Here is a 143,040-nt window from a genome sequence, read left to right as displayed (position 1 = left end):
TCCAAGAGGGTTCCAAAGGGTTCACATACCTTTTCTTGCCACTGTATGTTTTTCCCCCAACACCACTTTCCATCAATTTGTATAGCAGACCCTCATGCCAAATTAAGTGAAAGGCTTTTTTTTTTTAATCAACAATGAATGAAAAGATTTTGCCTTTGTTTTGGTTTATTTGTTTGTCAATTAGGGTGTACAGGGTGAACACGTGGTCTATCGTATGGTAATTTTTCTCTCTCTCTCTCTCTCTCTCCCTTCTCTCTCCCTCTCTCTCCCTCTCTCCCCCCTCTCTCTCTCCCTCTCTCTCCCTCTCTCTCTCTCTCTCTCTCCTCTCTCTCCCTCTCTCTCTCCCTTCTCTCTCCCTCTCTCTCTCCCTCTCTCCCCCCTCTCTCTCTCCCTCTCTCTCTTCTCTCTCTCTCTCTCTCTCTCTCTCTCTCTCTCTCCCTCTCTCTCTCACTCTCTCTCTCCCTTCTCTCTCCCTCTCTCTCTCCCTCTCTCCTCCCTCTCTCTCTCTCTCTCTCTCTCTCTCTCCCTCTCTCTCTCTCTCTCTCTCTCCCTCTCTCTCTCCCTTCTCTCTCCCTCTCTCTCTCTCTCTCTCTCTCCTCTCTCTCTCCCTCTCTCTCACCCTCTCTCTCTCCCTTCTCTCTCCCTCTCTCTCTCTCTCTCTCCCTCTCTCTCTCCCTCTCTCTCTCCCTCTCTCTCTCCCCCTTCTCTCTCCCTCTCTCTCTCTCCCTCTCTCCCCCCCTCTCTCTCTGTGAGGTAATTAAAAGAACAGGATCTCCAGATCTCTCCTTCGTTCCACACCCTTCTTTTACACTCCCTTTTAAAATCCCTCTGTTTCCCCTCAAGGTTATCTCCTTTTACACGTGTTTCTTCTCTTGCCAACTCAATTGCTCCTTGACAAATCAAACAGGGCTGTGTTGACAACTTATTCTCCTTTGCATAATAGAGGCTATAATCCAAATCCAAACAACCTCTGACACAATCATACAAAACAAATAAATAATTTCTCTACCAGTTCGGTGAGGTATGAGGTCCTGTAGCCTAGCTCTAAGGCCTGCAGGCAACACTAGGAGCAGGTTAGATTACATAGCGGGTTACATAGCTCCTACAGCGGCTTGCTAGTTTTGCATGGCACTACAGAGGTCCCTCCCTAACAGCTCAACAGACTATCCTAGGCACATATTTGACAAGGAACACAGGCCAATGCTGTCAAGACAGGGCAGGGACTGTATCTCCACAAACAACAGGGAGACTTGATGGTCAAGGAGTCAGGGCAGCCTATTTGAATGTGAACTACTAAACAATTGAATCATAGGGAAGGTAACACACACACACACACACACACACACACACACACACACACACACACACACACACACACACACACACACACACACACAGACCATGGGATTCAGGGTGTGTGAGTCAGTGACTGTATAGCTGTATAGTCTTAATAGTGTGACAACTGCAGTGATTATAGTGTTTATTGTGGTAAAGTGACATTTCCATAGACCTAGCACTGAAGGATTGTCCAACCTGGTATAACAGTAACCTGTAGGGCTGCCTTGCTGACTGACCTGTAGGGCTACCTTGTTGACTGACCTGTAGGGCTACCTTGTTGACTGACCTGTAGGGCTACCTTGTTGACTGACCTGTAGGGCTGCCTTGTTGACTGACCTGTAGGGCTGCCTTGTTGACTGACCTGTAGGGCTACCTTGTTGACTGACCTGTAGGGCTGCCTTGTTGACTGACCTGTAGGGCTGCCTTGTTGACTGACCTGTAGGGCTACCTTGTTGACTGACCTGTAGGGCTGCCTTGTTGACTGACCTGTAGGGCTACCTTGTTGACTGACCTGTAGGGCTGCCTTGTTGACTGACCTGTAGGGCTGCCTTGTTGACTGACCTGTAGGGCTACCTTGTTGACTGACCTGTAGGGCTGCCTTGTTGACTGACCTGTAGGGCTGCCTTGTTGACTGACCTGTAGGGCTACCTTGTTGACTGACCTGAAGGGCTAAATTGTTGACTGACCTGAAGGCCTACCTTGTTGAATGACAGGTTCTCTAGACCCCTCTGGGAAATGGTGACATTTGCAAACATAAATACAGACACAGCAGTAAACAATTGATTTCAGTTTATGTAAAAACAGACAGAGGCCTGCCGTAAAATATGACAGAGAATTGTTGCAACTCCACACAATTATAGAAAATTAGGCCACTTTATTTGTCTTTATTAAGTGTGAAATGGGTGCTCATTAGATAATGGCGATGGGATATAGATATATATCTTGAATTTAATAGAACATTCAACCATGGGACTCCATTTGGAATAACCCTTGCTGGCTTGGCTTACCAGTCTTAACTTGGCATTTTATGTTATAGACAATGCAAGCTGCAGCATGTTTGTGTCATGTAGACATAGTGTCACGCCCTGACCTGAGAGAGCCGTTTTTCTCTGTTTAGTTAGGTCAGGGTGTGATATGGGGTGGGCATTCTATGTATTTTATTTCTATGTTTTGGCCAGGTATGGTTTCCAATCAGAGGCAGCTGTCTATCGTTGTCTCTGATTAGGAATCATACTTAGGCAGCCTTTTTCCACCTGTGTTTTGTGGGTAGTTATTTTCTGTTTTGTGTTTCGTTACCTGACGGAACTGTTTGGCTTTTCGTTTTGTTTCTTTGTTCTAGTGTTTTATTGTTTAATAAATATAATGAACCCTTACCACGCTGTGCTTTGGTCCCCTCTCTACGACAGCCATAACACATAGTAGCTGTAAAGGTCTGTCTCTGTTCTGTTGATCTGACACCCTGACATGAAGACAGACTGGTGTGTTGAAACAAAGACACTGATCACAGGGGTGAGATACAGATCCATTCCAAATTAGATGCAGGTGTTTATCACACTGTCATACACACACACACACACACACACACACACAGCGTGCACAGACACACACACACACACACACACACACACACACACACACACACACACACACACACACACACACACACACACACACACACACACACACACACACACACACACACACACACACACACACACATACGAGCGTGCACAGGCACACACACACACACACACACACGGCATGCAAGTACGTACTCACACAGGGGTACACACATGGATAAAGAGATATTTACATGCAAAGTGTTGGGCCATTTGGACCCCTCTTCATTTGTGCCATTTACAGGCCTTCAGTAGCTGATCACTGACAGAACCTTTCCTTTACCTAGGAAGTCTCTGAGATACAGGTCATTCTACTGCTCCTGTCCACTGGTATTGACCTGCAGCAGTGTTCTTACATCCTGGTCCTGGACAGTTAAAGGTGTTGGGTTTTCTACCATTCTAACGCTGACACACCTGGTTCAAGGAATGTAGGTGTGTGTATATAGGTGTGTGAGTGTGTTTGGTGTGTGTGTATTTGTATGTACGTATGTGTGTGTGTGTATTAATGTGTGTGTGTGCGTGTGTCTGTGTGTGTGTGTGCGTGTGTATAAGATGTCGGTGGGCGGAGCAGGGAGGGCTGTCAGCGAAATGGGACACACCTGTGCTCAGGTGTGTCCTGGGGATAAATACACCTCTCACCTATACGTTGAAAAGACTCTCTCCACGCAGACACACTGTTGTTTTTGGTTGTGGCATTTTTGGGCCTCTTTGTTAATTTGTTTTTGCACCTCTCAACATCCCTCATTATCACCATCTATGCAGGCATCCATTCACTTCCACTACTGATCATAAATAGGCTGCAGCATGGTACTACTAGCTCTGGTATGTATTGTTCAGGCATGCGCTCCATCTCTTAACTCTATAATGAATGGAAACCAGTTTGACTAAACAGATTTACTACAGAATAAATATGATACATACCTGTATGTAAGTTGGCATTAGGTAGCACAGATAAGTTCCCAATCTCCCAACCTCGTAACTATCTACCAAAAAAACATTTCACGCTATCAAGTCAGAGTAGCTAGCTTGTCTAACTATCTTATCTGGCATGCCTGCTGGCAGAGTTAACAGACTTTAGAAAAGCAACCAATAACTACTGTACATGTACTAATTAAGACTCACATTCCTTTCAATATTTGACCCAGATTTTAGCAGAGATGCAGAGAAGCATACTTAGTTTCTTTAAAAAAAGAACCACCAGTCAGGAAGACACAGACAGCTCAAGAGGTATGTAAATAACCACCAGTCAGGAGTATACAGACAGCTCAAGAGGTATGTAAATAACCACCAGTCAGGAGGATACAGACAGCTCAAGAGGTATGTAAAGAACCACCAGTCAGGAGGATACAGACAGCTCAAGAGGTATGTAAATAACCACCAGTCAGGAAGACACAGACAGCTCAAGAGGTATGTAAATAACCACCAGTCAGGAAGACACAGACAGCTCAAGAGGTATGTAAATAACCACCAGTCAGGAGTATACAGACAGCTCAAGAGGTATGTAAATAACCACCAGTCAGGAGTATACAGACAGCTCAAGAGGTATGTAAATAACCACCAGTCAGGAGGATACAGACAGCTCAAGAGGTATGTAAATAACCACCAGTCAGGAGTATACAGACAGCTCAAGAGGTATGTAAATAACCACCAGTCAGGAAGATACAGACAGCTCAAGAGGTATGTAAATAACCACCTGTAAGGAGGATACAGACAGCTCAAGAGGTATGTAAATAACCACCAGTCAGGAGGATACAGACAGCTCAAGAGGTATGTAAATAACCACCAGTCACGAAGACACAGACAGCTCAAGAGGTATGTAAATAACCACCAGTCAGGAGGATACAGACAGCTCAAGAGGTATGTAAATAACCACCAGTCAGGAGTATACAGACAGCTCAAGAGGTATGTAAATAACCACCAGTCAGGGAGTATACAGACAGCTCAAGAGGTATGTAAATAACCACCAGTCAGGAGGATACAGACAGCTCAAGAGGTATGTAAAGAACCACCAGTCAGGGAGTATACAGACAGCTCAAGAGGTATGTAAATAACCACCAGTCAGGAGGATACAGACAGCTCAAGAGGTATGTAAAGAACCACCAGTCAGGAGGATACAGACAGCTCAAGAGGTATGTAAATAACCACCAGTCAGGAAGACACAGACAGCTCAAGAGGTATGTAAATAACCACCAGTCAGGAGTATACAGACAGCTCAAGAGGTATGTAAATAACCACCAGTCAGGAGTATACAGACAGCTCAAGAGGTATGTAAAGAACCACCAGTCAGGAGTATACAGACAGCGCAAGAGGTATGTAAAGAACCACCAGTCAGGAGTATACAGACAGCGCAAGAGGTATGTAAAGAACCACCAGTCAGGAGTATACAGACAGCTCAAGAGGTATGTAAATAACCACCAGTCAGGAGTATACAGACAGCTCAAGAGGTATGTAAAGAACCACCAGTCAGGAGTATACAGACAGCTCAAGAGGTATGTAAATAACCACCAGTCAGGAGGATACAGACAGCGCAAGAGGTATGTAAAGAACCACCAGTCAGGAGTATACAGACAGCTCAAGAGGTATGTAAATAACCACCAGTCAGGAGGATACAGACAGCTCAAGAGGTATGTAAATAACCACCAGTCAGGAAGATACAGACAGCTCAAGAGGTATGTAAATAACCACCAGTAAGGAGGATACAGACAGCTCAAGAGGTATGTAAATAACCACCAGTCAGGAGGATACAGACAGCTCAAGAGGTATGTAAAGAACCACCAGTCAGGAGTATACAGACAGCTCAAGAGGTATGTAAATATCCACCAGTCAGGAGTATACAGACAGCTCAAGAGGTATGTAAATAACCACCAGTCAGGAGGATACAGACAGCTCAAGAGGTATGTAAGAACCACCAGTCAGGAGTATACAGACAGCTCAAGAGGTATGTAAAGAACCACCAGTCAGGAGTATACAGACAGCTCAAGAGGTATGTAAATAACCACCAGTCAGGAGTATACAGACAGCTCAAGAGGTATGTAAAGAACCACCAGTCAAGAGTATACAGACAGCTCAAGAGGTATGTAAAGAACCACCAGTCAGGAGTATACAGACAGCTCAAGAGGTATGTAAAGAACCACCAGTCAGGAGTATACAGACAGCTCAAGAGGTATGTAAATAACCACCAGTCAGGAGTATACAGACAGCTCAAGAGGTATGTAAAGAACCACCAGTCAGGAGGATACAGAGGGCTCAAGAGGTATGTAAATAACCACCAGTCAGGAGTATACAGACAGCTCAAGAGGTATGTAAATAACCACCAGTCAGGAGTATACAGACAGCTCAAGAGGTATGTAAAGAACCACCAGTCAGGAGTATACAGACAGCTCAAGAGGTATGTAAATAACCAACAGTCAGGAGTATACAGACAGCTCAAGAGGTATGTAAATAACCAACAGTCAGGAGTATACAGACAGCTCAAGAGGTATGTAAATAACCACCAGTCAGGAGGATACAGACAGCTCAAGAGGTATATAAATAACCACCAGTCAGGAGGATACAGACAGCTCAAGAGGTATGTAAATAACCACCAGTCAGGAGTATACAGACAGCTTAAGAGGTATGTAAGAACCACCAGTCAGGAGTATACAGACAGCTCAAGAGGTATGCTTAGATATGCAGAAAAATAGACACTTTTTTTTACATAGAATTAAGCATAATTATTATGCCTCTAGATTGCAGGAAAATGCTGTTTGAAGTGTTTGAAAAATGATTAATTCTCCAATTGACTTTTTTAAAAGTAAGAAATGAGTGCTCATTAGATAATGGCCAAGGGTTGTATATATGGTGCCTTCAAAAAGTATTCATACACTGACTTCTTTCACATTTTTTGTGTTACAGCTTGAATATCAAATAGATTAAATCAATGTTTTCTTCCACCCATCTAGACACAATTCCCAATAATGGCAAGGTGAATAACATGTTTTATGAAATTTTAGTACATTTTTTCAAACTTAAATTCTGAAATATTCTATTTACATAAGTATTCACTCCCCTGAGTCAATACATGTTAGAATCACCTGTGTCAGCGATTACAGCTGTGAGTCTTTCTGGGTAGTCTTTCTGGGTAAGGCTCTAAGAGCTTTCCAGACCTGGATTGTGCAACATTTGCCCATTATTCTTTAAAAAATTCTTCAAACTCTGTCAAATTGGTTGTTGATCTTTGCTAGACAACCATTTTCAGGTTTTTCCATACTGTAGATTTTCTAGCAGATTTAAGACCAAACTGTAACTCGTCCACTCAGGAACATTCCCTGTCTTCTTGTTAAGTAACTCCAGTGTAGATTTGGCCTTGTGTTTTAGGTTATTGTCTTGCTGAAGGTGAATTAATCTCCCAGCAGACTGAACCAGTTTTTCCTCTAGGATTTTGCATTTGTTTCGCTCCATTCCGTTTAGCATACCCACAATATGATGCAGTCACCAATATGCTTGAAAATATGGAGAGTGGTACTAAATAATGTGCTGTATTGGATTTTCCACAAACGTAACACTTTGTATTCAGAACTAAAAGTGAATTGCTTTGCCACATTTTTTGCAGTATTATTTTAGTGCCTTGTTGCAAACAGGATGCATGTTTTGGAATATATTTTTTCCTGTACAGACTTCCTTCTTATCACTCTGTCAATTAGGTTAGTATTGTGGACTAACTACAATGTTGTTGATCCATCCTCAGTTTTCAACTATCACAGCCATTAAACTCTATAACTGTTTTAAAGTCACCATTGGCCTCATGGTGAAATCCCTGAGTGGTTTCCTTCCTCTCTGGCAACTGAGTTAGGAAGGACACTTGTATCTTTGTAGTGACTGGGTGTATTGATACACCATCCAAAGTGCAATTAATAACTTCACCATGCTCAAACGGATATTCAACACTCAAACGGATATTTAATTAATTTGTAAACATTTCAAACATAATTCCACTTTGACATTATGGGGTATTGTGTGTAGGCCAGTGACAAAACAATCTCTATTTAATCAATTTTGAATTCAGGCTGTAACCCAACAAAATGTGAAAAAAGTCAAGGGGTGTGAATACTTTCTAAAGGCACTGTGTCCATTTGGAATAACCCTTACTGGCTTGGTTTACCAGTCTTAACTTGGCATGTTATGGTATAGACAATGCAAGCTGCAGCATGTTTGTGTCATGTAGACCTAGTAGCTATAAAGGTCTGTCTCTGTTCTGTTGCTCTGACACCCTGACACGAAGACAGACTGGTGTGTTGAAACAAAGACACAGGGGTTGTGTCACTTTCACACTGTGGCTTAGAGCTGGGCTTGGATCACTTGGATTTCACACACACACACACACACACACCCACACCCTGCAAACAAGAACCACACCTAGTGATTCAAATCTAACAAACTTTATTGGCATGTTCATGTTGACAGTGCGGTCAAAGCCATTAGCAATGAATTGAAAGTGGTACAAATATATAGTGCTTTAATGACGGTCATTAACATGATGGTGTTGAGTGATGGTGAAGTAAAAGTAGTGGTTACTGTACTTCAACTCATAACTACACATTGATTTACATTACTATATGAAACAAACCATGGTTCACACCTTAGAGATACAGATCCATTCCCATTTAGATACAGATGTTTATCACACACACACACACACACACACACACACACACACACACACACACACACACACACACACACACACACACACGCACACACACACGCACACACACACAAGCATGCAAGTACGTACTCACACAGGGGTACACACATGGATAAAGAGATATTTACATGCAAAGTGTTGGGCTATTTGGACCCCTCTTCATTTGTGCCAATTACAGGCCTACAGTAGCTGATCATTGACAGGACCTTTCCTTTAACCTAGGAAGTCTCTGAGATACAAGTCATTCTACTGCTCCTGTCCACTGGTATTGACCTGCAGCAGTGTTCTTACATCCTGTGTAACGTCTGCAGTAGTGGGTGCGGAGTCAGGCGCAGGAAACAGGAGTAGTTGCTAACGGGCTTTTAATGAATTGCACCGTAACAGAGAAGTACACCCACGAAAACACAACTGGGTGTGATCCAACAAACACAATGATCCAATAACACATACCACTGCATAACCAACAGTCGACAACAGAAAGTAAGCCCGCACACAGAACAGGTGGGGAAACGGGCTTAAATACTCCACTAAACACTAATCAACACAGGTGCAAACAATTAAGACAAAACCAACAGAAAAGGGAAAAAGGGAGCAGTGGCAGCTAGTAGGCCGGTGACGACGACCGCCGAGCGCCACCCGAACAGGGAGAGGAGTCACCCTCGGCAGGAGTCGTGACATCCTGGTCCTGGAGAGCTAAAGGTGTTGGGTTTTCTACCATTCTCACACTCACACGCCTGGTTCAATGAATGTACCAATGACCAATGATTAGCAGAATCAGGAGTGTAAGTGCTTGGCAGGAAATAAATCCGACACACACTGTAGCTGCCAAGGACCAGTGGTGAAGAACACTGGTCTATAAGTAACATTACAGTTGGGAGTTAAGATATACTTGCTATAGCGCCTGGGTGCTGCACACTTCTGATACAATACCACCATCTGTCTATGAGTAGATCTATTACAGTGCATGATTTTACAGATTTGCGTTGAGTAGCCAAAAAGCGGGAGAATTAAAAAAAAGTAGTACTTGACATAACTACTAAGATAAGATAACACTGATAATTCATGAGGGAGGTGTTCTCTCATTTGATCCTAGAGGCTGAGGGAGGTGTTCTCTCATTTGATCCTAGAGGCTGAGGGAGGTGTTCTCTCACTTGATCCTAGAGGCTGAGGGAGGTGTTCTCTCACTTGATCCTAGAGGCTGAGGAAGGTGTTCTCTCACTTGATCCTAGAGGCTGAGGGAGGTGTTCTCTCATTTGATCCTAGAGGATGAGGGAGGTGTTCTCTCACTTGATCCTAGAGGCTGAGGGAGGTGTTCTCTCACTTGATCCTAGAGTCTGAGGGAGGTGTTCTCTCACTTGATCCTAGAGGCTGAGGGAGGTGTTCTCTCATTTGATCCTAGAGGCTGAGGAAGGTGTTCTCTCACTTGATCCTAGAGGCTGAGGGAGGTGTTCTCTCATTTGATCCTAGAGGATGAGGGAGGTGTTCTCTCACTTGATCCTAGAGGCTGAGGGAGATGTTCTCTCACTTGATCCTAGAGTCTGAGGGAGGTGTTCTCTCACTTGATCCTAGAGGCTGAGGGAGGTGTTCTCTCACTTGATCCTAGAGGCTGAGGGAGGTGTTCTCTCATTTGATCCTAGAGGCTGAGGGAGGTGTTCTCTCATTTGATCCTAGAGGCTGAGGAAGGTGTTCTCTCACTTGATCCTAGAGGCTGAGGGAGGTGTTCTCTCATTTGATCCTAGAGGACGAGTGAGGTGTTCTCTCATTAGATCCTAGAGGCTGAGGGAGGTGTTCTCTCACTTGATCCTAGAAGCTGAGGGAGGTGTTCTCTCACTTGATCCTAGAAGCTGAGGGAGGTGTTCTCTCACTTGATCCTAGAGGTTGAGGGAAGTGCTCTCTCACTTGATCCTAGAGGCTGAGGGAGGTGTTCTCTCACTTGATCCTAGAGGCTGAGGGAGGTGTTCTCTCATTTGATCCTAGAAGCTGAGGGCGGTGTTCTCTCATTTGATCCTAGAGGTTGAGGGAAGTGTTCTCTCACTTGATCCTAGAGGCTGAGGGAGGTGTTCTCTCACTTGATCATACAGGCTGAGTGAGGTGTTCTCCCATTTGATCCTAGAGGCTGAGGGAGGTGTTCTCCCATTTGATCCTAGAGGCTGAGGGAGGTGTTCTCCCATTTGATCCTAGAGGCTGAGGGAGGTGTTCTCCCATTTGATCCTAGAGGCTGAGAGAAATGTTCTCCCATTTCAGCTATGGTGCTTACCCAGAAAATGTATTGTTATATGAGCTGTATATCAGCTACGGTGCTTACCCAGAAAATGTATTGTTATGTGAGCTGTATATCAGCTATGGTGCTTACCCAGAAAATGTATTGTTATATGAGCTGTATATGAGCTACGGTGCTTACCCAGAAAATGTATTGTTATGTGAGCTGTATATCAGCTATGGTGCTTACCCAGAAAATGTATTGTAGACTGTAGATCAAGTAGTAGAACAAGGGTGCATACTTCTAAAAATCATTGAACTTGGATATTTAATTCAATAAATGTAAAAAAAGCACAAAAATGCAGTGGTGTAAAGTACTTAAGTAAAAATACTTTAAACCACTAGTTAAGTAGTTTTTTGGGTATATGTACTTTACTTTACTATTTATATTTTTGCCTGCTTTTACTTCACTACATTCCTAAAGAAAATAATATACTTTTTACTCCATACATTTTCCCTGTCACTCAAAAGGACTCGTTACATTTTGACAGGAAAATGTTCCAATTCACACACTTATCAAGAGAACATCCCTGGTCATCCCTACTGCCTCTGATCTGGCGGACTCACTAAACACAAATGCTTCATTTTTTTATTGTCTGAGTGTTGGAGTGTACCCCTGGTTATCCGCCAATAAATAGAAAATAGAAAATTGGGCCATCTGGTTTGTTTAATAATATGAGCAATTTGAAATGGTTTATACTTTTACTGTTACTTTTGATACTCAAGTACATTTTAGCAATTCCATTTACTTTTGATACTTAAGTATATTTAAAACAAAATACTTTTAGACTTTTACTCAAGTAGTATTTTACTGGGTGACTTTAACTTTTACTTGAGTCATTTTCTATTAAGGTTTCTTTACTTTTACTCAGGTATGACAACTGAGTACTTTTTCCACCACTGAAAAAAAAGCTTTAAAAAAACATTTTTTAACCCTTATTCTACTATTCGAACTACCTGAACATTGAAAGGGCTCCAAGTAGTCCAATAGGTACAGATCTAGGATCAGTCTACATTCCCTAATTCTAACCTTAAGAGGAGACAACACACTGATCGGTGTGGAGGGGCTTCATGACAGGGTGAAACCAGTCTATATTTGTTGTGCCAGCTGTAGGCTCTAGTCTATTGTGAGAAACATGGTATAAGGTGAATGGATTCAGACCATAAAGCATTAGGTCATAATCAGGCTTCTACCTTTAATCTCAACTTTATACCTGTCCTCTAATCTAACACTGTGACGCTAACACAGGGAGACACATGGAGTCCTCAGGACATGGGCTGGATGAGGGGGAGTAAAGAGGGGAAGAAAATATGTAAACCAAGCCTACACCTGAGGCGGATTCTCACCAAAGAATGAGTAGAACAGAGTAACAGACTGAAAGCGGGATGGGTGGACGGATGGATACTGCGAGATTCTGGCAATTAAGATTTTGGATGTTTTTCTACTTACCCAGAGTCTGATGAACTTGTGCATATCATTTTTATGTCTCTGTGTGCAGTATGAAGGAAGTTAAAGGTAGTGTCGTGTGCCAATTCTAACTAGTGCAGAGACCTCACGTAGAAACAAATCTGACTCTGGGTAAGTAGAAAAACAACATTGTCAGAGCTCTGCAGTATCCCTTTATTGGGTGTACCAGTTGTAATGTCTGAGAATTGGTGCTCATCACATCATCTCAAGGAATTCTGAATCTATAGTTCCAACTCATTCATAAAAATGAAACACACAACACCAACTAGTAAGCAAGTCAAATTTCATTTAAAAAAACAGGGGAAATGTTGAGAAGACATCTTAAAAGCACCATACAAGTTACAGTAAGAGTATAATTTTCTCTCTTTTATCATAGAAAAGCAGTGTGTGTGTGTGTGTGTGTGTGTGTGTGTGTGTGTGTGTGTGTGTGTGTGTGTGTGTGTGTGGATACTGGCCACACCTGTCAACAGGTTATTTTATGCCCCTCATTCAGGCTTGTCAGGCTTGCCCTTGTTGCCCTTGCCCTTGTTTCTGGCTCTGTAGTAGCCCCTGGCCAGAGTAGCCAAGAACATGGAGAACTCTCTGAAGTTGATCTCCCCATCATGGTTCTTATCCAGGTTGGTCATCGCTTCCTGGAGCACTGCTGGTTCCACCTTTCCCTGAGACACACGAACGCATGCATGCACACACACACACACACACACACACACACACACACACACACACACACACACACACACACACACACACACACACACACACACACACACACACACACACACACGAAGGTATGTAGGCTTTCTAGGTATCTTGTACTGTAGACATCATTATGTAGTGGTATGTGCATGTTAATAAAACGTTACTACTATGTTGTGGTATGGATATGTAAAACATGTGGATATGCTGTGTGTGTGTGTGTGTGTTTGTGTGATAATAGAATAATATGCCATTTAGCAGACACCTTTATCCAAAGTGACTAACAGTTATGCGTGCATCGATTTCTCGTATGGGTGGTCCCAGGAATCAAACCCACTATCCTGGTGTTACTAACGCCATGCTCTACCAACTGAGCCATACAGGACAACACTGAGTGTGTGTGTGTGTGTGTGTGTGTGTGTGTGTGTGTGTGTGTGTGTGTGTGTGTGTGTGTGTGTGTGTGTGTGTGTGTGTGTGTGTGTGTGTGTGTGTGTGTGTGTGTGTGTGTGTGTGTGTGTGTGTGTGTGTGTGTGTGTGTGTGTGTGTGTCTTACGTGGAACTCTGGGCTGGCCAGCTCTTTCTTCATCAGCTCTGCGAGCTCTGTACCGCTAAGCTGGCGATTCTTATCATCCTTTGTAGCATACTCCTCAAACACCTCCACCATGGATACAATGGCCTTCTCCAGACGAGACATACTGTACCTGGGGGAGAGAGAGGAGGCAGGTGGACGGAGACAGAGTAGGGAAGAGGGGATGAGAGAGAGCGGGAGGCAGGGGTGTGGGGTAGGAGGAGAAAAAAGAGAAAAGGGGGGAAGAGAGGAAGAGAGGGGGGAGGAAAGCAGGTGGAGGGGAAGTTTTGAGTGAGGAAATCACAGGGAGGAAGAGTATTGGATTAGAGAGAGTAAAGCAAGGGAAGGAGGAGAAGAGAGGATAGGATGAGAGTGACATGAGTATTCATCCTGTCTATGTCTGGTTATTACCACAGAACATATGATTCACAACAAGAGAGAGGAAGAGGAGAAGGCTCAGCTACACTAAAGATGAAAACATGTGTAATGTTATAAGACCCAGGGAATGGAATGTGTTCAGGTCTAGACCGCGTTGTTCTACAGTCTGTTTACAGCTGGTATTTCCTGACTAAATTAATGCAACATATAAAAGGATCACATTGAAACATTGATTTGGCAAACAGTTGCAAATGTATAGTTATTGGCGCTTTATAATGCAATGGCTGATTCATCTGTTCTTCATTCACCCCTCACACACACACACACACACACACACACACACACACACACACACACACACACACACACACACACACACACACACACACACACACACACACACACACAATACACACATCGCTCTGCTCCGTATTCAGTCCATTCATTCAACATGTCCCGCCCATCTATCCAATTCTCGTGTCTCTCATTCCCTGCTTCCAACTTCTCTCCCTTTTCATTCCCTCATTCCTAACCGTATATAATAGAACAGTTCTATCTCTATGTTCCTAACTCTCTCCTTTCTCCCGCTCCTTCCCTCCTCTATGTTCCTCTATCTGTGAGTTGCAGCAGCCCCACTCCCCCCTCCTCCCTCCCTCTCTACTCACCTCAGAGCAGAAGATAAGATCTATGATATGTGTAGCTGACAGGCTGGGTCCTGATGTGAGACTGATGTGAGACAGAGAGAAGAGAAGCTTCCTCTTAAAGTGAAAAACACCCCCTCAAGCAGAGCTGACACATGATCAGCCCACAAGCAGCCATTGATGCCCTGAAAATGAGGTCAGCTCCACCCAACCTGCTCCATCATGTGCCAACGCTATCATTTGCATGAATTCATGTTTTAAAGGTCAAGATTATGTTCTATCTTGTTTTGAGGGTGTGAAAGAGAGAAGCTTATTCCTCAATTGTATTTGGCAGGTATTTGCTTGTTTAATAGGCCAGGCCCCAGCTGTGGTAACCCTCTATGTTATAACACTCCAACATGTTGTAGCCCTCCATGTTGCCTTTCACAAACCTGGGATTGGTTTGTACTCTACAAACTGTGTGGAAAGTGGAGCTGTGGAGATTCCAGACTGCTCTAAAAATGGGTAATATGAGTCACAGCTCTGAGGAATGCCCTTATTTGTGTGTGTGTGTGTTTGTTAGAGCGTACCCCTGTTTATATCACCACAGAGAGCACGCCTCTTATTTATCCAGCCCAACTGTTGCGTAACCTAACCACCATTTTCCATCGCTCTGCTACAAAACCCTGGGCTGCATTTTCATTCCAAAAACTTGTCCCCTCCTCTCTGTCCTGTTTCACTCCCCTTTGTAGATCTGAGAAGGCAGGCTAGGTGTAAGCAGTGGCCCCACCTAGTGTCTGCCATATTGCTTTCATTCAAAGCATACCTATCAGATATTTGAAATGGAGTGAGCTAGGGCAGAAGGGAAGAAACATATTTTTGGATTGAAATGCAGTCCGGCCTCTTGTCAGCACTATTCAATCTGAGACATGTGTGTTACAATAGTGCTGTTAGAGAACTGTGGACGGCCTGTTTGGCTCTAGTAGTGCTACTATTAGTATGCCCGCTCTAGTAGTACTACTATTAGTATGCCTGCTCTAGTAGTACTACTATTAGTATGCCTGCTCTAGTAGTACTATTACTATGCCCGCTCTAGTAGAACTACTATTAGTATGCCTGCTCTAGTAGTACTACTATTAGTATGCCTGCTCTAGCAGTACTACTATTACTATGCCTGCTCTAGTAGTAGTACTATTACTATGCCCGCTCTAGCAGTACTACTATTAGTATGCCTGCTCTAGTAGTACTACTATTAGTATGCCTGCTCTAGTAGTACTACTATTAGTATGCCTGCTCTAGTAGTATTACTATTAGTATGCCCGCTCTAGTAGTACTACTATTACTATGCCTGCTCTAGTAGTACTATTACTATGCCCGCTCTAGTAGTACTACTATTATTATGCCTGCTCTAGTAGTACTACTATTAGTATGCCTGCTCTAGTAGTACTATTAGTATGCCTGCTCTAGTAGTACTACTATTAGTATGCCTGCTCTAGTAGTACTACTATTAGTATGCCTGCTCTAGTAGTACTACTATTAGTATGCCTGCTCTAGTAGTACTACTATTAGTATGCCTGCTCTAGTAGTACTACTATTAGTATGCCTGCTCTAGTAGTACTACTATTAGTATGCCTGCTCTAGTAGTACTATTAGTATGCCTGCTCTAGTAGTACTACTATTAGTATGCCTGCTCTAGTAGTACTACTATTAGTATGCCTGCTCTAGTAGTACTACTATTAGTATGCCTGCTCTAGTAGTACTACTATTAGTATGCATGCTCTAGTTGTACTACTACTAGTGCAGCTTAACTAGGTCTTTCCTTGCAGAGCATCTCTTTATTACAGCTAGACCTCTCCCCATCTTTACAATCATTGAATCTATGTTTTGACCATGACAGTTTACAATCTAAGGAAACACCAAGTAATTTAGTCTCCTTAACTTGTTCAGCAGCCACACCTTTCATTACCAGATTCAGCTGAGGTCTAGCACTTAAGGAATGATTTGCACCAAATACAATGCTCTTAGTTTTAGAGATGTTCAGGACCAGGTAATTACTGGCCACCCATTCCAAAACAGACTGCAACTCTTTGTTAAGGGTTTCAGTGACTTCATTAGCGGTGGTTGCTGATGCGTATATGGTTGAATCATTAGCATACATGGACACACATGCTTTGTTTAATGCCAGTGGCAGGTCATTTGTAAAAATAGAAAAGAGTAGACGGCCTAGAGAGCTGCCCTGCGGTACACCACACTTTACATGTTTGACATTAGAGATGCTTCCATTAAAGAAAACCCTTTGAGTTCTATTAGCTAGATAGCTCTGAATCCATGATGTGGCAGAGGTTGAAAATACATAGCATTTAAGTTTTTTCAACAACAGGTTATGGTCAATAATATCAAAGGCTGCACTGAAATCTTACAGTACAGCTCCCATAATAGTTTTATCGATTTATTTCAACCAATCATCAGTCATTTGTGTCAGTGCAGTACATGTTGAGTGCCCTTCTCTATAAGCATGCTGAAAGTCTGTGGTTCATTTGTTTACAGAGAAATAGCATTGTATTTGGTCAAACACCATTTTTTCCAACAGTTTGCTAAGAGCTGGCAGCAGGCTGATAGGTCTGCTGTTAGAACCAGTAAAGGCCGCTTTACCACTCTTGGGTAGCGGAATTACTTTGGCTTCCCTCCAGGCCTGAGGACAAAAACTTTCCTCTAGGCTCAGATTAAAAATATGACAGATAGGAGTGGCTATAGAGTCAGCCACCATTCTCCGTAGCTTTCCATCTGTTGTCAATGCCAGGAGGTTTGTCATTATTGAACGTTAACAATAATTTTTTCACCTCTCCCACACTAACTTTACAAAATTCAAACTTCCACTGCTTTTCTTTCATTATTAGTTTTTTTTATTGTGACGTTTGTCGTAACGAGTAGACCAAGGTGCAGCGTGTTGAGTGCTCATGATAAATATTTATTTTAACTCAGAACACTAAAGCAAAACAACAAACAACGGAAAACGAACGTCACGTTCTGCAGGCTTTACAGAGTTGTACAAAAACAAGATCCCACAACACCAGGTGGAGAAAAAAAACCTACTTAAGTATGATCTCCAATTAGAGACAACGAGGACCAGCTGCCTCTAATTGGAGATCATCCCAAACAAAACCAACATAGAAATACCAAAACTAGAACATGAACATAGAAATACAAAACATAGAAAAACACCCCCTGTCACGCCCTGACCTACTCTACCATAGAAAATAACAGCTTACCATGGTCAGGATGTGACATTTATGCATGAATATAATTGCTCACTGTTCGTTGTTGGCATTTCCTGCCTAAGTTTGCCCACTTTGCCAATGAAATAATCATTAAAATAATTGGCAACATCAAATGGTTTTGTGATGAATAAGCCATCTGATTTGATGAAAGATGGAGTTGAATTTGTCTGTCTTTCTGCCCATCATTTCATTTAAAGTACTCCAAAGTTTTTTTCCATCATTCTTTATATCATTGATCTTGGCTTCATGAAAATCCTAAAATACACAGAAACATTATTTTTAATACCAAATACCCAAATCTTTTAACCCAGGTCTGCTCTCTACAAACTGTGGTCTACAAGTTTTTACTTCAATTTAGAAAATATGTTATTTAATTTATTTGCATTGCTGGCTGCACAATTGACCCTTGTGGTATGAATAAAGTACAGTACTTAATGTACAGTTACAAAAGATGGATATGTTTGCGCCTAACAACGCAGAGGGCTCTATGTTAACAAACCTAACTCAATGGTAAATCTTAGCGCTGGCGGTAGCACTACAGATCTGGGGTGTCAGAAATATTTTTGACATTTTCACAGCAGGAATTATGAGAGCAATAGCTGGCTGTGGCATGAAAGGGCTGGGTTATTTGGTGAATAAATAAGTTGGAGGTGTGAAGGGGGCTTAGTCACTGACTGGCAAATCAACACATTTCATGGCTTAATGCAGCATGCGGTTTCCTTAAGTTCTGTAGGCTATTGAAGGTCGCTGCATTGCCATCAACTCCAATTGATACTACAGTTTGTTAAATAACTTAGGCTACAGGTATGAGTAATAACAACACTGTTGTAATTGGCTTCAACAAGTAGGCCTACATGTCTTTACGCATCACAATTCTCCTCAAATAAAAGAATACTACAGGGTCTCGTAAATTGTCAAATTTGTGTGGCACGTTCTCAATAATCAAGATATAGCCTATGGCTACCGTTGATCAGCCTACAAAAGACAAGAAAATTAGGTCCTCTTCAAATAGCATCTTTGATAACAAGTTGTTAGATTCAAGTTAACACAAATAGGTGTAAGCAGGGATCCACCCATATGATGGATACAGCTGTATACACATATAGCTTATACACCTGAACCAACCCCGTCAGATGTTATTACTCCATCTCAAGAAGCCTGGACACAAGAAGGATGGACACAATCTATTTTGTCAAGGGCCTTTTTCTCAATTGGTTTTCCTAATTCCTCCGTCCTCTCCTCGGATCCTTTTGAAATTGTCCTCATTACAGGCCGTTTTGGAAGATGCTTTATCAGAACAGGCCTGCTGTGATTACAATCCTGCAGGATGAATGAATAATGATAATACGGTCAAATACAGTTGTTATAGCCAGGGCTCTGGGGTTGTATATATAAAGCATCTCAGATGAATAGCGCTGATCTAGGATCAGGTCCCACTGTCCATGTCATTTAATTCATTGTGATCTAAAAAGGCAAAACTGATCCTTAAATCACCACTCCTAACCTAAGACGATTGAAACACAGGGCCCACTATGTGGGACTTTGAGCCAGTGATAACATACCTATGAAACAGACAAGGCTTTTTTGAACAGTTTAGATTTACAGCTGAACCTAGACATGACAGAGGCAATGCTAATAATATGATTTAATAGGATGTCAGTTCGGGTATATCAATCTGAACCTGGACAAGAAGCAAACAACATTTAAGTAGAGAAGGAAGTGCACCCCAAACCCAATGGGGCCAGACCTAAATTAAGTAATGTAGCTTATTGACATACATGGGGATGGTCCATATTAGAGAGAAATATTGTAGGAATATTTAACTATTGTCCAATCATTTGAAAGGGCTGCGAAATGAGATGTAATAATATACATCCTGGAATACTTCATGTTGGTTTTTTCTTGCTGGTAAATGAATCACATTGCAGTTGCAGCACAGTACAATAAAGAAAAGGTCTACTACATGACTGTCAGTGACAAGAACAAAAATAAGTTGAATCATTTCTGAGTGTGCTTATCGTATACAATGACCCGGGAACAACTTTTCAAACTTTCTCTTCTTGGTTAGTAATTAAGTAATAGCGTTATTCGTTAGTGTCACGTCCTGACCAGTAGAGGGTGTAGTTGGGTCAGGACGTGGCAGAAGGGAGTAAGTGTTTTATTGTTTCATTTAATTTTGGCCGTGTGACTTCCAATCAAGCACAGCTGTAGAGGGTTGTGGTTGATTGGGAGTCACACATAAGTTGCCTACGTTTCCGTTGTGGGGTGTGGGTAATTGTGCTTGTCACTGTTGTTGCACCTGACAGGACTGTGTTGGCTGTCAGTTTTGTTGTTTTGTTAATTGCATAGTGTTCGTAACATTAAAAATGACGAACCCTAACTCCGCCGCATTTTGGTCCACTTCTTCCGTAGACAGCCGTTATAGAATTACCCACCAAACCAGGACCAAGCGGCGGAAGAGGAAGGAGCAGCAGGACTACTGCGTTATGGACAAATGGACATGGGAACAGATCCTGGACGGAGAGGGACCATGGACTCAGGCTGGGGATTATCGCCTCCCGCAGTGGGAGATTGAAGCGGCGAGAGCGGAGAGGCGATACTACGAGGAGAGAGAGCGCAACGAGCGCGAGAGGCAGCCCCAATATTTTTTTTTGGGGGGGCACACGGGACAGTCGGTGGAGCTGAGGTCGGAACCAGAGCCAGTCGGGATGACATTGGAGGTGAGCGAGGGCTATGAGACAGAGACTGTGACGGGGTTAATGGGAAAATTAGGAGAGAGAGAGATGAGAGGGCTGCTAGTGTGGTGCATAAAGTACGGCATTCGCCCTAATGAGCGTGTCGTGGGTATGATGTCACCTGAGGCAGCTCTCCATACTCGTCCTGAGGTGCGTGCTGGTTGTCTGGTAAAGACTGTGCCTGCGCCCAGAAACAGGCCTCCTCCATGTCTTCCCAGCCCTGCACATCCTGTACCTACACCCAGAACCAAGCCTCCTGCATGTCTTCCTATCCTGGTCAAGCCCGTGCCTCCTCCACGGACCAGTACTCCAGTGGGTCTCCCTATCCTGGTCAAGCCCGTGCCTCCTCCACGGACCAGTACTCCAATGGATCTCCCTATCCTGGTCAAGCCCGTGTCTCCTCCACGGACCGGTCCTCCAGTGGGTCTCTCCACCCTGGTCTCTCCTGTGCCACCTCCTCAAGCCAGGCCTCCGTTATGTCTCCCCAGCCTGGTGAATCCTGAGTCGGAGCTGCCCGCCAGTCAACAGTCGTCGGAGCTGCCCGCCAGTCAACAGTCGTCGGAGCTGCCCGCCAGTCAACAGTCGACGGAGCTGCCCGCCAGTCAACAGTCGTCGGAGCTGCCCGCCAGTCAACAGTCGCCAGAGAGGTCAGACTGCCCTGAACTGCCGGAGTGGCCAGACTGCCCTGAACTGCCGGAGTGGCCGGACTGCCCTGAACTGCCGGAGTGGCCGGACTGCCCTGAACTGCCGGAGTGGCCGGACTGCCCTGTTCTGCCGGAGTGGCCGGACTGCCCTGTTCTGCCGGAGTGGCCGGACTGCCCTGTTCTGCCGGAGTGGCCGGACTGCCCTGTTCTGCCGGAGTGGCCGGACTGCCCTGTTCTGCCGGAGTGGCCGGACTGCCCTGTTCTGCCAGAGTGGCCAGACTGCCCGGTTCTGCCAGAGGTGCCCGCCTGCCCTGATCTGCCAGGGTGCCCGGCCTGTCAGGATCAGCCCGAGTGGTCCTCCTGCCCTCCGGTCCAGCCCGAGTGGTCCTCCTGCCCTCCGGTCCAGCCCGAGTGGTCCTCCTGCCCTCCGGTCCAGCCCGAGTGGTCCTCCTGCCCTCCGGCCCAGCCCGAGTGGTCCTCCTGCCCTCCGGCCCAGCCCGAGTGGTCCTCCTGCCCTCCGGCCCAGCCCGAGTGGTCCTCCTGCCCTCCGGTCCAGCCCGAGTGGCCCGCATGCCTTCCGGCCCAGCCCGAGTGGCCCGCATGCCTTCCGGCCCAGCCCGAGTGGCCCGCATGCCTTCCGGCCCAGCCCGAGTGGCCCGCATGCCTTCCGGCCCAGCCCGAGTGGCCCGCATGCCTTCCGGCCCAGCCCGAGTGGCCCGCATGCCTTCCGGCCCAGCCCGAGTGGCCCGCATGCCTTCCGGCCCAGCCCGAGTGGCCCGCATGCCTTCCGGCCCAGCCCGAGTGGCCCGCATGCCTTCCGGCCCAGCCCGAGTGGCCCGCATGCCTTCCGACCCAGCCCGAGTGGTCCGTCTGCCAGGGTCAGCCCGAGTGGCCAGTCTGCCCGGCGCAGCGATCGGCGCCAACAGAGTGGGTGACGCCGAAGGTGGAGCGAGGTCCACGTCCTGCACCTGAGCCACCTCCAGGATAGGTGGGTTGGGGAGGGAGGGTGTAGCACAGTGCCGTCGGTGACGGCAGCCACCCTCCCTTCCCTCCCTTATTGTTTAGGTGTTCCTTTTTGTTGGGGATTTTTTTTGTGTTTTCCTTTTTGTAGGTGCATCCCGGGGTCTGCACCTTGAGGGGGGGGTACTGTCACGTCCTGACCAGTAGAGGGTGTAGTTGGGTCAGGACGTGGCAGAAGGGAGTAAGTGTTTTATTGTTTCATTTAATTTTGGCCGTGTGACTTCCAATCAAGCACAGCTGTAGAGGGTTGTGGTTGATTGGGAGTCACACATAAGTTGCCTACGTTTCCGTTGTGGGGTGTGGGTAATTGTGCTTGTCACTGTTGTTGCACCTGACAGGACTGTGTTGGCTGTCAGTTTTGTTGTTTTGTTAATTGCATAGTGTTCGTAACATTAAAAATGACGAACCCTAACTCCGCCGCATTTTGGTCCACTTCTTCCGTAGACAGCCGTTATAGTTAGTCACCGATATGCCCCCCTTGGACGGAGCAGGGGGGTACACCATCAACCTACAGCACAATCATCCACTGATTACCATCCGGAACAAACACATTACAATTCTACTTATGACAGGGTTGTTTGTATTCATTAGGGCACACCGAAGCAAAATGCTTTGCAACAGAAAATGAAAACGAGCGTTTCTTATTGGACAATTTCAGATAATCCCTCTCTATTTCAGTCAATTTTTTTTCTGTTTGGTGCCTAATGAACATGACACAGGACTAGGAGATCGATAAACCTCGTACTTTATGATTGGTCCAGTGAAGATGGGTTGGAGCTCGGCCATATCATCGTCTCTGTCATAATCCAAGAACGTGACGGTCTGCTGCCGTGTGGCCATGCGCCTCTGCACCGTTGGAGCCCATGTGTTGTTAGTTTTAGTGTAGTTGTTACCTACATGAAAGGGATGCAACCAAAAGATCTTGGTGAAGGGATTGTTTAAAATAAGTTGTTAGTTGAAAATCTGATTTCGAAAAAAGGCAACAGGAGCGACATATTTTGTTAGCTAGTCTCAGACAGCACTCACCTTTTCTTTTGTTGCTTTGTTATAGCTGACCAATCTCCTGGCAGCTTCATCAAATGACAGTGTGGTGGGGAACTTGTTGACATTCTGTTGAACGTGAGGTAACAGACTTGGTTTATTTAGCAAAAATATATGACAGAAAGGATTCTCCAAACAGAGAGTCAATGCTGCTAAGTTTTGTAAACAACAAACATTCATCCATCTATGTACAGACTACTGATGTTAGCAACTGGCATGGGTTGTCCACAGTTTGCCTGACACCTGTATGTGGAGCGTCTGCAGGCCTCGTACCTCCCTCGTGGTGGGTCATTTTGAACTAGGTGCCGAGCCGCAGACATTCCTCTGGGCTGGTCTGGAAGAAGAGAACGGACAGCTTCCTCAAGCTGCACCACTCACAGCTAATCAGCTCTGCAGACTCACCTTCTCCAGAGTGTCCACCTCAGGACTTGGGTCACAAAGCACTAGAACGTCACATACTGTTAGGTTGGCTAAATTCCAGTAACTTTTGTAAACTTCCAAGGTTCTCCTGAAAACACAGTTGGAAGATTCCAGAAAACAGGAGGGAATAAGCAGGAGTACTTAAAATGACCAGCTTGGTCACCATTCTGCGGAGAGTCCCTATTCTCACACTATTACAGTCCAGGATGATGCGGTCCAACTTGTAGGGAAAGATCCTGTGTTTTTTCCTGAGTGTTGAGTCATCAGGTATTTGGTCTCCAAATTGTACTTGACTTGCCAACACCACCTGATTCCTCCTCAACTGGTCATTTAGATTCAGCTGCCTAATTCCTTTTCCAGCTAGATGTCAGGAACAGTATGTTTCTCAAAGGTAAACTTTACGATCCTGAACACAAAAAGTAAGAGGGGACTTAGTCACAACGACCGGCAAAAACAACTTAAGAACCCTATCTTGGTGAATACAAAATCACCCAGTAATGTCATTTTCTGCCAAGCAAAACGACCCACAAGGTTAACTTGAGAGAGCCGATCAAGTTGAGATCTCAAAGACATTGTGACAGACTCAATAAAGCCAGAGTCCATGTTCTTTATAAGTCCCTATCCTAAGGTGGTGTGTATCACGGCTCAGGATAAGACCCAGATACAGACAGTTTGAAATAACTTGTTTATTTACAAAACAGGGTGCAGGCAAACGACAGGTCCAGGGCAGGCAGAGGTCAGTAATCCAGAGCAGAGTCCAAGAGGTACAGAACGGCAGACAGGCTCAGAATGTTCAAAACTGGGAAAACTTCAAAACAGGGACTAGAGCGAAAACAGGAGTACAGGAAAACCGTTGGTAGGCATGACTAGATAAGACGAACTGGCAACAGACAAACAGAAAACACAGGTATAAATGCACCGGGGTTAACGGGGAAGATGGGCGACACCTGGAGGGGGGTGGAGACAAGCACAAAGACAGGTGAAACAGATCAGGGTGTGACAGTGTGGGTTTTTCCTTAAATTTGTATTTTCTAAGGCAAATCTAGCGGGCATTCTTTGTGGGTGTCTTTTAGGACCCTGTTTTAGTTGCTTTGCCAACTTTCATGTCTTTCAGTACCCGTTTGAAACCCATTCTCTTTTGGTTTGGGTGTTTACGTGCCTCCTTTCCGAATGTTGTTGTGTTACAGCGTTAAAATGGATTCAATTTAGATGTTGTGTCTCTGGTCTACACACAATACCCCATAATGACAAAGCAAAATGATTATTTATAGAAATGTTGACAAATTAATTAAAAATGAAAAGTTGACATGTCTTGAGTCAGTAATTATTCAACCCCTTTGTTATAGCAAGCCAGGAGTCCACATTTGCTTAACAAGTCACATAATAAGTTGCATGGAATCTGTGTGCAATAATAGTGTTTAACATGATTTCTGAATGACTACCTCATCTCTGTACTCCACACATACAATTATCTGTAAGGATGGGGGAATAATGGGGCATTGTCTGATTGTCATATTTTGCTGATGATTGTTAAATTGTAAAAAAAAAAATCTAATAATTATATTGTAATTTTTGGGGGGGTGTAACGCCCTGGCCATAGAGAGGGGTTTTTTGTTCTTTATTTTGGTTAGGCCAGGGTGTTACATTGGGTGGGCGTTCTATGTTCCTTTTTCTATGTTTTGGTATTTCTTTGTTTTGGGCCATGTGTGTGGCTCCCAATCAGGCACAGCTGAAGCTCGTTGCTGCTGATTGGGAGTCACACATAAGGAGCATGTTTTTCCTTTGGGTTTTGTGGGTAATTGTTTCTGTTTTGAATATTTTCCTAACAGGACTGTTTGCTGTCGTTTTTGTTCATTTTGTAGTGTTCTCTTGTTTATTTGAATTAAAATTCTAATGATGAACACATCCTCTGCTGCACCTTGGTTCCCTCTTCCAGACAGCCGTTACAGGGGGGAATTATCTATAAGGTCCCTCAGTCGAGCAATGAATTTCAAACACACATTCAACTACAAAGAGGTTTTCCAATGCCTTGCAAAGAATTTCACCGAGTGGTAGATGGGTAAAAATAAAAAGCAGACATTGAATAGCCCTTTGAGCATGGTGAAGTTATTAATTACACTTTGGATGCTGTATCAATACACCCAGTCACTATAAGCTACAGGTGTCCTTCATAACTCAGTTGCCGGAGAGGAAGAAACTGCTCAGGGATTTCACCATGAGGCCAATGGTGACTTTAAAACAGTTAAAGAGTTTAATGGCTGTGATAGGAGAAAACTGAGGATGGCTGGATCGTGACTGGCACTGTCTATTCTGTCTTACACGTATGGGACAAATTACAGGCCAAATACAACAAATGTGACAAACAGAGTTTGAGAAAGCCAGTGTTTATTCACAACAGTAAGACTTATTTATAGAAATGACATATATAAAAACAGCCATCTCTGCTTCTCTTTCTCCTTGTCCTGTCCTCCTTCACTTCTTGGCAGCAACCTTCTTGGTGTGGAGCTGGTAGATCTGTTCACAGGCGATGGAGAGGCCCACCACCAGAGAGACAAACTCCTCAAAGCTCACCTTCCCATCACCATTCTGGTCCAGATCCTTCATGATCTTGTCTATGGCAGCTGGGTCCTTCTGGGACTGAGAGGGAAGGAGAGATGGAGGAGATGAAGAGAGTGAGTGAGAGAGAGAGAAATCCTGAGTGGCGCAGCTGTCTAAGGCACTGCATCTCAGTGCTAGAGGCATCACTACAGACACCCTGGTTTGATTCCAGGCTGTAGGGCGGCGTAAAATTGGCCCAGCGTCATCCAGGTTTGGCCGGTGTAGGCTATCGTTGCAAATATGAATTTGTTCTTAACTAACTTGCCTAGTTAAATAAAGGTTAAATGTAAAAATAAATAGAGAGAGATGGAAGGAGGGAAGAGGAGGTTAGATTAACTGGATGCTGTTTATTCTAATAAAGTGACAGAGAAAAATCTGAAAGAGAGTGAAAGGGGGTAAGACAAGAAATACGGGGAAAGTGTAGAGGGACAGTGAGATAAAAACAGAGGGGTAGAAAAGAGAGAAGAGATGGATGTCAGTGTTACCTTCAGGAAGCTGGCCAGTTCTGTCTGCATGAGTTCTTTCAGCTCCTTCTTGCTCAGTGTGTTGCAGTCACCATCCTTGTCGGCATAGCAATGGAACACCGTGATCAGGGACTGCATGGAACTCTCCAACTGAGACGGCATGGCTGCAGAGAGAAGGATACACTGAGGAGGGGAGACAGGGAGCGGGGAGATGGGAAGGGAGAGAAGGAGGGGGAGATGAGAGGGGATGGGAGATAGAGGGAGGAGGTGTAAGTTACAATAGCAGATACATACTCAGTACAGTGAGTGTCTTGATATCACTAATATGTTGACTAATGGTGAACTAACCCTTTGCAGAAAACAAATTAACAATGCACATTTAGGGAGGATGGGAGTTGGCTTTCTTTGTCTCTGTAAGCACAGTCTTTGGCTGGTGTTATTTCCTGGCATTTAAACTGTCATCTTCCACTCCTTTACACATTCCTTCTACCTCAGACCCCTCCTCTTTCTTTTGGTGCCTCCCCCTTTCTTTGGTAACATCCAACATCTCTAGCTGTGTAGACTTTCCTTTAACCTCTGTCATAGCTTGACCATGTGACACATCATACTAAGTGTGAAAGTTTGGGTATTTGGGGATGGAGAGGGGTGTGACAGGAGAGGAAAGGGTTTTGCATCAGTTCAGTGTAAAGAAATCAGGCTGATGATAATTGGTGAGTAATAATGCCTATAAAATGACCGGCTGAGAAAAACGTTTGTAAGTCTAATAGAGTTCTAAAACAAAAACATTGCTTCAATGTTCAAAGTCTTCCTATAGATATACTACATTATGTCTTAATCAGTAAATAGTATGGCCCGTCATCCTGCATAACAAACCATAGAATAACTGATTTTTTAATCAAATCAAGCGAAGACTAATGAACATTATAGCCTACAAGTTTTCTGGACGAGACAGATCAGTAGCTAGTCACACTTGGAAACAGTTATTACAGTTGTGTGAGACCTGTTTATTACACTAGATAACCTACTCCATTAAACCAAAGACCCTAATAGTAATAGTAGAATAAGTGAAAAATGGTTACTTACCAAACAGAGGAGAGACGCTAACAGAACAGGGTGGGGAAGTAACGTACTGCGCAAGAGCTGTGAGAAAGTTTGTTCAGGAATTTATAAAGAACAGGCAACGCCCGTCTGATTATGAGTGTGTGTAGCCTATAGGGAGGGAGGGAGGGAGGGAGGGAGGGAGGGAGGGAGGGAGGGAGGGAGGGAGGGAGGGAGGGAGGGAGGGAGGGAGGGAGGGAGGGAGGGAGGGAATTAGAGTTTAGACTTGATGTCTTTGAGTACTCTCATCTTTGAATTCAACACGATAAAATAGACATTGATCACCTGGAATGTTTTTCTTATCGCATTAACACACCGATCTCATTCACACAAATCTATACCAATGATGCTGAACACAGACGGAGAGAGGGGTGACAAGAGTACACACTAGCATGTTTGGAAGAATAGTTATATGGATGAAGAGGGTGGGATGATGTTTCTGGAATTAAATGCCATTTTATTCAGTTACATCTTTATAGTCCCCAGAGAGAGAACACATTTAGATCAGCTGGAGATTCACTACTGCTGTTCCCTTTATGGCTCACCTCTCCCCCTCTGTCCACCACCTCTATCGTATTGTTACAGTATTATCTTAGCCTCTACCTCAGCCCACAGTAGTCTACCACTCCCTGTGTGTTTTCGAACAGAGTCAAGCAGATCAGTATCTATTCTATAACACAGTTGGCTTGGCAACACCATACAGAGAACAGTATAGGAGCCACTGTGGAAGAGGCTGGCATGACAATAACCATTAACCATGACAACCATCAATATCCACCTGGCTGGATTATATTCCAATCAGCATTGACTAAATGATCGATGATGACATTGGGTGGGTTCAAATCACCAGGAGATCAGTGACAGTGTGTATGTGTGTTTTGTGTGTGTGCGCGGGCGTGTGTGTGTGTGTGGGGTAGATAGGGTGTGTCCCTGTTGTCAAGGTAACAGAGTGCATTCATATGGGTTGTGTTAGTCTGTGCTTGCTGTATCTTGTGGTGGTCCTTGCTCTGCATTCCTTTAGCATGACTCTCTCTTGCAGGCTGAAACATGCAGAAAAATAGGAAAAGTCACATCAGCCACTCCTGACTCAACTCCTAATGTTGGCCTAGCATTGGCTTTGAGACGGTCATGAATGAGTGCATTTAACTGGCACAAACAGATACAGATAAAAAGCAACACAATCACCAAAAGATTGTTCAAACTCCAAAATGAAGATTGGTAAACTGCAATGCACTATGCACACCACAGGAGGCTGCTGATGGGAGGACGGCTCATAATAATGGCAGGAATGGTGCCAAAGGCATTAAACACATGGAAACCATGTGTTTGATATGATTTCACCGATTTCGCTCCAGCCATTATCACGAGCCCGTCCTCCCCAGTTAAGGTGCCACCAACCTCCTTTGATGCACACTTATCAGGAGTTGGCTGTATATTGGTCATGTTTGGCATCATCAGTTTAATACAGTACACAGTAGTCCTCCTGACCAGAAGAAGAAACCTGGGTGTAAGTAAAAGGCTAAGCATGTGTTCTTCTGACACACGTGATGGATATTCTGAGCTGCTGTCCTTTTTCTCCCCAGCATCAGAAAAGCACAGCCAGTCTCATATAGTCATGAGAATCAACTCTCCCTCTTCTGGGTCTTGTGCTGCATTCATATTAGCGCATGTTAGCAACAACCGTCTCGCTATAGGGACACTGATCCCGTAGAGGTTAAAAAAACAAGACACATGTACCATGTCAGATATAGAGTTCAAATGTACTCAATTTTGAGTTTGCATCCCAATATTACACTTTATATACATCACAGAAGACTGAAATATAACAACATCGTTTGCCATAGAAACACCAGCTTTTCTGCGTTTTAATTTGTATTTATTTATTATTAATTGTGAATTATGTGTTACATAATTTTGTATGTAACACAATTCATAATTAATAATAAATAAATCTAAATTAAAACGCAGAAAAGCTGGTGTTTCTATGGCAAACGGCCGGATGACCTCTCTCCCCATACACCTCTCACCGTGGCTGATAGGGTGTAGAAGCACATTCACCTCAGTCCATCTACAAACACATAGTCTATTAGCTATACAGTTGTAATGTTATACCTCTGAAAGGGGGAAATATGAGAAATGATTCACACTGACAAGTAGCGTTAGCTGCTGTTCAGTCAGCTGTAGTGATGAATTGCATAAAATCATAACATCTTTTCATAGGTATCTCCTTTCTCAAATGACATAGCGTTCACATTTGTATTCCTAGGCATTACTAATCAAGCTCCGCACAAACAGACATCAATGGAGCACAAGGATGATCGTGTTTTCACATTCACATGAATTATTACAATATTACTTATGATTCTTTATTAATATCAGTGATGTAGTGGTAAAAAAAAAGGTGGGTAATGTAGTTATGGCCATGTGCAGGCTTCAGGGTCTCGCCACACCCTTAGGCCAAGATGAACTTTTCTCCTTCACAATGTGGACAACTGAGGGGAGCCATCTTGGGCCAAGCTGAATATATTCTGTGTTGTCAAAGGAAGACAGACTTGTAAGTAAAAGTCAAAGCCAACATATATTTTTCTGTTGCTGAATTCAATTTATAAATCTGTCCATTTTAATTTTATGGACAAATGTTACTTTTAAAGTGACATTTTAAAAGCCTTACCTATGTCGCCCAGCTGTTCGCAGATCCTAGCCAAACACTGGGACAATTTTTCAACAGACATTGAAAACTAGATTGGGCATCTCAAGAGATTTCATCCTGCAAAATGTTAACTAAATAAAGAAATAGCACATGTGTAGCCTACTCTATAAGTGCAGTGTGTTATGAAGATCAGAGCATCTTTTGGGTAAAAATTTACATTTCAGCATTCTGCTTCCCAAAATATACATCATCAAAATTCTAGAACATTACAGACCCGTATCTACAAAGCATCAGAGCAGGAGTGCTGATCTAAGGTTAGGTCCTCCCTGTCCATAAAACTCATATTCATAATGATCCAAAAAGGATAACTGATCCTAGATCACTACTCCTATTCTGAGATGCTTTATGGATACAGTCCCAGGACTTTATTTATGACGTCATCGTGGCATCTTTCAAGGTAAATCTTTTTAGAAGTAGAGTAGAATGGTTGAATAAGCGTTCGTAATGTAACATTATTCTGACATGTAGGGTTCTTTAGTCTACATTCTACCTTGATTTGACACTTCTTGATCATCAGATCTTCAGCATACCTACAGTACCAGTCAAAAGTCTGGACACGTCTACTCATTGTATCATGTAGTAACCAAAAAAGTGTTAAACAAATCAAAATATATTTGAGATTCTTCAAAGTAGCCACCCTTTGCCTTGCTGACAGCTTTGCACACTCTTGTCATTGAGTTAAACTATCTTAGTACATGGTGGCTCTGTAACAAGTATATGCCAGAAGTGTGTGAACATGTCTCCCTCAAGCATCTCTAGAGGGAACTTTACCCATAGCAGCACTGAAGCGGCAGGGCTTACCTCGACTAGTCTCTCTTTCTGTTTTGAGTAGCTCAGTAAAAACAAAAAAAATAACATTTCTGACACTCAATATTTTCAATGGGTTTTAATTACAAATTCCAATTTAACAAAAATACAAACAGACCAAAACAAAAATGACCTCAATCAATAATCTGGGTCTGTAGGCAACCAATTCAAACAAGTGCTGAGTACGTGGGGATGATGTATGGCAGGGCTATTCAACTGGAGGCCCACGGACCAGATCCAGCCCGTTTAACAATTTAGAATGGCCCTTTGATAAATTCTGAACAATAATTTTAAAAATCTGCACAAAATTGCAGCTAAAATCTGATGTTTTGTGCTGAACTGAGCCCTCGTTCAATATACTCTAATAGGTTGATCTTTTTTCCAGTTTTCTCTATGGGGGCAGTAGTAGGCCTTGCATGCTCCGCGTGGGGCCTGGCTAACGCAGAGCTGTTGCAGCAGTCGCCTGTTGGGTTGAGGTTGATATCTTGCTCCGTGGAGGCTGGCAATGTCTTATTGACATCATTGACATTGGTGGGGCCCGTGCACGGCTGGGGGACCGGTTAGACTGCTGCAGGTGCTAGATGCAGCAGTCTCAGGGTCTTTATCCCTTTGGGCTGCTGTGGTTGCAGGTTTTTTTTTGCTTGTGGACCAGGATCGAAAAAATCCAATTTTATTTTCTGAGACGACATTTTGATTTTGATTGACCTTGACAAATGAAGGTTGCTACTGCTAGTGCTAGCCTATAGGAAATGAATCGTCAACGTTCAGTCCCATTCATTCAACCTCGCGAAAGTGCATTCATTGTCAATGATTGGTTGTAAAGTTTGAATATATATACACTGCTCAAAAAAATAAAGGGAACACTTAAACAACACAATGTAACTCCAAGTCAATCACACTTCTGTGAAATCAAACTGTCCACTTAGGAAGCAACACTGATTGACAATACATTTCACATGTTGTTGTGCAAATGGAATAGACAACAGGTGGAAATTATAGGCAATTAGCAAGACACCCCCAATAAAGGAGTGGTTCTGCAGGTGGTGACCACAGACCACTTCTCAGTTCCTATGCTTCCTGGCTGATGTTTTGGTCACTTTTGAATGCTGGTGGTGCTTTCACTCTAGTGGTAGCATGAGACGGAGTCTACAACCCACACAAGTGGCTCAGGTAGTGCAGCTCATCCAGGATGGCACATCAATGCGAGCTGTGGCAAGAAGGTTTGCTGTGTCTGTCAGCGTAGTGTCCAGAGCATGGAGGCGCTACCAGGAGACAGGCCAGTACATCAGGAGACGTGGAGGAGGCCGTAGGAGGGCATCAACCCAGCAGCAGGACCGCTACCTCCGCCTTTGTGCAAGGAGGAGCAGGAGGAGCACTGCCAGAGCCCTGCAAAATGACCTCCAGCAGGCCACAAATGTGCATGTGTCTGCTCAAACGTTCAGAAACAGACTCCATGAGGGTGGTATGAGGGCCCGACATCCACAGGTGGGGGTTGTGCTTACAGCCCAACACCGAGCAGGACGTTTGGCATTTGTCAGAGAACACCAAGATTGGCAAATTCGCCACTGGCGCCCTGTGCTCTTCACAGATGAAAGCAGGTTCACACTGAGCACATGTGACAGACGTGACAGAGTCTGGAGACACCGTGGAGAACGTTCTGCTGCCTGCAACATCCTCCAGCATGACCGGTTTGGCGGTGGGTCAGTCATGGTGTGGGGTGGCATTTCTTTGGGGGGCCGCACAGCCGTCCATGTGCTCGCCAGAGGTAGCATGACTACAATTAGGTACCGAGATGAGATCCTCAGACCCCTTGTGAGACCATATGCTGGTGCGGTTGGCCCTGGGTTCCTCCTAATGCAAGACAATGCTAGACCTCATGTGGCTGGAGTGTGTCAGCAGTTCCTGCAAGAGGAAGGCATTGATGCTATGGACTGGCCCGCCCGTTCCCCAGACCTGAATCCAATTGAGCACATCTGGGACATCATGTCTCGCTCCATCCACCAACGCCACGTTGCACCACAGACTGTCCAGGAGTTGGCGGATGCTTTAGTCCAGGTCTGGGAGGACATCCCTCAGGAGACCATCCACCACCTCATCAGGAGCATGCCCAGGCGTTGTAGGGAGGTCATACAGGCACGTGGAGGCCGCACACACTACTGAGCCTCATTTTGACTTGTTTTAAGGACATTACATCAAAGTTGGATCAGCCTGTAGTGTGGTTTTCCACTTGAATTTTGAGTGTGACTCCAAATCCAGACCTCTATGGGTTGATAAATTGGATTTCCATTGATTATTTTTGTGTGATTTTGTTGTCAGCACATTCAACTATGTAAAGAAAAAAGTATTTAATAACATTATTTCATTCATTCAGATCTAGGATGTGTTATTTTAGTGTTCCTTTTATTGTTTTGAGCAGTGTATAAACGGAGGTGAGAGCTCTCCATGTAGAATGGGGACCATATATAAACAGAGCTGAGAGCTCTCCATGTAGAATGGGGACCATATATGAACAGAGCTGAGAGCTCTACATGCAGAATGGGGACCATATATAAACAGAGCTGAGAGCTCTACATGCAGAATGGGGAACATATATAAACAGAGCTGAGAGCTCTACATGCAGAATGGGGACCATATATAAACAGAGCTGAGAGTTCTACATGCAGAATGGGAACCATATATAAACAGAGCTGAGAGCTCTACATGCAGAATGGGGACCATATATAGACAGAGTTGAGAGCTCTCCATGCAGAATGGGGACCATATATAGACAGAGTTGAGAGCTCTCCATGCAGAATGGGGACCATATATAGACAGAGCTGAGAGCTCTACATGCAGAATGGGGACCATATATAAATATCCCATGTTTTTTGCTCTGTTCTACCCCAATCCCATGATCATTTATATACATGTATATAATTTAGAATAGGCTTGTTTTTTAATCAAATGAAATGAAATGGCAACAAAACCATTAGTATTTGTTTTTTCTAAATCTCTTGTTCCAATGCGCGTATAGGCACTGTGCATCACGGCTGGATAGGCTTCCTCTGACAAAATCCATACCATAACCAACCATGTTAGTACTGCAAAGTTTTTAAGGACACACCTCAGATATTGCCAGCCCTCCCACCTCAGCGCAAGCGAGCTCATATGAGACAGGTCAATTACCAATCCAAGCGTTAGAAAACAGAAGAGAGCTTGCTTTAACAAGTCGAAATGGCCAAGCATGTGTTTAACAACTGCACTGGCTCAAAGTCAGCCCAAAATAGAGCCCATAGTGAAGTGTTTCCCAAACTAGGGTTCGCTACATGGGGTCACCTGATTTGAAAATGGGGTCATGAGAGAACCTTTTTGCTTGGATCATAGAACCAGGGTTACATCAGTAACATTCGGATGCCGCTAGATGCTGTTGTAATAAACAGCTGTTTCTCTTTTCGTCCTTCAAATGTGGCTCTGTCTTTTGAATGGTTCATGCTACAAAGTATTGGGATCCAATCAGTGAAAGATAAGACTCTCAGGAACTAGTAGGTACATTATTGCCTGATGATCTTTGGAACTTCCTAATACCTTTCTGATGCATGTCATACTGTCTTGAGATTTAAATACTGTCAAAAATACTGTCAGACTGATTCGTAATAGACTGTCATAGCCCAAATGAACAAACAAACACAACCTGTGGCATAGTGATATTATCATTGAGGGAGGAAAGATGGAGGACAAGTAGTACTTTAAGAGTTCTCATGACATCTAGTGGTGAGTTCTGGATTATTTTGATCTCCACAATCAACACATTGATGATGTCATCATAAACCACAGCGCTGCAGACAGACAGACAGACAGACAGACAGACAGACAGACAGACAGACAGACAGACATGCACAAAGTCACCCTCATAAAGGTATAATAAAGTATAAATTAAATGATTTTTAGTAAAGGTTTGTGTATCATGAGTTAATATTACAGGCATCAAAGGGATATATGTTATCTTGGTTAACCCAGGTAATTGTTCAGCCCCTTGATTACTAGAACGAGGAGGAGAACCACAGAGCACAGCCTTTCCTTTATGCTATTTGCCTCATGACTCCTGCAGGCTTTGTTGACTATGGACTTGCTTGTTTACCCGACCGTGGGACAGACTATGTTTGTTCCCACTCTCATGACTGACTCTCTATTAGTTACACAGAGTCTTGGCCTCCCATCCTATTCTAACCACCTCTCACCAGCTTTGTATTCATGTTACCTGATGAAATTGCTGTACAATATGATCAGATGCACATTCAAATGTCTTAAAAAATCAACACTGCAGAGCTCTGCCTGTCCCCTGCCGTGCCCTGATTTTATTACTGTTGATGATATCTGGAAATGTGCATGTACACCCTGGCCCATCTACTGTTGCTAGCCCCATTTCTGCCTTGTGCTCTGATATCTGCTTCACTGATTTCTGCTTTCGTAATAGCCTTGGTTTTCTGCAAGTTAACACTAGAAGCTTATTACCTAAAATTGATCAATTGAAAGTGTGGGTTCACAGCTCCAATCCAGGTGTGTTGGTCATTATTGAGACGTGGCTAAGGAAGAGTGGTTTGAACACTGATGTTAACCTTTCTGGTCATAACCGTTTTTGGCAAGACAGATCTTCCAAAGGTGGGGGAGTGGCAAACATTACCAAAGAACACCTTCAGTGCTCGGTTGTCTCCACCAAGACTGTCCCCAAACATTTTGATTTGCTGGTTTTAAGCATTCAACTTTCAAATAGGTCTTTGTTGACTGTTGCTGGGTGTTATCGTTCAAAATCAGCACCGGCCTGTACCCTACCTGACATTGATGATGTCATTGTAAACCACAGAGCTGCAGACAGACAGACAGACAGACAGACAGACAGACAGACAGACAGACAGACAGACAGACAGACAGACAGACAGACAGACAGACAGACAGACAGACAGACAGACAGACAGACAGACAGACAGACAGACAGACAGACAGACAGACAGACAGACAGACAGACAGACAGACAGACAGACAGACATACAGACACAAAGGCACCCTCACAAAGGTATAATAAAGTATAAATGGAATGATTTTTAGTAAAGGTTTGTGTATCATGAGTTAATATTACAGGCATCAAAGGGATATGTGTTATCTTGGTTAACCCAGGTAATTGTTCAGCTGCTCGCTTACTAGAACGAGGAGGAACACCCTCTCTTTTTGCAAGTTACGGGCAGAATACCCCCTCCCCTTCAAAATTCGAAAGATGCTGACACCTGTGAAATCGTGATTTGTCCAAATAGCCAGTGAGGAAAAAACCCCTGAAGCAGAACTACTGCTGCTCATTATCCTACACTTCCTGTTCAGCCTCATACAGATTCTACGGTACCAGTTATGTTTACCTAGATCTGTCCATGAGAGATTAGGCTATGTGTGACATTCAATATGTAATGTTAAGTATTCCCTGATGAGTTTGTTTAAGTTTGTACGTTTTTACAGCCACATCATTTCAACGTGGAGAATTGGGTAATATTTGGTTGATATGTTGATCGATAAGATTACAACCTATTTTCACCCACTAAAAAAGACAGCCAAAATCAAATGTTATTGGTCACATGTTCAGCAGATGTTGTTGAGGGTGTAGAGAAATGCTTGTGTTCCTACCTCCAACGATGCAGTAGTATCTATAATTCACAACAATACACACAAATCTCAAAGTAAAAGAATGGAATTATAAATATTAGGACGAGCAATGTTGGAGTGGCATTGACTAGATACAATAGAATACAGTATATACATATGAAATAAGTAAAGAAGTATGTAAACATGATTAAAGTGACTAGTGTTCCATTATTAAAGTGACCAGTGATTCCATGTCTACAGTATGTACATAGGGCAGCAGCCTCTAAGGTGCAGGGTTCAGTAACCGGGTGGTAGCCGGCTAGTGACAGTGACTAAGTTCAGGCAGGGTACTGGGTGGAGGCCGGCTAGTGACAGTGACTAAGTTCAGGCAGGGTACTGGGTGGAGGCCGACTAATGTTGGCTATTTAACAGTCTGATTGCCTTGAGATAGAAGCTGTCTTTCAGATTTTCTGTTCCAGCTTTGATGCACCTGTACTGACCTCGCCTTCTGGATGATAGCGGGGTGAACAGGCAGTGGTTCAGGTGGTTGATGTCCTTGATGATCTTTTTGGCCTTCTTGTGACATCAGGTGCTGTAGGTGTACTGGAGGGCAGGTAGTTTGCCCCCTGTGATGTGCTGGGAAGACCGTACCACCCTCTGGAGAGCCCTGCGGTTGCCAGCGGTGCAGTTGCCGTACCAGGCGGTGATACAGCCCGACAGGATGCTCTCAATGGTGCATCTGTAAAATCTTGTGAAGGTCTTAGGGACCAAGCCATATTTCTTCAGCCTCCTGAGGTAGAAGAGGCACTGTTGCGCCTTCTTCACCACACTGTCTGTGTGGGTGGACCATTTCAGATTGTCAGGGATGTGTATGCCAAGTTACTTGAAGCTTTTCACTTTCTCTGCTGCGGTCCCGTCGATGTGGGCGTGCTCCCTCTGCTGTCTCCTAAAGTCCACGATCATCTCGTTAGTTTTGTTGACATTGAGGGAGAGGTTATTTTCCTGGCACCACTCCGCCAGGGCACTCATCTCCTCCCTATATGCTGTCTCGTCATTGTTGGTAATCAGACCTACAACTGTAGTGTCATCTGAAAACATAATGATTGCGTTGAAGACGTGCCTGGCCATGCAGTCATTGGTGACCAGTGAGTACAGGAGGGGCCTGAGCACGCACCCTTGTGGGGCCCCTGTGTTCAGGACCAGCGTAGTGGGGGTGTTGTTCCTACCTTCACCACCTGGGGGCGGCCCGTTAGGAAGTCCAGGACTCAGTTGCACAGGGCGAGGTTCAGACCCAGTGCTCCGAGCTTAATGATAAGCTTGGAGGGTACTATGGTGTTGAAGGCTGAGCTGGAGTCTGTGAACAGCATTCTTGCATAGTTATTACTCTTGTACAGATGGGATAGGGCAGTGTGCAGTGCAATGGCAATTGCATCGATTGTGGATCTATTGGGGCGGTATGGAAATTGAAGTGGGTCTAGGGTGTCAGGTAAGGTGGGGTATTTGGTATTGGGTATTTTATGGAAATTGAAGTGGGTCTAGGGTGTCAGGTAAGGTGGGGGTATTTGGTATTGGGTATTTTATTAGGATCCCCATTAGCTGTTGCAAAAGCAGCAGCTACTCTTCCTGGGGTCCACACAAAACAAGAAACATAATACAGAATGACATAATACAGAACATCATTAGACAAGAACAGCTCAAGGACAGAACTACATACATTTTTTAAGGAACACATAGCCTACATATCAATGCATACACACAAACTATCTAGGTCAAATAGAGGAGAGGCGTTGTGCTGCGAGGTGTTGCTTTATCTGTTTTTTGAAACCCAGGTTTGCTGTTTATTTTAGCAATATGAGATGGAAGGAAGTTCCATGCAATAAGGGCTCTATATAATACTGTACATTTTCTTGAATTTGTTCTGGATTTGGGGACTATGAAAAGACCCTTGGTGGCATGTCTGGTGGGATAAGTGTGTGTGTGTCAGAGCTGTGTGTAAGTTAACTATGCAAATAATTTGGGATTTTCAACACATTAATGTTTCTTATAAAAAGAAGAAGTGATGCAGTCAGTCTCTCCTCAACTCTTAGCCAAGAGAGACTGGCACGCATAGTATTTATATAAGCCCTCTGATTACAATGAAGAGCAAAACGTGCCACTCTGTTCTGGGCCAGCTGCAGCTTAACTAGGTCTTTCCTTGCAGCACTGGATCATCCGACTGGACAATAATCAAGATTAGACAAAACTAGAGCCTGCAGAACTTGCTTTTTGGAGTGTGGTGTCAAAAAAGCAGAGCATCTCTTTATTACGGCCAGATCTCTCTCCATCTTTACAACCATTGAATCTACACTGCTCAAAAAAATGAAGGGAACACTAAAATAACACATCCTAGATCTGAATGAATGAAATAATCTTATTAAATACTTTTTTCTTTACATAGTTGAATGCGCTGACAACAAAATCACACAAAAATAATCAATGGAAATCCAATTTATCAACCCATGGAGGTCTGGATTTGGAGTCACACTCAAAATTTAAGTGGAAAACCACACTACAGGCTGATCCAACTTTGATGTAATGTCCTTAAAACAAGTCAAATTGAGGCTCAGTAGTGTGTGTGGCCTCCACGTGCCTGTATGTCCTCCCTACAACGCCTGGGCATGCTCCTGATGAGGTGGCGAATGGTCTCCTGAGGGATCTCCTCCCAGACCTGGACTAAAGCATCCGCCAACTCCTGGACAGTCTGTGGTGCAATGTGGCATTGGTGGATGGAGCGAGACATGATGTCCCAGATGTGCTCAATTGGATTCAGGTCTGGGGAACGGGCGGGCCAGTCCATAGCATCAATGCCTTCCTCTTGCAGGAACTGCTGACACACTCCAGCCACATGAGGTCTAGCATTGTCTTGCATTAGGAGGAACCCAGGGCCAACCGCACCAACATATGGTCTCACAAGGGGTCTGAGGATCTCATCTCGGTACCTAATGGCAGTCAGGCTACCTCTGGCGAGCACATGGAGGGCTGTGCGGCCCCCCAAAGAAATGCCACCCCACACCATGACTGACCCACCGCCAAACCGGTCATGCTGGAGGATGTTGCGGGCAGCAGAACGTTCTCCACGGCGTCTCCAGACTCTGTCACATGTGCTCAGTGTGAACCTGCTTTCATCTGTGAAGAGCACTGGGCGCCAGTGGCGAATTTGCCAATCTTGGTGTTCTCTGGCAAATGCCAAACGTCCTGCACAGTGTTGGGCTGTAAGCACAACCCCCACCTGTGGACGTCGGGCCCTCATACCACCCTCATTGAGTCTGTTTCTGACCGTTTGAGCAGAAACACACACATTTGTGGCCTGCTGGAGGTCATTTTGCAGGGCTCTGGCAGTGCTCCTCCTGCTCCTCCTTGCACAAAGGCGGAGGTAGCGGTCCTGCTGCTGGGTTGTTGCCCTCTTACGGCCTCCTCCACGTCTCCTGATGTACTGGCCTGTCTCCTGGTAGCGCCTCCATGCTCTGGACACTACGCTGACAGACACAGCAAACCGTCTTGCTACAGCTCGCATTGATGTGCCATCCTGGATGAGCTGCACTACCTGAACCACTTGTGTGGGTTGTAGACTCCGTCTCATGCTACCACTAGAGTGAAAGCACCGCCAGCATTCAAAAGTGACCAAAACATCAGCCAGGAAGCATAGGAACTGAGAAGTGGTCTGTAGTCACCACCTGCAGAACCACTCCTTTATTGGGGGTGTCTTGCAAACTGCCTATAATTTCCACCTGTTGTCTATTCCATTTGCACAACAGCATGTGAAATGTATTGTCAATCAGTGTTGCTTCCTAAGTGGACAGTTTGATTTCACAGAAGTGTGATTGACTTGGAGTTACATTGTGTTGTTTAAGTGTTCCCTTTATTTTTTTGAGCAGTGTATGTTTTGACCATGACAGATTACAATCTTAAGGTAACACCAAATAATTTAGTCTCCTCAACTTGTTCAGCAGCCACACCATTCATTACCAGATTCAGCTGAGGTCTAGCACTTAAGGAATGATTTGCACCAAATACAATGCTCTTAGTTTTAGAGATGTTCAGGACCAGTTAATTACTGGCCACCCATTCCAAAACAGACTGCAACTCTTTGTTAAGGGTTTCAGTGACTTTATTAGCAGTGATTGCTGATGCGTATATGGTTGAATCATCAGCATACATGGACACACATGCTTTGTTTAATGCCAGTGGCAGGTCATTTGTAAAAATAGAAAAGAGTAGACGGCCTAGAGAGCTGCCCTGCGGTACACCACACTTTACATGTTTGACATTAGAGATGCTTCCATTAAAGAAAACCCTTTGAGTTCTATTAGCTAGATAGCTCTGAATCCATGATGTAGCAGAGGTTGAAAATACATAGCATTTAAGTTTTTTCAACAACAGGTTATGGTCAATAATATCAAAGGCTGCACTGAAATCTAACAGTAAAGCTCCCATAATCTTATTATCAATTTATTTCAACCAATCATCAGTCATTTGTGTCAGTGCAGTACATGTTGAGTGCCCTTCTCTATAAGCATGCTGAAAGTCTGTTGTTCATTTGTTTACAGAGAAATAGCATTGTATTTGGTCAAACACAATTTTTTCCAACAGTTTGCTAAGAGCTGGCAGCAAGCTTATAGGTCTGCGGTTAGAACCAGTAAAGGCCGATTCACCACTCTTCGGTAGCGGAATTACTTTGGTTTCCCTCCAGGCCTGAGGACAAAAACTTTCCTCTAGGCTCAGATAAAAAATATGACAGATAGGAGTGGCTATAGAGTCAGCCACCATCCTCCATAGCTTTCCATCTAAATTGTCAATGCCAGGAGGTTTGTCATTATTGAGCGTTAACAATCATTTTTCCACCTCTCCCACACTAACTTTACAAAATTCAAACTTCCATTGCTTTTCTTTCATTATTTGTTTTTTTTATGCATGAATAAAATTGCTCACTGTTTGTCGTAGGCATTTACTGTCTAAGTTTGCCCACTTTGCCAATTAAATAATCATTAAAATAATTGGCAACATCAAATGGTTTTGTGATGAATAAGCCATCTGATTTGATGAAAGATGGAGTTGAATTTGTCTTTCTGCCCATAATTTAATTTAAAGTACTCCAAAGATTTTTTCCATCAGTCTTTATATCATTGATCTTGGCTTCAAAATAAAGTTTCTTCTTCTTTTTGTTGAGTTTAGTCACATAATTTCTCAATTTGCAGTAAGTAAGCCAGTCAGATCTACAGCCAGACTTATTAGCCACTCCTTTTGCCCCATCTCTTTCAACCATACAGTTTTTCAATTCCTCATCAATCCATAGAGCCTTAACAGTTCTAACAGGCAGTTTCTTAACAGGTGCATGTTTATCAATAATTGGAAGAAGCAATTTCATAAATTCATCAAGTCCAGCGTCTGGATGCTCCTCATTAATCACATCAGACCAACAAATATTTTTAACATCATCCACATAAGAGTCACAGCAAAATCTTTTGAATGATCTCTTATACACTATTTTAGGCCCAGCTGTTGGAACTGGGGCTTTCCTGAATATAGCTACTATATTGTGATCACTGCATCCAATGGGTACGGATACAGCTTTAGAACAAATTTCTACAGTATTAGTAAAAATGTGATTGATACATGTGGATAATCTTACTCCTGTAGTGTTTGTAAACACCCTGGTAGGTTGATTAATAACCTGAACCAGATTACAGGCACTGGTTACAGTAAGAAACTTCCTCTTGAGCGGACAGCTTGATGAAAACCAGTCAATATTTAGGTCCCCAAGAAAGTAGACCCATCTGTTTACATCACATACACTGTCAAGCATTTCACACATATTATTTAGATACTGACTGTTAGCACTTGGTGGCCTATAGCAACACCCCAAAAGAAAAGGCTTTAGATGTGCCAAGTGAACCTGCAACCACAACACTTCAATAACACTTGACATAAGATCTTCTCTAAGCATTACAGGGATATGGCTCTGAATATATTCAGCAACACCTCCCCCATAAGCATTTCTGTCTCTTCTATAAATGTTATATCCTTGTATTGCTACTGATGTATCATCAAATGAATTATCTAAGTGAGTCTCAGAAATGGCTAATATATGAATGTTATCTGATGTTAGCATGTTATTGATTTCATGAACCTTATTTCTAAGGTTATTTCTATATTAATATGGGCTGTTTTCAGCCCTTTCCTGTTTAGCTTATCAGAGATAGACATAATATTGAAAAGAGCAGACAAAGCAAGAGAAACAAAATATACATTCAGCAGTCCATTAATCAATTGGTGTGTGTGTGCTGCGGGGTTGAGGCTACGAACCCATAGGCTTGGCTCTCTCATCCCTTCCAGGCTTCTGGGAGTCTGTTGTAGCGGATGTACTCAATGTCCCTACGCGCTCTGGCAGCGTTCATGGCTGGGATCAGTTCTTGTCTCTTCTGGCGCTCAGCTTCAGGATATTCCTCGTTGAGGAAGATATACGTTCCTCTCAAGTTCTTGGCTCTTTCCAGAACAGCTATCTTGTCTTTGAACCTCAGGAACTTGACCACTATCGGCCTGGGCCTATCACCTGGGCCAGTGGTGGGTTTTCCAATCCTGAGGTGCGCTCCACCTCAATCTTCCTGTGGTCCAACTTCAATTTCTCAGAGATCATTTCCCTCACTTTGTCCTCAGACTCCATCCAGGTCTCATGTGGAGATTCTGCAATTCCATCCACATCCATGTTGTTTCACCTTGATTGTCCCTCGAGATAATCTAATTTATCTGTCATTGTTATCATGGATTCACACACAGAACTGATGTCCTCTCTCAATGACTTATAGATTGCTGTCATCTTGCCGTTCTCCCGTTTCAACTCGTTGAGCTGACCCTGGGAGAAGTGCAAACTGTTCTTCAGGTCCTGTACCTCTGGTCAGGTCATCAATTATTTTATTAGTAGAATCAGTAGTATTTGGACAAAACACTTGAAACTATTTTCTTGTTGTTGTAACAACTGCTTATAGGTCTCTTTTTGTTAGTTTAAAAGATCCTTCACATGTGATAGAGAGACACCACTGGCACTGTCCTCAACGGTACTCCCGCCGGCTTTGGTCTTTGTCATGGTAGCTAGCAATGTATGTTAGGCTGTTACTTCTCGCAGTGCCAGACAGGGCAGGTCATGGGGAAAATTGAAAACAACAAACAGCAGGGATCTAGACAGCCACAAATCCAGGACAATCCACGGTCCCAGCCACAATGGCTAACCGCATCGCGGGCTGCCATCAATAACACCTCGCTTCTTTGATGTCCAGCTAGCTAGCAGCTAAGCTTGCTGCGATGCCAAATAGCTCCTCAGACCCGTCCTTGGTCGACAGGATCATTGGAAAGATACAAGCAGTCCCAGCAACTGATGCCATCTGCGTCGCGGTATCAAACATAAGAAGCTAGGTAGCTACCAAGAACTTTCCAATATACTTTTAAACAACAAACTTTCCAAACAAACAAACCGAGCTCTTCCTCGTTCCGTGTACAACAGGTGATATGATCCTTTACTTGCCTCTCAAAGCACTTCATGATGACAGAAGTGAGTGCTACGAGGAGATAGTAATTTAATTCAGTTACCTTTGCTTTCTTGGGTACAGGAACAATTGTGGCACTGTGTTATCCTCAAAGCAGGTGAAGAAGGTGTTTAGCTTGTCCGGGAGCAAAGCGTCGGTGTCTGCAATGTGGCTGGTTATCCCTTTGTAATCCGTGATTGTCTGGAGTCCCTACCAAATACATCTTGTGTCTGAGCCGTTGAATTGCGACTCCATTTTGTCTCTGTACTGACATTTTGCCTGTTTGATTGCCTTACGGATGGCATAACTGCACTGTTTGCATACGAAGTTGAATTTTCACTATGCTTTTAACCATCTAAAATCACAACCAAATTCATTTGGAAATCTTTTTGGTTTAGTTGTCACCTAAATGTGTTATTATTGTGTTTTCAACCATTTAAAAGCACAGCAAAGTTCAAATGGGAATACAATGTCAGATATTTTGTTTATTTCTACAACAATTGAATGTGTTATCACTGTGTCTAATCTAATAGCACAACCAAATGACCTGGATTACAGTTGAGATTACATTAAAGTACATGGTGCAAGTTATCAATGCCATTCGAGATTCTGCTCAGATTATTATAGCAATTGTGAAGATCTCCACACTCTGGTGATCTTTGCGTGCTCTTGAACATGCATGCTTTCTATGATTACATAAGAAGACATTTATTGTTACTGTAAACTCAAAATGTGGACATGGATATGTGTTACTCAATACTGAAGTTGAATAAATACTGTTACATTGCAGTTATATACATTAGTTTGTAAGAAAGCCTTAACTTTAGGCTATTTACTGTATTACAAAAGTAATATTGAATTGTGTATGGTTGACAATGCAACCAAATAATAACATTTAAAGGACATGTACAGTGCATTTGGAAAGTATTCAGACCCCTTCCCTTTTCCACATTTTGTTACGTTACAGGCTTATTCTAAAATAAATTAAAACATTTCCTCATCAATTCCCCATAATTAAAAAGCGAAACTGTTTTTTATAAATTTTAGCTAATTTATTAAACATAAAAAACAGGTACCTTATATGCATAAGCTTTCAGACATTTTTCAATGAGACTGGAAATTGAGCTCAGGTGCATACTGTTTCCATTTATCATCCTTGAACTGTTTTTACAATTTGATTGGATAAATTCAATTGATTATACATGATTTGGAAAGGCACACACCTGTCTATATAAGGTCCCACAGTTGATAGTGTATGTCGGAGGAAAAACCAAGCCATAAGGTCGAAGGAATTGTCCGTAGAGCTCCGAGATAGGATTGTCGAGGCACAGATCTGGGTAAGGGTACCAAAAAATGTATTCAGCATTGAATGTTCCCAAGAACACGGAGGCCTCCATCACTCTTAAATGGAAGAAGTTAGGAACCACCAATACTCTTCCAAGAGCTGGCTGCCCTGCCAAACTGAGAAATCGGGGGAGAAGGGCCTTGTTCAGGGAGGTGACCAAGAACCTGATGGTCACTCTGACAGAGATCCAGAGTTCCACTGCGTAGATGGGAGAACCATCCAGAAGGACAACCATCTCTGCAGCACTCCACCAATCAGGCCCTTATGGTAGAGTGGCCAGACGGAAGCCACTCCTCAGTAAAAGGCACATGACAGCCCGTTTGGAGTTTGCCAAAAGGCAACTAAAAGACTCTGACCATAAGAAAGAAGATTCTCTAGTCTGATGATACCAAGATTGAACTATTTGGCCTGAATACAAAGCGTCACTTCTGGAGGAAACTTGGCACCATCCCTACGGTGAAGCATGGTGGTGGCAGCATCATGCTGTGGGGATGTCTTTCACCGGCAGGGACTGGGAGACTAGTCAGGATTGAGGGTAAGATGAGCAAAGTACAGAGAGATCCTTGATGAAAACCTGCTCCAGAAAGCTCAGGACCTCAGACTGAGGCTAAGGTTCATCTTCCAACAGGACAACGACCCTAAGCACACAGCCAAGACAACGCAGGAGTGGCTTCAGGACAAGTCTCTGAATGTTCTTGAGTGGCCCAGTCAGAGCCCGGACTTAAACCCGATCGAACATCCATCCTGACAGAGCTTGAGAGGATCTGCAGAGAATAATGGCAGAAACTTCCAAAATACAGGTGTGCCAACCTTGTAGTGTCATACCCAAGAAGACTCAAGGCTATAATCGCTGCCAAAGGTTCTTCAACAAACTACTGAGTAAAGGGTTTGAATACTTAAGTAAATGTGATATTTCAGTTTTGTATTTTAATACATTTGCAAATATTTCTAAAACCCTGTTTTTGCTTTGTCATTACAGGGTATTGTGTGTAGTAGATTGATGAAAAAACAACAACAATTTAATCAGTTTTAGAACAAGGCTGTAACATAACAAAATGTGGAAAAGTCAAGGGGTCTGAATACTTTCCGAATGAACTGTATCTACTGCTTGGATAGTTCCATCTGTGCCACTGAGTCGGGCTTCAATTCCAGTGTGTCTTCAAGTTAATAATTGATGTTTTGGATTCAGGTCTCCATTTCAACCAAATCATTTTAAGTTTTTTCAAACTTTAAATGCGTTTTAAATACAGTTTGATTTGATTTAGTCCTATTCTTTAACTTGGATTGTTCGTTAACATGGAGATGTGAATCCAACATATTTATTATTAACTTGTAGACTCCATTTGAAAACAACCAAAGCTTGAAACCCTAGGCCTATATGTATTATCTATTTTTAGTAGAATCCTGGGCTGAATTTAATCATTTAAAAGCTGTTCAATTTAATAGCTGTTGACTACTTCCCAATTCTATATAAGCAAATAATGTTATTGATATATGATTGATAAAGTATGGTTACATTTAATTTGCTCTCTTAAATCTACCCTTTGGAATGACTTACATACCATCAGAGAATCTATTTAGTGGAGATTTCCCAACAATCATGTTCAAGATAGCACATTGGTAATAGTCAGTGACAAACTCAGCAGGGCTTGGTTAGAACCCTGAATGGGTACCCAAAGTGATAGCTGTAGATAATTAAACTCTCCATCCAGGACGTGCTGCCCATCCTAGTGTATTTTCTTATAGTTGTCACGCCCTGATCTGTTTAACCTGTCCTTGTGCATGTCTCCACCCCCCTCCAGGTTTCTCCCATCTTCCCAATCATCCCCTGTGTATTTATACCTGTGTTCTCTGTCTGTTTGTTGCCAGTTCGTCTTGTTTGTTCAAGTTTACCAGCATTTTGTTCCATCAGCGCCTATCTTTTCCCAGCCCCTCTTTTCTCCTGGTTTTGACCCTTGCCTGTCCTGACTCAGAGCCCGCCTGCCTGACCTCCCTGCCTGTCCCTGAGCCTGCCTGCTGACCTTTACCTCTGCCCCACTCTGGATTATCGACCCCTGCCTGCCTTGACCTGCCTTTGCCTTCCCTGTTGCTACAATAAACATTGTTACTTTGACAGTCTGCATCTGGGTCTTACCTTGGTTCTGATAATAGTGGCTATTACATTGAAGATCTGATGTTGTTTCCAAGTAATACATTCGACATATTTATATATGATTTGTCTGTTGAAATTTGGTTAACATGATGTTGTAATCCTGTGGTTGAAATTTCACCCTCAAGACAGTGTACGTCAATGACTTTTTGCAAAGCCAATGTATTTTCCACTTAGATTCCACATCACAATACAGTGAAGGAAAAAGGTATCTGATCCCCTGCTGATTTTGTACGTTTGTCCACTGACAAAGAAATGATCAGTCTATAATTTTAATGGTAGGTTTTTTGAACCGTGAGAGACAGAATAACAACAAAAAAATCCAGAAAAATGCATGTCAAAAATGTTATAAATATATTTGCATTTTAATGAGGGAAATAAGTATTTGACCCCTCTGCAAAACATGACTTAGTACTTGGTGGCAAAACCCTTGTTGGCAATCACAGAGGTCAGACGTTTCTTGTAGTTGGCCAACAGGTTTGCACACATCTCAGGAGGGATTTTGTCCCACTCTTCTTTGCAGATCTTCTCCAAGTCATTAAGGTTTCGAGGCTGACGTTTGGCAACTCGAACCTTCAGCTCCCTCCACAGATTTTCTATGGGATTAAGGTCTGGAGACTGGCTAGGCCACTCCAGGACCTTAATGTGCTTCTTCTTGAGCCACTCCTTTGTTGCCTTGGCAGTGTGTTTTGGGTCATTGTCATGCTGGAATACCCATCCACGACCCATTTTCAATGCCCTGGCTGAGGGAAGGAGGTTCTCACCCAAGATTTGACGGTACATGGCCCCGTCCATCGTCCCTTTGATGCGGTGAAGTTGTCCTGTCCCCTTAGCAGAAAAACACCCCCAAAGCATAATGTTTCCACCTCCATGTTTGACGGTGGGGATGGTGTTCTTGGGGTCATAGGCAGCATTCCTCCTCCTCCAAACACGGCGAGTTGAGTTGATGCCAAAGAGCTCCATTTTGGTCTCATCTAACCACAACACTTTCACCCAGTTGTCCTCTGAATCATTCAGATGTTCATTGACAAACTTCAGACGGGCATGTATATGTGCTTTCTTGAGCAGGGGGACCTTGCGGGCGCTGCAGGATTTCAGTCCTTCACGGCATAGTGTGTTACCAATTGTTTTCTTGATGACTATGGTCCCAGCTGCCTTGAGATCATTGACAAGATCCTCCCGTGTAGTTCTGGGCTGATTCCTCACCGTTTTCATGATCATTGCAACTCCACGAGGTGAGATCTTGCATGGAGCCCCAGGCCGAGGGAGATTGACAGTTCTTTTGTGTTTCTTCCATTTGCGAATAATCGCACCAACTGTTGTCACTTTCTCACCAAGCTGCTTGGCGATGGTCTTGTAGCCCATTCCAGCTTTGTGTAGGTCTACAATCTTGTCCCTGACAACCTTGGAGAGCTCTTTGGTCTTGGCCATGGTGGAGAGTTTGGAATGTGATTGATTGATTGCTTTTGTGGACAGGTGTCTTTTATACAAGTAACAAACTGAGATTAGGAGCACTCCCTTTAAGAGTGTGCTCCTAATCTCAGCTCGTTACCTGTATAAAAGATACCTGGGAGCCAGAAATCTTTCTGGTTGAGTGGGGGTCAAATACTTATTTCCCTCATTAAAATGCAAAGCAATTTATAACATTTTTGACATGCGTTTTTCTGGATTCTTTTGTTGTTATTCTGTCTCTCACTGTTCAAATAAACCTACCATTAAAATTATAGACTGATAATTTTTTTGTCAATGGGCAGACGTACAAAGTCAGCAGGGGATCAAATACTTTTTTCCCTCACTGTAGGTTGACAAATTACGTTGAAACAACGTTGATTTAACCAGTTTGTGCTCAGTGGGAATTTATAGTAGTTTTAGCAAAGGATCTAGAAAGGCTTTGCGCTAAGGTTTACTATGTAGTTGTGTCAATACTGAACTAAGAAGTGACTGGCACAGTCTATTCTGTCTTACACTTACGGGACAAATTACAGGCCAAATACAACAGACAGACACACGTCAAACAAATGTGACAAACAGAGATACAGAGTGGGAAAGCCACTGTTTATTCACAACAGTAAGACTTATTTATAAAATTACTTATTTGACGTGTAGAAAAGCAAAATGACACATAGAAAAGCATCCATCTCTGCTTCTCCTTGTCCTGTCCTCCTTCACTTCTTAGCGGCAGCCTTCATGATGTGGAGCTGGTAGATCTGTTCACAGGCGATGGAGAGGTCCACCACCAGAGAGACAAACTCCTCGAAGCTCACCTTCCCATCACCATTCTGGTCCAGATTCTTCATGATCGTGTCTATGGCGGCTGGGTCCTTCTGGGACTGAGAGATGGAGGAGATGAAGAGAATGAGTAAGAGAGAGAGCAAGAGAGAAAGAGAGAGAGAGATGGGAGGGGACATAAGATTGACTTTGGATACTCTTTATTCTAATAAAGTGTGAGAGAGAAATCAGAATGAGAGGGAAAGAGCGTGAGATGAGAAAGACAGAGAAAGTGTTGAGGGACAGTGAGATAAAAACAGAGGGATAGAAAAGAGAGAGAGAGAGAGAGAAAGAGAGAGAGGGAGAGGGATATCTATGCTACCTTCAGGAAGCTTCCCAGTTCTGTCTGCATGAGTTCTTTCAGCTCCTTTTTGCTCAGTGTGTTATAGTCACCGTCCTTGTCGGCATAGCGATGGAACACCGTGATCAGGGACTGCATGGATCTCTCCAACTGAGACGGCATGGCTGCAGAGAGAAGGATACACTGAGGAGTGGAGAGAGGGAGGGGGAGATGGGAGGGGAGAGAGAGAGAAAGAAGGGGGAGATGGGAGGGGACAGAGGGAGGAGGGGGTGTAAATTACAGTGGTAGATTAAGATTAAGATTAATATTGAGTCGTACTAAACTGGTTCTGACACACGCCGGATGTGGCAGGGCTTGCAAACCATTACAGGCTACAAAGGGAAGCACGGTGACACGAGCCAACCAGACGAGCTAAACTACTTCTATGCTCGCTTCGAGGCAAATAACCCTGAAACATGCATGAGAGCACCAGATGTTCCGGACGACTGTGTGATCACGATCTCCGTATCCGATGAGTAAGACCTTTAAACAGGTCAACATTCACAAGGCCGCCGGGCCAGATGGATTACCAGCACGTGCACTGAGAGCATGTGCTGACCAACTAGCAAGTGTCTTCACTGACATTTTCAACCTCTCCCTGTCCGAGTCTGTAATAACAACATGTTTTAAACAGACCACCATAGTCCTTGTGCCCAAGAACATTAAGGTAACCTGTCTAAATGACTACCGACCCGTAGCACTCACGTCTGTAGCCATGAAAGTGCTTTGAAAGCCTGGTTATGGCTCACATCAACAACATCATCCCAGAAACCCTAGACCCACTCCAATTTGCATACCACCCTAACAGATCCACAGATGATGCAATCCCAATTGCACTCCACACTGCCCTTTCCCACCTAGACAAAAGGAACACCTATGTGAGAATACTATTCATTGACTACAGCTCAGCGTTCAACACCATAGCGAGCTCATAGCTCATCAATAAGCTAAGGACTCTGGGACTAAACACCTCCCTCTGCAATTGGATCCTGGACTTCCTGATGGGCCGCCCACAGGTGGTAACGGTAGGTAACAACACATCTGCCACGCTGATCCTCAACACAGGGGCCCCATCAGGGGTGTGTGCTCAGTCCCCTCCTGTACTCCCTGTTCACTCGTGACTGCATGGCCAGGTACGACTACAACACCATCATTACGTTTTCCGATGACACAACAGTAGTAGTCCTGATCACCGACAACAACGAGACAGCTTATAGGGAGGAGGTCAGAGACCTGGCCGTGTGGTGCCAGGACAACAACCTCTCCTTCAACGTGATCAAGACAAATGAGATGATTGTTGACTACAGGAAAAAGAGGACCGAGCATGCCCCCATTCCAATCGAAGGGGCTGCAGTGGAGCAGGTTGAGTGCTTCAAGTTCCTTGGTGTCCACATCACCAACAAACTAACATGGTCCAAGTACTCCAAGACAGTCGTGAAGAGGGCTTGACAAAACCTATTCCCCCTCAGGAGACTGAAAAGATTTGGCATGGGTCCTCAGATCCTCAAAAGTCACTTTAATAACTCTACCTACATGTACATATTATTTGACTAACCGGTGCCTCAGCACATTGACTCTGTACCGGTACCCCCCTGTATATAGTCTCACTATTGTTATTTTACTGCTGCTCTTTAATTACTTGTTACTTTTATTTCTTATTCTCATTTTTTTAAACTGCATTGTTGTTTAGGGGCTCGTGAGTAACCATTTCACTGTAAGATCTACCTACACCTGTTGTATTCGGCGCATGTGACAAAAATGTTATTTTATTTGATACATGCTCAGTACAGTGAGTGTCTTGATGGTGTCACACCCTGATCTGTTTCACCTGTCTTTGTGATTGTCTCCACCCCCCTCCAGGTGTCGCCCATCTTCCCCGTTAACCCCTGTCTATTTATACCTGCGTTTTCTGTCTGTCTGTGCCAGTTTGTCTTGCTTGTTCAAGTCAACCAGCGTTATGTGTCTCAGCGCCTGGTTTTTCCAGTCTCCCTTTTTCTCGCCCTCCCGGTTTTGACCCTTGCCTGTCCTGACTCCGAGCCAGCCTGCCTGACCACTCTGCTTGTCCCTGAGCCTGCCTGTCGATCTGTACCTCTGCCCCCCTCAGGATTACCGATCTCTGCCTTACCCTGACCTTGAGCCTGCCTGCCGTCCGATACCTTTGCCCCACCTCTGGTTTTCTGACCCCTGCCTGCCTTGACCTGTTTTTTTGCCTGCCCCTGTTTGCAACATCAAACTATTGTTTATTCGACGTGGTCTGCACCTGGGTCTTCCCTTCATACCTGATAGATGGCACTAATATGCTGACTAATAGCAAACTATTCCTTTGAAGCAAACTAATTAACAATGCACATTTAGGGAGGATGGGAGTTGGCTTTCTTTGTCTCTGAAAGCACAGTCTGTTACTTAGTGACATTTAAGCTGTCATCTTCCACTCCTTTACACATTCCCTCTACCTCCGACTCCTCCTTTTTCTTTTGGTGCCTCCCCATTTCTTTGGGAACATCCAACATCTCTAGCTGGGTAGATTGTCCTTTAACCAGGTTTGGCCCGGGGTAGGCCGTCATTGTAAATAAGAATTTGTTCTTAACTGACTTGTCTAGTTAAATAAAGGTTAAATAACCTCTGTCATAGCTTGACCATGTGACACATCCTTATAACTGTCAAAGTGTGGGGATTTGGGGATGGAGAGAGGTGTGACAGGAGAGGAAAGGGTTTTGCATCAGTTCAGTGTAAAGAAATCAGGCTGATGATAATTGGTGAGTAATAATGCCTATAAAATGACCGGCTGAGAAAAACGTTTGTAAGTCTAATAGAGTTCAAAATCAAAAACATTGCTTCAATGTTCAAAGTCTTCCTATAGATAGACTACATTATGTCTTAATCAGTAAATAGTATGGCCCGTCATCCTGCATAACAAACCATAGAATAACTGATTTTTGAATCAAATCAAGCGAAGACTAATGAACATTATAGCCTACAAGTTTTCTGGACGAGACAGATCAGTAGCTAGTCACACTTGGAAACAGTTATTACAGTTGTGTGAGACCTGTTTATTACACTAGATAACCTACTCCATTAAACCAAAGACCCTAATAGTAATAGTAGAATAAGTGAAAAATGGTTACTTACCGAACAGAGGAGAGACACTAACAGAACAGGGTGGGGAAGTAGCGTACTGCTGAAAATATACCAATGATACTGAATCTACTGCACAAGAGCTGTGAGAAAGATTTTATAAAGACAGAGAATTTATAGAGAACATAACGCCTGCCTAATTGTGAGTGTGTGTAGCCTATAGTGGAGGAGTGTGTGTGTGTGGGAGGGAGGGATGGAGAGAGAAGAGAGAGGAGGTTAGAGTTTAGGCTTGATGTCTTTGACTCCTCTCATCTTTGAATTCAACATGATAAAATAGACATTGATCACCTGGAATGTTTTCATATCGCATTAACACACTGAGAACTCACTGATCTCATTCACACTAATCTATACCAATGATGCTGAATCTATACCAATGATGCTGAATCTATACCAATGAGGCTCAATATATACCAATGATGCTGAATATTTACCAATGATGCTGAATATTTACCAATGACGCTGAATATATACCAATGGTGCTAAATCTATACCAATGATGCTGAATCTAAACCAGCGATGCTGAATATATACAAATGATGCTGAACACAGACGGAGAGAGGGGTGACAAGAGTACACACTAGTAGGTTTGGAAGAATAGTTCTATGGATGAAGAGGATGAGATGAAGTTTCTTGAATTAAATGCCATTTTGTCACATATACTCCCTCTCTGGCGTTCGAGGTCGCCAGTCTGCTCATCACTACGCACACCTGTCACCATGGTTAGGTGCACCAACGCCTCATCAGACTCACCTGACTCCATCACCTCCCTGATTACCTGCCCTATATCTGTCCCTCCCATTGGCTCTTCCCCAGGCGTTATGGTTTCTGTTTCAGTGTTTCATGTCTGTACGCTACTTGTGTTTCTTGTTTTGTTCCTTGTGTTATTTATTATTAAAGTCACTCCCTGTACTTGCTTCCCGACGTTACACTCTGCCTCAACACACAGTGGCCTACCACTCCCTGTGTGTTATGGAACAGTCAAGCAGATCAGTATCGACTATATTCTATTACAGTCAGCTTGGCATCACCATACAGAGAACAGAGAGAGAGATGAGAGCATAACTCTCTCATGCAGGTTGAAACATGCAGAAAAACTGGAAAAGTCACATAGGCCACTCCGAACTCAACTCCTAATGTTGGCCTAGCATTGGCTTTGAGACGGTCATGAATGCGTGCATTTAACTGGCACAAACAGATACAGATAAAAAGCAACACAATCGCATAACCTCTCTGGGCCAACATCCGGTGAAATTGCAGAGCGCCAAATAGAAAATACAGAAATAGTCATAATTGTCACAGTATCCACAGAAAATGGTGCCCCTCCTCGGCCGGGCGGCGCTCGGCGGTCGTCGTCGCCGGTCTACTAGCTGCCACCGAACTATGTTCTGTGTTTGTTGTGTTTTGTCTAAGTCCGCACCTGTTTCCTTTTCTGTAATTAGTAGGGGGGGTATTTAGTTTGTTCCTTTTGGTTTGTGTTTTGTGCGGGATTGTTTATTCGTCAGCGGGCAGGTCTGTGAACGTTCTGTGTTTTTGCACATTTTTCCCCAGCGGATTCTCGCTAGAGGAATGTTATATTTGCCGGGCTGCGCCCCGTGCGTATCTTTGTTTTCTCTGGGTTTACTGTGTTCCCGTGTGGTCTCTGGGCACACCCTATGCCCTTTTGTTATGCCAGTGGTTTTTTCGGTGTAATAAATATACCGTTCTACGGTACTACTGGACTACGTCTCCTGCGTTTGACTCTGCCTTTTCCTCCTGCCTTACGGAATCGTGACAATAATAAACATTCATAAAAAATACAAGTGTTATACATCGGCTTAAAGATGAACTTCTTGTTAATCCAGCCGCTTTGTCAGATTTCAAAAAGGCTTTACGGTGAAAGCATACCATGCGATTATCTGAGGACAGCGCCCCGCTTACAAAAGCATACAAACATTTTACAACCAACTAAAGGAATTACAAAAGTCAGAAATAGCAATAAAATGTATCACTTACCTTTGAAGATCTTCATATGGTTGCAGTCACAAGAGTCCCAGCTACACAATAAATGTTTGTTTTGTTCGATAAAGTCCCTCTTTATATCCCAAAAACTCTGTTTTGTTTGCGCATTTTGTTCAGTAATCCACTGGTTCCAAGGCGGTCAAAACATGCAGACGAATACATCCTAATAGTATCGATAAAGTTTGTCGAAACATGTCAAACTATGTTTATAATTAATCCTCAGGTTGTCAATTGTCTAAATAATCGATAATATTTAAACCGGACAATAGCGTATTCAATAAAAAGGAAAAACAATGAAGGGCGCGCAATCGGTCATGCGCACAAACCAGCTCTGCTTCATTCTACAGTCCACTTACAAAATGGTCTCATTCTTCCTCATTTTTCAGAATACAAGCCTGAAACAATGTCTAAAGACTGTTGACATGTAGTGGAAGACATAGGAACTGCATTCTGGGCCCTAACCCATTACATAGTCAATAGGCATTCAATGGAAAACAACACACATCAAAAAAATCCCACTTCCGTGATGGATTTTCCTCTGGTTTTTGCCTGACATATCAGTTCTGTTATACTCACAGACATTATTTTAACAGTTTTAGAAACTTCAGAGTGTTTTCTATCCAATACTACCATGAACATGCATATCCTAGCTTCTGGGCCTTGTCATGACGTTGCCCTCTTTGAGTACAGGGAGGACAGTTGACCCCCTCCCCCTTGCACCATCCCCCAACCTACCTCTCCCCACCCAGGCCCTGTGTGAAGGGGTCGTAAAATTCTAAAGGAGAATGTCCTGCCGCATGGCCCAGTTGAGACACAGAGGGGTTTCATAGAGAGACAAAGGAAATTCTTCCAACTCACAGAATTGGGGAACCGAATGACATTTATGTTCTGGAGAAGGTATAAAAGATCGGTGAAGAATCCAGCTACGAACTGGTCCTCTTGGTACAATTTTGTGATACTCAGAAGAGACAATATAGCCATATTACCATAATACTGTTTATATAATAGCCTCAGCTATGGGACTTGCATCTAAATGGTTGTATAAAATGTATTAACCTCTTACATCTAGACGTTCCGCTCGCGGAACACCTGCTCCAATATCCAATGATAGGCGTGGCGCGAATTACAAATTCCTCAAAAATACAAAAACTTCAATTTTTCAAACATATGACTATTTTACAGCATTTTAAAGACAAGACTCTCCTTTATCTAACCACACTCTCCGATTTCAAAAAGGCTTTACAGCGAAAGCAAAACATTAGATTATGTCAGCAGAGTACCCAGCCAGAAATAATCAGACACCCATTTTTCAAGCTAGCATATAATGTCACAAAAAACAAAACCACAGCTAAATGCAGCACTAACCTTTGATGATCTTCATCAGATGACACACCTAGGACATTATGTTATACAATACATGCATGTTTTGTTCAATCAAGTTCATATTTATATCAAAAACCAGCTTTTTACATTAGCATGTGACGTTCAGAACTAGCATACCCCCCGCAAACCTCCGGTGAATTTACTAAATTACTCACGATAAACGTTCACAAAAAAACATAACAATTATTTGAAGAATTATAGATACAGAACTCATTTGCGCAATCGAGGTGTCCAATTTTAAAATTGCTTTTCGGTGAAAGCACATTTTGCAATATTCTGAGTAGATAGCCCAGCCATCACGGCTAGCTATTTAGACACCCACCAAGTTTAGCCCTGACCAAACTCCGATTTACTATTAGAAAAGTTTGATTACCTTTGGTGTTCTTCGTCAGAATGCACTCCCAGGACTGCTACTTCAATAACAAATGTTGGTTTGGTTCAAAATAATCCATTGTTATATCCAAATAGCGGCGTTTTGTTCGTGCGTTCAAGACACTATCCGAAGTGTAAATAAGGGTCACGAGCACGACGCATTTCGTGACAAAAAAATTCTAAATATTCCATTACCGTACTTCGAAGCATGTCAACCGCTGTTTAAAATCAATTTTTATGCCATTTTTCTCGTAAAAAAGTGATAATATTCCGACCGGGAAAGCGTGTATACGTACAAAGAGAGAGAAAATAAAAGCATGGGATCCCCTCGTGCACGAGCCTGAGTTTCATAGTACTGTGACCGGCCACTATCCAAACGCGCTACTTTTTTTCAGCCAGAGCCTGCAAAGCCACGATTCAGCTTTTTGCCGCCTTCTGAGAGCCCATGGGAGCCGTAGGAAGTGTCACGTAACAGCAGAGATCCCCTGTATTGGATAGAGATAATCAAGAAGGGCAAGAAATGGTCAGACAGGGTACTTCCTGTACAGAATCTTCTCAGGTTTTGGCCTGCCAAATGAGTTCTGTTATACTCACAGACACCATTCAAACAGTTTTAGAAACTTTGGAGTGTTTTCTATCCAAAGCTAATAATTATATGCATATTCTAGTTTCTGGGCAGGAGTAATAATCAGATTAAAACGGGTACATCTTTTATCCGGCCGTGAAAATACTGCCCCCTAGCCATAACAGGTTATTTAGGATAAAGCTATTTGGAATACGTTGAGATGCTATGTACTGATGTTAATGTGATAGAATGTATTTCTGTTCAAAGCTTAAATCAGTCATCGGCACGCCCCCCAGGGACACAGACAGGACCAGGCGTCATGTGACAAGCCTGTTCTATGTTCACATATAAAACCCCCACCCTGATTTTCTTTCATCAGACCAGGCCTCCACTCCATTACGAGTTGGCCAATAGGTTTGACCATCCAATTCCTCTACTGAAAGTTAACTACACCACGTGGTTAACTTTTAGACTATCGATAAAGACTGAATAAGAACAAGTCTTTGATATGAATTATTAGTCTGCAGCTAAGTACTCGATATCATCGAACGCGAAGACCGACAAAACATCCATTCTATAATGACATTAATGAATGTCGCTTTGAAAGATCCATTCTAACCGAGAGAGAGAGAACGAGGACAAAACTCTCCAACAAGGATCCCGACGACACACTGAGCATAAATATATATTGATTGCAATTGTTCCCGAATGAGTGAGCGTTCATGTGCAAAGAATAAGCATATCAATTGTTAATATTTGTCAACTCTGTGTGCCTTCTCCGCTGCCCCCACCCCCCTTATTTGTTTAACAGGCCGCCATGCCTGTTTAGCCCACTAGGGCACATTACTCCACCAATGCTTTGTAACTATAACCAACTGTTTGTATGCTTTCTGTGAATTACTTAGTTTAGTAAATAAATGATTTTAAGACAATTGATGTATGGATGACTTTTACTAAAGGCTGGGTTCGTGCAGATACAACAATTTACGACGTTTGGAATGAGACTGGACGCGAGGTCAAATACATCATTTAAACCAGAAGATAATCGGCCTATACTATAATATAATATAATATATAATGTTATAATATAGGAAAGTTATATTAGGAAAATTATAACTTTGTAATCTGAATATTTTCCTTGGTACCCCGATCTCCTAGTTAATTACAGTTAAATGATTAATCAGTTTAATCGCGTGATAATAATTACAGGGAGTTATTTTGATAAACATGTCTTCAGTTAATGGTGCCCAAAGACACGACAGCCTGAATAACAGGCAGTTTAATTTGGGCTCGTTTGTCATCCAAACTTCAAAATACTGCCCCCTACCCCAGAGAGGATAAAGATTGTTCAATCTCCAAAATGAAGATTGGTAAACTGCAATGCACTAAGCACACTTATCAGGAGTTGGCTGTATATTGGTGTTTGGCATCGTCAGTTCAATACAGTACACAGTAGTCCTCCTGACCAGAAGAAGAAACCTGGGTGTAAGTAAAAGGCAAAGCATGTGTTCTTCTGACACACGTGATGGATATTCCAAGCTGATGTTCTATTGCTCCCCAGCATTTAGTAGGCCGTCATGGTAAATAAGAATTTGTTCTTAACTGACTTGCCTAGTTAAATAAAGGTAAATAAAAAAATAATATATATATAACAGCCAGTCACTGATAGTCAATAGACTCTCCCTCTTCTGGCTCTGTGTTATGTACAGTAGTTTAAGTAGCCTTTCCTGCAGCCAAATGATCAAAAGCGCCCGCTAGTGGTCTCATGGCTGGAACGTTATTAATAATTTTCATCATTTCATAATTGATAATAAATAAATACATATTAAAACACAGAAAGTCTGGTGTTTCTATGTCAAACGGTGTTGTTATATTTCAGTCTTCTATGATGTATAAAAAGTGTAATATAGGGATGCAAACTCAAAATTGAATACGTTTTAACTCTATTTCTAAGCCCATAACCATGTGTGTTAGGTGTGTACTTTTGTTTCAAAGTAGATTTGTTTAAGACTACCTAGAAACACTCTTGACCCTGATGTATCCCACTGCAGTAATGGGCTGCCCCTTACCTCTTTCTATATCCAGATATTATTGACTTATTTTTTATTTATTTATTTATTTATTTCACCTTTATTTAACCAGGTAGGCTAGTTGAGAACAAGTTCTCATTTGCAACTGCGACCTGGCCAAGATAAAGCATAGCAATTCGACACAAACAACAACACAGAGTTACACATGGAATAAACAAAACATACAGTCAATAATACAGTAGAACAAAAGAAAACAAAAAGTCTATATACAGTGAGTGCAAATGAGGTAAGAGAAGGGAGTTAAGACAATAAATAGGCCATGGTGGTGAAGTAATTACAATATATCAATTAAACACTGGAATGGTAGATGTGCAGAAGATGAATGTGCAAGTAGAGATACTGGGGTGCAAAGGAGCAAGATAAATAAATAAATACAGTATGGGGATGAGGTAGGTAGATAGATGGGCTGTTTGCAGATGGGCAATGTACAGGTGCAGTGATCTGTGAGCTGCTCTGACAGCTGGTGCTTAAAGCTAGTGAGGGAGGTATGAGTCTCCAGCTTCAGAGATATTTGCAGTACTTTCCAGTCATTGGCAGCAGAGAACTGGAAGAAAAGACGACCATAGGAGGAATTGGCTTTGGGGGTGACCAGTGAAATATACCTGCTGGAGCCCGTGCTACGAGTGAGTGCTGCTATGGTGACCAGTGAGCTGAGATAAGGCGGGGCTTTACCTAGCAGAGACTGTAGATGACCTGGAGCCAGTGGGTTTGGCGACGAGTATGAAGCGAGGGCCAACCAACGAGAGCGTACAGGTCGCAGTGGTGGGTAATGTAAGGGGCTTTGGTGACAAAACGGATGGCACTGTGATAGACTGCATCCAATTTGTTGAGTAGAGTGTTGGAGGCTATTTTATACCTTTCTTCCATTCTACAAAATACACAATAACTAGCCTACTGTATGCGATTGTATTACAACACTCAAGTGTTAAAGAACAAGAAACATATGTATTTAAATTCTTACTAAAGTAACTCTAAATTATCAGTAAACTCATTAGTAAAGGTATCAAGCATGACAAATTGCATATCAATTTCAAAGTGATTTCAGTGCCTGGGGACATCCTGTGTAAGAGTGTTCATCCCTGCTCCTCTTGGAGTATGTGGAGGCCTGAGGTTCCTCCCCACCCTCCCTGCTTCTCTTACGGACTGGGGAAGCTGGGCTGGGAGGTCCTGACGGTTTTCTCTGGATCACTCCATGTGCCTGTGGTTGGAGGGGTGGGTCTGCTGGAGCATATCATGAGCGCAACAGTTACAAAACAGAGCTGAGAGCTCTACATGCAGAATGGGGACAATATATAAACAGAGCTGAGAGCTCTACATGCAGAATGGGACCATATATAAACAGAGCTGAGAGCTCTACATGCAGAATGGGGACCATATATAAACAGAGCTGAGAGCTCTACATGCAGAATGGGGACCATATATAAACAGAGCTGAGAGCTCTCCATGCAGAATGGGGACCATATATAAACAGAGCTGAGAGCTCTCCATGCGGAATGGGGACCATATATAGACAGAGCTGAGAGCTCTCCATGCAGAACGGGGACCATTATAAATATCCCATGTTTTTTTTCTCTCTCCTACCCCAATCCCATGATCATTTATATCAATAATGCAATGGCAAAACATTTTAGATATTTTTTTTACAACCCAAATTCTTCCAGTTTTCCTATTTCACTACTAGGGGTTTTATGCACATCCAAAATGACAACAGGAGCTGCCTAAAATAATGTAGAATACAAAAATAAAATAATGTACCATACAAAAATAAAATAATGTACAATACAAAAATAAAATAATGTACAATACATATATAAAATAATGTACAATACAAAAATAAAATAATGTACAATACATATATAAAATAATGTACAATACATATATAAATAGGTGTCACAATAGTTGAAGCCGTGTTGAATGGACCAAACTGCAGACGGAATGTGGATACTCATATTTTTTATATAGAAGAGCAAAGCATAGGAAAACAATAAACATGAACTCGCGACAGGCTAACAGGCTACGTACAAAAAAAAGACTAGCAGTGTTAGCACAACCACCCACAAACCCAAGTGACAAACATACTCCTAAATATATGACTCCCAATCAGGAACAACGATCCCCAGCTGTTCCTGATCAGGAGTCACAAGACTAACCCAAAAACAGACATACTAGACAACCCATACAAACTTCTTCTGCCACGTCCTGACCAAAATACTACACCACTACTCCCTCTGCTGGTCAGGACGTGACAGTACCCCCCCCCCCTAAAGGTGCAGACCCCGGGATGCACCTTAAAAGAAAACACAAAATTCCCCAATACCACAACAACAAAAAATATCCCCTAAACAAAAAAGGGAGGGAAGGGATGGAGGGTGGCTGCCGTCAACGACGGCACTGTGCTACACCCTCCCTCCCCAACCCACCTATCCTGGAGGTGGCTCTGGTTCCGGCTTCCTACCCTCCAGGTTGTAGGCAGACTCATTGGGGTCCGGGTCGTAGACAGACTCAAGTAGTTGTGGCTCGTGGGCAGGTTCCCTCATTTCCATGCTGTAGGCAGACTCATTTACAACACAGTTAGTCAATTTCAGTTCTGAGTCGTAGGTAGACTCCTTCGGTTCCGGGTCATAGGCAGACCCCCTCGATTCCGGGTCGCAGGCAGACCCCCTCGGTTCCGGGTCGCAGGCAGTCTCCCTCGGTTCCGGACTAGACACTGTTGCCGGATACTCTGGACTGCACACTGGTGCCGGATACTCTGGACTGCACACTGGTGCCGGATACTCTGGACTGCACACTGGTGCCGGATACTCTGGACTGCACTCTGGTGACGGGCTCTTGAGGCTGGGCCGACGCACTGGAAGCCCGGTGCGTGGGGCTGGTAGAGGTGGTACCAGGCTGAAGACACGCACCCCAGGGCTAGTGCGAGGAGCGGGAACAGGCTGAATAGGACTAGGCCGACTCATGGGAAGCTTGGTCCGGGTTGCTGGTACTGGTCGTGCCATACTGGAGGTACTCACTTCCGGGATTGCACGAGAGGCGGGAACCGGAAAGACTGGGCCATGGAGGCACACAGATGGCCTTGACCGCACCGCCTGCACAACCCGTCCTGGCTGGATGGAACTAGCAGCCCTGTACGAGCGGCGTGCTGGTACAGGGCGAACTGGGCTGTGCAGGGGCCTGATGGTTGCCGTGCGTAGAGCGGGAGTAGGGTAGCCTGGTCCTAGGAGGCATACCGGCGACCAGATGCGCTGCGCAGGCATCCTCCTACCAGGCTGGATGCCCACTCTAGCACGGCATCTGCGAGGGGCTGGAATGGCGTGCACCGAACTGTGCGTGCGTATGGGCGAGATGTTTCGCTGAGGTGCGCACTATGGCGCCCTCCACCTCATACGCTCGTCCATATAATCACGGGTAGCTGGCTTATGGCTCTTCCTTGGCCTAGCCAAACTACTGTGTGCCCCCCCCAAAATAAATCTTGGGGGTGCCTCTCCGGCATCCTCTCCAGTCGTGTACCCCGGTAGCGTTCCCGGTCCTCACCAGCCTTTCTCCACGGGCCCTCTCTGGCCAGAATCTGGTCCCAAGTCCATTTCTCACGAGTGTCCATGTCGAAGTCTATTTCCTCAGAATAGTCCATATATTCAGCGTCCTGCTCCTTTTTCCGCTGCTTGGTCTTGTTTAGGTGGGTGGTTCTGTCACAACAGTTGAAGCCGTGTTGAATGGACCAAACTGCAGACGGAATGTGGATACTCATCTTTTTTATATAGAAGAGCAAAGCATACACAGGAAAACAATAAACATGAACTCACGACATGCTAACAGGCTACGTATAAATAAAAGACTAGCAGTGTTAGCACAACCACCCACAAACCCAAGTGACAAACATACTCCTAAATATATGACTCCCAATCAGGAACAACGATCCCCAGCTGTTCCTGATCAAGAGTCACAAGACTAACCCAGAAACAGACATACTAGACAACCCATACAAACTTCTTTTGCCACGTCCAAAATACTACACCACTACTCCCTCTGCTGGTCAGGACGTGACAATAGGGATGTCCACTCATTGTTTTTCTGCTCCCAAACTTGATATTTTAATAAAGCTTTGGTGATTAAGATTTATTTCAAAGAGGTCTCATTAGCCAAGCTCTTTGTCGACAGTCTTGACTACTTTGGGAATGCATTACACACAAAATAAGCGCAAGTTTAAGTTTGTTCCACCTGAGCGAGTCTGACAACAAGTCAGAGACCACTACGACGACACACCAAATGTGTTTGATGTTGTCACGTCCTGACCCTGGTATGAGGTCATTTTTCCCTAGTAGATTGGTCAGGGCATGACAGGGGGGTGTTTTGTCTATGTGTTTTGGGTTTTCTGTTTTCTATGTGGGTTGTCTAGAGTGTCATTCTATGTTGTCATTTTCTATGTTGTGGCCAGGTATGGTTTCCAATCAGAGGCAGCTGTCTATCGTTGTCTCTGATTTGAAGCCATACTTAGGCAGCCTGTTTTTCATGGGGTTTTGTGGGTGGTTGTTCTTCGTTTAGTCTAGTGTACCTGACGGGACTGTTGTTGGTAATTTTGTTGTTAAAGTGACTTCATTAAATACAAAGAATGAGCACTATCCACGCTGTGCCTTGGTCTCCATTCAACGACCCTTGTGACAGATGTATTGCGGGAAAAGAGCAGGAATAGGCTTTTGTTGGCTACAGTCAAGCTGCTGTTGGAGGTAAGGACGACTGGTGCGATGTAGTTTACAGCGATATGGATATCACTTATTATTGATATCTACATAGCGCATTGATGTGAATAACATTGCTGCTCTCTCATTTAGCTATTTGCGCCTTAAGGATTGTGGTTGTTGTGGATGGCTGTTCACAAATCTATGTGTATTTGAACCCAACAATGGTTGAATTCAAGAAGTTTAAGCTGCCTATCAATCATTGTTTTTGAAACCAGTGGACAGCCAATGAAAATGCGCTCTATCAACAGTTGCATAGTGCGGTTCCAAGCCTATGGAATAAAAGTGGGGCTTTTATTGCTCAATCTAATTAATGCTGATAAAAAACGAATCCATAGGCCTAATGGACACATGCACAACCTTGTACACGTTTGATAGACTTAAAGGAACAATCTGTAGTTGCTATATAAATCATATATACAGTACCAGTCAAAAGCTTGGACACACCTACTCATTCAAGTGTTTTTCTTTATTTTTACTATTTACTGTAGAATAATAGTGAAGACATCAGAACTATGAAATAACACATAAGGAATCATGTAGTAACCAATAAAGTATTAAACAAATCCAAATATATTTTAGATTCTTCGAAGTATCCACCCTTTTCCTTGATGACAGCTTTGCACACTCTTGGCAAAGCATGCCATTCCATGAGCGCAGCATTTATTTTTCAACTTGAATCAATGAGCCCAATCAGTCCTCATTGACAACAAAATCATAAACAACGGAGTAGGGCTGGCTAATAAGTCCTTAGTTTGGGGGTCATGCCCAGGTAAAACAATTTGGCTAATCTATAGTTCCATATTTCCAAGTCCAACCCATAAAGTAAAACTTAAAATGCATATTTGGCCAGCTATGTAAACTTTAACATTGATTTATCCTGCATTAGATGTTCAATTGGTAACATAAATGTTGTCTTATTCTAATGCCTTTTAAGGGGAAAGTAATCTAAATGGAATGTAATCAGATTACGTCACTGAATTTGGGTAATCCAAAAGTTGTGTTACCGATTACAATTTTGGACAGGTAACTGTAACAGATTACATTTAGAAAGTAACCTACCCAACCCTGCAGGTAGGTACATACTACTTCCCTTTACTATGTCCACAAGTCGTTAGCACCAAGTTGGCAAGACCAGCAATAAATCAGACTGAGGGGAAAAGATAATCAATTATGTTATTTTCTACACAGAAAATCACACAACATTATTGCCTAATGATCTTTGGAACTTCCCAATACCTTTCTGATGCATTTCAGTCACTTCAAACTATTCTGTCTTGAGATTTAATTACTGTTCAAAATCCTGTCAGACTGATTCGTAATAGACTGTCATAGCCCAAATGAACAAACAAACTAACTTTGGCATAGCGATATCATCATTGAGGGAGGAAGGAAAGAGAGGGAGGAAGGAGAGGGATGAGAGATGGAGGACAAGTAGTACTTTAAGAATTCTCATGACATCTAGTGGTGAGTTTTGGATTGTTTTGATCTCCACAATCAACACATTGATGATGTCATCGTAAACCACAGACAGCTGCAGACAGGCAGACAGACAGACAGCTGCAGACAGGCAGACAGACAGTCAGTTGCAGACAGACAGACCTGCAGACAGACCTGCAGGCAGACAGGCAGACAGACAGACACTGACACACATTCATCCACAAAGTCACCCTCACAAAAGTATAATAAAGTATACATGGAATGATTTTTAGTAAAGGTTTGTGTATCATGAGTTAATATTACAGGCATCAAAGGGATATGTGTTATCTTGGTTAACCCAGGTAATTGTTCAGCTGCTCGCTTACTAGAACGAGGCGGAACACCGGAACGAGGAGCTCCACCCTCTCTTTTTGCAAGTTACGGGCAGAATACCCCCTCCCCGTTCAAAATTCAAAAGATGCTGACACCTGTGAAATCGTGATTTGTCCAAATAGCCAGTGAGGGGAAAAAAACTAAATCAGAACTACTGCTGCTCATTATCCTACACTTCCCGTTCAGCCTCATACAGATTCTACGGTACCAGTTATGTTTACGTAGATCTGTCCATGAGAGATTAGGCTATGTGTGACATTCAATATGTAATGTTAAGTATTCCCTGATGCGTTTGTTTAAGTTTGTAAGTGTTTACAGCCCCATCATTTCAACGTGGAGAATTGGGTAATATTTGGTTGATATGTTGATCAATAAGATTACAACCTATTTTACCCACTAAAAAAGACAGCCAAAAGTTTCAAATCAAATCAAAATAAAACTGTATAGGTCACATACACATATTTAGCAGATGTTATTGCGGGTGTAGCAAAATGCTTGTGTTCCAACTCCAACAATGCAGTTGTCACGTCCTGACCAGCAGAGGGTATTGTTGTGTAGTTTTGGTCAGGACGTGGCAGAGTATGTCTGTGTATGTGTGTTCTGGGTGTTGTATTTCTATGTGGGTCTGTGTGGCTCCTCGATCAGGGACAGCTGATTATCGTTGTTCCTGATTGGGAGTCATATAATTGGGAGTATGTTTGTCACTTGGGGTTGTGGGTGGTTGTGCTAACACTGTTAGTCTTTGAACCACCCACCACAACAAGACCAAGCAGCGAAAAAGGGAGCAGGACGCTGAATATATGGACTATTCTGAGGAAATAGACTTTGACCAGACACTCGTGAGAAATGGACTTGGGAACAGATTCTGGCCGGAGAGGGCCCGTGGAGAAAGGCTGGTGAGGACCGGGAACGCTACCGGGGTACACGACTGGCGAGGAAGCCGGAGAGGCACCCCCAATAAAAAAAAATTGGGGGGGGGGGGCACACGGGTAGTTTGGCTAGGCCTAGGAAGAGCCATAAGCCAGCTACCCTTGAGTACATGGAGGAGCGTATGGAGTGTAGGGCGCAGTGTTTCGCTGTTTCGCTGAGGTGCGCACTATCTCGCCCATACGCACGCACAGTCCGGTGCGCACCATTCCAGCCCCTCGCAGATGCCGTGCTAGAGTGGGCATCCAGCCTGGTAGGAGGATGCCTGCGCAGCGCGTCTGGTCGCCGATACGCCTCCTAGGACCAGGCTACCCTACTCCCGCTCTACGCACGACAACCATCAGGCCCCTGCACAGCCCAGTTCGCCCTGTACCAGCACCTCGCTCGTACAGGGCTGTTAGTTCCATCCAGCCAGGACGGGTTGTGCAGGCGGTGCGGTCACAGCCACCTGTGCGCCTCCATGGCCCAGTCTTTCCGGTTCCCGCCTCTCGTGCTATCCCGGAAGTGAGTTCCTCCAGTCTGGCACGACCAGTACCAGCAACCCGGACCAAGCTTCCCATGAGTCGGCCTAGTCCTATTCAGCATGTTCCCGCTCCTCGCACTAGCCCTAGGGTGCGTGTCTTCAGCCTGGTACCACCTCTACCAGCCCCACGCACCGGGCTTCCAGTGCGTCGGCCCAGCCTCAAGAGCCCGGCACCAGTGTGCAGTCCAGAGTATCCGGCACCAGTGTGCAGTCCAGAGTATCCGGCACCAGTGTGCAGTCCAGAGTATCCGGCACCAGTGTGCAGTCCAGAGTATCCGGCACCAGTGTGCAGTCTAGAGTATCTGGCAACAGTGTCTAGTCCGGAACCGAGGGAGACTGCCTGCGACCCGGAACCAAAGGGGTCTGCCTGTGACCCGGAACCGAGGGAGCCTGCCTGTAACCCGGAACCAAGGGGGTCTGCCTGCGACCCGGAACCAAAGGGGTCTGCCTGTGACCCGGAACCGAGGGAGCCTGCCTGTAACCCGGAACCAAGGAGGTCTGCCTGTGACCCGGAACCGAAGGGGGTCTGCATGTGACCCGGAACCGAAGGGGTCTGCCTGCGACCCGGAACCGAGGGGGTCTGCCTGCGACCCGGAACCGAGGGGGTCTGCTTGCGACCCGGAACCGAGGGAGTCTGCCTATGACCCAGAACCGGGTGAGTCTGTCTGCGACCCGGAACCGAAGGAGTCTACCTGCGACTCAGAACTGAATGTGACTAACTGTGTATTGAATGAGTCTGCCTACAGCGTGGAAATGAAGGAACCTGCCCACGATCCACAACGGATTGAGTCTGTCTACGACCCGGACCCCAATGAGTTTGCCTACAACCTGAAGGGCAGGAGGCCGGAACCAGAGCCACCTCCAGGATAGGTGGGTTGGGGAGGGAGGGTGTAGCACAGTGCCGTCGTTGACGGCAGCCACCCTCCCTCTCCTCCCTTATTGTTTAGGGGGTATTTGTTTTTGTTGTGATTTTGGGGGATTTTGTGGTTTCTTTTTTTAGGTGCATTCTGGGTGTGCACCTTTAGGGGGGGTACTGTCACGTCCTGACCAGCAGAGGGTGTTGTTGTGTAGTTTTGGTCAGGACGTGGCAGAGTATGTATGTGTGTTCTGGGTGTTGTATTTCTATGTGGGTCTGTGTGGCTCCCAATCAGGGACAGCTGGTTATCGTTGTTCCTGATTGGGAGTCATATAATTAGGAGTATGTTTGTCACTTGGGGTTGTGGGTGCTTGTGCTAACACTGCTAGTCTTTGGTATGTACGTAGCCTGTTAGTCGTTTTTGTTTATTGGTTTTTCCCGTGGATACTTTGCTCTTATATATTAAAAAGATGAGTATCTACATTTCACCTGCTGCAGTTTGGTCTCAACACGGCTGTAATTATGACAGCAGTAGTATTTTTCAATTCACAACAATACACACAAATCTCAAAGTAAAATAATGGAATTAGGAAATAAATATTACGATGAGCAATACATATGAAATGAGTAAAACAGTATGTAAATATTAAAGTGAACAGTGTTCCATTATTAATGTGACCAGTGATTCCATGTACATAGGGCAGCAGCCTCTAAGGTGCAGGGTTGAGTAACCGGGTGGTAGCCGGCTAGTGACAGTGACTAAGGGCAGGGTACTGGGTGGAGGCCGGCTAGTGACAGTGACTAAGTTCAGTGACTTCAGTGACTAAGTTTCAGTTTCTCGGTCCCAGCTTTGATGCACCTGTACTGACCTTGTCTTCTGGATGATAGCGTGATGAACAGGCCGTGGCTCAGGTGGTTGATGTCCTTGATGACATTTTTGGCCTTCCTTTGACATCGGGTGTTGTAGGTGTCCTGGAGGGCAGGCATTGTGCCCCCGGTGATGCATTGGGCAGACCGCACCACCCTCTAGAGAGCCCTGCGGTTGCAGGCGGTCCAGTTGCCATACCAGGCTGTGATACAGCCCGACAGGATTTTTTTAAATAATTTTTTTATTTCACCTTTATTTAACCAGGTAGGCCAGTTGAGAACAAGTTCTCATTTACAACTGCGACCTGGCCAAGATAAAGCAAAGCAGTGCGACACAAACACAGAGTTACACATTGAATAAACAAACATACAGTCAATAACACAATACAAAAAAAGTCTATATACAGTGTGTGCAAATGGCGTGAGGCGGTAAGGCAATAAATAGGTCATAGTAGCGAAGTAATTACAATTTAGCAAATTAACACTGGAGTGATAGATGTGCAAGTAGAAATACTGGTGTGCAAAAGAGCAAAAAAGTTAATAAAAACAATATGTGGATGAAGTAGGTAGATTGGGTGGGCTATTTACAGTGTGTACAGTGTGTACAGCTGCAGCAATCGATTAGCTGCTCAGATAGCTGATGTTTAAAGTTAGTGAGGGAGATAAGTCTCCAACTTCAGCGATTTTTGCAATTCGTTCCAGTCATTGGCAGCAGAGAACTGGAAGGAAAGGCAGCCAAAGGAGGGGATGACTGGCTTTGGGGATGACCAGTGAGATATATCTGCTGGAGCACGTGCTACGGATGGGTGTTGTTATCGTGACCAATGAGCTGAGATAAGGCGGAGCTTTACCTAGCAAAGACTTATAGATGACCTGGAGCCAGTGGGTCTGGTGACGAATATGTTGCGAGGGCCAGCCGACGAGAGCATACAGGTTGCAGTGGTGGGTGGTATATGGGGCTTTGGTGACAAAACGGATGGCACTGTGATAGACTGCATCCAGTTTGCTGAGTAGAGTGTTGGAGGCTATTTTGTAAATGACATCGCCGAAGTCAAGGATCGGTAGGATAGTCAGTTTTACGAGGGTATGTTTGGCGGTGTGAGTGAAGAAGGCTTTGTTGTGAAATAGGAAGCCGATTCTATATTTAATTTTGGATTGGAGATGTTTGATGTGAGTCTGGAAGGAGAGTTTACGGTCTAGCCTGACACCTAGGTATTTGTAGTTGTCCACATATTCTAAGTCAGAACCGTCCAGAGTAGTGATGCTAGTTGGGCGGGCAGGTGCTGGCAGCAATCGGTTGAAGAGTATGCATTTAGTTTTACTAGCATTTAAGAGCAGTTAGAGGCCACGGAAGGAGTGTTGTATGGCATTGAAGCTCGTTTGGAGGTTTGTTAACAGTGTCCAAAGAAGGGCCAGATGTATACAGAATGGTGTCGTCTGCATAGAGATGGATCAGGGAATCACCCGCAGCAAGAGTGACATCATTGATATATACAGAGAAAAGAGTCAGCCCGAGAATTGAACCCTGTGGTAACCCCATAGAGACTGCCAGAGGTCCGGACAACAGGCCCTCCGATTTGACACACTGAACTCTATCTGAGAAGTAGTTGGTGAACCAGGAGAGGCAGTCATTTGAGAAACCAAGGCTGTTGAGTCTGCCGATAAGAATACAGTGAATGACAGAGTCGAAAGCCTTGGCCAGGTCGATGAAGACGGCTGCACAGTACTGTCTTTTATCGATGGCGGTTATGATATCATTTAGTACCTTGAGCGTGGCTGAGGTGCACCCGTGACCAGCTCAGAAACCGGATTGCACAGCGGAGAAGGTACGGTGGGATTCGAAATGGTCAGTGATCTGTTTATTAACTTGGCTTTCAAGACTTTAGAAAGGCAAGGCAGGATGGATATAGGTCTGTAACAGTTTGGGTCTAGAGTGTCACCCCTTTTGAAGAGGGGGATGACCGTGGCAGCTTTCCAATCTTTAGGGATCTCGGACGATACAAAAGAGAGGTTGAACAGACTGGTAACAGGTGTTGCAACAATGGCGGCGGATAATTATAGAACGAGAGGGTCCAGATTGTCCAGCCCAGCTGATTTGTATGGGTCCAGGTTTTGCAGCTCTTTCAGAACATCTGCTATCTGGATTTGGGTGAAGGAGAAGCTGGGGAGGTTTTGGCAAGTAGCTACGGGGAGTGCGGAGCTGTTGGCCGGGGTTGGGGTAGCCAGAAGGAAAGCATGGCAAGCCGTAGATAAATGCTTATTGAAATTCTCGATTATCGTGGATTTATCGGTGGTGACAGTGTTTCCTAGCCTCGGTGCAGTGGGCAGCTGGGAGGAGTTGCTCTTATTCTCCATGGACTTTACAGTGTCCCGAACTTTTTGGAGTTAGAGCTATAGGATGCAAATGTATCTTTGAAAAAGCTAGCCTTTGCTTTCCTAACTGACTGCATGTATTGGCTCCTGACTTCCCTGAAAAGTTGCATATTGCGGGGACTATTTGATGCTACTGCAGTCCACCACAGGAAGTTTTTGTGTTGGTCGAGGGCAGTCAGGTCTGGAGTGAACCAAGGGCTATATCTGTTCATAGTTCTACATTTGAAAGGCTTATTTTAGATGAGGAAATTACTTTTAAAGAACAACCATCCTCTCCTGACGGGATGAGGTCAATATCCTTCCAGGATACCCAGGGCCAGGTCGATTAGAAAGGCCTGCTCGCAGAAGTGTTTTAGGGAGCGTTTGACAGTGATGAGGGGTGATCGTTTGACCACGGACCCATAACGGATGCAGGCAATGATTGTACGTTAGAAAGTAATACTGACGGTAACGGCAGCTTTCCCACTCGCCGTCTGCGGATCCTTACCAGGCACCCTGCTCTGTGTACTCTATACCTGCAGCTCTTTCTCTTGCCAATGACGGGGCTGATGTCGGGTGTTTGAAGTACATCCTGTGCGTCTTGCTTGTTGAAGAAAAAATCTTTGTGTAATCCGAGGTGAGTGATCGCTGTCCTGATATCCAGAAGCAATTTTTTTTGCATTAAGATACTGTGGCAGAAACATTATGTACAAAATAAGTTACAAATAACGATAAAAACTCATAATAGCACAGTTGGTTAGGAGCCCATAAAACTGCTGCCATTTCTTCTGGCGCCATTTTTCGTCATTCTTAGATAGGTATTCCTCTTGTCCAGATGGGATAGGGCAATGTGCAGTGAGTGCAATGGCGATTGCATCGTCTGTAGATCTATTGGGGCGGTGTGCAAATTGAAGTGGGTCTTGGGTGTCAGGTAATGTGGAGGTGATATGATCCTTCATTAGCCTCTCAAAGCAATTCATGATGATAGAAGTGAGTGCTGCAGGGCGATAGTCATTTAGTTCAGTTACCTTTGCTTTCTTGGGTACAGAAACAATGGTGACACTGTGTTATCATCAAAGAAGGTGAATAAGGTGTTTAGCTTGTCTGGGAGCAAGACGTCAGCGTCCGCGACGTGGCTGGTTTTTCCTTTGTAATCCGGGATTATCTGGAGTCCCTGCCACATACGTCTCGTGTCTGAGCCGTTGAATCGCGACTGCACTTTGTCTCTGTACTGTCGTTTTGCCTGATTTATTGCCTTACTGAGGGCATAACTGCACTGTATGTGTTTGAAGTTGAATTTCCAATGTGTTATCACTATGCTTTCAACCATTAATATCACAAACAAATTCACTTGGAAATCTATTTGATTTTTGGTTGTCAGCTAAATGTGTTATTATTGCGCTTTCAACCATTTAAAAGCACAACAAAGTTGAAATGGGAATACAATGTCAGATATTTTGTTTATTTATACAACAATTGAATGTGTTATCACTGTGTCTAATCTAATAGCACAACCAAATGACCTGGATTACAGTTGAGATTACATTAAAGTACATGGTGCAAATTATCAATGCCATTCGAGATTCTGCTCAGATTATTATAGCAATTGTGAAAGTCTCCACACTCTGGCGATCTTTGCGTGCTCTTGAACATGCATGCTTTCTATGATTACATAAGAAAACATTTGTTACTGTAAACTCAAAATGTGGAAATGGATGTGTATGTTAATACTCAAGTTGAATAAAAACTGTTACATTGCATTTATATACATTAGTTTGTAAGAAAGCCTTAACTTTAGTCTATTTACTGTATTAAAAAAGTAATAGTGAATTGTTTTGGTTAACAACGCAACCAAATATTAACATTTAAAGGACATGTAACTACTGCTTGGATAGTTTCATCTGAGACACAGCCTTAATCCTATTCTTTAACTTGTATTTATGGTTGAGATGGAGACGTGAATCCAACATATCATTTGTTATCTTGTTGACAAGTTAGTAGGCTATTTACTGTATTGCAAAAGTGATATTGAATTGTGCTTTTTTGTCAACGCAACCAAATATTAACGTTTGAGGGAGATGCATCTTCTGCTTGGATAGTTCCATCTGTGCCACTGAGTCTGGCTTCAATTCTAGTTTGTCTTCAAATTAATGTGTTGGATTCACGTCTCCATTTCAACCAAAAATCTAAGTTAAAGAATAGGACTAAATCAAATCAAACTTTAAATGTGTTTTAAATAGTTTGATTTAGTCCTATTCTTTAACTTAGATTTTTGGTTGAAATGGAGAGGTGAATCCAACATATTTATTATCTTGTAGATTCCATTTTAAAACCCTAGGCCTATATGTATTGTCTATTTTTAGTAGAATCCTGGGCTGAATTTAAACAACAGCTGTTGATGACTTCCCAATTCAATATAATCAAATAGCATCATTGATATATGATTGATAAAGTATGGTTACATTTCATTTGCTCTGTTAAATCTACCCTTTGGAATGACTTACATAGCATCCGTGAATCTATTTAGTGGAGATTTCCCAACAATCATGTTCAAGATAGCACATTGGTAATAGTCAGTGACAAACTCAGCAGGGCTTGGTTAGAACCCTGAATGGGTGCCCAAAGTGATAGCTGTATATAATTAAACTCTCCATCCAGGACGTGCTGCCCATCCTAGTGTATTTTCTTATAGTTGATATAATGTTGAAGAGCTGACATTATTGCAAAGTAATACATTCAACATATTTATATAATTGGTTAACATGATGACATAATCCTGTGGTTGGAATGTCACCCCCAAGGACTTTTTGCAAAGCCAATGTATTTTCCACATCACAATAGGTTAACAGATTACATTGAAACAACGTTGATTTAATCAGTTTGCAGTTTTAGCATAGGAACTAGACAGGCTTTGTTCTAAGGTTTATTAAGAAGTTGTGTCAATACTGAACTAGGAAGAAGTGACTGGTACTGTCTTACACTTACAGGACAAATTACAGGCCAAATACAACAGACAGACACACGTCAGACAAATGTGACAAACAGAGAGAGTGGGAAAGCCACAGTTAATTCACGACAGTAAGACATTTATAAAAATGACACATAGAAAAACAGCCATCTCTGCTTCTCCTTGTCCTGTCTTCCTTCACTTCTTGGCAGAAGCCTTCTGGGTGTAGAGCTGGTAGATCTGTTCACAGGCGATGGAGAGGCCCACCACCAGAGAGACAAACTCCTCAAAGTTCACCTTCCCATCACCATTCTGGTCCAGATCCTTCATGATCGTGTCTATGGCAGCTGGGTCCTTCTGGGACTGAGAGATGGAGGAGATGAAGAGAATGAGTAAGAGAGAGATGGGAGGAGGGGAGGGGGGTAGATTGACTTTGGATACTCTTTATTCTAATAAAGTGAGAGAGAAATCAGAATGAGAGGGAAAGAGCGTGAGATGAGCAACAGAGAGAAAGTGTTGAGGGACATAAGAGAGAGAAAGGGATGTCAGTGTTACCTTCAGGAAGCTGGCCAGTTCTGTCTGCATGAGTTCTTTCAGCTCCTTCTTGCTCAGTGTGTTGCCGTCACCATCCTTTTCAGCATAGCGATGGAACACCATGATCAGGGACTCCATGGAACGCTCCAACTCAGACGGCATGGCTGCAGATATTGACACACTGAGGAGGGGAGAGATTATGTAATTTAGGGTGGGTGTACTACTGTAGTCCCTGTATCTAAGTTCACTTACACACTGGAGATCCTGCAACAGCCAGGCTGCTGGTTCAAACCCAACTCAGGCCAGTTCCATTGAGTCACTACTTCTTATCTCTATTAGACAGATAATATAGCCTACCCCACAATTAGTCTTTAAGACAAACACACAATGCACTTTCAGAGAGGATAGGAGTTGGCCTTTGGCTCTGTAATCACATTCCTTGGCTGCTGTAGAGTTCCATTCCTTATCACACATTCCCTCTACTGTCGACCCCTCTTTCTTGTATTGCCTACACCTTTTCTTTGGGAACATCCAACATCTCTAGCTGTGTAGACTGTCCTTTAACCTCTGGTTTTGCAACAGTTCAGTGTAAAGAAGATCAGGCTGTTGAAAATTGGTTAGTAATAATGCCTATAAAATGACTTGAACCCGCTGAGAAAAACGTTTGTAGGCCAAAGAGTTCTAAAAACAAAAACATTGCTTCAATGAAACTTGAAAAGGTTAGCCTATAGATATACTACATTATGTCAATCAGTAAATAGTATGGCCCATCAAACTGCATAACAAACCATAGAATAACTGATTTCTGAATCAAAGCAAGCAAAGATTTAAGCCTACAAACATTTAAGCCTACAAGTTTGCCATTGACGAGACAGATCATTAGCTAGGCACACTTTATAAACCCAAAACAGTTATTAAAGTTATTTGAGACCTGTTTATTACAGTAGATAACCTACTCCGTTACGATGGACGCTAAGGTATAGAATAAGCGAAAAACTGTTACTTACCGAACTGAGAGCCGCTGGAAAACAGGGTGGGGAAGTATCGTACTGCGCAAGAGCTACGAGAATTTAAAGAGAGCAGGGAACGCCCATCTGATTGTGTGTTTTAGCCTGTTTCCAAGAGACGATGTCTGAGAGCCTGGTCTCAGAGCATTTCGTATTATTATTTATGTAAATCCGAGGCACTCCATTTAGTGTATGGTAACGTTATGTATTAAATTGTCGATGTCCATCCCCATTTCGTATGATATATTACGAATTATAATTCGTATTATATGTTTCGAATTTGAAAAATGTACAATATGTTACGAATTTGCAAAACGTACTATATGACAAGCATTTTGCTACACCCGCACTATCATCTGCATGCAACAATTTCAAAGATTTTACTGAGTTACAGTTCATATAAGGAATTCAGTCAATTGAAATAAATTCATTTGGCCCTAATCTATGGATTTCACATGACTGGGCAGAGGTGCAGCCATGGGTTGGCAGCCAGGCCCACTCACTGGGGAGCCAGGCCCAGCCAATCAGAATCAGTTTTTCCCCACAAAATGGCTTTATTGCAGACAGCAACCCCCCTCTCAGACGATCCCACAGGTGAAGAAGCCGAATGTGGAGATCCTGGGCTGGCATGGTTACATGCCGTTGTGAGACGGTTGGACATATTTCCAAATTCTCTAAAACGATGTTGGAGGCAGCTTATGGTAGAGAAATAAACATTAAATTATATGGCAACAGCTCTGGTGGACATTCCTGCATCCAGCATGCCAATTGCACACTCCCTCAATGCTTGAGACATCTGTGGCATTGTGTTGTGTGACAAAACTGCACATTTTAAAGTGGCCTTTTATTGTCCCCAGCACAAGGTGCACCTGTGTAATGATCATGTTGTTTAATCAGGTTCTTAATATGCCACACCTGTCAGGTGGATGGATTATCTTGGCAAAGGAGAAATGCTCAGAAACAGGGATGTAATCAAATTTGTGCACAAAATTTGAGAGAAATAACCTTTATTGTGCGAATGGAACATTTCTGGGAATTTACATGTTTATATTTTTGTTCAGTGTATGTGTATGCATCCAATAAAATTTGATTTGATTCATGTTTCAAATTTGCAAAACATATGATATTTTACAAATTCTAGCTAGGTGGCTAACATTAGCTAACTGGCTAACATTAGCCGGGCTAGTGGTTAGGGTTAAGTTCAAAGGGTTATTTAGGGGAAGGGTTAGCTAACATGCTAAGTAGTTGCAAAGTAGCTAAAAAGTAGTAAGTAAACTCAGCAAAAAAAGAAACGTCCTCTCACTGTCAGCTGCATTAATTTTCAGCAAACTTAAAACCTGTTGGGGCTAGGGGGCAGTATTTGCACGGCCGGATAAAAAAACGTACCCGATTTAAACTGGTTACTACTCTTGCCCAGAAATGAGGATATACATATAATTAGTAGATTTGGATAGAAAACACTCTAAAGTTTCTAAAACTGTTTGAATGGTGTCTGTGAGTATAACAGAACTCATATGGCAGGCCAAAACCTGAGAAGATTCCATACAGTAAGTGCCCTGTCTGACAATTTGTTCTCCTTCTGTTGCATCTCTATCGAAAATACAGCATCTCTGCTGTAACGTGACATTTTCTAAGGCTTCCATTGGCTCTCAGAAGACGCCAGAAAGTGGAATGACGTGTCTCCTGTCTCTGGGCGAAGAACAGCAGGAGATTTTGTGAGTGGTCAGGCTGGGAACAGTGACACTGGAGATGCGCGTTCATGAGAATTCTCAATTTTTTTCTTTCAGCCTTTGAATGAATACAACGTCGCCCGGTTGGAATAGCATAAAAATTGATTTTAAACAGCGTTTCACATGCTTCGAAGTACGGTAATGGAATATTTTGATTTTTTTTGTCACGAAATGCGCTCGGGCGTCACCCTTCGGATAGTGACTTGAACGCACGAATAAAGCGGAGCTATTTGGATATAACTATGGATTATTTGGAACCAAAACAACATTTGTTGTTGAAGTAGAAGTCCTGGGAGTGCATTCTGACGAAGAACAGCAAAGGTAATCCAATTTGTCTTATTGTAAATCTGAGTTTGGTGAGGGCCAAACTTGGTGGGTGTCAAATTAGCTAGCCGTGATGGCCGGGCTATGTACTCAGAATATTGCAAAATGTGCTTTTGCCAAAAAGCTATTTTAAAATCTGACACCGCGATTGCATAAAGGAGTTCTGTATCTATAATTCTTAAAATAATTGTTATGTATTTTGTGAACGTTAATCATGAGTAATTTAGTAAATTCACCGGAAGTTTTCGGTGGGTATGCTAGTTCTGAACATCACATGCTAATGTTAGAAGCTGGTTTTTCATATAAATATGAACTTGATTGAAAAAACATGCATGTATTGTATAACATAATGTCCTAGGAGTGTCATCTGATGAAGATCATCAAAGGTTAGTGCTGCATTTAGCTGTGGTTTTGGTTTTTGTGACATATATGCTTGCTTTGAAAATGGCTGTGTGATTATTTTTGGCAGGGTACTCTCCTGACATAATCTAATGTTTTGCTTTCGCTGTAAAGCCTTTTTGAAATCGGACAATGTGGTTAGATTAACGAGAGTCTTGTCTTTAAAATGGTGTAAAATAGTCATATGTTTGAGAAATTGAAGTTATAGCATTTTTGAGGTATTTGTATTTCGCGCCACGCGATTCCACTGGCTGTTGACTAGCGTCCCACCTAGCCCAGGGAAGTTTTAACGTGTAAATATTTGTATGAACATAACAAGATTCAACAACTGAGACATAAACTGAACAAGTTCCACAGACATGTGACTAACAGAAATGGAATAATGTGTCTCTTAACGAAGGGGGGTCAAAATCAAAAGTAACTGTCAGAATCTGGTGTGGCCACCAGCTGCATTAAGTACTGCAGTGCATCTCCTTCTCATGGACTGCACCAGATCTGCACCAGATTTGCGATGTTACGCCACTCTTCCACCAAGGCACCTGCAAGTTCCCGGACATTTCTGGGGGGAATGGCCCTAGCCCTCACCCTCCGATCCAACAGGTCCCAGACGTGCTCAATGGGATTGAGATCCGGGCTCTTCGCTGGCCATGGCAGAACACTGACATTCCTGTCTTGCAGGAAATCATGCACAGAACGAACAGTATGGCTGGTGGCATTGTCATGCTGGAGGGTCATATCAGGATGTGCCTCCAGGAAGGGTACCACATGAGGGAGGAGGATGTCTTCCCTGTAACTTACAGCATTGAGATTGCCTGCAATGAAAACAAGCTCAGTCCGATGATGCTGTGACACACCACCCCAGACCATGACAGACCCTCCACCTCCAAATCGATCCCGCTCCAGAGTACAGGCCTCGGTGTAACGCTCATTCCGTTGAAGATAAACGCGAGTTCGACCATCACCCCTTGTGAGACAAAACCGTGACTCGTCAGTGAAGAGCACTTTTTGCCAGTCCTGTCTGGTCCAGCGACGGTGAGTTTGTGCCCATAGGCGACGTTGTTTCCATTGATGTCTGGTGAGGACCTGCCTTACATCAGGCCTTCAAGTCTTCAGTCCAGCCTCCCTCAGCCTATTGAGGACAGTCTGAGCATTGATGGAGGGATTGTGCGTTCCGGGTGTAACTTGGGCAGTTGTTGTTGCCATCCTGTACCTGTCCCGCAGGTGTGATTTTCGAATGTACCAATCCTGTGCAGGTGTTACACGTGGTCTGTCACTGTGAGGACGATCAGCTGTCCGTCCTGTCTCCCTGTAGCGCTGTCGTAGGCGTCTCACAGTACGGACATTGCAATTTATTGCCCTGGCCCCATCTGCAATCCTCATGCCTCCTTGCAGCATTCTTAAGGCATATTCACGCAGATGAGCAGGGACCCTGGGCACCATTCTTTTGCTGTTTTTCAGAGTCAGTAGAAAGGCCTCTTTAGTGTCCTAAGTTTTCATAACTGTGACCTTAATTGCCTACTGTCTGTAAGCTGTTAGTGTCTTAATGACTGTTCCACAGGTGCATGTTCATTAATTGTTTATGGTTCGATTGAACAAGCATGGGAAACAGTGTTTAAACCCTTTACAGTGAAAATCTGTGAAGTTATTCAGATTTTTACGAATTATCTTTGAAAGAGAGGGTCCTGAAAAAAGGACGTTTCTTTTTTTGCTGAGTTTAGTTGAAAAGTTTCTAATTAGCTAAAATGCTAAAGTTGTCTATGACGAGATTCAAACTCACAACCTTTAAGTAATCTTCTGCCTTATGCAACCATACCAAACGTAACATATCATACTAAATTGAGTGTCTCGGAATCACATTTTCTATGTTACATCTAGTCTATGAGACCAGAGCTGCTGAGAGAGAGAGAGCAGGGAAGGGGAGAGGGAATTTGAGATAAGGCTTGATGTCATCTTTCAGTTATCTCAACTTAAACATGATGAAATAACACAGATGGAGAGAGGGGTGACAAGAGTGCACACTAGTATGTTTGTAAGAATAGTTCTATGGATGAAGAGGTTGGGATGAAGTTTGAATAAAATGTAATGTTATTGTCCCCAGAGAGAGAACACATTTACATCAGTTGGAGCGTCATTGGCTTTGAGACGGTCATGAATGAGTGCATTTAACTGGCACAAACAGATACAGATAAAAAGCAACACAATCACCAAAAGATTGTTCAAACTCCAAAATGAAGATTGGTAAACTGCAATGCACTATGCACACCACAGGAGGCTGCTGATGGGAGGACGGCTCATAATAATGGCCAGAATGGTGCCAAAGGCATTAAACACATGGTAACCATGTGTTTGATACGATTTCACCGATTCCGCTCCAGCCATTATCATGAGCCTGTCCTCCCCAGTTAAGGTGCCACCAACCTCCTTTGAGGCAAAGCATGTGTTCTTCTGACACATATGTGATGGATATTCCAAGCTGCTGTCCTATTGCTTCCCCAGCATCAGAACAGCACAGCCAGTCACTGATATTCATGACAATCAACTCTCCGTCTTTTGGGTCTTGTGTAACATAGTATAATTAACCTCTTTCTATATACATACAGTTGAAGTCGGAAGTTTACATACACTTAGGTTGGAGTCATTAAAACTCGTTTTTCAACCACTCCACAAATGTCTTGTTAACAAACTATAGTTTTGGCAAGTCGGTTAAGACATCTACTTTGTGCATGACACAAGTCATTTTTCCAACAATTGTTTACAGACAGATTATTTCACTTATAATTCACTGTATCACAATTCCAGTGGGTCAGAGGTTTACATACACTAAGTTGACTGTGCCTTTAAACAGCTTGGAAAATTCCAGAAAATGATGTCATGGCTTTAGAAGCTTCTGATAGGCTAATTGACATCATTTGAGTCAATTGGAGGTGTACCTGTGGATGTATTTCAAGGCCAAACTTCAAACTCAGTGCCTCTTTGCTTGACATCATGGGAAAATCAAAAGAAATCAGCCAAGACCTCAGAAAAACAATTGTAGACCTCCACAAGTCTGGTTCATCCTTGGGAGCAATTTCCAAACGACTGAAGGTACCACGTTCATCTGTACAAACAATAGTACGCAAGTATAAACGCCATGGGACCACGCAGCCGTCATACCGCTCAGGAAGGAGACGCGTTCTATCTCCTAGAGATGAATGTACTTTGGTGCAAAAAGTGAAAATCAATCCTAGAACAACAGCAAAGGACCTTGTGAAGATGCTGGAGGAAACAAGTACAAAAGTATCCACATCCACAGTAAAACGAGTTCTATATCGACCTAACCTGAAAGGCTGCTCAGCAAGGAAGAAGCCACTGCTCCAAAACCGCTATAAAAAAAAGCCAGACTACAGGTTGCAACTGCACATGGGGACAAAGATTGTACTTTTTGGAGAAATGTCCTCTGGTCTGATGAAACAAAAAAATAACTGTTTGGCCATAATGACCATTGTTATGTTTGGAGGAAAAAGGGGATGCTTGCAAGCCGAAGAACACCATCCCAACCGTGAAGCACAGGGGTGGCAGCATCATGTTGTGGGGATGCTTTGCTGCAGGAGGGACTGGTGCACTTCACAAAATAGATAGCATCATGAGGCAGGAAAATTATGTGGATATATTGAAGCAACAGCTCAAGATATCAGTCAGGAAGTTAAAACTTGGTCGCAAATGGGTCTTACAAATGGACAATGACCCCAAGCATACTTCCAAAGTTGTACAAAATGGCTTAAGGACAACAAAGTCAAGGTATTGGAGTGGCCATCACAAAGCCGTGACCTCAATCCCATCTATAATTTTTGGCAGAACTTGATAAGCGTGTGCGAGTAAGGAGGCCTACAAATCTGACTCAGTTACACCAGCTCTGTCAGGAGGAATGGGCCAAAATTCACCCAACTTATTGTGGGAAGCTTTTGAAAGGCTACCCGAAATGTTTGACCCAAGTTAAACAATTTAAAGGCAATGCTACCAGATACTAATTGAGTGTATGTAAACTTCTGACCCCCTGGGAATGTGATGAAAGAAATAAAAGCTGAAATAAATATAAAATCAAATGTATTTATATAGCCCTTCTTACATCAGCTGATATCTCAAAGTGCTGTACAGAAACCCAGCCTAAAACCCCAAACAGCAAGCAATGCAGGTGTAGAAGCACGGTGGCTAGGAAAAACTCCCTAGAAAGGCCAAAACCTAGGAAGAAACCTAGAGAGGAACCAGGCTATGAGGGGTGGCCAGTCCTCTTCTGGCTGTGCCGGGTGGAGTTTATAACAGCACATGGCCTAGATGTTCAAATGTTCATAAATGACCAGCATTGTCAAATAATAATAATCATAGTAGTTGTCGAGGGTGCAACAAGTCAGTAACACAAGAGTAAGAGTCAGTTGGCTTTTTCATAGCCGATCTTTGAGAGTATCTCTACCGCTCCTGCTGTCTCTAGAGAGTTGAAAACAGCAGGTCTGGGACAGGTAGCACGTCCGGTGAATAGGTCAGGGTTCCAGCAGGTCTGGGATAACAGGTCTGGGACAGGTAGCACGTCCGGTGAACAGGTCAGGGTTCCATAGCTGCAAATAATTCTCTCTACTATTATTCTGACATTTCACATTCTTAAAATAAAGTGGTGATCCTAACTGATCTATGAAATATAATTTTTACTTGGATTAAATGTCAGGAATTGTGAACAACTGTGTTTGAATGTATTTGGCTGAGGTGTATGTAAACTTCTGACTTCACTGTATATTATTTGACTGTTCTATTGTCTTTCATTCTGCACATAAACAATATGCTTTATTGTCACATTCACCAGTTAGGTGCAGTGAAATGTGTTGTTTTACAGGGCCACAATAGTAGCACGGCGCCCCTGGAGCAAATTAGGCTTAAGTGCCTTGTTCAAGGGCACATCGGCAGGTTGTCTGTGGATCTCTCCGTGTGCTTGTGGTAGGAGGTGTGGGTCTGCTGGATCTCTCCATGTGTCTGTGGTAGGAGGGGTGGGTCTGCTAGTTTTCTATGGATCTCTCCATGTGTCTGTGGTAGGAGGGGTGGGTCTGCTAGTTTTCTATGGATCTCTCCATGTATCTGTGGTAGGAGGGGTGGGTCTGCTAGTTTTCTATGGATCTCTCCATGTATCTGTGGTAGGAGGGGTGGGTCTGCTAGTTTTCTATGGATCTCTCCATGTGTCTGTGGTAGGAGGGGTGGGTCTGCTAGTTTTCTATGGATCTCTCCATGTGTCTGTGGTAGGAGGGGTGGGTCTGCTAGTTTTCTATGGATCTCTCCATGTGTCTGTGGTAGGAGGGGTGGGTCTGCTAGTTTTCTATGTATCTCTCCATGTGTCTGTGGTAGGAGGGGTGGGTCTGCTAGTTTTCTAGTATAAGTTCACATTTGAGAGTTGGCTTGGTTTTGTCTTCCGGGATGTACAGTACCAGTCTAAAGTTTGGACACCTACTCATTCAAGGGTTTTCCTTTATTTTTTGTTGTTGTAGAATATTCAAAACTATGAAATAACACATATGGAGTCATGTAGTAACCAAAAAGTGTGCAAAGCTGTCAAAGGCAAAGGGTGGCTAATTTGAATAATCTAAAATATATTCTGATTTGTTTAACACTTTTTTGGTTACTACATGATTCCATGTTATTTCATAGTTTTGATGTCATCACTATTATTCTACAATGTAGAAAATAGTAAAAAATAAAGAAAAACCCTTGAATTAGTAGGTGTGTCCAAACTTTTGACTGGTACTATATATATATATATATATATTTGGGTAAATATTGTTAGGAGTAGAATGGTTCGGTCAGAGTTCATAATATAAGTTATTTGGACTAATATGATTTTTTTGTCCTACATTCCACCTTGATCATCAGATCTTCAGCAGACCCATTTCCAAAAACTAAGTTGTTTGTACTTTCAAATAATATTCCTTTCATCAAAAATCCAGTGTACACTGGTGTGCTACAACTTTTAGTTAAAGCATCTTATTACATGGCTGCTCCTTAAAAGGGATGTCAGATGTGTGTGTACCTGGAGCATCTATAAGGGGAACTTTGCCCATAGCAGCACTGAAGCGGCAGTGCTTACCTTGACTTGTCTGTTTCAAGTAGCTTAAACCAAGAAAAATCTAGAGACAGACACTATTTTCAATGGGTTTTAATTACAAATTCATTAACAAAAGTTTTCATACCAAAACAAAAAGGACGGCAATCAAAAATATGGATCTGTGAACAAGCAGCTTGAAACAAGTGCACAGTACATGGGGATGATGTAGGGAATGTAGAGACATGATTCTGGCTAGATCCCAAACTGCTTCCTTTCCTCCACCCCAGGCCTCATGACTGCTGAGAACAGTGTATGGATGGGCTGGGTAGGTCTCGGGCTATCTATACTGCTGAGAGATGTCCAGTCCTTGGAGATCAGTGATCATAGAGTTAAGAAGTCAAGGAAAATGTGTAAGAATGCTGATTGGCACGACCTACAAAAAGGAAACTGGGGTACGCTGTCATTGGCTAAGCTACACCATTTCTCCCTTGCCTGGTTAGCCGTTGTACTGGATGCTGATTGGATGACGGTATGAAAGTTTGATCTAACTAGTGACTTAGTTCTTTTTCTTGCCCTTGCTGGCAGCCTTGGCTGGCATTACCGTGGGAACGGCTGCCTGGTACAGAGCAGCAGACACTTTGTTGATGTAGTAGAGGGCGAACAGAGAGAATATCAGACTGGAGAGAGAGAACAAAATGAAACAGTCAGCACAGCACAATATGGTTTGAGAAGGAAAAAAAACTTCACCCCAAGTTCATTGACTGTCATCATCATCATCATTACTATTCCTTTTTTTCCTATAAGATTTTATTTGATCAACAATACAAAACATACACAAACAAATGACAACATCATACAAACATCAACTACATCACTCCTGCCCAGACCCACCAGCCCTCATCCCCTTATCACTTTCTGTCACATGGCCTCAAACAGCACAAATTTGTTTCTCTCCGTCACCTGCGCACTTTCAATTTTTAGATCGTAAAGCATTTGACCTTTCCATTGCGTAAACAATGAATGATTGGTTGATTTCCAGTTGAAGTATATGTTTTTAAGATGATTGATGAAAGGTGTTGTCCTACCCATTGGGTATCTCACTGCACCCTCATATGCCATGTCTTTAAATATGCAGACAGACTAATTAAAAGCTCATTTACATTGTAATACTTCTGAGCCATCTTTCCAACTCCACCCATAACTTTTGGATTTTATAACATTTCCAGAAGGTCATGAATTATTGAGTCATTAGTAGTTTTACACTTGACATCTCTGCTGTTGTCCTGTAGAATTTGTGAATTGTCTCTTGTATAATAAATTCAATACATGAGTTTATACTGGATTAAGCATACATTTTTGTTAACTGTAATGTCGTTAGTTATGTTCCAACATTACTTCCATCTTGTGCCAATATCAGTTATTTTTTAAATCTTGGTTCCAATAGTTTCTATTTTTTTTCCATGAGATTGTCAGTTGGATAGGCTCTCTGTTATTCCATAAATCCTTCATTTCATCACTGAGTTCAGTTGTCAAGAGTTTCTGTGTTTGGTGCGCCTGGGTTTGTCAGTAGTCTGTGAGTTCATACTTACCATGTGGTGACACACACACGGTGCACCAGCCCAGAGGCAAACAGAGAGAGGCACAGGCACACCAGGACTGGTGGAGATGAGAGAAATGAACACACGTTAAAACAGGACCGAGTGCGTGCTGAGCCGCTATACTATTCAGATGCACCCATAAACATGACAAGAGGCTCAGTGAATGTGTGTGAAACACAGGAAATAGATTCTGTGCATTACTCTGTAGTTGTGAAGACAGACTTACTCTCTGGGAAGATCTTGACCTGGAATCCCTTGCCGAAGATGAGGTTTTCCAGGTTATTGAAGGCCTGGTTGTAGAAAGGGTTAAGGGAAACACACAGTGTTGTGGTGGCTTTATTAGACCTTTAGACATTCAGTGATACTTACTGTATTTATTTATCCCCTTACTGTATTTATTCAACCCCATACTCTATTTATCCCCATACTCTATTTATTTATCCATCTCCATAGTGTATTTATTTGTCTTGCTCCTTTGCACCCCAGTATCTCTACTTGCACATTCATCACTCCAGTGTTTAATTGCTAAATTGTAATTACTTCGCCACCATGGCCTATTTATTGCCTTACCTCCCTTATCCTACCTCATTTGCACACACTGTATATATACTTTTTTTCTACTGTATTATTGACTGTATGTTTGTTTATTCCATGAGTAACTCTGTGTTGTTGTATGTGTCGAACTGCTTTGCTTTATCTCGGCCAGGTTGCAGTTGTAAATGAGAACGTGTTCTCAACTAGCCTACCTGGTTAAATAAAGGTGAAATAAACATTTTAAAAATCCTGCCACCATGACTCACAGTGCTGCATGTGGACTATAGAACCAACCAACCAACTGACTGTCTGCTTCCATCACTTGGGAACACAGAACATAAACAAAGACTTTAGCTGTCTGGCTTTACAAACAGCTTACTCTGACAAGTTTACAACCTTAAGACTATCTGAGGTCTACCTAGACTGCATTGTATGCAGTGCTGCTATGTTGTGGTGTGTTTTGGTGTAAGGAGGATACAGTGAGGGAGCAGATGAAGAGGACAGAGCCCAGGAAGCCTCCCAGGATGGTGAGCAACTCTGTAGAGCCCAGCTGTCTGCTGAACATCTGCATCCCAGCAAACACCAACACAGAGAACAGACTGGACAGAACCAGGGACGTGCCTGTGTTCACCGCTGGAAGGAGGGGAGAGGCAGATTACACATAGTTTGTGACAGTAGTAGAACAATCATCTATGGGGCTGCAGCTGGACTGAAGATTCCAGATTCTAACAGAATAATAATATCAACAATTGGGTTTATATTTAATCTTTGAGTGAGAGAAACATAAGATAACTACCCTATACGAAACATTTCACTGCATCCTAACAGCAATCTTTACGCCACGTCAGTGTACACTCTTGAAAGATTCCGTGTGGAAACACCCTCTCTCGAATACTGAAAATACCTAGCTAGGAAGCTACAAGAAAACTTTAGCATACATTTTGACAACACAGCCTACCTACCGTTAAACTGAAGAAATATATATTGTTGGCAAGTGTATTCTGCACAAAATAACTACGTAACTAACAAAGTTAGCAATGAATGGCAAGCCTAGCGTTACACAGCTAGCTATCGTTAGCTACGTAAACCTTTACGTTTTCTATCCCTCAATACTTATTTTCAACGCACAAACATTGACCAAAATTAAACAGTAGCCTTGCATAACTTACCCATGTTTTGATATTTAATCAATAATTACGTTTTTGACACAAAAGATCATGCGTTTCGATATCCTTTCAAAACACAGGCAGCTCCAGGAACAAGCGCCGTTTCTGCTACCCGGAACTGGTGAGAGGTGGCACACGTAGGAGTCGCATGTGAAGTGCCAATTAGATTCTAGCAACGCAAAAAGTGCGTCAAGACTGACACACCCACTGCACAAATTTTTCAAGGGGGGGTTTATGAAATAAATACTAGATTACACAGGTAAAATACTTTAATCATAAAAAAAAGAATAACACTGACATATAGGGGTGTAGCTACCATCAGATATCACCACATTTTAGATTAATTTAAAAAGCATCTTAAAAGGAAGGAATTATTTACAAGTGACTCTACAATAAAATACAAAACAAACTGGGATAGCTACAGCTTGATAAAACATTTTTTTAGGTAAACGTTTTAAAAAGGTGGTACTAAAATCCTATGGTACACAGGACCATTTAGCATGGTGAAGAGAAAGATGGTTACTTGTGTCTATACATTCAGCGTAGCAATTAGGATCACTACGCTGGAGTTTTTAGAAATCGTCCTCTCTGCCTTGGTACATAAAGTAGCTCTGTTTCCATCTACAACGTCCACAGTCCACAAAACCGTTGAATCCTGAAACACAGACCACAGCTTAAAATAAATAAATAAAATAATCTGACTATTGATGGATAGATAGAGAAAGGTGTGTGTCAAAAGTCAGAAGGCCAGATTCGACCCTATGCTGTCACCGTATCGGATGCTGCAGCTTAGACCACCCACATCTTAACCAGCTCTTTTGTCTTTGTCACTACGATCACCATCCAACATCACTAACATCCGCTATGTCCCCTTGACACTGTTGAACAGTCACAATGTGTCACACACTTGGACAGGTGTGTACAAGTGCTGGGAAGGATGGACACTACATTCCAGACCGAACATCGATGTGAAACACTGCTCTCGGTTATAGTGGCTTCTTCTTCAGTCCGAACACTGCGATGAAGAGTAGGATCTCCACAAACGCAGGGAGAACACTACAGGAGATAGAGAGGATGGCAGCATTATATGCAAAGTATCAACCTGCACGATGCAAAAATGACCCAAATAACTCCAGGTCACACACACGATGTCTGTCTGTCTGTCTGTCTGTCACACACACAAACCTGCAGAAGGCAAAAATAACCCAGTATGTCCAACACTCCCATCTCTGGAAGACAAAGAAAGACAGGGAGACGGATGCACTGCAGTGGACTGCCAACGCTGGAGGAGACGTCAGTCAGGGAAACAAAACCTCTGAGAATCACACACACACACACACACACACACACACACACACACACACACACACACACACACACACACACACACACACACACACACACACACACACACACACACACACACACACAGACCTGCAGAAAGCAAGGATCCACCAGTATATTTCACATGCCCATTGTTCAAACAGAAAGAACAGCAGAGCCACAGAGGCACTGGCATGGGCTGCAGTCGCTAGTGTGTGGATGGAGAGATGGATGAATGGATGGTGTATGGGGAGGGAGTCCTGAGTCAGGGAATCTTAACCAAACCAATAAAAAGATTACTTCCTCAACCTTATATCCGTGTCGATATTTAACGTCCCCTTGCTGATCTGAAAGAAGGGTATAACTTCCTGCATATTGCTTACATCTATCAATTCCCTCCCATGTTCTTCACTATTCCTGGAGACACACTGTGTGCAGGCCTTCATTCTTGCCCAGCACCAACACTCAGCTACTCAACAAAACATCAAGACCTTGAGTAGCCTACTTGTTGATGTGACTGGCCACGCAAAATTAGTACTGGGCAAGAACGAAAGCACACTGTAGTTCTCCAGGACTAGGACTGGTGACCACTGCTGTACTATGCATTATGTGTACTTTGGTAATGTACAGAGTTTTGTGGAAGAGTTTTGAGAACATGTAAAGGATACAGAGGAGGCCCTGGGTGCAGTTGAACATAGACACACCAGAGAAGAAGCCAGCCAGCTCTATAGCAAACAGACCCATGGTGACTGACAACGCTACCACCAACCTAGAAGAGAGAGACAGAGAAAGATAGAGAGGAGAGAAAGATAGAGAGAGAGAGTGTGTAAGACAAGTGATTTATCAAAACCTATAGCAATTCTTTTTGGATAGACTGTGTGCGTGTGCGTGTGCAGGGTTAGGAGTCCTGTCCTGGGTGAAAGATGCTTACTTGGTGTCCTCCTTGTCGTATTGGTCCTGTGTGAAATCCAAAGGCAGGCAAGCTTCAACATTGTTCTCCTGTGGGACAATGAGTATGATTATTAGATAGATCTACACAGTATCACTAGATTCTGAGCACGGTTCAAACACAATATATTATAGAAGAGCATGTTGATGATGTCGTGAACAACAACTGGTGTCTTCTAGATGCCAGATACAGACATGAGACATGTCACACAGAGGATATGGTTTGTCCAGAACCTTGCCAGTACTCAGAACTCGTGAACATACCCGTGACCAGAAAATGGTGATGACGATGACGAGGTGAGCAGTGAGAGTCAGGAATCGAGCCGGGACCAGGCTGCTGACTGCAGACATTGCTCCAGCAAAGATGTGCCTGTATGGCTACTATGGTACCTAGAATAAAGAGGCGGAATAGGCAAACGTTGACAAGTAACGTTAATATTGCCAAAAGAAACAACAAAATCCGTGTGTTGACTTGAGCCTGCTACAATGCAATACAATATTGGCTGTAAATGTTAGCTAGACTACTAACGTTAACGTTAAGACTACTCAAATGAATGTTAACAGCACTTTATATACAATGTGTAGACTAAGTAATGTTACTATTAGCAAATGTATAAGCTAATTTATCCGCACACTCACCTTGATAGTGCTAACTTAGCTAGCTAATGTACCCAATACAGGACATACGACGTTGTTCAACTCGTTAGTCAATATTTGAAGCCAAAAACTAGCAACATTTGATGATTTATTGACCATTAATTGAAACAACTGTGTATAGGACTAGAAACAAGCTGCAGGCATGGTTTAGCTCGTTGCTACAACAACTTAAATCTGGGGTGCGTTCAAGAACGTAGAGTTTCGTTAACGATTTAGGACGGAAACAGACGAGTTGAGGATGAGGAACGCTTCTTCATGAACGCATCATTTTAGTAGCGTTTTGTAATCTCACGTCGCCATCTAGTGGCAAGAATAAAATCTCCCCACTGGAAGCCGGAGGTAGGGGGGGCGGGGGTAGGATGACCTCAGGTCTCCCCACTGTAAGACAGAGGTAGGGGGAGCGGGGTAGGATGACCTCAGGTCTCCCCACTGGAAGCCGGAGGTAGGGGGGGCGGGGGTAGGATGACCTCAGGTCTCCCCACTGTAAGACAGAGGTAGGGGGAGCGGGGGTAGGATGACCTCAGGTCTCCCCACTGGAAGCCGGAGGTAGGGGGGGCGGGGGTAGGATGACCTCAGGTCTCCCTACTGTAAGACAGAGGTAGGGGGAGCGGGGATAGGATGACCTCAGGTCTCCCCACTGTAAGACAGAGGTAGGGGGAGCGGGGGTAGGATGACCTCAGGTCTCCACACTGGAAGCCAGAGGTAGGGGGAGCAGGTATGGATGACCTCAGGTCTCCCCACTGGAAGCGGAGGTAGGGGGAGCGGGGGTAGGATGACCTCAGGTCTCCCCACTGGAAGCGGAGGTAGGGGGAGCGAGGGTAGGATGACCTCAGGTCTCCCCACTGGAAGCCAGAGGTAGGGGGAGTGGGGGTAGGATGACCTCAGGTCTCCCCACTGGAAGCGGAGGTAGGGGGAGCGGGGGTAGGATGACCTCAGGTCTCCCCACTGGAAGCCAGAGGTAGGGGGAGCGGGGGTAGGATGACCTCAGGTCTTCCCACTGGAAGCCGGAGGTAGGGGGAGCGGGGGTAGGATGACCTCAGGTCTCCCCACTGGAAGCCAGAGGTAGGGGGGTGGGGGTAGGATGACCTCAGGTCTCCCCACTGTAAGACAGAGGTAGGGGGAGCGGGGGTAGGATGACCTCAGGTCTCCTCACTGGAAGCCGGAGGTAGGGGGGGCGGGGGTAGGATGACATCAGGTCTCCCCACTGTAAGACAGAGGTAGGGGGAGCGGAGTTAGGTTGACCTCAGGTCTCCCCACTGGAAGACAGAGGTAGGGGGAGCGGGGGTAGGATGACCTCAGGTCTCCCCACTGGAAGCCGGAGGTAGGGGGAGCGGGGGTAGGATGACCTCAGGTCTCCCCACTGGAAGTCGGAGGTAGGGGGAGCGGGGGTAGGATGTAGGAGGTAGGGGCAGCGGGGGGATCTATGAAATAGCGCACCTCTAACTTTGTACAGTACTAATGCAATTAGTAAAATCAGTCACACTACGAAATGCTACCAAATAAACCACAATTCATTCATAATACTGTGAATATATAGTTTCACAGACATATTGTTGCATTTTTTCTGGTGTGTGCGAAATTGTTAAGAATAAAATAAAACCAGTCTGCACACCACCAAGGTGAATTGGTTTAGTCTTGACTCTTGGTTGACAGTGCTGGGGGGATGGGTAATTTATTGATGCTCCAGTGACAAATCAACCCAAATTTGTTTCTATTTGTCTTTGTATCTTATTTTTGTATATATTTTTATATTTGTATAGTTTTAAATGTTATGTTTATTTATTTGTGTTCCAAATGTCAGAATACAAATTACAGTTAGTGCAGAATGGTGCTTTTTTTTGGGGGGGGGGGGGGGTTCGCCCAGGGAGCCATACAAGCTAGAACCGCCACTGCACAGGCACACACACACACTAAGATAGAGCGAGAGAGAGAGCATTTGAACCTGTTTCACTCAGCAGAAATCACCACGCACGCTCTATCCCCACTATTGAACATCACCATATCAGCGCGAGCCCAGTGGAATGGGACAGAAGTCAACGCTGCGCACTCCAGACCATATACACCCGGTCAGACTAATATGCGATAGCCTATACCTATTGACCAAGCTTTTAACATTTTTCTTTATTCACCATAGCACAACATATTTGAATATATTACTAGGCCTGGGCTACGATTGTGAATTTGACAGACCGCGTTTTGATCCTAAAGGATGGCTGAAGCAGAACTACAGGCGTTTACGTCTATGATGGACGCACTCGTTCAAATCAGCGTAAGTGTGGTGATGATTAATTAGACCTATTTGTTTACCATAAATGTGATGTGGAGACTGGAGCCTATTTTGTTATTGTGTAGGCCACCAGACCTAGGCTATAGCAAACATAAATGTGGTAAGGTTACCTGTATTTCAACTGGCCGTTCAGAGAGAAATGCCTCAGCTAAGCTATATATATATATATATATATATATAATGTTATTAATATTGCATAATGTTTTTAGTTAAATTGTGTTTTCAGCACGCCACGTAGGCTAGCCTACACAATATATAGAGGCCTTCACATCCATTTTGGCATCAACATTTCATCATCCTTCATACATTATTCTTAGGCTATATTTTTCTTCAATGTGAAATGGTCTGCTTTTGTTATTAGATTGACTAAAATTCAACCAGACATTCATTAATAAGTCTGAGCTATAAATTAGAAATGGGTGGTATTTGGCTCCAACACTTTGGCTTGACGCCAGCGGCTGGTCACTATTGGCTGGTTATTGACACACCTAGCTAGGAGGTAAAGGTGAAAGGAGGATTAAATAGATCGCCAATATATATATATTTGAAGCCTATCGGTCGAATGCGTACCCCAGCATGCACAAAAACAAGTGGTCCGATGATATGATTTGCCATCTCGCAACACGGTGAGCAGGGAACGGATGATTTTTGTCGCCATAGAAACGGGATTCAGGGAGCACCAGCACGCGGCGGCGGTCTTGGCTCTCGCGCCACATAGGTGCAGAAACCCCCCAGAGCGCAGAAAGGAAAGGACCCGCTGACACCGGCTATTCTGGCCGAGCCAGGGAAAGAAAAAAACATTGATAGAGGAGAGAGAGAGAGAGGTGTAGTCATTCTTATTGAAGCCTAATCGATGTGAATGCAATTTTCCCGGTAGCCAGTAGCCTTGGCCTATCATGAATCCCGTTGATATTTCTACATCCGGCCTAGGGAAGGTGAAGTCGACTAGACCTTGCCCGGTAATATAGCTTATTTTGTGCGTTGAAATCCAATTTAATGTAATTCATTGTTCCCATAAAATGAATATCTTCTCACCATCATGGTGGCTTGTGTTAACTGAACTGAGGAAGGTTAGAATCACGCAAATAGTCCTACAACAAAGCTATAGATAGAGGGATCTATTACTCCTCTGTAGTGGGTTTACATCATGCTGTTGGCCAGACAGAGCTGGAATGAAGTGATTAGACTCATATTTAAGGAGACTGGCGTGGCACCTTAGTCAGCCCTGGCCCGGGTATTTATGCACACACACACACCTGCTTTCTCCTTTCATGTGTCCAACATAGATTCTAAACCAGGAATGGTTCAATAATGTAAGATGCTGTTTCTCTCTATCTCTCTCCCTCTCTCTCATCTCGTTCTCTTTCTCTCTCTCTCTCTCCTCTATTTAGAGCAGTTAAGTTATTCCTCTGCCTCATTCTCACTCCTGTTTTCACTTCCCCCTCTTTCCCCTCACACCCTCTCCCCTGCTCACTCACCCTTTATTTGCTTCCCCCCTCCCTGCTCCTCTAACTCCTCTCCCCGTCTCTCTTCTATCTCCAACCCCTTATCCCCACCATCCTTTCCTCTCTCCTCCTCCAGTCTAACATGAAGAGTATGGAGCGGGAGCTGCATTGCCCAGTGTGTACTGAGATGGTGAAGCAGCCCATCATCCTGCCGTGCCAGCACAGTGTGTGTCTGCTGTGTGCTGCTGAGGTGTTAATCCAGAGAGGATACCCTCCCCCAGACCTCCCCCCAGAGCCCAACTCCCCGGCCGCCTCCCCCAACACACGCTCCCCGCGCGGGGCACGCAGACCCCTGCCCAAGACCACCGACCGCCTGGACCGCGTCCTCAGACCAGGTGGGTTAATGTGTGTGTGAATGCTGATATCGATCTCACTTGTGTGCCAGTGCCTGCAGATGAGAGTGACATCATCATTAGATCAGCATCTGACTTGGTTTTACTGGCCAGTGAAGATGGTTCATACCAGAGCCATATATATATTATTTATTTCAGCTTTTATTTCTTTCATCACATTCCCAGTGGGTCAGAAGTTTACATACACTCAATAGGTATTTGGTAGCGTTGCCTTTAAATTGTTTAACTTGGGTCAAACGTTTCAGGTAGCCTTCCAAAAGCTTCCCACAATAAGTTGGCCCATTCCTCCTGACAGCTGGTGTAACTGAGTCAGGTTTGTAGGCCTCCTTGCTCGCACACGCTTTTTCAGTTCTGCCCACACATTTTCTATGGGATTGAGGTCAGGGCTTTGTGATGGCAACTCCAATACCTTGACTTTGTTGTCCTTAAGCCATTTTGCCACAACTTTGGAAGTATGCTTGAGGTCATTGCTGTTGTTCTGAGATTGATTTGCATTTTTCGCACCAAAATACGTCCATCTCTAGGAGACAGAACGCGTCTCCTTCCTGAGCAGTATGGCGGCTGCGTGGTCCCATGGTGTTTATACTTGCGTACTATTGTTTGTACAGCTGAACGTGGTACATTCAGGCATTTGGAAATTGCTCCCAAGGATGAACCAGACTTGTGGAGGTCTACAATTTGTTTTCTGAGATCTTTGCTGATTTCTTTTGATTTTCCCATGATGTCAAGCAAAGAGGCACTGAGTTTGAAGGAGGCCTTGAAATACATCCACAGGTACACCTCCAATTGACTCAAATTATGTCAATTAGCCTATCAGGAGCTTCTAAAGCCATGACATAATTTTCAGGAATTTTCCGAGCTGTTTAAAGGCACAGTCAACTTAGTGTATGTAAACTTATGACCCACTGGAATTGTGATACAGTGAATTATAAGTGAAATAATCTGTAAACAATTGTTGGAAAAATTACTTGTGTCATGCACAAAGTAGATGTCCTAACCAACTTGCCAAAACTATAGTTTGTTAACAAGACATTTGTGGAGTGGTTGAAAAACAAGTTTTAGTGACTCCAACCTAAGTGTATGTAAACTTCCGACTTCAACTCTATGTAGGAGAAAGAGTCGCTCTCGGAACATTCAACTGCAATGGCCCAACTCTCTATATACACAGAGTATACTAAACATTAGGAACCCCCTTTTGCCCTCAGAACAGCCTTCAATTCAAGGTGTTGAAAGCATTTCACTTGGATGCTGGTCCATGTTGACTCCAATGCTTTCCACAGTTGTGTCAAGTTTGCTGGATGTCCTTTGGGTGGTGGACCATTCTTGATACACACAGGAAACTGTTCAGCGTAAAAACCCAGAAACGTTGCAGTTCTTGACACAAACTGGTGTGCCTGACACCTACTACCACACCCTGTTCAAAGGCACATACATCTTTTGTGTTGCTCATGCACCCTCTGAATGACACACATACACAATCCATGTCTCAATTGTCTCAAGGATTACAATCCTTCTTTAACCTGTCTCCTCCCTTTCATCTACACTGATTGAAGTGGATTTAACAAGTGACATCAATAAGGGATCATATCTTTCACCTGGATTCACCTGGTCAGTCTATGTCAGGGAATGAGCAGGTGTTCCTAATGTTTTGTAGATGCAGTGTATATGACTGGTTCATACATCACAACACTTCAAAGACACATGAAATGTTCATATGACATATTTATTATTTATGTTGAGAGAGAGTTGGGGGGCAGTAGAGTGTGTGTGTGTGTGTGTGTGTGTGTGTGTGTTTGAACTAGCAGGTGTTCTAGGTGTGAAGCAGCCGTTTCTGTCTGTGTCAGCATGTAGTGTGCAGTGCAGTCAGGGGATAGAAAAGTATGGCTCTAGTTCTATCAAACTGTGTTGGAACTATCACACTCATACTGATTACTTTCTGTCTCCTCTCTCCCTCTCCAAACGTACCCCCTCCTCCCCCCCACCTCCCCTCCTCCCCCCACCTCTCAGGTTTTGGGACGTACCCTGGGCGTCGTCGTAAGGACATGTCTCCTGCCCCCATGCTGTTCCCCTGTCCGTCCTGTCACAAAGAGGTGGAGCTGGGGGAGAGAGGACTGACCGATTGCCTCAGGAATCTCACCTTGGAACGCATCGTAGAGAGGTACACACACACACACACACACACACACACACAGACAGACAGACAGACAGACAGACAGACAGACAGACAGACAGACAGACAGACAGACAGACACGTAGAGAGAGTTGCTCACTTACTTACAGAGGAATGTAGGTTCTGAACCAATCCTGCAGGAAAAAAAGATAAGCACAGAAAGAAGGAAAAGTCAATAGTGCTTTATAAATGGGACAGAAAATCATTGGTTTTGGTATGGGGAGAACCCCCCCCCCCCTCATCCTGAAGCAGGGCCTAACGAGCTGAGTGTGTGGGAACTGGGAAGCTGAGGTGACTTCATAATCCACACGAACATCAAATGGACTTTCTGAACAACAAGTTGAGGTTCTGAATGCTTCAAGAAACAAACACATAGACATTGTGATTCTCATAAATAGCCTCCTTTCCTTGTTTCCTTTCCTTCATTAGTAGTGATCTGAAAGAGAGGAAGAGAGGAGGCCTTTGTAGACTACTGAGATTCACATAGAGAAGGGAAGAGAGAGAGGATGGAAGAGAGATTTGGGAGAAGTATAGGGCGAGAGTAGGAAAGAATTGGGATGAAAGAGAGAGAGAGGGAGGGAGGGAGAATAGCCATTGTTGTTTGAGACGCAGCAGCAGCAGTTTGAGAGGAATTTGCAGCAGCTGCTCTCTCTCTCCCCCCTGGAAGATGGGTTGTCTCTGTCAGTAAAGCGTGACTGGGCATGTTGAGTCCATAGCTCACTGGAAGTAGAAACAGTGCGGTCTGCAGGAACACAGAACACAGCTGAAGGATCCAGGTCAGGAAGTTGGATAAGATTTAAAACAACATACATCTGAAAGCAGAGCAGAAGAGGACAGAACAGAACGTACAGTAGCACATTTAGCTCATGCCCCCTCTCTTTCTCACCTCTCATCCCCCCCCTTCCTAATTTACCTAACCCACGTCCAATCTCGCTCTCTCTCTCTCTCTCTCTCTCTCTCTCTCTCTCTCTCTCTCTCTTTTTCTCTCTCTCTCTCCACAGTGATCTTGGACAGTGACATCATTATGGTTTAATGTTGCTCTGTGTTCTCTGACTGTCCTCTTTTTGTATCAACCCCCACCCTCTCCACTGTTTCTCCCCCCTGTCTGCCTCCAGGTACAGACACACAGTGAGCCTGGGCAGCGTGGCTATAATGTGTGGCTTCTGTAAGGCTCCTCAGTCCTTGGAGGCCACTAAGGGCTGTGCTGACTGCAGGTCCAACTTCTGCAACGAGTGTTTCAAGCTCTACCACCCCTGGGGTACGCTCCGCTCCCAGCACGAACACATACTGCCCACCAACAACTTCAGACCCAAGGTATGTGTGTGTGTGTGTGTGTGTGTGTGTGTGTGTGTGTGTGTGTGTGTGTGTGTGTGTGTTTACGTAGTATTTGGGGGGTGTATGTAAGGGTTAACTATGTTCATGAAATTGCTGTTTTTGTCCTGTATTTCCCTCTTCTCTGTATCTATAACTATCTCTAGAACTTCTTTACCTGTTTCATCTACAGTACCTCTCTCTCTCTCTCTTCACCTGTTTCCTCTACAGCCACTATCTCTATAACTTCTTTACCTGTTTCCTCTACAGTCACTATCTCTATAACTTCTTTACCTGTTTCATCTATAGTACCTCTCTCTCACTTCACCTGTTTTATCTACAATACCTCTCTCTCTCTCTTTCTATCTGCACCTGTTTCCTTTACAGTACCTCTCACTCTCTCCTTCACCTGTTTCCTCTACAGTCACTATCTCTATAACTTCTTTACCTGTTTCATCTACAGTACCTCTCTCTCTCTCCTTCACCTGTTTCATCTACAGTCACTATCTCTATAACTTATTTATCTGTTTCCTCTACAGTCACTATCTCTATAACTTCTTTACCTGTTTCATCTACAGTCACTATCTCTATAACTTCTTTACCTGTTTCCTCTACAGTCACTATCTCTATAACTTATTTATCTGTTTCCTCTACAGTCACTATCTCTATAACTTCTTCACCTGTTTCCTCTACAGTCACTATCTCTATAACTTCTTTACCTGTTTCATCTACAGTCACTATCTCTATAACTTATTTTCCTGTTTCCTCTACAGTCACTATCTCTATAACTTCTTTACCTGTTTCCTCTACAGTCACTATCTCTATAACTTATTTATCTGTTTCCTCTACAGTCACTATCGCTATAACTTCTTCACCTGTTTCCTCTACAGTCACTATCTCTATAACTTCTTTACCTGTTTCATCTACAGTCACTATCTCTATAACTTATTTTCCTGTTTCCTCTACAGTCACTATCTCTAGAACTTCTTTACCTGTTTCATCTACAGTACCTATCTCTCACTCTTTCTCTCTTCACCTGTTTCCTGTACAGTCCCTCTCTCTCTCTCTCTCTCTCTTTCTCTCCTCACCTGTTTCATCTACAATACCTCTCTCTTTCTCTCCTCACCTGTTTCCTGTACAGTCCCTCTCTCTCTCTCTCCTTAACCTGTTTCATCTACAATACCTCTCTCTCTCTCTTTCTCTTCTCACCTGTTTCCTGTACAGTCCCTCTCTCTCCTTTACCTGTTTCTTCTACAGTACCTCTCGCTCCTTCACGTTTCCTCTACAGTACCTCTCTCTCCTTCACGTTTCCTCTACAGTACCTCTCTCTCTCCTTCACCTGTTTCCTCTACAGTACCTCTCTCTCTCTCCCTCACCTGTTTCCTCTACAGTACCTCTCTCTCTCTCCCTCACCTGTTTCCTCTACAGTACCTCTCTCTCTCCTTCACGTTTCCTCTACAGTACCTCTCACTCTCCTTCACGTTTCCTCTACAGTACCTCTCTCTCTCCTTCACCTGTTTCCTCTACAGTACCTCTCTCTCCTTCACCTGTTTCCTCCACAGTACCTTTCTCTCTCCTTCACCTGTTTCCTCTACAGTACCTCTCTCTCTCCTTCACGTTTCCTTTACAGTACCTCTCTTTCCTTCACATTTCCTCTACATTACCTCTCTCTCTCCTTCACCTGTTTCCTCTACAGTACCTCTCTCACTCCTTCACCTGTTTCCTCTACATTACCTCTCTCTCTCCTTCACCTGTTTCCTCTACAGTACCTCTCTCTCTCCTTCACCTGTTTCCTCTACAGTACCTCTCTCTCTCCTTCACCTGTTTCTTCTACAGTATCTCTCTCTTCTTCACGTTTCCTCTACAGTACCTCTCTCTCTCCTTCACGTTTCCTCCACAGTACCTCTCTCTCCTTTACCTGTTTCTTCAACAGTACCTCTCTCTCTCCTTCATGTTTCCTCAAACAGTACCTCTCTCTCTCCTTCACGTTTCCTCTGCAGTACCTCTCTCTCTCCTTCACGTTTCCTCTACAGTACCTCTCTTTCCTTCACATTTCCTCAAACAGTACCTCTCTCACTCCTTCACCTGTTTCCTCTACATTACCTCTCTCTCTCCTTCACCTGTTTCCTCTACAGTACCTCTCTCTCTCCTTCACCTGTTTCCTCTACAGTACCTCTCTCTCTCCTTCACCTGTTTCCTCTACAGTACCTCTCTCTCTCCTTCACCTGTTTCCTCCACAGTACCTTTCTCTCTCCTTCACCTGTTTCCTCTACAGTACCTCTCTCTCTCTCCCTCACCTGTTTCCTCTACAGTACCTCTCTCTCTCCTTCACGTTTCCTCTACAGTACCTCTCACTCTCCTTCACATTTCCTCTACAGTAACTCTCTCTCTCTCCTTCACCTGTTTCCTCTACAGTACCTCTCTCTCTCCTTCACCTGTTTCCTCTACAGTACCTCTCTCTCTCCTTCACCTGTTTCCTCTACAGTACCTCTCTCTCTCCTTCACCTGTTTCCTCTACAGTACCTCTCTCTCTCCTTCACCTGTTTCCTCTACAGTACCTCTCTCTCTCCTTCACCTGTTTCCTCCACAGTACCTTTCTCTCTCCTTCACCTGTTTCCTCTACAGCACCTCTCTCTCTCCTTCACGTTTCCTTTACAGTACCTCTCTTTCCTTCACATTTCCTCTACATTACCTCTCTCTCTCCTTCACCTGTTTCCTCTACAGTACCTCTCTCACTCCTTCACCTGTTTCCTCTACATTACCTCTCTCTCTCCTTCACCTGTTGCCTCTACAGTACCTCTCTCTCTCCTTCACCTGTTTCCTCTACAGTACCTCTCTCTCTCCTTCACCTGTTTCTTCTACAGTATCTCTCTCTTCTTCACGTTTCCTCTACAGTACCTCTCTCTCTCCTTCACGTTTCCTCCACAGTACCTCTCTCTCTCCTTTACCTGTTTCTTCAACAGTACCTCTCTCTCTCCTTCATGTTTCCTCAAACAGTACCTCTCTCTCTCCTTCACCTGTTTCCTCTACATTACCTCTCTCTCTCCTTCATGTTTCCTCTACAGTACCTCTCTCTCTCCTTCACCTGTTTCCTCTACAGTAACTCTCTCTCTCTCCTTCACCTGTTTCCTCTACAGTACCTCTCTCTCTCCTTCACATTTCCTCTACAGTACCTCTCTCTCTCCTTCACTTTTCCTCTACAGTACCTCTCTCTCTCCTTCACGTTTCCTTTACAGTACCTCTCTTTCCTTCACATTGCCTCTACATTACCTCTCTCTCTCCTTCACCTGTTTCCTCCACAGTTCCTCTCTCTCTCCTTCACGTTTCCTCTACAGTACCTCTCTCTCTCCTTCACGTTTCCTCCACAGTACCTCTCTCTCTCCTTTACCTGTTTCCTCAAACAGTACCTCTCTCTCTCCTTCACGTTTCCTCTGCAGTACCTCTCTCTCTCCTTCACGTTTCCTCTACAGTACCTCTCTCTCTCCTTCACCTGTTTCGTCTACAGTACCTCTCTCCTTCCTGTTTCCTCTACAGTACTTCTCTCTCTCCTTCACCTGTTTCCTCTACAGTACCTCTCTCTCTCCTTCACGTTTCCTTCACAGTACCTCTCTGTCCTTCACGTTTCCTCTACAGTACCTCTCTCTCTCCTTCACCTGTTTCCTCTACAGTACCTCTCTCTCTCCTTCACCTGTTTCCTCCACAGTACCTCTCTCTCTCCTTCACCTGTTTCTTCTACAGTATCTCTCTGTCCTTCACGTTTCCTCTACAGTACCTCTCTCTCTCCTTCACCTGTTTCCTCTACAGTACCTCTCTCTCTCCTTCACCTGTTTCCTCTACAGTACCTCTCTCACTCCTTCACCTGTTTCCTCTACAGTACCTCTCTCTCTCCTTCACGTTTCCTCCATAGTACCTCTCTCTCTCCTTCACCTGTTTCTTCTACAGTACCTCTCTCTCTCCTTCACGTTTCCTCCATAGTACCTCTCTCTATCCTTCACCTGTTTCCTCTACAGTACCGCTCTCTCGCCTTCACGTTTCCTCTACAGTTCCTCTCTCTCTCCTTCACCTGTTTCCTCTACAGTAACTCTCTCTCTCTCCTTCACCTGTTTCCTCTACAGTACCTCTCTCTCTCCTTCACGTTTCCTCTACAGTACCTCTCTCTCTCTCCTTCACATTTCCTCTACAGTACCTCTCCCTCTCCTTCACGTTTCCTCCAAAGTGACTCTCTCTGAGTTTGGTTGGTGACCTCCATTTCTTCCTCCTCCTGTTATATCTTCTTCCTCTCTCCTCCCTGCCCACCCCTGTATCTACACCTCTACTGTACCTGTCTTCCTCCTCCTGTTATATCTTCTTCCTCTCTCCTCCCTGCTCACCCCTGTATCTACACCTCTACTGTACCTGTCTTCCTCCTCCTGTTATATCTTCTTCCTCTCTCCTCCCTGCCCACCCCTGTATCTACACCTCTACTGTACCTGTCTTCCTCCTCCTGTTATATCTTCTTCCTCTCTCCTCCCCTGCCCACCCCTGTATCTACACCTCTACTGTACCTGTCTTCCTCCTCCTGTTATATCTTCTTCCTCTCTCCTCCCTGCCCACCCCTGTATCTACACCTCTACTGTACCTGTCTTCCTCCTCCTGTTATATCTTCTTCCTCTCTCCTCCCTGCCCACCCCTGTATCTACACCTCTACTGTACCTGTCTTCCTCCTCCTGTTATATTCTTCCTCTCTCCTCCCTGCCCACCCCTGTTCTACACCTCTGCCTGTCTTCCTCCTCTCCCCCTCCTCCCCTCCTCCCCTCCTCTCCCCTTCCTCCCTCCTCTCCCCTCCTCTCCCCTCCTCTCCCCCTCCTCCCCTCCCCTCTCCTCTTCCTTCCTCTCCCCTCCTCTCCCCTCCTCCCCTTCTCTCCGCTCCTGCCTTCTGCCTCCTCTCCCCTCCTCCCTCCCTCTCCCCTCCTCTCCCCCTTCTCCCATCTCCCCTCCTCCCCTCTCCTCTCCTCTTCCCTCCTCTCCCCTCCTCTCCGCTCCTGCCCTCTCCTTTCTCCTCTCCTCTCCTCTCCTCTCCTCTCCTCTCCTCTCCTCTCCTCTCCTCTCCTCTCTCCTTCTCCTCTCCTCCCCTCTCCCCTCCTCTCCCCTCCTCTCCGCTCCTGCCCTCTCCCCCTCCCCTCTCCCCTCCTCTCCCCCTTCTCCCATCTCCCCTCCTCCCCTCTCCTCTTCCCTCCTCTCCCCTCCTCTCCCCCTCCTCCCCTTCTCTCCGCTCCTGCCCTCTCCTTTCCCCTCCTTTCCCTCTCCTCTCCTCTCCTCTCCTCTCCTTCTCCTCCCCTCTCCCCTCCTCTCCACTCCTCTTCCCCTCCTCCCCTCTCCCCTCCTCTCCCCTCCTCTCCGCTCCTGCCCTCTCCCCTCCTCTCCCCCTCCTCCCCTCTCCCCTCATCTCCCCTCCTCCCCTCCCCTCTCCTCTTCCCTCCTCTCCCCTCCTCTCCCCCTTCTCCCATCTCCCCTCCTCCCCTCTCCTCTTCCCTCCTCTCCCCTCCTCTCCCCCTCCTCCCCTTCTCTCCGCTCCTGCCCTCTCCTTTCCCCTCCTCTCCTCCCTCCTCTCCTCTCCTCTCCTCTCCTCTCCTCTCCTCTCCTCTCCTCTCCTCTCCTCTCCTCTCCTCTCCTCTCCTCTCCTCTCCTCTCCTCTCCTCTCCTCTCCTCTCCTCTCCTCTCCTCTCCTTCTCCTCCCCTCTCCCCTCCTCTCCACTCCTCTTCCCCTCCTCCCCTCTCCCCTCCTCTCCCCTCCTCTCCGCTCCTGCCCTCTCCCCTCCTCTCCCCCTCCTCCCCTCTCCCCTCATCTCCCCTCCTCCCCTCCCCCTCTCCTCTTCCTCCTCTCCCCTCCTCTCCCCCTCCTCCCCTTCTCTCCGCTCCTGCCCTCTCCTTTCCCCTCCTTTCCCACTCCTCCTCTCCTCTCCTCTCCTCTCCCCCTCCTCCCCTCTTGCTCTCTCTCCTCTCCCCCGTTCTCCCCTATTAGGTCCTAACATGTCTGGAGCATGAGCAGGAGAGGTTGTTGTGGTACTGTCGCTCCTGCCAGAGGCTGCTGTGTCCGCTCTGTAAGCTCCGCAGAGTCCACCACGGCCACAAGGTGGCGCCCATCGCACAGGCCTGCCAGGCACTAAAGGTATCTGTCTGTCTGTCTGTCTGTCTGTCTGTCTGTCTGTCTGTCTGTCTGTTAAACAATGAAACTACATGTTTGCTTGCTGATATTGTCATCTGTCTCTCTTAACACCTGAGGACAAAATCACCAAGGAGATCAACTACATTCTGGCCAATCAGGACACAGTAAAGGCTCAGATAACTCAGCTGGAGAGTGCCATCACACATATGGAGGTAAACTCTCTCTCCATCCTTTCTGTCTCTCTTTCGTTCCAATCCACTACTTTCCTCCCTCTATCCTTCGATTGCCTCTTTCTCTCCAACACAGTATAACCTTCATGCTCTTCTTTCCCTCCCTCTACCCCCTCCCTTCTCCCCCCCTCTCTCCCTCTACCACATCCCCTTATACCCCCCTCTCTCTCCCTCTACCCCCTCCCTTATACCCCCTCTCAACTCCCTCTCTCTAGTTGAACAGTGTGTTGGCGAGGGAGCAGTTGTCCCAGTCTGTGAGGGAGCTGGGGGCGTCTCTAGCTGAGCGACAGGGAGCGTTGACCCTGGCCCTGGAGGGGGCCCGGCTGAGGAGGGGGGAGGCCCTGTTGGCCCAGGTGTCTGAGAGGAGGGGTCTGCAGGAGCACGGCGGGTTAATGGCCTACACACAGGAGCTGCTCAAAGAGACCGACCAACCCTGCTTCGTACAGGCCGCACGAATCACCCACAACAGGTACGGGTGGTAGATGCAAAACACACATGCTCACCCGCACACACACACTGTGGGTAAATAACAGGTGCAATATCAACGCTTAACACTTACCAGCCCCCCCCCTCTATTTTCTCTCTCACTCTTTCTCTCTCTTTTTCTCTGCCTCTGACTCTCTCTTTCTCTCTCTCCAGGCTGGTGAAAGCGATAGAGAATTTGCAGTGTTTCTCTCTCTCGGCTGATCCCTCCTTCAGACACTTCCACATGGACGCCTCCAGAGAACTGAAAGTCATCAGCAACATGGAATACATAAGAGGTGTGTGTAAGAGGTTAGATCTGAAAGCTAACTCATCCCATCCACCAATATAACTCCCTTTTCTTCTCTGCCCCGCCCCTGCTACAGCCCCATTGGCTCCTGTGATTGACACTCAGCGGACGCTGGCCTATGACCAGCTGTTCCTGTGCTGGCGACTCCCCCAGGACTCCGCCCCTGCCTGGCACTTCTCCGTCGAGTTCCAGCAGCGAATGGGATTGACCGAGGCAGGCTGGGGAGGAGAGGTCAGGAGTCCCAATGCTCCAGTGGCGTGGCAACGCCTGGAGGAGGTGGGCGGGACTAGTGCTGTGATTGACAGGCTGGAGATGGACAGTGTGTACGTGCTAAGGGTGAAAGGAAGCAATAAGGCAGGGTTTGGAGAGTACAGCGAAGAGGTTTACCTGCACACACCACCTGCACCAGGTGAGACACACACAGACACGATAATACGCAATTCATGATACAATTATTGTTGGGGAATTGTTTAACAAAGTCAATACCTCTTTTGTCCCAATCCATCCCTTCACCTTCTCAATTCCCTCATCTTCTCATCTTCTCTCTGCATAACCCTCTCCCTCTGTTCTGCAACCCAGCTCCACCCCCCAGCCCTCTCTCCATCCGTCCATGCTCACTCCATCCCTACATCCTCTCTCCATCCGTCCATGCTCTCCCCATCCCCCATCCTCTCTCCATCCCTCCGTCCTCTTTACATCCCTCCACCCTCTCTCATCCCTCCATCCTCTCTCCATCCGTCCATGCTCTCCCCATCCTCTCTCCATCCCTCCGTCCTCTTTACATCCCTCCACCCTCTCTCCATCCCTCCATCCTCTCTCCATCCCTCCATCCTCCCTCCATCCCTTTATCTCCCTATCTCTCCTTCCTCTTTCACCTTGCTAACCCTCTGTACTTGATTCATCTCAGAAGAATCCTACCATCCCACTCTCTGTCCTTCTCTTACCACTCTCTCTATCTCTCTCTCTCTCTCTCTTTATCGACATCTCTCCCTCTCTGTCCTCACACTGTCCATACTGTATAAACACTCCCCTGTCTCCTGTGTTATTAAGTGTTCATGCGGCTTACTAAAGGAGATTCATTTATTAATTTCTCAAAAACTGATCAGTGATCAGCAGTCGTACCTGTATTGGGCTAGGTTTCTCTCCCTCTTTAGACCTCTCTCTCTCTTTCTCTCTCTCTTTCTCTCTCTCTTATTTCCTGCTCTCTTCGTTCCCTCTCTTTCCTATCCTCTCTTTCCTGGGGTGTATTTATTCCTCCAGAAGACATCAGTTTCCTGTAGATTTAAGCAGCTCTGCTCCTCTCCCTGATGCTATATCTAACCCTTCCCCTTCCTCCCCCTCTCCTTCTCCCTCCTCTTCCTCTTCCCCTACCTCTCCTCTACATCCTCTTCTCCCTCCTCCTCCTCTCACTGTCCCTCCTCTCCCTGATGCTATATCTAACCCTTCCCCTTCCTCCCCCTCTCCTTCTCCCTCCTCTTCCTCTTCCCCTACCTCTCCTCTACATCCTCTTCTCCCTCCTCCTCCTCTCACTGTCCCTCCTCTTCCTCCCCCTCTCGCTCTCCTCCTCTCTTCCTCCTCCCCCTCTCCCTCCTCCGTCAGTGTTGTGTTTCTCTCTGGACTCTCGCTGGGGTTTGCATGCTGACCGACTGGCGCTGGGTAAAGGACAGACGTATGCCCGCAGCGTGCCTGGCCTCTCCCTTCTGCAGGCCGCCGACCGCTCCCTCACTTCCTGTCACCTGACCTCTGACCTCCTCATAGGCGACCTGGCAATCACTCAGGGAAGGCACTACTGGGCATGCTCGGTGGAGCCCGGCTCCTACCTGGTCAAGGTGAGAAAGAGAGATTGTGTGTGTGTGCGTGTGTGCGTGTGTGCGTGTGTGTGTGTGTGTGTGTGTGTGCGTGCGTGCGTGGATGTGTATAATTTACTCAATCTAACATGTTATTTTTCTCTCTGCGTTCCCCAGGTGGGAGTTGGACAGGAGGCCAAGCTCCAGGAGTGGTTCCACCTTCCCCAGGACATGGCCAGCCCCCGGTGAGAGAGGAGAGAGGGGGGGAGAGGGAGGGAAGGAGAGGGAGGGGTGACAGAGGGAGGTAGAGGTAGGGAAGGAGAGGAGAGGGAGGGGGGGACAGAGGGAGGTAGAGGGAGGGAAGGAGAGGGAGGGGGACAGAGGGAGGTAGAGGGATGGAAGGAGAGGGAGGGGGACAGAGGGAGGTAGAGGGAGGGAAGGAGAGGGAGGGGGACAGAGGGAGGTAGAGGTAGGGAAGGAGAGGGAGGGGGGACAGAGGGAGGTAGAGGGAGGGAAGGAGAGGGAGGGGGGACAGAGGGAGGTAGAGGGATGGAAGGAGAGGGAGGGGGACAGAGGGAGGTAGAGGTAGGGAAGGAGAGGGAGGGGGGACAGAGGGAGGGAAGGAGAGGGAGGTAGAGGTAGGGAAGGAGAGGGAGGGGGGACAGAGGGAGGTAGAGGGAGGGAAGGAGAGGGAGGGGGACAGAGGGAGGTAGAGGTAGGGAAGGAGAGGGAGGGGGGACAGAGGGAGGTGGACAGAGGGAGGTAGAGATAGGGAAGGAGAGGGAGGGGGGACAGAGGGAGGTAGAGGGAGGGAAGGAGAGGGAGGGGGGGACAGAGGGAGGTAGAGGTAGGGAAGGAGAGGGAGGGGGGACAGAGGGAGGTAGAGGGAGGGAAGGAGAGGGAGGGGGACAGAGGGAGGTAGAGGTAGGGAAGGAGAGGGAGGGGGGACAGAGGGAGGTAGAGGGAGGGAAGGAGAGGGAGGGGGACAGAGGGAGGTAGAGGGATGGAAGGAGAGGGAGGGGGACAGAGGGAGGTAGAGGTAGGGAAGGAGAGGGAGGGGGGACAGAGGGAGGGAAGGAGAGGGAGGTAGAGGTAGGGAAGGAGAGGGAGGGGGGACAGAGGGAGGTAGAGGGAGGGAAGGAGAGGGAGGGGGGACAGAGGGAGGTAGAGGTAGGGAAGGAGAGGGAGGGGGGACAGAGGGAGGTGGACAGAGGGAGGTAGAGATAGGGAAGGAGAGGGAGGGGGGGACAGAGGGAGGTAGAGGGAGGGAAGGAGAGGGAGGGGGGGACAGAGGGAGGTAGAGGTAGGGAAGGAGAGGGAGGGGGACAGAGGGAGGTGGAGGGAGGGAAGGAGAGGGAGGGGGACAGAGGGAGGTAGAGGTAGGGGGACAGAGGGAGGTAGAGGTAGGGGGGACAGAGGAAGGTAGAGGTAGGGGGGACAGATGGAGGTAGCGGTAGGGATGGAGAGGGAGTTGGGACAGAGGGAGTTGGAGGTAGTGGGGACAGAGGGTGGTAGAGGTAGGGGAGACAGAGGGAGGTAGGGGGGACAGAGGGAGGTAGAGTTGGGGGGACAGAGGGAGGTAGAGTTAGGGGGACAGAGGGAGGTAGAGGGGACAGAGGGATGCAGAGAGAGGGATGGAGAGGAGGAGGACAGAGGGATGGAGAGGTAGAGGGGACAGAGGGAGGTAGAGGTAGGGATGGAAAGGGAGGGGGACAGAGGGAGGTAGAGGTAGGGGGGACAGATGGATGTAGAGGTAGGGGGACAGAGGGGGAACAGAGGGAGGTAGAGGTAGAGGGGACAGAGGGAGGTAGAGGTAGAGGGGACAGAGGGAGGTAGAGGTAGAGGGGACAGAGGGAGGTAGAGGTAGAGGGGACAGAGGGAGGTAGAGGTAGAGGGGACAGAGGGAGGTAGGGGGGCAGAGGGAGGTAGAGGTGGGGGGGCAGAGGGAGGTAGAGGTAGGGGGACAGAGGGAGGTAGAGGTAGGGGGACAGATGGATGCAGAGGTAGGGATGGAGGGGAACAGAGGGAGGTAGAGGTAGGGGGACAGATGGAGGTAGAGATAGGGGGGACAGAGGGAGGTAGAGATAGCGGGGACAGAGGGAGGTAGAGGTAGGGGGGACAGAGGGAGGTAGAGGTAGGGGGGGACAGAGGGAGGTAGAGGTTGGGATGGAGATGGAGGGGACAGAGGGAGGGGGGACAGAGGGAGGTAGAGGTAGGGGGGACAGAGGAAGGTAGAGGTAGGGGGGACAGAGGGAGGTAGAGGTAGGGAGGACAGGGGGAGGTAGAGGTAAGGGGTACAGAGGAAGGTAGAGGTAGAGGGGGGAAAAGGGAGGTAGAGGTAAGGGGGACAGAGGAAGGTAGAGGTAGGGGAGACAGAGGGAGGTAGAGGTAGGGGGGCAGAGGGAGGTAGAGGGAGAGGGGACAGGGGGAGGGAAAGGTATGGGGGACAGAGGGATGGAGAGGTAGAGGGGACAGGGGGAGGGAGAGGTAGAGGGGACAGAGGGATAGAGAGGTAGAGGGGACAGAGGGATGGAGAGGTAGAGGGGACAGAGGGAGGGAGAGGTAGAGGGACAGAGGGATAGAGAGGTAGAGGGGACAGAGGGATGGAGAGGTAGAGGGGACAGAGGGAGGGAGAGGTAGAGGGGACAGAGGGAGGGAGAGGTAGAGGGGACAGAGGGAGGGAGAGGTAGAGGGGACAGTGGGATGGAGAGGTAGAGGGGACAGAGGGGACAGAGGGAGGGAGAGGTAGAGGGGACAGAGGGATGGAGAGGTAGATTGGACAGAGGGATAGAGAGGTAGAGGGGACAGAGGGAGGGAGAGGTAGAGGGGACAGGGGGAGGGAGAGGTAGAGGGGACAGAGGGAGGGAGAGGTAGAGGGGACAGAGGGGACAGAGGGAGGGAGAGGTAGAGGGGACAGAGGGATGGAGAGGTAGAGGGACAGAGGGAGGGAGAGGGGACAGAGGGGTAGAGGGGACAGAGGGATAGAGAGGTAGAGGGGACAGAGGGATGGAGAGGTAGAGGGGACAGAGGGAGGGAGAGGTAGAGGGGACAGAGGGATAGAGAGGTAGAGGGGACATAGGGATGGAGAGGTAGAGGGGACAGAGGGAGGGAGAGGTAGAGGGGACAGAGGGATGGAGAGGTAGAGGGGACAGAGGGATGGAGAGGTAGATTGGACAGAGGGATAGAGAGGTAGAGGGGACAGAGGGAGGGAGAGGTAGAGGGGACAGGGGAGGGAGAGGTAGAGGGGATAGAGAGGTAGAGGGGACAGGGGGAGGGAGAGGTAGAGGGGACAGAGGGATGGAGAGGTAGAGGGGACAGAGGGATGGAGAGGTAGAGGGGACAGAGGGATGGAGAGGTAGAGGGGACAGAGGGATGGAGAGGTAGAGGGGACAGAGGGATGGAGAGGTAGAGGGGACAGAGGGAGGGAGAGGTAGAGGGGACAGAGGGATGGAGAGGTAGATTGGACAGAGGGATAGAGAGGTAGAGGGGACAGAGGGAGGGAGAGGTAGAGGGGACAGAGGGATAGAGAGTTATGGGGGACAGAGGGATTTAGAAGTAGAGGGGACAGAGGGATGGAGAGGTAGAGGGGACAGGGGGAGGGAGAGGTAGAGGGGACAGAGGGATAGAGAGGTAGAGGGGACAGAGGGATGGAGAGGTAGAGGGGACAGAGGGAGGGAGAGGTAGAGGGGACAGAGGGATAGAGAGGTAGAGGGGACAGAGGGATGGAGAGGTAGAGGGGACAGAGGGAGGGAGAGGTAGAGGGGACAGAGGGATGGAGAGGTAGATTGGACAGAGGGATGAGAGGTAGAGGGGACAGAGGGAGGGAGAGGTAGAGGGGACAGGGGAGGGAGAGGTAGAGGGGACAGAGGGAGGGAGAGGTAGAGGGGACAGAGGGATGGAGAGGTAGAGGGGACAGAGGGGACAGAGGGAGGGAGAGGTAGAGGGGACAGAGGGATGGAGAGGTAGAGGGGACAGAGGGAGGGAGAGGGGACAGAGGGGTAGAGGGGACAGAGGGATAGAGAGGTAGAGGGATGGAGAGGTAGAGGGGACAGAGGGAGGGAGAGGTAGAGGGGACAGAGGGATAGAGAGGTAGAGGGGACATAGGGATGGAGAGGTAGAGGGGACAGAGGGAGGGAGAGGTAGAGGGGACAGAGGGATGGAGAGGTAGAGGGGACAGAGGGATGGAGAGGTAGATTGGACAGAGGGATAGAGAGGTAGAGGGGACAGAGGGAGGGAGAGGTAGAGGGGACAGGGGAGGGAGGGGATAGAGAGGTAGAGGGGACAGGGGAGGGAGAGGTAGAGGGGACAGAGGGATGGAGAGGTAGAGGGACAGAGGGATGGAGAGGTAGAGGGGACAGAGGGATGGAGAGGTAGAGGGGACAGAGGGATGGAGAGGTAGAGGGGACAGAGGGATAGAGAGGTAGAGGGGACAGGGGATGGAGAGGTAGAGGGGACAGAGGGATGGAGAGGTAGAGGGGACAGAGGGATGGAGAGGTAGAGGGGACAGAGGGATAGAGAGGTAGAGGGGACAGAGGGATGGAGAGGTAGAGGGGACAGAGGGATGGAGAGGTAGGGGGGACAGAGGGATTTAGAAGTAGAGGGGACAGAGGGATGGAGAGGTAGAGGGGACAGGGGGAGGGAGAGGTAGAGGGACAGAGGGATAGAGAGGTAGAGGGGACAGAGGGATGGAGAGGTAGAGGGGACAGAGGGAGGGAGAGGTAGAGGGGACAGAGGGATAGAGAGGTAGAGGGGACAGAGGGATAGAGAGGTAGAGGGGACAGAGGGATGGAGAGGTAGAGGGGACAGGGGAGGGAGAGGTAGAGGGGACAGAGGGATAGAGAGGTAGAGGGGACAGAGGGATGGAGAGGTAGAGGGGACAGAGGGAGGGAGAGGTAGAGGGGACAGAGGGATGGAGAGGTAGATTGGACAGAGGGATAGAGAGGTAGAGGGGACAGAGGGAGGGAGAGGTAGAGGGGACAGGGGGAGGGAGAGGTAGAGGGGACAGAGGGAGGGAGAGGTAGAGGGGACAGAGGGATGGAGAGGTAGAGGGGACAGAGGGAGGGAGAGGGGACAGAGGGGTAGAGGGGACAGAGGGATAGAGAGGTAGAGGGGACAGAGGGATGGAGAGGTAGAGGGGACAGAGGGAGGGAGAGGTAGAGGGGACAGAGGGATAGAGAGGTAGAGGGGACATAGGGATGGAGAGGTAGAGGGGACAGAGGGAGGGAGAGGTAGAGGGGACAGAGGGATGGAGAGGTATAGGGGACAGAGGGATGGAGAGGTAGATTGGACAGAGGGATAGAGAGGTAGAGGGGACAGAGGGATGGAGAGGTAGAGGGGACAGAGGGATAGAGAGGTAGAGGGGACAGGGGAGGGAGAGGTAGAGGGGACAGAGGGAGGGAGAGGTAGAGGGGACAGAGGGATGGAGAGGTAGAGGGGACAGAGGGAGGGAGAGGTAGAGGGGACAGAGGGATGGAGAGGTAGAGGGGACAGAGGGAGGGAGAGGGGACAGAGGGGTAGAGGGGACAGAGGGATAGAGAGGTAGAGGGATGGAGAGGTAGAGGGGACAGAGGGAGGGAGAGGTAGAGGGGACAGAGGGATAGAGAGGTAGAGGGGACATAGGGATGGAGAGGTAGAGGGGACAGAGGGAGGGAGAGGTAGAGGGGACAGAGGGATGGAGAGGTAGAGGGACAGAGGGATGGAGAGGTAGATTGGACAGAGGGATAGAGAGGTAGAGGGGACAGAGGGAGGGAGAGGTAGAGGGGACAGGGGGAGGGAGAGGTAGAGGGGATAGAGAGGTAGAGGGGACAGGGGGAGGGAGAGGTAGAGGGGACAGAGGGATGGAGAGGTAGAGGGGACAGAGGGATGGAGAGGTAGAGGGGACAGAGGGATGGAGAGGTAGAGGGGACAGAGGGATGGAGAGGTAGAGGGGACAGAGGGATAGAGAGGTAGAGGGGACAGGGGGATGGAGAGGTAGAGGGGACAGGGGGATGGAGAGGTAGAGGGGACAGAGGGATGGAGAGGTAGAGGGGACAGAGGGATAGAGAGGTAGAGGGGACAGAGGGATGGAGAGGTAGAGGGGACAGAGGGATGGAGAGGTAGGGGGGACAGAGGGATTTAGAAGTAGAGGGGACAGAGGGATGGAGAGGTAGAGGGGACAGGGGGAGGGAGAGGTAGAGGGGACAGAGGGATTTAGAAGTAGAGGGGACAGAGGGATGGAGAGGTAGAGGGGACAGGGGGAGGGAGAGGTAGAGGGGACAGAGGGATAGAGAGGTAGAGGGGACAGAGGGATGGAGAGGTAGAGGGGACAGAGGGAGGGAGAGGTAGAGGGGACAGAGGGATAGAGAGGTAGAGGGGACAGAGGGATAGAGAGGTAGAGGGGACAGAGGGATGGAGAGGTAGAGGGGACAGGGGAGGGAGAGGTAGAGGGGACAGAGGGATAGAGAGGTAGAGGGGACAGAGGGATGGAGAGGTAGAGGGGACAGAGGGAGGGAGAGGTAGAGGGGACAGAGGGATGGAGAGGTAGATTGGACAGAGGGATAGAGAGGTAGAGGGGACAGAGGGAGGGAGAGGTAGAGGGGACAGGGGGAGGGAGAGGTAGAGGGGACAGAGGGAGGGAGAGGTAGAGGGGACAGAGGGATGGAGAGGTAGAGGGGACAGAGGGAGGGAGAGGGGACAGAGGGGTAGAGGGGACAGAGGGATAGAGAGGTAGAGGGGACAGAGGGATGGAGAGGTAGAGGGGACAGAGGGAGGGAGAGGTAGAGGGGACAGAGGGATAGAGAGGTAGAGGGGACATAGGGATGGAGAGGTAGAGGGACAGAGGGAGGGAGAGGTAGAGGGGACAGAGGGATGGAGAGGTATAGGGTACAGAGGGATGGAGAGGTAGATTGGACAGAGGGATAGAGAGGTAGAGGGGACAGAGGGAGGGAGAGGTAGAGGGGACAGGGGGAGGGAGAGGTAGAGGGGATAGAGAGGTAGAGGGGACAGGGGGAGGGAGAGGTAGAGGGGACAGAGGGATGGAGAGGTAGAGGGGACAGAGGGATGGAGAGGTAGAGGGGACAGAGGGATAGAGAGGTAGAGGGGACAGGGGGATGGAGAGGTAGAGGGGACAGAGGGATGGAGAGGTAGAGGGGACAGAGGGATGGAGAGGTAGAGGGGACAGGGGGAGGGAGAGATAGAGGGGACAGGGGGAGGGAGAGATAGAGGGGACAGAGGGATAGAGAGGTAGGGGGGATAGAGGGATGGAGAGGTAGAGGGGACAGAGGGATAGAGAGGTAGAGGGGACAGAGGGATAGAGAGGTAGAGGGGACAGAGGGATAGAGAGGTAGAGGGGACAGAGGGATAGAGAGGTAGGGGGTAGTAAAGAAGTGGTTCCAATGATAACTAAGTAAACTCAGTCTCCCCCTGTTCTCCCTCTTCCTCACTCCCCATCCCTCCTTCTCTCTTCCTGTTCGCCCCTCCTCTCTCTCCCCCTTCCCTCCTCCCCGTCCCCTCTCTCTCCCCTCCCCCTTCCCTCTCTCCAGCTATGACCCAGACAGTGGCCATGACAGTGGGGCTGACGATTCCCCAGACTCCTCCCCTCCCTTCTGCTTCCTCACCATGGGCATGGGAAAGGTCCTCTTACCCCAGGGGGCAGCAAACTTACACCACAGTACCCATGGGAACAACCATGGCCCCCCTACTGCCCCCCTACCCCCGCGCCTGGGGGTTTGTCTGGACTTCGAAAAGGGGCGGGTCACATTTTACGATGCCCACTCGCTGCGCACCCTGTGGGAGGGGCATGTGGATTGCTCTGCCCCTGTGTGCCCGGCCTTTTGTTTCATTGGTGGAGGGGCACTGCAGCTGCAGGAGCTGGTGGCCAATCGGAGCATAGAGGAGCCACCGCACAGAAGGGTCACCATCCAATCACGCGCCACCAATTTAGGTAACTGAAGAAGTATGGAGTGAATGATGTGGAAAGAACCTTTATCAACTTGATGTTTACTTTTTTATGTATAGGTTTCATTTGTAATGTCTGCAACTGTTGATGTACATTATGCAGAATAGAAGAATGTCAATGTCCCGGAATCCAGTGGATTGTAAGTGTTCTGCAGGTTACATCAGGATATGTGTATTCTGGTGTGATTCCAACTGTTGCTGTTGCTGTGTTGCATCTGAAAAGGACTCATGAGTGGGACTTTAACTGGTAAAGGACTCATGAGTGGGACTTTAACTGTAAAGGACTCATGAGTGGGACTTTAACTGTAAAGGACTCATGAGTGGGACTTTAACTGTTAAATGACTCATGAGTGGGACGTTTACTGTTAAAGAACTCATGAGTGGGATGTTAACTGTTAAATGACTCGTGAGTGGGGTGTTTATTGTTAAATGACTCATGAGTGGGACGTTTATTGTTAAATGACTCATGAGTGGGACGTTTATTGTTAAATGACTCATGAGTGGGACGTTAACTGTTAAATGACTCATGAGTGGGACGTTTATTGTTAAAGGACTCATGAGTGGGACGTTTACTGTTAAAGGACTCATGAGTGGGACGTTTACTGTTAAAGGACTCATGAGTGGGACATTTATTGTTAAAGGGCTCATGAGTGGGACGTTAACTGTTAAAGGACTCATGAGTGGGACGTTTACTGTTAAAGAACTCATGAGTGGGATGTTAACTGTTAAATGACTCATGAGTGGGATGTTTACTGTTAAATGACTCATGAGTGGGACTTTAACTGTTAAAGGACTCATGAGTGGGACGTTTATTGTTAAATGACTCATGAGTGGGACGTTAACTGTTAAAGGACTCATGAGTGGGACGTTAACTGTTAAAGGACTCATGAGTGGGACTTTAACTGTAAAGGACTCATGAGTGGGATGTTAACTGTTAAATGACTCATGAGTGGGATGTTTATTGTTAAATGACTCATGAGTGGGATGTTAACTGTTAAATGACTCATGAGTGGGATGTTAACTGTTAAATGACTCATGAGTGGGACTTTAACTGTTAAAGGATTCATGAGTGGGATGTTTACTGTTAAATGACTCATGAGTGGGATGTTAACTGTTAAATGGCTCATGAGTGGGATGTTAACTGTTAAATGACTCATGAGTGGGATGTTAACTGTTAAATGGGTCATGAGTGGGATGTTAACTGTTAAATGACTCATGAGTGGGACTTTAACTGTTAAAGGATTCATGAGTGGGATGTTTACTGTTAAATGACTCATGAGTGGGATGTTAACTGTTAAATGGCTCATGAGTGGGATGTTAACTGTTAAATGACTCATGAGTGGACGTTATCTGTTAGGATTCATGTTAGCTGCACTTCACATAGATCTTATTGTTTGAAACCAAACCAAAATGCTCACATTGTGGAAGATTCTCTCATAAGCTTCAAACATGTATTACAAATCAAGAGGGTATAAATATCTAGTCTATATTTTGAGACAAAATAGAGATGAATGGGATTTACACATTATGGATAGAAAGGATTTTGCGTAAATCATGTGTTGATGTCAGTGGGAAGATTTAGGATGTGTGTGTATTCATCTGAATTAAAATTATAATACTTATTTTATCATTCTCATCTGAGCTGGCTGAATATTTATACTGTTTTATAGCTTTTTTATTCATTGCTTTTATGATTATTATGACTGGCAATAAAACATTTTTACTCAACAGATTATTGCTAAAAAGTTAGATCTTTCAGGGTCGAGGCTCAGACTGTCAGTATTCATACAGTATATTGAATGTGTGTGTGTGTGTGTGAGAGTGTGTATATTTACTTGAATGCATGTGTGTACGTGTGTGTGAGAGAGAGAGTGAGAGACAGAGAGAGAGGGAGATATATATACAGTACGTGCCAAAAGTTTATTTTTACTATTTTCTACATTGTAGAATAATTGTGAAGACATCAAAACTATGAAATAACACATTTGGAATCATGTAGAAACCAAAAAAGTGTTAAACAAATATATTTGTGGAGGCCAGGTCATCTGATGCAGCAGTCCATCATTCTTGATCAAATAGCCCTTTCACAGCCTGGAGGTGTGTTGAGTCATTGTCCTGTTAAAAAAACAAATGATAGTCCCACTAAACCAGATGGGATGGTGTATCGCTGCAGAATGCTGTGGTAGCCATGCTGGTTAAGTGTGCCTTGAATTCTAAATAAATCACAGACAGTGTCACCAGCAAAGCACCCCCACACCATCACACCTCCTCTTCCATGCTTCACGGTGGGATCAACACATGCAGAGATCATCCATTTACCTACTCTGCTTCTCACAAAGACACTGCAGTTGGAACCAAAAATCTCAAATTTTGACTCATCAGACCAAAGGACAGATTTCCACCAGTCTAATGTCCATTGCTCGTGTTTCTTGGAACCAAGCAAGTCCCTTCTTATTATTGGTGTCCTTTAGTAATGGTTTCTTTGCAGCATTTCGACCATGAAGGCCTGATTCACACAGTCTCCTCTAAACAGTTGATGTTGAGATGTGTCTGTTACTTGAACTCTGTGTAGCATTATTTGGGCTGCAGTCTGATGTGCAGTTAACTTTAATGAACTTATCCTTTGTTGCAGAAGTAACTCTGGGTCTTCCTTTCCTGTGGCGGTTCTCATGAGAGCCATGTCTTAAAGTCATGATGGACTGTCGTTTCTCTTTGCTTATTTGAGCTGTTCTTGCCCTAATATGGACTTGGTCTTTTACCAAATAGGACTATCTTCTGTATACCACCCCTACCTTGTCACAACACAACTGATTGGCTCAAACATGTTAAGAAGGAAATAAATTCCACAAATTAACTTTTAACAAGGCACACCTGTTACAACCTCTTTTGGCTAGACGTGGCGCTAGCGACCCACCTCGACAACATCCGGTGAAATTGCAGAGCACAAAATTTAAATTACAGAAATAGTAATATTTAACATTCATGAAAATACAAGTGTCATACATCAGAAAAAAGCTTAATTTCTACTTAATCCAGCCGCTGTGTCAGACTCAAAAAGGCTTTACGGCGAAAGCACATCATGCGATTATCTGAGGACAGCGCCCTGCACACAAAAGAATTAAAAACATTTTCCAACCAGGCAGGTGCGACACGAAAGTCAGAAATAGCGATAAAATAAATGCCTTACCTTTGAAGATCTTCTTCTGTTGGCACTCCAAAAGGTCCCAGCTACATCACAAATGGTCCTTTTGTTCGATAAAGTCCTTCTTTATATCCCCAAAAACTCAGTTTAGCTGGCACGCTTCATTCAATAATCCACTGGTTTCCCTCCTTCAAAATGCATACAATATGAATCTCAAACCTCAGGTACCCTAATACGTAAATAAACAATACAATTTAAGACGGAGAATCGTTATTGTCTTTACCGGAGATAAACAACAAAGTACGCGCTCTCATGCACGCGCATGAAAACACTACAGCAAAAATGGAAGCCACTTAGAAAAACTACAAATTCTAGCTCATTTTTCCAAAAACAAGCCTGAAACTCTTTCTAAAGACTGTTGACATCTAGTGGAAGCCCTAGGAACTGCAATCTGGGAGGCTTTCCCTTCATATTACACATGACAGCCATTGGAATCAGTGGTGGGCTGAATTTATTTTCTTTTCTGGATGGTTTGTCCTCGGGTTTTCGCCTGCCATATCAGTTCTGTTATACTCACAGACATTATTTTAACAGTTTTAGAAACGTTAAAGTGTTTTCTATACAAATCTATCCAATGATATGCATATCCTAGCTTCTGGGCATGAGTAACAGGCAGTTTACTTTGGGCACGCTTTTCATCCAGATGTCAAAATACTGCCCCCTAGCCCAAAGAGGTTAATTGAAATGCATTCCAGGTAACTACCTCATGATGCTGGTTGAGAGAATGCCTCAACCAGCATCATGAGGAGAGTGATGAATGAGAAGAGTGTGCCATCAAGGCAAAGGGTGGCTACTTTTAAGAATCTCAAATATAAAATATATTTTGATTTGTTTAACACTTCTTTGGTTACTACATGATTCCATATGTGTTATTTCATAGTTTTGATGTCTTCACTATTATTCTACAATGTAGAAAATAGCAAAAATAAAGAAAAACCCTTGAATGAGTATGTGTGTCCAGACTTGACTGGTACTGTATATATCAGTAGAGCAGGCTGAGGGGAGAACGGCTAATAATAATGGCTGGAATGGAGTGAATGGAATGGTATCAAGAACACGGTTTTCATGTGTTTGATACCACTCCATTCCAGTCATTATTATGAGCCGTCCTCCCCTCAGCAGGCTCTACTGATATATATATATATATATATATATATATATATATATAGAGAGAGAGAGAGAGAGAGAGAGAGAGAGAGAGAGAGAGAGAGAGAGAGAGAGAGAGAGAGAGAGAGAGAGAGAGAGAGAGAGAGAGAGAGAGAGAGAGAGAGAGTCCAATCCAATCCAATCCAATTTGTTGCTCGCAGGTCTCGCTGTAACAACCATGCTTTCTGTTCTGTCTGTCCTGAATGATCTGGTTGTAAAATGCAGTTGTCTTATACCTTACAGCACTTGAATGACTTTAGACTGTAGCATCTCCCTCATTTAGACTTTGCCATGCTGGCAGAATGTTTGTAAAACGTCATGAGAAAAAGGAATAAACAATTCAACAGTTACATTGAGGTGTTATGTGAATGATGTTCTGTTTCAGGAACATATCAGTAATGAGGACCAGACAGGGAGAGGAATCACTGGGCCGTTCAACAACCCTGCATACTTTTGTCGTCATCTAGAAAATGAGGTCAAATTTAGAACATAGAACAGAAGACACTGGTCATTAGTTATTACATCACGTTGAATGGACGGGTTGTTATGAGAAAACTCATGGCTCTGATTTCATCACAGCTTTTGTTTTGGTTCTCTCTGCCCTCACATAGAGGAGAGCAGGAAGACACTGAAGGGGCAACATTTATTTGAATCTTCATAGAGACCATAGCCTGAGGGAAGGTACATGTAGATTAAGTCCCCCTGCTCCAGACTCACTGCATTAGATACATACTGATGCCCTTCCTGGCTATTGTACTGATTTGACAATATTTAATGCTGATTATTCTTAAATAAGGATACACCCATATATGCCGATGTGCGGGCGTCCATGCCAGAGAATCTGAAGTAGTAGACTCCTCTCAATGGGACTGTGAAGACATCTGCATCAGAGGAAAGGAGGGAGAGATCAACACTGTCTGTCTCTCATAAACACTGGAGCAGCCTGTTAGTGATGTAGGTGTCTGTAACTAATGTCATATACGTAGCAGCAGTACCTGTATGTGGGTTGTAGGAGTCTAACTAATGTCATATACGTAGCAGCAGTACCTGTATGATGGTTGTAGGTGTCTGTAACTAATGTCATATACGTAGCAGCAGTACCTACCTGTATGATGGTTGTAGGTGTCTGTAACTAATGTCATATACGTAGCAGCAGTACCTACCTGTATGATGGTTGTAGGTGTCTGTAACTAATGTCATATACGTAGCAGCAGTACCTGTATGATGGTTGTAGGTGTCTGTAACTAATGTCATATACGTAGCAGCAGTACCTACCTGTATGATGGTTGTAGGTGTCTGTAACTAATGTCATATACGTAGCAGCAGTACCTGTATGATGGTTGTAGGTGTCTGTAACTAATGTCATATACGTAGCAGCAGTACCTGTATGATGGTTGTAGGTGTCTGTAACTAATGTCATATACGTAGCAGCAGTACCTGTATGTGGGTTGTAGGTGTCTGTAACTAATGTCATATACGTAGCAGCAGTACCTGTATGATGGTTGTAGGTGTCTAACTAATGTCATATACGTAGCAGCAGTACCTACCTGTATGATGGTTGTAGGTGTCTGTAACTAATGAAATATACGTAGCAGCAGTACCTGTATGATGGTTGTAGGTGTCTAACTAATGTCATATACGTAGCAGCAGTACCTGTATGTGGGTTGTAGGTGTCTGTAACTAATGTCATATACGTAGCAGCAGTACCTGTATGATGGTTGTAGGTGTCTAACTAATGTCATATACGTAGCAGCAGTACCTACCTGTATGATGGTTGTAGGTGTCTGTAACTAATGTCATATACGTAGCAGCAGTACCTGTATGATGGTTGTAGGTGTCTGTAACTAATGTCATATACGTAGCAGCAGTACCTGTATGATGGTTGTAGGTGTCTGTAACTAATGTCATATACGTAGCAGCAGTACCTGTATGATGGTTGTAGGTGTCTGTAACTAATGTCATATACGTAGCAGCAGTACCTGTATGATGGTTGTAGGTGTCTGTAACTAATGTCATATACGTGGCAGCAGTACCTGTATGATGGTTGTAGGTGTCTGTAACTAATGTCATATACGTAGCAGCAGTACCTACCTGTATGATGGTTGAAGGTGTCTGTAACTAATGTCATATACGTAGCAGCAGTACCTGTATGATGGTTGTAGGTGTCTGTAACTAATGTCATATACGTAGCAGCAGTACCTGTATGATGGTTGTAGGTGTCTGTAACTAATGTCATATACGTAGCAGCAGTACCTGTATGATGGTTGTAGGTGTCTGTAACTAATGTCATATACGTAGCAGCAGTACCTACCTGTATGATGGTTGTAGGTGTCTGTAACTAATGTCATATACGTAGCAGCAGTACCTGTATGATGGTTGTAGGTGTCTGTAACTAATGTCATATACGTAGCAGCAGTACCTACCTGTATGATGGTTGAAGGTGTCTGTAACTAATGTCATATACGTAGCAGCAGTACCTGTATGATGGTTGTAGGTGTCTGTAACTAATGTCATATACGTAGCAGCAGTACCTGTATGATGGTTGTAGGTGTCTGTAACTAATGTCATATACGTAGCAGCAGTACCTGTATGATGGTTGTAGGTGTCTGTAACTAATGTCATATACGTAGCAGCAGTACCTACCTGTATGATGGTTGTAGGTGTCTGTAACTAATGTCATATACGTAGCAGCAGTACCTGTATGATGGTTGTAGGTGTCTGTAACTAATGTCATATACGTAGCAGCAGTACCTACCTGTATGATGGTTGTAGGTGTCTGTAACTAATGTCATATACGTAGCAGCAGTACCTGTATTACATTTACATTACATTACATTTAAGTCATTTAGCAGACGCTCTTATCCAGAGCGACTTACAAAATGGTGCATTCACCTTATGATATCCAGTGGAACAACCACTTTACAATAGTGCATCTAAATCTTTTAAGGGGGGGGGTTAGAAGGATTACTTTATCCTATCCTAGGTATTCCTTAAAGAGGTGGGGTTTCAGGTGTCTCCGGAAGGTGGTGATTGACTCCGCTGTCCTGGCGTCGTGAGGGAGCTTGTTCCACCATTGGGGTGCCAGAGCAGCGAACAGTTTTGACTGGGCTGAGCGGGAACTGTGCTTCCTCAGAGGTAGGGGGGCCAGCAGGCCAGTGGTGGATGAACGCAGTGCCCTTGTTTGGGTGTAGGGCCTGATCAGAGCCTGAAGGTATGGAGGTGCCGTTCCCTTCACAGCTCCGTAGGCAATCACCATGGTCTTGTAGCGGATGCGAGCTTCAACTGGAAGCCAGTGGAGAGAGCGGAGGAGCGGGGTGACGTGAGAGAACTTGGGAAGGTTGAACACCAGACGGGCTGCGGCGTTCTGGATGAGTTGTAGGGGTTTAATGGCACAGGCAGGGAGCCCAGCCAACAGCGAGTTGCAGTAATCCAGACGGGAGATGACAAGTGCCTGGATTAGGACCTGCGCCGCTTCCTGTGTGAGGCAGGGTCGTACTCTGCGAATGTTGTAGAGCATGAACCTACAGGATCGGGTCACCGCCTTGATGTTAGTGGAGAACGACAGGGTGTTGTCCAGGATCACGCCAAGGTTCTTAGCACTCTGGGAGGAGGACACAAGGGAGTTGTCAACCGTGATGGCGAGATCATGGAAGGGGCAGTCCTTCCCCGGGAGGAAGAGCAGCTCCGTCTTGCCGAGGTTCAGCTTGAGCTGGTGATCCGTCATCCACACTGATATGTCTGACAGACATGCAGAGATGCGATTCGCCGCCTGGTTATCAGAAGGGGGAAAGGAGAAGATTAATTGTGTGTCGTCTGCATAGCAATGATAGGAGAGACCATGTGAGGATATGACAGAGCCAAGTGACTTGGTGTATAGCGAGAATAGGAGAGGGCCTAGAACAGAGCCCTGGGGGACACCAGTGGTGAGAGCGCATGGTGCGGAGACAGATTCTCGCCACGCCACCTGGTAGGAGCGACCTGTCAGGTAGGATGCAATCCAAGCGTGGGCCGCGCCGGAGATGCCCAACTCGGAGAGGGTGGAGAGGAGGATCTGATGGTTCACAGTATCAAAGGCAGCAGATAGGTCTAGAAGGATGAGAGCAGAGGAGAGAGAGTTAGCTTTAGCAGTGCGGAGAGCCTCCGTGACACAGAGAAGAGCAGTCTCAGTTGAATGCCCAGTCTTGAAACCTGACTGATTAGGATCAAGAAGGTCATTCTGAGAGAGATAGCAGGAGAGCTGGCCAAGGACGGCACGTTCAAGAGTTTTGGAGAGAAAAGAAAGAAGGGATACTGGTCTGTAGTTGTTGACATCGGAGGGATCGAGTGTAGGTTTTTTCAGAAGGGGTGCAACTCTCGCTCTCTTGAAGACGGAAGGGACGTAGCCAGCGGTCAAGGATGAGTTGATGAGCGAGGTGAGGAAGGGGAGAAGGTCTCCGGAAATGGTCTGGAGAAGAGAGGAGGGGATAGGGTCAAGTGGGCAGGTTGTTGGGCGGCCGGCCGTCACAAGACGCGAGATTTCATCTGGAGAGAGAGGGGAGAAAGAGGTCAAAGCACAGGGTAGGGCAGTGTGAGCAGGACCAGCGGTGTCGTTTGACTTAGCAAACGAGGATCGGATATCGTCAACCTTCTTTTCAAAATGGTTGACGAAGTCATCCGCAGAGAGGGAGGAGGGGGGGAGGGGGAGGAGGATTCAGGAGGGAGGAGAAGGTAGCAAAGAGCTTCCTAGGGTTAGAGGCAGATGCTTGGAATTTAGAGTGGTAGAAAGTGGCTTTAGCAGCAGAGACAGAAGAGGAGAATGTAGAGAGGAGTGAGTGAAAGGATGCCAGGTCCGCAGGGAGGCGAGTTTTCCTCCATTTCCGCTCGGCTGCCCGGAGCCTTGTTCTGTGAGCTCGTAGTGAGTCGTCGAGCCACGGAGCAGGAGGGGAGGACCGAGCCGGCCTGGAGGATAGGGGACAGAGAAAATCAAAGGATGCAGAAAGGGAGGAGAGGAGGGTTGAGGAGGCAGAATCAGGAGATAGGTTGGAGAAGGTTTGAGCAGAGGGAAGAGATGATAGGATGGAAGAGGAGAGAGTAGCGGGAGAGAGAGAGCGAAGGTTGGGATGGCGCAATACCATCCGAGTAGGGGCAGAGTGAGAAGGGTTGGATGAGAGCAAGAGGGAAAAGGATACAAGGTAGTGGTCGGAGATTTGGAGGGGAGTTGCAATGAGATTAGTGGAAGAACAGCATCTAGTAAAGATGAGGTCAAGCGTATTGCCTGCCTTGTGAGTAGGGGGGGAAGGTGAGAGGGTGAGGTCAAAAGAGGAGAGGAGTGGAAAGAAGGAGGCAGAGAGGAATGAGTCAAAGGTAGACGTGGGGAGGTTAAAGTCACCCAGAACTGTGAGAGGTGAGCCATCCTCAGGAAAGGAACTTATCAAGGCGTCAAGCTCATTGATGAACTCTCCAAGGGAACCTGGAGGGCGATAAATGATAAGGATGTTAAGCTTGAAAGGGCTGGTAACTGTGACAGCATGGAATTCAAATGAGGAGATAGACAGATGGGTCAGGGGAGAAAGCGAGAATGTCCACTTGGGAGAGATGAGGATTCCAGTGCCACCACCCCGCTGGCTCGATGCTCTAGGGGTATGCGAGAACACGTGGGCAGACGAAGAGAGAGCAGTAGGAGTAGCAGTGTTATCTGTGGTAATCCATGTTTCCGTCAGCGCCAGGAAGTCTAGGGACTGGAGGGTAGCATAGGCTGAGATGAACTCAGCCTTGTTGGCTGCAGACCGGCAGTTCCAGAGGCTGCCGGAGACCTGGAACTCCACGTGGGTCGTGCGCGCTGGGACCACCAGGTTAGAGTGGCAACGGCCACGCGGTGTGAAGCGTTTGTATGGCCTGTGCAGAGAGGAGAGAACAGGGATAGACAGACACATAGTTGACAAGCTACAGAAGTGTTGTTTCTTGTATTATTGTCTCCTGTGTCTTTAGAGAACTGTTTCACTTTGATATCCTTTTTCTTCTGTCCTGATTTTCTCTTTCTTTTCTTCTGTTAACTAGATATTCTTTGTTGTTCTTCGTTAGCTAGCTAGCTTCTTCCAAAAGAGTCCCTAGCAACTGCTTAGCAACTGGTAAACAATTCAGCTTGCTAAGATAACTACAATTTTATGAAAAATAGTTATTTTCAAAAGCCTATCTTCTTTGTTTGTTGCTTGTTTTTTCTCCTATTCAGTATTGCAGTTTTCTTTTGCTTTTTTCCGATGTACTTCACTCTAAAAACCATGTAAATTTCAATATTTGTAGGAGCTCATTTTTCAGCTGCTGCTGCTCAAATTGGAGTTCCGGAACTGTACTGAACTGAACATACTATTCTGTATGATGGTTGTAGGTGTCTGTAACTAATGTCATATACGTAGCAGCAGTACCTGTATGATGGTTGTAGGTGTCTGTAACTAATGTCATATACGTAGCAGCAGTACCTGTATGATGGTTGTAGTTGTCTGTAACTAATGTCATATACGTAGCAGCAGTACCTGTATGATGGTTGTAGGTGTCTAACTAATGTCATATACGTAGCAGCAGTACCTGTATGATGGTTGTAGGTGTCTGTAACTAATGTCATATACGTAGCAGCAGTACCTGTATGTGGGTTGTAGGTGTCAGTAACTAATGTCATATACGTAGCAGCAGTACCTACCTGTATGATGGTTGTAGGTGTCTGTAACTAATGTCATATACGTAGCAGCAGTACCTACCTGTATGATGGTTGTAGATGTCTGTAACTAATGTCATATACGTAGCAGCAGTAGCTGTATGATGGTTGTAGGTGTCTGTAACTAATGTCATATACGTAGCAGCAGTACCTACCTGTATGATGGTTGTAGATGTCTGTAACTAATGTCATATACATTGCAGCAGTACCTACCTGTATGATGGTTGTAGGTGTCTGTAACTAATGTCATATACGTAGCAGCAGTACCTGTATGATGGTTGTAGGTGTCTGTAACTAATGTCATATACGTAGCAGCAGTACCTGTATGTGGGTTGTAGGTGTCTGTAACTAATGTCATATACGTAGCAGCAGTACCTGTATGATGGTTGTAGGTGTCTAACTAATGTCATATACGTAGCAACAGTACCTGTATGATGGTTGTAGGTGTCTGTAACTAATGTCATATACGTAGCAGCAGTACCTGTATGTGGGTTGTAGGTGTCTGTAACTAATGTCATATACGTAGCAGCAGTACCTGTATGATGGTTGTAGGTGTCTGTAACTAATGTCATATACGTAGCAGCAGTACCTGTATGATGGTTGTAGGTGTCTGTAACTAATGTCATATACGTAGCAGCAGTACCTGTATGATGGTTGTAGGTGTCTGTAACTAATGTCATATACGTAGCAGCAGTACCTGTATGATGGTTGTAGGTGTCTGTAACTAATGTCATATACGTAGCAGCAGTACCTACCTGTATGATGGTTGTAGGTGTCTGTAACTAATGTCATATACGTGGCAGCAGTACCTGTATGATGGTTGTAGGTGTCTGTAACTAATGTCATATACGTAGCAGCAGTACCTACCTGTATGATGGTTGTAGGTGTCTGTAACTAATGTCATATACGTAGCAGCAGTACCTGTATGATGGTTGTAGGTGTCTGTAACTAATGTCATATACGTAGCAGCAGTACCTGTATGATGGTTGTAGGTGTCTAACTAATGTCATATACGTAGCAGCAGTACCTGTATGATGGTTGTAGGTGTCTAACTAATGTCATATACGTAGCAGCAGTACCTGTATGATGGTTGTAGGTGTCTGTAACTAATGTCATATACGTAGCAGCAGTACCTGTATGATGGTTGTAGGTGTCTAACTAATGTCATATACGTAGCAGCAGTACCTGTATGATGGTTGTAGGTGTCTGTAACTAATGTCATATACGTAGCAGCAGTACCTGTATGATGGTTGTAGGTGTCTAACTAATGTCATATACGTAGCAGCAGTACCTGTATGATGGTTGTAGGTGTCTGTAACTAATGTCATATACGTAGCAGCAGTACCTGTATGATGGTTGTAGGTGTCTGTAACTAATGTCATATACGTAGCAGCAGTACCTGTATGATGGTTGTAGGTGTCTAACTAATGTCATATACGTAGCAGCAGTACCTGTATGATGGTTGTAGGTGTCTGTAACTAATGTCATATACGTAGCAGCAGTACCTGTATGATGGTTGTAGGTGTCTAACTAATGTCATATACGTAGCAGCAGTACCTGTATGATGGTTGTAGGTGTCTGTAACTAATGTCATATACGTAGCAGCAGTACCTGTATGATGGTTGTAGGTGTCTGTAACTAATGTCATATACGTAGCAGCAGTACCTGTATGATGGTTGTAGGTGTCTGTAACTAATGTCATATACGTAGCAGCAGTACCTGTATGTGGGTTGTAGGTGTCAGTAACTAATGTCATATACGTAGCAGCAGTAACTACCTGTATGATGGTTGTAGGTGTCTGTAACTAATGTCATATACGTAGCAGCAGTACCTACCTGTATGATGGTTGTAGATGTCTGTAACTAATGTCATATACGTAGCAGCAGTACCTGTATGATGGTTGTAGGTGTCTGTAACTAATGTCATATACGTAGCAGCAGTACCTACCTGTATGATGGTTGTAGATGTCTGTAACTAATGTCATATACATAGCAGCAGTACCTACCTGCATGATGGTTGTAGGTGTCTGTAACTAATGTCATATACGTAGCAGCAGTACCTGTATGATGGTGGTAGGTGTCTGTAACTAATGTCATATACGTAGCAGCAGTACCTGTATGATGGTTGTAGGTGTCTGTAACTAATGTCATATACGTAGCAGCAGTACCTGTATGATGGTTGTAGGTGTCTAACTAATGTCATATACGTAGCAGCAGTACCTGTATGATGGTTGTAGGTGTCTGTAACTAATGTCATATACGTAGCAGCAGTACCTGTATGATGGTTGTAGGTGTCTGTAACTAATGTCATATACGTAGCAGCAGTACCTGTATGATGGTTGTAGGTGTCTAACTAATGTCATATACGTAGCAGCAGTACCTGTATGATGGTTGTAGGTGTCTGTAACTAATGTCATATACGTAGCAGCAGTACCTGTATGATGGTTGTAGGTGTCTGTAACTAATGTCATATACGTAGCAGCAGTACCTGTATGATGGTTGTAGGTGTCTAACTAATGTCATATACGTAGCAGCAGTACCTGTATGATGGTTGTAGGTGTCTGTAACTAATGTCATATACGTAGCAGCAGTACCTGTATGATGGTTGTAGGTGTCTAACTAATGTCATATACGTAGCAGCAGTACCTGTATGATGGTTGTAGGTGTCTGTAACTAATGTCATATACGTAGCAGCAGTACCTGTATGATGGTTGTAGGTGTCTGTAACTAATGTCATATACGTAGCAGCAGTACCTGTATGATGGTTGTAGGTGTCTGTAACTAATGTCATATACGTAGCAGCAGTACCTGTATGTGGGTTGTAGGTGTCAGTAACTAATGTCATATACGTAGCAGCAGTAACTACCTGTATGATGGTTGTAGGTGTCTGTAACTAATGTCATATACGTAGCAGCAGTACCTACCTGTATGATGGTTGTAGATGTCTGTAACTAATGTCATATACGTAGCAGCAGTACCTGTATGATGGTTGTAGGTGTCTGTAACTAATGTCATATACGTAGCAGCAGTACCTACCTGTATGATGGTTGTAGATGTCTGTAACTAATGTCATATACATAGCAGCAGTACCTACCTGCATGATGGTTGTAGGTGTCTGTAACTAATGTCATATACGTAGCAGCAGTACCTGTATGATGGTGGTAGGTGTCTGTAACTAATGTCATATACGTAGCAGCAGTACCTGTATGATGGTTGTAGGTGTCTGTAACTAATGTCATATACTTAGCAGCAGTACCTGTATGATGGTTGTAGGTGTCTAACTAATGTCATATACGTAGCAGCAGTACCTACCTGTATGATGGTTGTAGGTGTCTGTAACTAATGTCATATACATAGCAGCAGTACCTGTATGATGGTTGTAGGTGTCTGTAACTAATGTCATATACGTAGCAGCAGTACCTGTATGATGGTTGTAGGTGTCTGTAACTAATGTCATATACGTAGCAGCAGTACCTGTATGATGGTTGTAGGTGTCTAACTAATGTCATATACGTAGCAGCAGTACCTGTATGATGGTTGTAGGTGTCTGTAACTAATGTCATATACGTAGCAGCAGTACCTGTATGATGGTTGTAGGTGTCTGTAACTAATGTCATATACGTAGCAGCAGTACCTGTATGTGGGTTGTAGGTGTCAGTAACTAATGTCATATACGTAGCAGCAGTACCTGTATGATGGTTGTAGGTGTCTGTAACTAATGTCATATACGTAGCAGCAGTACCTGTATGATGGTTGTAGGTGTCTAACTAATGTCATATACGTAGCAGCAGTACCTGTATGATGGTTGTAGGTGTCTAACTAATGTCATATACGTAGCAGCAGTACCTACCTGTATGATGGTTGTAGATGTCTGTAACTAATGTCATATACGTAGCAGCAGTACCTGTATGATGGTTGTAGGTGTCTGTAACTAATGTCATATACGTAGCAGCAGTACCTACCTGTATGATGGTTGTAGATGTCTGTAACTAATGTCATATACATAGCAGCAGTACCTACCTGCATGATGGTTGTAGGTGTCTGTAACTAATGTCATATACGTAGCAGCAGTACCTGTATGATGGTGGTAGGTGTCTGTAACTAATGTCATATACGTAGCAGCAGTACCTGTATGATGGTTGTAGGTGTCTGTAACTAATGTCATATACTTAGCAGCAGTACCTGTATGATGGTTGTAGGTGTCTAACTAATGTCATATACGTAGCAGCAGTACCTACCTGTATGATGGTTGTAGGTGTCTGTAACTAATGTCATATACATAGCAGCAGTACCTGTATGATGGTTGTAGGTGTCTGTAACTAATGTCATATACGTAGCAGCAGTACCTGTATGATGGTTGTAGGTGTCTGTAACTAATGTCATATACGTAGCAGCAGTACCTGTATGATGGTTGTAGGTGTCTAACTAATGTCATATACGTAGCAGCAGTACCTGTATGATGGTTGTAGGTGTCTGTAACTAATGTCATATACGTAGCAGCAGTACCTGTATGATGGTTGTAGGTGTCTGTAACTAATGTCATATACGTAGCAGCAGTACCTGTATGATGGTTGTAGGTGTCTAACTAATGTCATATACGTAGCAGCAGTACCTGTATGATGGTTGTAGGTGTCTGTAACTAATGTCATATACGTAGCAGCAGTACCTGTATGTGGGTTGTAGGTGTCAGTAACTAATGTCATATACGTAGCAGCAGTACCTACCTGTATGATGGTTGTAGGTGTCTGTAACTAATATCATATACGTAGCAGCAGTACCTGTATGATGGTTGTAGGTGTCTGTAACTAATATCATATACGTAGCAGCAGTACCTGTATGATGGTTGTAGGTGTCTGTAACTAATGTCATATACATAGCAGCAGTACCTGTATGATGGTTGTAGGTGTCTGTAACTAATGTCATATACGTAGCAGCAGTACCTGTATGATGGTTGTAGGTGTCTGTAACTAATGTCATATACGTAGCAGCAGTACCTGTATGATGGTTGTAGGTGTCTGTAACTAATGTCATATACGTAGCAGCAGTACCTACCTGTATGATGGTTGTAGGTGTCTGTAACTAATGTCATATACATAGCAGCAGTACCTACCTGTATGATGGTTGTAGGTGTCTAACTAATGTCATATACGTAGCAGCAGTACCTACCTGTATGATGGTTGTAGGTGTCTGTAACTAATGTCATATACATAGCAGCAGTACCTACCTGTGTGATGGTTGTAGGTGTCTGTAACTAATGTCATATACGTAGCAGCAGTACCTACCTGTATGATGGTTGTAGGTGTCTGTAACTAATGTCATATACGTAGCAGCAGTACCTGTATGATGGTTGTAGGTGTCTGTAACTAATGTCATATACGTAGCAGCAGTACCTACCTGTATGATGGTTGTAGGTGTCTGTAACTAATGTCATATACGTAGCAGCAGTACCTACCTGTATGATGGTTGTAGATGTCTGTAACTAATGTCATATACGTAGCAGCAGTACCTGTATGATGGTTGTAGGTGTCTGTAACTAATGTCATATACGTAGCAGCAGTACCTACCTGTATGATGGTTGTAGGTGTCTGTAACTAATGTCATATACGTAGCAGCAGTACCTACCTGTATGATGGTTGTAGGTGTCTGTAACTAATGTCATATACATAGCAGCAGTACCTACCTGTATGATGGTTGTAGGTGTCTGTAACTAATATAATATACGTAGCAGCAGTACCTGTATGATGGTTGTAGGTGTCTGTAACTAATATCATATACGTAGCAGCAGTACCTGTATGATGGTTGTAGGTGTCTGTAACTAATGTCATATACATAGCAGCAGTACCTGTATGATGGTTGTAGGTGTCTGTAACTAATGTCATATACGTAGCAGCAGTACCTACCTGTATGATGGTTGTAGGTGTCTGTAACTAATGTCATATACGTAGCAGCAGTACCTGTATGATGGTTGTAGGTGTCTGTAACTAATGTCATATACGTAGCAGCAGTACCTGTATGATGGTTGTAGGTGTCTGTAACTAATGTCATATACGTAGCAGCAGTACCTACCTGTATGATGGTTGTAGGTGTCTGTAACTAATGTCATATACATAGCAGCAGTACCTACCTGTATGATGGTTGTAGGTGTCTAACTAATGTCATATACGTAGCAGCAGTACCTACCTGTATGATGGTTGTAGGTGTCTGTAACTAATGTCATATACATAGCAGCAGTACCTACCTGTATGATGGTTGTAGGTGTCTGTAACTAATGTCATATACGTAGCAGCAGTACCTACCTGTATGATGGTTGTAGGTGTCTGTAACTAATGTCATATACGTAGCAGCAGTACCTGTATGATGGTTGTAGGTGTCTGTAACTAATATCATATACGTAGCAGCAGTACCTGTATGATGGTTGTAGGTGTCTGTAACTAATGTCATATACGTAGCAGCAGTACCTGTATGATGGTTGTAGGTGTCTGTAACTAATGTCATATACGTACAAGCAGTACCTACCTGTATGATGGTTGTAGGTGTCTGTAACTAATGTCATATACGTAGCAGCAGTACCTGTATGATGGTTGTAGGTGTCTGTAACTAATGTCATATACGTAGCAGCAGTACCTGTATGATGGTTGTAGGTGTCTGTAACTAATGTCATATACGTAGCAGCAGTACCTGTATGATGGTTGTAGGTGTCTGTAACTAATGTCATATACGTAGCAACAGTACCTGTATGATGGTTGTAGGTGTCTGTAACTAATGTCATATACGTAGCAGCAGTACCTGTATGATGGTTGTAGGTGTCTGTAACTAATATCATATACGTAGCAGCAGTACCTGTATGATGGTTGTAGGTGTCTGTAACTAATGTCATATACGTAGCAGCAGTACCTGTATGATGGTTGTAGGTGTCTGTAACTAATGTCATATACGTAGCAGCAGTACCTACCTGTATGATGGTTGTAGGTGTCTGTAACTAATGTCATATACGTAGCAGCAGTACCTGTATGATGGTTGTAGGTGTCTAACTAATGTCATATACGTAGCAGCAGTACCTGTATGATGGTTGTAGGTGTCTGTAACTAATGTCATATACGTAGCAGCAGTACCTGTATGATGGTTGTAGGTGTCTAACTAATGTCATATACATAGCAGCAGTACCTACCTGTATGATGGTTGTAGGTGTCTAACTAATGTCATATACGTAGCAGCAGTACCTACCTGTATGATGGTTGTAGGTGTCTGTAACTAATGTCATATACATAGCAGCAGTACCTACCTGTATGATGGTTGTAGGTGTCTGTAACTAATATCATATACGTAGCAGCAGTACCTGTATGATGGTTGTAGGTGTCTGTAACTAATATCATATACGTAGCAGCAGTACCTGTATGATGGTTGTAGGTGTCTGTAACTAATGTCATATACGTAGCAGCAGTACCTGTATGATGGTTGTAGGTGTCTGTAACTAATGTCATATACGTAGCAGCAGTACCTACCTGTATGATGGTTGTAGGTGTCTGTAACTAATGTCATATACGTAGCAGCAGTACCTGTATGATGGTTGTAGGTGTCTAACTAATGTCATATACGTAGCAGCAGTACCTGTATGATGGTTGTAGGTGTCTGTAACTAATGTCATATACGTAGCAGCAGTACCTGTATGATGGTTGTAGGTGTCTAACTAATGTCATATACATAGCAGCAGTACCTACCTGTATGATGGTTGTAGGTGTCTAACTAATGTCATATACGTAGCAGCAGTACCTACCTGTATGATGGTTGTAGGTGTCTGTAACTAATGTCATATACATAGCAGCAGTACCTACCTGTATGATGGTTGTAGGTGTCTGTAACTAATGTCATATACATAGCAGCAGTACCTACCTGTATGATGGTTGTAGGTGTCTGTAACTAATGTCATATACGTAGCAGCAGTACCTACCTGTATGATGGTTGTAGGTGTCTGTAACTAATGTCATATACGTAGCAGCAGTACCTGTATGATGGTTGTAGGTGTCTGTAACTAATATCATATACGTAGCAGCAGTACCTGTATGATGGTTGTAGGTGTCTGTAACTAATGTCATATACGTAGCAGCAGTACCTGTATGATGGTTGTAGGTGTCTGTAACTAATGTCATATACGTAGCAGCAGTACCTACCTGTATGATGGTTGTAGGTGTCTGTAACTAATGTCATATACGTAGCAGCAGTACCTGTATGATGGTTGTAGGTGTCTGTAACTAATGTCATATACGTAGCAGCAGTACCTGTATGATGGTTGTAGGTGTCTGTAACTAATGTCATATACGTAGCAGCAGTACCTGTATGATGGTTGTAGGTGTCTGTAACTAATGTCATATACGTAGCAGCAGTACCTACTGTATGATGGTTGTAGGTGTCTGTAACTAATGTCATATACGTAGCAGCAGTACCTCGTATGATGGTTGTAGGTGTCTGTAACTAATGTCATATACGTAGCAGCAGTACCTGTATGATGGTTGTAGGTGTCTGTAACTAATGTCATATACGTAGCAGCAGTACCTGTATGATGGTTGTAGGTGTCTGTAACTAATGTCATATACGTAGCAGCAGTACCTACCTGTATGATGGTTGTAGGTGTCTGTAACTAATGTCATATACGTAGCAGCAGTACCTACCTGTATGATGGTTGTAGGTGTCTGTAACTAATGTCATATACGTAGCAGCAGTACCTACCTGTATGATGGTTGTAGGTGTCTGTAACTAATATCATATACATAGCAGCAGTACCTGTATGATGGTTGTAGGTGTCTGTAACTAATATCATATACGTAGCAGCAGTACCTGTATGATGGTTGTAGGTGTCTGTAACTAATGTCATATACGTAGCAGCAGTACCTGTATGATGGTTGTAGGTGTCTGTAACTAATGTCATATACGTAGCAGCAGTACCTACCTGTATGATGGTTGTAGGTGTCTGTAACTAATGTCATATACGTAGCAGCAGTACCTGTATGATGGTTGTAGGTGTCTGTAACTAATGTCATATACGTAGCAGCAGTACCTGTATGATGGTTGTAGGTGTCTGTAACTAATGTCATATACGTAGCAGCAGTACCTGTATGATGGTTGTAGGTGTCTAACTAATGTCATATACGTAGCAGCAGTACCTACCTGTATGATGGTTGTAGGTGTCTGTAACTAATGTCATATACATAGCAGCAGTACCTACCTGTATGATGGTTGTAGGTGTCTGTAACTAATATCATATACGTAGCAGCAGTACCTGTATGATGGTTGTAGGTGTCTGTAACTAATGTCATATACATAGCAGCAGTAACTACCTGTATGATGGTTGTAGGTGTCTAACTAATGTCATATACGTAGCAGCAGTACCTGTATGATGGTTGTAGGTGTCTGTAACTAATGTCATATACGTAGCAGCAGTACCTACCTGTATGATGGTTGTAGGTGTCTGTAACTAATGTCATATACGTAGCAGCAGTACCTACCTGTATGATGGTTGTAGGTGTCTGTAACTAATGTCATATACATAGCAGCAGTACCTGTATGATGGTTGTAGGTGTCTGTAACTAATGTCATATACGTAGCAGCAGTACCTGTATGTGGGTTGTAGGTGTCTGTAACTAATGTCATATACGTAGCAGCAGTACCTGTATGATGGTTGTAGGTGTCTGTAACTAATGTCATATACGTATCAGCAGTACCTGTATGATGGTTGTAGGTGTCTGTAACTAATGTCATATACGTAGCAGCAGTACCTACCTGTATGACGGTTGTAGGTGTCTGTAACTAATGTCATATACGTAGCAGCAGTACCTGTATGATGGTTGTAGGTGTCTGTAACTAATGTCATATACGTAGCAGCAGTACCTACCTGTATGTGGGTTGTAGGTGTCTGTAACTAATGTCATATACATAGCAGCAGTACCTGTATGATGGTTGTAGGTGTCTGTAACTAATGTCATATACGTAGCAGCAGTACCTGTATGATGGTTGTAGGTGTCTGTAACTAATGTCATATACGTAGCAGCAGTACCTACCTGTATGATGGTTGTAGGTGTCTGTAACTAATGTCATATACGTAGCAGCAGTACCTGTATGATGGTTGTAGGTGTCTGTAACTAATGTCATATACGTAGCAGCAGTACCTACCTGTATGATGGTTGTAGGTGTCTGTAACTAATGTCATATACATAGCAGCAGTACCTACCTGTATGATGGTTGTAGGTGTCTGAACTAATGTCATATACGTAGCAGCAGTACCTACCTATATGATGGTTGTAGGTGTCTGTAACTAATGTCATATACATAGCAGCAGTACCTACCTGTATGATGGTTGTAGGTGTCTGTAACTAATGTCATATACGTAGCAGCAGTACCTACCTGTATGATGGTTGTAGGTGTCTGTAACTAATGTCATATACGTAGCAGCAGTACCTGTATGATGGTTGTAGGTGTCTGTAACTAATGTCATATACGTAGCAGCAGTACCTGTATGATGGTTGTAGGTGTCTGTAACTAATGTCATATACGTAGCAGCAGTACCTGTATGATGGTTGTAGGTGTCTGTAACTAATGTCATATACGTAGCAGCAGTACCTACCTGTATGATGGTTGTAGGTGTCTGTAACTAATGTCATATACGTAGCAGCAGTACCTGTATGATGGTTGTAGGTGTCTGTAACTAATGTCATATACGTAGCAGCAGTACCTGTATGATGGTTGTAGGTGTCTGTAACTAATATCATATACGTAGCAGCAGTACCTGTATGATGGTTGTAGGTGTCTGTAACTAATGTCATATACGTAGCAGCAGTACCTGTATGATGGTTGTAGGTGTCTGTAACTAATGTCATATACGTAGCAGCAGTACCTACCTGTATGATGGTTGTAGGTGTCTGTAACTAATGTCATATACGTAGCAGCAGTACCTGTATGATGGTTGTAGGTGTCTAACTAATGTCATATACGTAGCAGCAGTACCTGTATGATGGTTGTAGGTGTCTGTAACTAATGTCATATACGTAGCAGCAGTACCTGTATGATGGTTGTAGGTGTCTGTAACTAATGTCATATACGTAGCAGCAGTACCTACCTGTATGATGGTTGTAGGTGTCTGTAACTAATGTCATATACATAGCAGCAGTACCTACCTGTATGATGGTTGTAGGTGTCTAACTAATGTCATATACGTAGCAGCAGTACCTACCTGTATGATGGTTGTAGGTGTCTGTAACTAATGTCATATACGTAGCAGCAGTACCTACCTGTATGATGGTTGTAGGTGTCTGTAACTAATGTCATATACGTAGCAGCAGTACCTGTATGATGGTTGTAGGTGTCTGTAACTAATGTCATATACATAGCAGCAGTAACTACCTGTATGATGGTTGTAGGTGTCTAACTAATGTCATATACGTAGCAGCAGTACCTGTATGATGGTTGTAGGTGTCTGTAACTAATGTCATATACATAGCAGCAGTACCTACCTGTATGATGGTTGTAGGTGTCTGTAACTAATGTCATATACGTAGCAGCAGTACCTACCTGTATGATGGTTGTAGGTGTCTGTAACTAATGTCATATACGTAGCAGCAGTACCTGTATGATGGTTGTAGGTGTCTGTAACTAATGTCATATACGTAGCAGCAGTACCTGTATGTGGGTTGTAGGTGTCTGTAACTAATGTCATATACGTAGCAGCAGTACCTGTATGATGGTTGTAGGTGTCTGTAACTAATGTCATATACGTAGCAGCAGTACCTGTATGATGGTTGTAGGTGTCTGTAACTAATGTCATATACGTAGCAGCAGTACCTACCTGTATGACGGTTGTAGGTGTCTGTAACTAATGTCATATACGTAGCAGCAGTACCTGTATGATGGTTGTAGGTGTCTGTAACTAATGTCATATACGTAGCAGCAGTACCTACCTGTATGTGGGTTGTAGGTGTCTGTAACTAATGTCATATACGTAGCAGCAGTACCTGTATGATGGTTGTAGGTGTCTGTAACTAATGTCATATACGTAGCAGCAGTACCTGTATGATGGTTGTAGGTGTCTGTAACTAATGTCATATACGTAGCAGCAGTACCTACCTGTATGATGGTTGTAGATGTCTGTAACTAATGTCATATACGTAGCAGCAGTACCTGTATGATGGTTGTAGGTGTCTGTAACTAATGTCATATACGTAGCAGCAGTACCTACCTGTATGATGGTTGTAGGTGTCTGTAACTAATGTCATATACATAGCAGCAGTACCTACCTGTATGATGGTTGTAGGTGTCTAACTAATGTCATATACGTAGCAGCAGTACCTACCTATATGATGGTTGTAGGTGTCTGTAACTAATGTCATATACATAGCAGCAGTACCTACCTGTATGATGGTTGTAGGTGTCTGTAACTAATGTCATATACGTAGCAGCAGTACCTACCTGTATGATGGTTGTAGGTGTCTGTAACTAATGTCATATACGTAGCAGCAGTACCTGTATGATGGTTGTAGTTGTCTGTAACTAATATCATATACGTAGCAGCAGTACCTGTATGATGGTTGTAGGTGTCTGTAACTAATGTCATATACGTAGCAGCAGTACCTGTATGATGGTTGTAGGTGTCTGTAACTAATGTCATATACGTAGCAGCAGTACCTACCTGTATGATGGTTGTAGGTGTCTGTAACTAATGTCATATACGTAGCAGCAGTACCTGTATGATGGTTGTAGGTGTCTGTAACTAATGTCATATACGTAGCAGCAGTACCTGTATGATGGTTGTAGGTGTCTGTAACTAATGTCATATACGTAGCAGCAGTACCTGTATGATGGTTGTAGGTGTCTGTAACTAATGTCATATACGTAGCAGCAGTACCTGTATGATGGTTGTAGGTGTCTGTAACTAATGTCATATACGTAGCAGCAGTACCTACCTGTATGATGGTTGTAGGTGTCTGTAACTAATGTCATATACGTAGCAGCAGTACCTGTATGATGGTTGTAGGTGTCTAACTAATGTCATATACGTAGCAGCAGTACCTGTATGATGGTTGTAGGTGTCTGTAACTAATGTCATATACGTAGCAGCAGTACCTGTATGATGGTTGTAGGTGTCTGTAACTAATGTCATATACGTAGCAGCAGTACCTGTATGATGGTTGTAGGTGTCTGTAACTAATGTCATATACGTAGCAGCAGTACCTACCGTATGATGGTTGTAGGTGTCTGTAACTAATGTCATATACTTAGCAGCAGTACCTCTGTATGATGGTTGTAGGTGTCTGTAACTAATGTCATATACGTAGCAGCAGTACCTACCTGTATGATGGTTGTAGGTGTCTGTAACTAATGTCATATACTTAGCAGCAGTACCTCGTATGATGGTTGTAGGTGTCTGTAACTAATGTCATATACGTAGCAGCAGTACCTGTATGATGGTTGTAGGTGTCTGTAACTAATGTCATATACGTAGCAGCAGTACCTGTATGATGGTTGTAGGTGTCTGTAACTAATGTCATATACGTAGCAGCAGTACCTCGTATGATGGTTGTAGGTGTCTGTAACTAATGTCATATACGTAGCAGCAGTACCTGTATGATGGTTGTAGGTGTCTAACTAATGTCATATACGTAGCAGCAGTACCTACCTGTATGATGGTTGTAGGTGTCTGTAACTAATGTCATATACGTAGCAGCAGTACCTGTATGTGGGTTGTAGGTGTCTGTAACTAATGTCATATACGTAGCAGCAGTACCTACCTGTATGATGGTTGTAGGTGTCTGTAACTAATGTCATATACGTAGCAGCAGTACCTACCTGTATGATGGTTGTAGATGTCTGTAACTAATGTCATATACGTAGCAGCAGTACCTGTATGATGGTTGTAGGTGTCTGTAACTAATGTCATATACGTAGCAGCAGTACCTACCTGTATGATGGTTGTAGGTGTCTGTAACTAATGTCATATACATAGCAGCAGTACCTACCTGTATGATGGTTGTAGGTGTCTGTAACTAATGTCATATACGTAGCAGCAGTACCTGTATGATGGTTGTAGGTGTCTGTAACTAATGTCATATACGTAGCAGCAGTACCTGTATGATGGTTGTAGGTGTCTGTAACTAATGTCATATACGTAGCAGCAGTACCTCTATGATGGTTGTAGGTGTCTGAACTAATGTCATATACGTAGCAGCAGTACCTACCTGTATGATGGTTGTAGGTGTCTGTAACTAATGTCATATACGTAGCAGCAGTACCTGTATGATGGTTGTAGGTGTCTGTAACTAATGTCATATACGTAGCAGCAGTACCTGTATGATGGTTGTAGGTGTCTGTAACTAATGTCATATACGTAGCAGCAGTACCTGTATGATGGTTGTAGGTGTCTGTAACTAATGTCATATACTTAGCAGCAGTACCTACCTGTATGATGGTTGTAGGTGTCTGTAACTAATGTCATATACGTAGCAGCAGTACCTGTATGATGGTTGTAGGTGTCTGTAACTAATGTCATATACGTAGCAGCAGTACCTGTATGATGGTTGTAGGTGTCTGTAACTAATGTCATATACGTAGCAGCAGTACCTGTATGATGGTTGTAGGTGTCTGTAACTAATGTCATATACGTAGCAGCAGTACCTACCTGTATGATGGTTGTAGGTGTCTGTAACTAATGTCATATACGTAGCAGCAGTACCTGTATGATGGTTGTAGGTGTCTGTAACTAATGTCATATACGTAGCAGCAGTACCTACCTGTATGATGGTTGTAGGTGTCTGTAACTAATGTCATATACGTAGCAGCAGTACCTGTATGATGGTTGTAGGTGTCTGTAACTAATGTCATATACGTAGCAGCAGTACCTGTATGATGGTTGTAGGTGTCTGTAACTAATGTCATATACGTAGCAGCAGTACCTGTATGTGGGTTGTAGGTGTCTGTAACTAATGTCATATACGTAGCAGCAGTACCTGTATGATGGTTGTAGGTGTCTGTAACTAATGTCATATACGTAGCAGCAGTACCTACCTGTATGATGGTTGTAGGTGTCTGTAACTAATGTCATATACGTAGCAGCAGTACCTGTATGATGATTGTAGGTGTCTGTAACTAATGTCATATACGTAGCAGCAGTACCTACCTGTATGATGGTTGTAGTTGTCTGTAACTAATGTCATATACATAGCAGCAGTACCTACCTGTATGATGGTTGTAGGTGTCTGTAACTAATGTCATATACGTAGCAGCAGTACCTGTATGATGGTGGTAGGTGTCTGTAACTAATGTCATATACGTAGCAGCAGTACCTGTATGATGGTTGTAGGTGTCTGTAACTAATGTCATATACGTAGCAGCAGTACCTCTATGATGGTTGTAGGTGTCTGAACTAATGTCATATACGTAGCAGCAGTACCTACCTGTATGATGGTTGTAGGTGTCTGTAACTAATGTCATATACGTAGCAGCAGTACCTGTATGATGGTTGTAGGTGTCTGTAACTAATGTCATATACGTAGCAGCAGTACCTGTATGATGGTTGTAGGTGTCTGTAACTAATGTCATATACGTAGCAGCAGTACCTACTGTATGATGGTTGTAGGTGTCTGTAACTAATGTCATATACGTAGCAGCAGTACCTGTATGATGGTTGTAGGTGTCTGTAACTAATGTCATATACGTAGCAGCAGTACCTGTATGATGGTTGTAGGTGTCTGTAACTAATGTCATATACGTAGCAGCAGTACCTACTGTATGATGGTTGTAGGTGTCTTTAACTAATGTCATATACGTAGCAGCAGTACCTGTATGATGGTTGTAGGTGTCTGTAACTAATGTCATATACGTAGCAGCAGTACCTCGTATGATGGTTGTAGGTGTCTGTAACTAATGTCATATACGTAGCAGCAGTACCTGTATGATGGTTGTAGGTGTCTGTAACTAATGTCA

At 44.7% G+C, this 143,040-nt stretch overlaps 7 protein-coding genes across 15 annotated transcripts; 1 reads left to right on the top strand and 6 right to left on the bottom strand.

Annotated features, from left to right (window-relative positions):
* Window positions 1-12,633: 12,633 nt before the first annotated feature.
* Window positions 12,634-14,814, bottom strand: LOC106574877 (protein S100-A5). Its single transcript, XM_014151011.2, has 3 exons — window positions 14,675-14,814; window positions 13,617-13,764; window positions 12,634-13,026 (listed from the first exon to the last, which is right to left on the bottom strand). Exons 2-3 carry the CDS (start codon window positions 13,755-13,757, stop codon window positions 12,853-12,855), a joined length of 315 nt encoding a protein of 104 aa, XP_014006486.1. The 5' UTR covers window positions 13,758-13,764; window positions 14,675-14,814; the 3' UTR covers window positions 12,634-12,852.
* An 11,321-nt stretch (window positions 14,815-26,135) lies between these two features.
* On the bottom strand, window positions 26,136-53,884 carry LOC100136538 (protein S100-A1). Of its 2 annotated transcripts, none has more exons than XM_045698890.1 (3): window positions 53,836-53,884; window positions 26,851-27,012; window positions 26,136-26,404 (listed from the first exon to the last, which is right to left on the bottom strand). In XM_045698890.1, exons 2-3 carry the CDS (start codon window positions 26,989-26,991, stop codon window positions 26,240-26,242), a joined length of 306 nt encoding a protein of 101 aa, XP_045554846.1. In that variant the 5' UTR covers window positions 26,992-27,012; window positions 53,836-53,884; the 3' UTR covers window positions 26,136-26,239. The 2 variants fall into 2 exon arrangements, with proteins under 2 accessions (XP_045554846.1, XP_014006874.1); XM_014151399.2 differs by lacking the exon at window positions 53,836-53,884 and adding an exon at window positions 27,913-28,054.
* On the bottom strand, window positions 50,135-55,938 carry LOC106575162 (protein S100-A1-like). 2 transcript variants are annotated; one of them, XM_045698893.1, is made up of 3 exons: window positions 55,837-55,938; window positions 50,689-50,850; window positions 50,135-50,428 (listed from the first exon to the last, which is right to left on the bottom strand). In XM_045698893.1, the coding sequence occupies exons 2-3, from the start codon at window positions 50,827-50,829 to the stop codon at window positions 50,264-50,266; spliced, it is 306 nt and encodes a 101-aa protein (XP_045554849.1). In that variant the 5' UTR covers window positions 50,830-50,850; window positions 55,837-55,938; the 3' UTR covers window positions 50,135-50,263. The 2 variants fall into 2 exon arrangements, with proteins under 2 accessions (XP_045554849.1, XP_014006883.1); XM_014151408.2 differs by lacking the exon at window positions 55,837-55,938 and adding an exon at window positions 53,836-53,973.
* Window positions 55,939-75,232: 19,294 nt separating this feature from the next.
* LOC106575974 (protein S100-A1) lies at window positions 75,233-76,949 on the bottom strand. Of its 3 annotated transcripts, none has more exons than XM_014152748.2 (3): window positions 76,811-76,949; window positions 75,825-75,984; window positions 75,233-75,632 (listed from the first exon to the last, which is right to left on the bottom strand). In XM_014152748.2, the coding sequence occupies exons 2-3, from the start codon at window positions 75,963-75,965 to the stop codon at window positions 75,468-75,470; spliced, it is 306 nt and encodes a 101-aa protein (XP_014008223.1). In that variant the 5' UTR covers window positions 75,966-75,984; window positions 76,811-76,949; the 3' UTR covers window positions 75,233-75,467. The 3 variants fall into 3 exon arrangements, with proteins under 3 accessions (XP_014008223.1, XP_014008229.1, XP_014008234.1); XM_014152754.2 differs by having other exon boundaries at window positions 76,735-76,813; XM_014152759.2 differs by lacking the exon at window positions 76,811-76,949 and adding an exon at window positions 76,760-76,784.
* An 8,467-nt stretch (window positions 76,950-85,416) lies between these two features.
* Window positions 85,417-88,778, bottom strand: LOC106574234 (keratinocyte-associated protein 2). 2 transcript variants are annotated; one of them, XR_006759979.1, is made up of 6 exons: window positions 88,623-88,778; window positions 87,932-88,086; window positions 87,146-87,209; window positions 86,911-86,977; window positions 85,684-85,998; window positions 85,417-85,644 (listed from the first exon to the last, which is right to left on the bottom strand). XR_006759979.1 is itself a non-coding variant. In XM_014149955.2 (5 exons), the coding sequence occupies exons 1-5, from the start codon at window positions 88,624-88,626 to the stop codon at window positions 85,878-85,880; spliced, it is 411 nt and encodes a 136-aa protein (XP_014005430.1). In that variant the 5' UTR covers window positions 88,627-88,778; the 3' UTR covers window positions 85,417-85,877. The 2 variants fall into 2 exon arrangements, 1 of the variants encoding a protein (XP_014005430.1); XM_014149955.2 differs by having other exon boundaries at window positions 85,417-85,998.
* A 95-nt stretch (window positions 88,779-88,873) lies between these two features.
* Window positions 88,874-94,503, bottom strand: LOC106574226 (transmembrane protein 107). Of its 4 annotated transcripts, none has more exons than XM_045698849.1 (7): window positions 94,405-94,503; window positions 91,155-91,280; window positions 90,874-90,941; window positions 90,611-90,711; window positions 90,054-90,150; window positions 89,805-89,848; window positions 88,874-89,675 (listed from the first exon to the last, which is right to left on the bottom strand). In XM_045698849.1, exons 2-7 carry the CDS (start codon window positions 91,239-91,241, stop codon window positions 89,623-89,625), a joined length of 450 nt encoding a protein of 149 aa, XP_045554805.1. In that variant the 5' UTR covers window positions 91,242-91,280; window positions 94,405-94,503; the 3' UTR covers window positions 88,874-89,622. The 4 variants fall into 4 exon arrangements, with proteins under 4 accessions (XP_045554805.1, XP_014005395.1, XP_014005405.1 ...); XM_014149920.2 differs by lacking the exon at window positions 94,405-94,503 and adding an exon at window positions 91,530-91,783; XM_014149930.2 differs by lacking the exons at window positions 89,805-89,848; window positions 94,405-94,503 and adding an exon at window positions 91,530-91,783.
* Window positions 93,475-117,938, top strand: LOC106600035 (tripartite motif-containing protein 46). The gene is made up of 12 exons (XM_045698845.1): window positions 93,475-93,816; window positions 95,416-95,674; window positions 97,700-97,850; window positions 98,978-99,176; window positions 105,175-105,321; window positions 105,435-105,530; window positions 105,764-106,017; window positions 106,188-106,309; window positions 106,397-106,729; window positions 107,920-108,149; window positions 108,285-108,352; window positions 115,628-117,938. Exons 1-12 carry the CDS (start codon window positions 93,757-93,759, stop codon window positions 116,034-116,036), a joined length of 2,328 nt encoding a protein of 775 aa, XP_045554801.1. The 5' UTR covers window positions 93,475-93,756; the 3' UTR covers window positions 116,037-117,938.
* Window positions 117,939-143,040: the final 25,102 nt, after the last annotated feature.

Source organism: Salmo salar, chromosome ssa02, assembly GCF_905237065.1.
Source record: "Salmo salar chromosome ssa02, Ssal_v3.1, whole genome shotgun sequence".
Classification (NCBI taxonomy): domain Eukaryota; kingdom Metazoa; phylum Chordata; class Actinopteri; order Salmoniformes; family Salmonidae; genus Salmo; species Salmo salar.
This window is presented reverse-complemented; position numbering and strand designations above follow the sequence as displayed.

Excerpts from the sequence above, each read along its gene's own strand:
- LOC106575162 (XM_045698893.1), bottom strand. The coding sequence starts at position 50,829 with ATGCCGTCTCAGTTGGAGAGATCCATGCAGTCCCTGATCACGGTGTTC. Across the intron at positions 50,429-50,688 it reads AACTGGGAAGCTTCCTGAAG|TCCCAGAAGGACCCAGCCGC; the intron begins GTAGCATAGATA and ends TCCATCTCTCAG.
- LOC100136538 (XM_045698890.1), bottom strand. The coding sequence starts at position 26,991 with ATGCCGTCTCAGTTGGAGAGTTCCATGCAGTCCCTGATCACGGTGTTC. Across the intron at positions 26,405-26,850 it reads AACTGGCCAGCTTCCTGAAG|TCCCAGAAGGACCCAGCTGC; the intron begins GTAACACTGACA and ends CTTCCCTCTCAG.
- LOC106575974 (XM_014152748.2), bottom strand. The coding sequence starts at position 75,965 with ATGCCGTCTGAGTTGGAGCGTTCCATGGAGTCCCTGATCATGGTGTTC. Across the intron at positions 75,633-75,824 it reads AACTGGCCAGCTTCCTGAAG|TCCCAGAAGGACCCAGCTGC; the intron begins GTAACACTGACA and ends TCCATCTCTCAG.
- LOC106574877 (XM_014151011.2), bottom strand. The coding sequence starts at position 13,757 with ATGTCTCGTCTGGAGAAGGCCATTGTATCCATGGTGGAGGTGTTTGAG. Across the intron at positions 13,027-13,616 it reads TGGCCAGCCCAGAGTTCCAC|GGAAAGGTGGAACCAGCAGT; the intron begins GTAAGACACACA and ends CGTGTGTCTCAG.
- LOC106600035 (XM_045698845.1), top strand. The coding sequence starts at position 93,757 with ATGGCTGAAGCAGAACTACAGGCGTTTACGTCTATGATGGACGCACTC. Across the intron at positions 105,322-105,434 it reads AGGCCTGCCAGGCACTAAAG|GACAAAATCACCAAGGAGAT; the intron begins GTATCTGTCTGT and ends TTAACACCTGAG. Across the intron at positions 106,310-106,396 it reads CAACATGGAATACATAAGAG|CCCCATTGGCTCCTGTGATT; the intron begins GTGTGTGTAAGA and ends CCCCTGCTACAG.
- LOC106574234 (XM_014149955.2), bottom strand. Across the intron at positions 87,210-87,931 it reads TCTTCATCTGCTCCCTCACT|GCCTTCAATAACCTGGAAAA; the intron begins GTATCCTCCTTA and ends TTCTACAACCAG. Across the intron at positions 86,978-87,145 it reads GGTCAAGATCTTCCCAGAGA|TCCTGGTGTGCCTGTGCCTC; the intron begins GTAAGTCTGTCT and ends CATCTCCACCAG.
- LOC106574226 (XM_045698849.1), bottom strand. The coding sequence starts at position 91,241 with ATGTCTGCAGTCAGCAGCCTGGTCCCGGCTCGATTCCTGACTCTCACT. Across the intron at positions 90,942-91,154 it reads TCACCATTTTCTGGTCACGG|GAGAACAATGTTGAAGCTTG; the intron begins GTATGTTCACGA and ends ATTGTCCCACAG. Across the intron at positions 89,849-90,053 it reads TGGATCCTTGCTTTCTGCAG|AGATGGGAGTGTTGGACATA; the intron begins GTCTGTGTGTGT and ends TTTGTCTTCCAG.